Source organism: Lithobates pipiens, unplaced genomic scaffold (genome assembly GCF_037356315.1).
Source record: "Lithobates pipiens isolate NorthernLeopardFrog02 unplaced genomic scaffold, aLitPip1_a1.2 Scaffold_18, whole genome shotgun sequence".
Classification (NCBI taxonomy): domain Eukaryota; kingdom Metazoa; phylum Chordata; class Amphibia; order Anura; family Ranidae; genus Lithobates; species Lithobates pipiens.
In genome coordinates, this window is record NW_027507758.1 from 318459959 (window position 1) to 318604137 (window position 144179).

A 144179-nucleotide genomic window follows, 5' to 3' on the forward strand; every position below is an offset into this window, starting at 1 on the left:
GCCATACTTAGTTCGTCAAACTAGCCTACTCACGAGCGGATTGTCCGCTGAAACCAAAGTATGACGGACAATATTACGGAAATTCCGAAATACTTAGTCCGCCAGACTGCACGCTGAAAAAGTCCGCTGAAGCCCACACACGAGCGGACTGTCCGCTGAAATGTGTTTCGACGGACTAAGTTGGCCAGACAGTCCGCCCGTGTGTACGTGGCTTTATAGTTCATTAATGTCTCTGGCAGAGCTGTGAGTTCATTTCAAAATTTTCCAATTCTTGTGCTTATATTCAACTGACCCCAAATCCTTTCCTCGTTTTTCAAAGAATGGCGGTACCTCCAGTTCATCGTTTACCAACTGCATTTTATATAACTGAGAAATATCCTTCTTTGCGCTTCCAGTTGTACTTAGCCGCTCTAATGGCGTTAGTTCGTCCACTGTTCTTATTGGTTGAGGTAAATTCTCAACAAAATATTTCAACTGGAAGGAGCGCCATTCATTTATCACCATGTTTTGTTGTAAGCAAAGTGTTTATTTTCCCTTTTTTAATAATATCTCTTAATTATGTAGTATCTCTTTTAATCCAATTCCCCCCAATGACCCTTTTCCCAGGTGCAAAATAATCATTGTCTTTCAAAAAAATTTAAGGTGAATTAAATTTCCATTTACACTGTTTGTGAACCAGATCCCATATTTTAAGTGCATTTCGAGTCATCTCATGTGTGTTTTTCCCTAGTGCCCTATACTGTACAGGGTTCCAATGGATGTTTTTAAAACTTTTTTTTGCATTGATACATGTCCCCTGGGGCAGGACCTGGGTCCCCAAACACTTTTTATGGCAATAGCTTGCATATAAGCCTTTAAAATTAGCACTTTTGATTTTTCACATTTGTGTCCCATAGACTTTAACCACTTCAGCCCCGGACCATTTTGCTGGTCAAAGACCAGACCACTTTTTGCGATTCGGCACTGCGTCACTTTAACTGACAATTGCGCGGTCATGCGACGTGGCTCCCAAACAAAATTGGCGTCCTTTTTTTCCCACAAATAGAGCTTTCTTTTGGTGGTATTTGATCACCTCTGCGGTTTTTATTTTTTGCGCTATAAACAAAAATAGAGCGACAATTTTGAAAAAAAAACATAATTTTTTACTTTTTGTTATAATAAATATCCCCCAAAATATATAAAAAAAACATTTTTTTCCCTCAGTTTAGGCCGATACATATTCTTCTACATATTTTTGGTTAAAAAAACACAATAAGCAATTATTGATTGGTTTGCGCAAAAGTTATAGCGTTTACAAAATAGGGGATAGTTTTATGGCATTTTTATTAATATTTTTTTTTTTTACTAGTAATGGCGGCGATCAGCGATTTTTATTGTGACTGCGACATTATGGCGGACACATCAGACATTTTTGACTCATTTTGGGACCATTGTCATTTATACAGCAATCACTGCTATATAAATGCAGTGATTCCTGTGTAAATGACACTGGCAGTGAAGGGGTTAACCAGTGGGTGGCAGTGTAGGGGTTAAGTGTTCCTAGGGGTGTGTTACTAACTGTGGGGGGTTGGGCTTTCATTTAGTGAACACTGATCTCTGCTCCAATCATATGGAGCAGAGATCAGCATCACTAGTTGCTAGGCAGAATGGGGAAATGCTGTTTATAACGGCATTTCTCCATTCAGCCGCCCCGTGAGACGATTGCGGGTATGCCCGCGGCGATCGAGTTCGCTGGACCCGCGACCGGACTCACGGGGGTCCAGACCGGCCCGCGCGCACTCGAGATGGCAGGGCTGCATTAAAGATTGGAGGTATCTGTACGCCAATATGCCTGCCTGTGCCATTCTGCCGACGTACATCGGCGTACGGAACCGGTTAAGCTGTGTTTGCGTGTTCAAACAAAAACAAACTTTTTGTCTGTTCGCATGTTCTGCTGCAAACCGAACCGGGGGTGTTCATCTCATCCCTACTCTAGATGTAAAGAGTGCCCCCTTGTCCTCTGTGATGACCTTGAAGTAAATAACTCAACACCAAGTTCACTATATGGATCACTTATGTATTTTTACATGTTGATCATATCCCCCTTTAATCTCCTCTTCTCAAGATGGAATAAATTCAGTTCCTCTAATCTTTCCTCACAGCTGAGCTCCTCCATGCCTCTTATTAGTTTGGTTGCCCTTCTCTGCACTTTTTCCAGTTCCCGGATATCTTTTTTTTTTTTAGAACTGGTGCCAAAAGCTGAACTGCATATTCCAGATGAGGTCTTACTAATGATTTGTACAGGGACAAAATTATCTCTCTCTCTGGAGTCCATACCTCTCTTAATACAAGAAAGGACTTTGCTCGGTTTGCAAAGCGCAGCTTGGCATTGCATGCTATTATTGAGTTTATGATCTACCAAACCATAAGACCCTTTTCCACCATTGATTCTCCCTATTGTACTCCCCCTAGTATGTATGATGCATGCAAATTCTTAGCCCCCAAGTACATAACTTTACATTCATCAACATTAAACCTCATTTGCCACTTAGTTGCCCAATTTGACAGTGCATTGAGGTCAGCTTGTAAATTGGAGACATCCTGTAAGGAAGTTATTCCACTGCATAACTTAGTGTAATCTTCAAAGACAGAAATGGTACTTTTAATCCCAGATCCTATATCATTTAAAAAAGATATTAAAATGTAAGGGTCCCAACACTGAACCTTAGGGTACACCACTGATAACCTTAGACCATTCAGAGTAAGAGTCATTAACCACTAGTCTCTGAATTCTGTCTTTTAGCCAGTTTTCTGTCCATTTACAAATTGATCTTTCCAAGCCTGTAGACTTTACCTTACACATGAGCCATGTGTGTGGAACTGTGAGGCCGCGTACACACGGGCGGACTGTTCGCCCAACTTAGTTTGTCAAACAATCCGACAAACAGTCCGCTCAAAATTTGCATGAGCGGACTTGACCACACACGATGAACGAACAGTCCGCTGAAAGCGTGCGCGATGACGTGAACGGCACGTACGACGGGACTAGAAAAACGACGTCCTATACACTGCAATGCAACCTTCGGCGTGTAAATCCTTTCTGAGCATGCGCAGAACTTAGTTTGACGAACAAGCCTACACACGAGCGGACTGTCCGCTCAAACCAAGTTTCAGCGGACTGTCTTACGGGAATTCCGAAAAACTTTGTTCGTCAGACTGTCCGCTGAAACTGTCCGCTGAAGCCCACACACGAGCGGACTGTCCGCTGAAACACTGTTCAGCGGACAAAGTTGGGCGAACAGTCCGCCCGTGTGTACGCGGCCTGAGAAATACTTTTGCAAAATCCAAGTATACCATATCCACAGCCTCCCCTCTGTCCAAGGTTTTACTTACCTCCTCATAAAAAGCAGGGTTTGTTTGACAACTTCTGTCTTTCGTGAATCCATGCTGTCTGCTGCTTAAAATATTTTTTCCCAACAATAACTTGCCTATGTGGTCTTTTATTAACCACTTGACCACTGGGCACTTAAACCCCCTCCTAACCAGACCAATTTTCAGCTTTCGGTGCTCTCACACTTTGAATGACAATTACTCAGTCATGCAACACTGTACCCATATTACATTTTTGTCCTTTGTTTCAAATAGAAATTTATTTTGGTGGTATTTAATCACCGCCGGGTTTTTTATTTTTTGTGCTATAAATCAAAAAAGACCGGAAATTTTGTAAAAATGTTTCTGTTATAAAATTTAGCAAATTAGTAATATTTCTTCATAAATGTTGGCCACATTTTATACTGCTACATATCTTTGGTAAAAAATAATCAAAATCGGCTTAGCTCATTTCTTGAGACCCTAACAAGCCAGGACAGTACAAATACTCCCCAAATTACCCCTTTTTGGAAAGTAGACATTCAAAGGTATTTACAGTGCCTTGCGAAAGTATTCGGCCCCCTTGAACTTTTCAACCTTTTGCCACATTTCAGGCTTCAAACATAAAGATATAAAAAAAAAATTTTTTGTGAAGAATCACCAACAAGTGGGGCACAATTGTGAAGTGGAACGAAATCTATTGGATTGTTGAAACTTTTTTAACTAATAAAAAAATGAAAAGTGGGGCATGCAAAATTATTCGGCCCCCTTGCGTTAATACTTTGTAGAGCCACCTTTTGCTGTGATTACAGCTGCAAGTCGCTTGAGGTATGTCTCTATCAGTTTTGCACATCGAGACACTGAAATTCTTGCCCATTCTTCCTTGCAAAACAGCTCGAGCTCAGTGAGGTTGGATGGAGAGCGTTTGTGAACAGCAGTTTTCAGCTCTTTCCACAGATTCTCGATTGGATTCAGGTCTGGACTTTGACTTGGCCATTCTAACACCTGGATACGTTTATTTGTGAACCATTCCTTTGTATATTTTCCTGTATGTTTGGGATCATTGTCTTGTTGGAAGATAAATCTCCGTCCCAGTTTCAGGTCTTTTGCAGACTCCAACAGGTTTTCATCCAGAATGGTCCTGTATTTGGCTGCATCCACCTTCCCCTCAATTTTAACCATCTTCCCTGTCCCTGCTGAAGAAAAGCAGGCCCAAACCATGATGCTGCCACCACCATGTTTGACAGTGGGGATGGTGTGTTGAGGGTGATGAGCTGTGTTGCTTTTACGCCAAACATATCGTTTTGCATTGTGGGCAAAAAGTTCGATTTTGGTTTCATCTGACCAGAGCACCTTCTTCCACATGTTTGGTGTGTCTCCCAGGTGGCTTGTGGCAAACTTTAGACGAGACTTCTTATGGATATCTTTGAGAAATGGCTTTCTTCTTGCCACTCTTTCATAAAGGCCAGATTTGTGCAGTGTACGACTGATTGTTGTCCTATGGACAGACTCTCCCACCTCAGCTGTAGTTCTCTGCAGTTCATCCAGAATGATCATGGGCCTCTTGGCTGCATCTCTGATCAGTCTTCTCCTTGTCTGAGCTGAAAGTTTAGAGGGACGGCCAGGTCTTGGTAGATTTGCAGTGGTCTGATACTCCTTCCATTTCAAAATGTTCACTTGCACAGTGCTCCTTGGGATGTTTAAAGCTTGGGAAATCTTTTTGTATCCAAATCCGGCTTTAAACTTCTCCACAACAGTATTACGGACCTGCCTGGTGTGTTCCTTGGTCTTCATGATGCTCTCTGTGCTTTCAACAGAACCCTGAGACTATCACAGAGCAGGTGCATTTATACAGAGACTTGATTACACACAGGTGGATTCTATTTATCACCATCAGTCATTTAGAGATCCTCGCTGAACTTCTGGAGTGAGTTTGCTGCACTGAAAGTAAAGCGGCCGAATAATTTTGCACGCACCACTTTTCAGTTTTTTATTTGCTAAAAAAGTTTAAATTATCCAATAGATTTCGTTCCACTTCACAATTGTGTCCCACTTGTTGGTGATTCTTCACAAAAAATAAAAATGTATATCTTTATGTTTGAAGCCTGAAATGTGGCAAAAGGTTGAAAAGTTCAAGGGGGCCGAATACTTTCGCAAGGCACTATATGTTTTCTCAAGTGACCTATTTCAGGCACGCATAGAGCATATTTTATGCTGGTTCAGGTTCATAGATTACCTGTTCATAGTCTGGACAGGTTCCAATAACCAATTAACTGATTTTGTTGAAGCAATTAACCAAAACGATCTAAATTTACGATTTACGGTATCCTCGGATTCTCGAGAGATTCCCTTTTTGGATTTACGTATTTTTAAAAACTCGGACAGTTCCCTGGAAACAGATTTATATCGAAAATCTACAGCTGGTAACACTTTGTTACATGCGTCCAGTGCCCATCCCAAATCCCTTGTACGGAGCATCCCTTATGCACAATATTTGCGGCTTCGCCGCAACTGCACACGGAATGAGGATTTCTTTATACAGGCAGGGGCCCTTCGAGAGCGTTTACTATCTAGGGGTTGTTCTCCAACTAATTTACAAAAGGCCTTTAATCAGGCTATGGATCGAACAAGAACATCTCTTTTATACCCGGACCAAAAAAGATCTAGGGTAGAAACAACCAAAGTTATTACACAGTATTCAGCCCATCATAGTTCTTTTAGAGCTATACTTACTAAACATTGGCACTTACTCACAGAAAATCATGTGCTTACACAATACGTTAGGGAAACCCCCGAGATTGTTTTTCGTAAGGCTAGATCACTTAGAGATCAATTAACTAGTAGTCATTATCGGATTGAATCCATTCACGATCTACCCAGAGGGGTACCTTCCCCTGTGGCCAATGTTCCATGTGCCCCTGGATTTATTCCGGTACAACAGTCACTCTCCCGAATGGAGAAAACTATCTACTACAGTCTTTAGCAGATTGCGGCACTACGGGCATAGTATACCTAATGCTATGCCATTGTAGTGCCTTCTATATCGGTAAGACCATCCGTGAATTTAGGCAGAGAGTGGGAGATCACATATATTACACGACAAATGGAAAATTAACAACTATTGGCTGACATATTGGGTTACATCATCGTTTGGAATTAGGGGCAACAAAATTTTTGGCACTTGAGGTGGTTCCGGTTGATACCAGAGGAGGCAATAGAGATAAAATTTTATTACAAAAAGAAGCGTTATGGATCGAAAAATTAAATGCACTTGTGCCTCCAGGTCTCAACAAAACCAACTCTTTTAAGGCCTTCTTATAATTTTCATAGCCATTACTGGTTATTTCCAGTCACGTTTTGAATTTTCTAGTGGTTTTCTTGTGTGATTTTCCTGCGACTGGCCCGCTCAGATGCATAGCCTGATTGCCATCCCTTGCCCTGTAAACTGGATAGGACACGACTCTATGGTTCTATTAATATTAATGGCTTTTATGTAAGACAAGTATTTGTTGTATACAGATTTTGTTTATAGAAGTATCATGTGCTGCATATTTATTTATATTCTTTTGTGAAGTGATTGCATCTTCTTGCCATCCTTTTAGGTCCATCCCTTGTTTCGGCGGCTGGCCAGGAGATCCCTGGTGTGTGGGGGGACTTCTTCCCGGCGATTGGTGTGGCTTGGAGGGGGGTGCGGGCAGCAGTCCACCTGCTAGCTGGGCTGTCTGGTCGCTGTTCCTCCCTTGCGGACTGTCCGAGAGGCAATACGTCCTTTCGGCCGTCAGTGCAGGTGCGCGGATTGTACTCCGCACAGGCACCGTGGTCCCAGGATACGTCAGGGCCGATGCACGGCTTGACCGAGCGCAGCCATGTTTTTGGTGTCCGGGTCGCCAGTGCGCGTGCGCGGGATGTTCATAGCGCGCACACTGTTCAGGCCACTGACCCCACTGACATCATGTGCCGGTGACACAGCGCAGAGGTCATGATGGGGTTGAGGGGCATAAAATGGCGGTTTATCCGCCTTCCCCATATGCCGACCGGACCTGGAGGTGACACAGGGCTACTGAACCATCGGTAAGTGACGGAATCTATTGGACACTTGACCATATGATATTTATTTATTTCTAATATGTTGCTCTATTTGTATATTTTCAACAGTGGTGCCTTGTTGCTCCATCTCTCGATATAGTGGCCTGTACTAATCAATCTACCTTAACTGGCAATCGTGTCCATCTGTTACCAACCGATACCCCCTGTGTCTACCATCATTGGTTAACATATTGTTCACAAATTATCCATGTATATTCTGGGATCCATTCCCCTCCAAATACCCAAATAAACGAGTAATTATAATATTTGATTTTCTTTTTCCCTCCTTTTTTCTGGTCTCTTTGGCCCTCACCTTGGTTTCAATATGTAATAGCACCATCTTTTATACTCACTGTGTTCTTTATTGTACTTCGAATAGGACTGTTATGTCCTTGGATCTGGTGACTGGTTACACACTTCGTAGACACTGGATGACGCACCTCGCAAAGGCTTTGATTCTCACAAATAATGATGACAATGATTATCAGTAGTTTCTCATCCACTTTAGGGCTATATATGTTAATACTCACCCCCTTTTTTTATACACCTTGGGAATTGTTTTTCTTTCCTCTTTTAATTTTACATGCTCCTTTATGAGCTTTGTTTGTTCTCTCCTATTTTCTTTTCTGCCCAATGAATGGTACTTATACTTGGATCTAGGTCGGCATTTGGGGTGGATCCCCCTCCCAGTCGCCGGGTAAGACTTTTCTTCCTCCCATAGCTGGATTCGGGCTGGTGTAGGGACATGGGTGGATAGGTAAGATCACGTTCTCACTATATATATTTTAAAATTGTCTCCGTTATGAATTGGCTATATGTAGTATGATGTGATTATAATTTTTATAATTATATTAAACTAATATATTTTTAGATGTAGGTAATATCCTGAAGAAGCTGTGAAGCGAAACTAGTCGAATTACCTCACCCTTCCCTACAAATTTGTGATCTATACCCGAAGATGTAACATTTGTAACTTTAATAATCAGTTTTTATGAAAAATACCCTTCTCGTTATAATGACTTAATGATTGTATGTGCCCCGTGACAGTCCCCTTGCTCACACACCCCCCTTGGACATCTCTGATTGGAGACCAGAGACGTTGATACCATTTCTTAGTTTATTAGATTGGGATGAGGGTGCACACTACCAGTTTAAGATTGGTTTGTTTATGCATGAAGCCATTTATTATTCAGATTATTAAGAATGTAACAGGTAGAAAGAGCACATTGCTCCCACAGTCCAGGAAGGGTAAGGAGCCACACCGCAGGCAAGGGCGCTCCTTTTCCGCTCAAAAGAGGCTTTTTCGTCCGCCTGGGACTTCAGGTAAACGCTCTCAGACTGCTGAGGGACAGAAGCGTCCCTGGCCTCCCAAGCCTGCGAGCAAAAGTGCTACCGCATGAAGGTTTGCCCCCCGTCCGACACAGGGGTGGGGGGGGTTACCTTCAGGAGTTCGCAGCTTGGTGGGCCTCTCGGCTGTCTGACCAATGGGTCTGCAAACTGATTTCATCGGGCTACAAGATAGAGTTCCTCTCTTGGCCACCAAACAGATTCTTTCCCTCAAGCATATCCTCACTTCCGGCTCGCTGGGAGGCCCTGTTTGGGGCAGTAAGGTTCCTGCTCAGCTGGTGATAGTGCCTGTTCCAGAAATGGAAAGGTTTCAGGGATTTTATTCCAATCTGTTTGTAGTCCCCAAAAAGGAAGGGTAACATCCAATCCTGGACCTAAAAGCCCTCAATTGCTTTGTGAAAGTACAGAGGTTCAGAATGGAATCCGTTTGCTCCTTAGTTGCTACACTCCATCAGGGGGACTCCCTGGCATCTCTGCATATCCAGGACGCTTACTTGCACATACCCATATGCCTCAGGAATCAGAGGTTTCTGTGATTTGTGATAGGGGAAGACCAATACCAGTTTGTGGTACTCCCCTTTGGCCTGGCTTCAGCACCCCTAGTCTTTACCAAGGTATTGGCTCCAACTTTGGCATTGTTGCGACAACGTGGGATCGCAATCGTAGGTTACCTAGACAATCTCCTTCTGAGAGAAGCTTCCACCTCAGAATTAAGGCAGGATGTGGCGATGACCATGCAAACTCTACAGGAATTTGGTTGGGTGTTGAACCTCAAAAAGTCGGTACTAGTGCCGACTCAGCGCCTGGAGTACCTAGGCTTACTGCTGGACTCCGTGGAAGCAAGAGTGTTTCTCCCTTCAGACAAACTGCAGACTCTCAGAGCCACAGTGAAGCTGTTGAGGAACAGCAGGTGGTCCTTGCTGCATTTATGCATGCGAGCTCTGGGCCTCATGGTAGCCTCCTTCGAGGTGGTGCCGTACGCCCAATTTCACACCAGAGTCTTGCAGAAGGAGATATTGTCCAAATGGGACAAATCTCCATTATCCCTGGATCGGCAGAATCAGGTGAGCCAGTCAGGGACTCTTCTCTGGTGGCTGAGATCTCCGGCCCTTCGGTCCGGGAAATCGTTCCTGCCTCTTCATTGGACGGTGATCACAACGGATGACAGCCTGACCAGCTGGGGTGGAGTACTGGGAGTACAATTGACCCAAGGCCTCTGGTCAAGGGAGGAGTCCCATTTACCGATCAACATGCTCGAGCGATCAGGCTATGCCTCTCCACATGGTCGATGAGACTACGAGGGTGTCTGATCAGAATCCAGACAGACAATGCCACGGCGGTGGCACATGTCAACCATCAAGGATGAAAAAGAAGCTCGGCTGCAGCATGGGAGGTTGCCCACATCCTTAGGTGGGCAGAGAGACACTTACCAGGCCTGTCGACCATATACATCTTGGGAGTAGAAAACTGTCAAGCGGACTATTAAAGTCCCCAGATGCTGGACCCAGTAGAATGGTCACTGCATCAGGAGGTGTTCAGGCTTCTTTGCCTGCGGTGGGGCACACCAGATGTGGATCTTCTCGCCTCTCGGTGCAGACGTTAGTGTCCAGGACAAGAGATACTTGGGCAGAAGCGTCAAGCACATTAGTGGCTCAATGGGAGCAGTACAGGCTGATTTACACCTTCCCTCCGCTCAAACTGTTACATCTGCTCCACAGAGTGGAGGCCGATGGGATTCTAGTAATACTGATTGCCCCAGATTGGTCAAAGCATCCTTGGTACGCCGACCTAGTACGCCTGGTGGCAGATGCAGATGTTAAGGAATCTAATGTACATAATGATAATCAGAAAATGTCTATTTGCTTATGTGTATACATGTTCCTATGCTCCTTACTTATTATGTAGTATACAGATTGACTTCTGCGTTCGGAGTTAAGATAGCGTCTACCCCCTACATCCCCCGCGTTAGAAGAATGCATTTGAGATAAGGGAACCAGCTTCAACCCAACTTCAAGCATCAAGTTTCTCCATTTCTCTTGTATTGTAACCAATAAGATGTACCAATTAGACTGACATAGCAATGACGTATCTTTCGGTATAAAATATCAACACCGCCCACCAATAAATCAGAATTTAGAAGTAGCCGAGCTGAACGTGTCTCAGAGAGTGTTTACTTCTAACGTGCATGCACATTTATACTTTTTAATTAGAAATAGCAGCAGATAACCAAGAACTAATTTGTAGTTCTTATCCATTTCACAGAATGCGAGAAGACCTCCTATCGCCAGGTCCAATACTCCATCCTGCTTTACCATCGCTGGTTTTAACGGCATGGCTGTTGAAAGCCAGGTGCTAAGGAACTGAGGTCTGTTGGACTCAGTGATTTCCACTATGCTGAGGGCACGAAAATCTTCTTCTCCGAAGATATACCATCGTATGTGGAAGGCTTATATCTCCATGTGTGAGATGGGGTTGGGTCCACGCACCTATTCTGTGTCCAGGATCCTGCTGTTCTTACAGCGTGGAGTGGACGAGTAGTTGGCTTTGAGCACCATCAAGGGACAGATATCAGCCTTGGCTGTTTTTCTTTCCAATGACGCCTGGAGTCTCACTCATTGGTGAGCACCTTTGTGCAAGGGGTTCGGCCTGTAGTCCCTTCAGTGCGACCACCCCTACCTCCGTGGGATCTGAACCTGGTGCTATCGGTGCTTCAGAGCCATTTGAGAACATCAGGGACATTCCCTTGTTGACCCTTTCTCAGAAAGTGGTCTTTCTAGTGGCTATTACATCTGCCAGGAGGGTTTCTGAGCTGGTGGTCTTGTCTTGCAAGTCGCCCTATCTGGTTATCCACAGGGATAAGGTGGTGTTGCGCCCCCAACCTTCTTTTCTGCCGAAGGTGGTTTCACCTCCCATCTCAATGAACACATTGTGTTACCATCTGTGTCCTAAGGAGGTGGGCCTTCATTCCGTAGATGTGGTTCGGGCTCTAAGGGTATATCTGTCTGCCACAGCTCCCTTCCGGAAGTCAAATTCTCTGTTAGTTTCGGTAGCTGGTCCGAAAAAAAGGACTGGCGATCTTGTCGACCACCATTTCCAGGTGGATCATCAGACAGATCGTGGTCCTTCTGGACCTGTCTGGCTATAGTACAATTTTGGCATATTTTAGAAGTAATTAGCAACACAACGCAGATAACTATACCATCTGAACCACAATATTGGCTGTTGGATTGGTGGAGCAGTTGGCTGTGATGGTGGCAAAGAGAACCTTGGTCGGCTTCTTGCTATACTATGCCTGTAAAGCAATTATGTGCTAGAAGCAAACCTCCCCTCCTACACTGTCTTTCTGGAAGCGGTTAATCAATACTAATCTGCCTTTACCGAGCCACATATACCAACAGAGGCTGCCCCCGCAAGTTCCAAAAAATCTGGTCCTGCTGGCTGGCAGATACCTCCACTACTGCAATGGTGACTGGCTAATGCACATTGGGGGTCTAAGTCCTGACACAGTGCCTCACTTAGGGTAGCAATGACCTGGTAATTTTACTTTACTCCTTTGTATACTGTTTGAGCCTTAACATCCCTGAATAAGCCCAACCTCCCTCTATAGAGTTGTCTTCTTGTTGAGCAAGTTATTTTGGTTGTTTTCTTTACTATGGGTTCTTTAGTGGCCCTGCGTGGGCCACTACATTTTATGCATGAATGCTAAAACAAAAAAATAAAGTTTTTAACGCAAACTGTTAGACAGGATAATCTGGTTGGTTGCAAGCTCACTAGTTGAGCTGGAAATTTTCTTTGGTTTTATTTTAAATGCCTCCTCTTGCCTTTGGGGTGGTAAGCAGATTTAAATAGAACACCAGATCCATTTCTCTTTCAGGACAATAGCTATGAACGCCTCAGAAACGAGCTGCTCAAGTGTAGCAAAAAAAGACTATCTTTGTGGAAATTTGGCAGCATGAAGTGGCAGGTAGGCAGAGACTGGAATTACTGTTTGTAGACATTCTGGACCCAAGGGTCAGCAGGGGCCAACAGTCTTCTCCCACTCTGACTAGTGGTGTGGGTTTAAGAGCCAATAACTTCATTCTAGGCTTGACGGGAACTTTTCTGGGCTCAGGAGCAACAGGTTTACATTCTAGCATTCCAAAAAGGAGTACTCCCCCACCATGGCTTTTTTGATATAGGCATCCTCCTTTGAAGGGCATCCACATGAGGCACGCCTTGTATGAAAGCTTCCACTGACTAGCATTTGATCCAAATGTTCCTCATATGTAGCACAAGGAGACCAATCCTATATACCAGAGTATCTCTGTAGCCTATCCATTCTCAGAGAAGGTTCCTCCAGAGGTTACTAGGGCTTCATTAAGATGTGGCTGATTGACATCCCATCTGATAGTGTCTGTAAGGTTCCAGGGCCAAACACCATTTAGCAGAGCCAGCAGCATGACATCAATGATCTTTTTTTGCTGTGTGAAGGGGCATCATTTTGACCACTACTGTATAAAGAGGTAGACTTCCCACTGACCACCACAGTAAAGGGTATTTTTTTTTTTTCCCCCCACTAACCCGAGGAATTGGGTTTAGCAGGTGTTTCGACACTTAAAAATGATTTCAAGGGCTCATCTGAGGTGAAACATTTGATAAAAGGTTGTGCTAGCCCTCAAAACAATGCAGGGCCAGGAGCAGGAACTCCAGTTGTTGGAAGGACAGAAGGATTGGTAAAAAAAAAAAAAAAAACCATGATCTTGAATCATGACCCTGAACTAGATGGCTAGAGTCTAGCAGACTGACATTGATGCAATTACAAGTTGCACAGCGGGGAATGCAGGAGGTATACTGTATCCTTAAGCCTGGGAAAAATATCAGGAGACTGAACGTCCTCAAATGCAGTCTTCTGAAATGGACAAAGCGTCATCCTGCTCAAGGGGTGGAGAAGCAGCCAAAAGGAAAATAAGAGACTCTGGTGGAGAAAATGAGCAGGCTGACTGTTTACTCAATCTGTGATACTGTGGCAAAAAAACTCCTCCTCTTGTCAAGTAAGAGATATGGGGGCAATGCGGTCTCTGAAGAGGAAAGTGACCTAGTGTGGGGATCTCAGTCTGGGCTAGCAGAAATTCCCTTTAATGGATACAGTGCATACTTTCCTTAGCAGTTGGCTTTGCATGTGCTGGCAGAACTCCATGACCAGCTCCCTTGTGTGTCTATGATCTGCCAAAATGTGCCCCCCAATGCAGAGCAGGAAGGGGTAAACCTTCTTTGACCAGTTACTGTAAGCAGAAGGGAGCTCAAGAACACCCAAAGATCACAGTGCTGTAAAATAAATTAAGATAGGAGACTGTGAAGACAGTCAACACGTGTACAGGTGCATGCAGCGTAGGACCTGTCTGGAATAGAGGTTGTACAGCTGTCCTGAAGTGCCCAAGACTAAGCCTAGCAATCCCCAATGATGCTAAATTTAAAACTGAGAACCAAGAGGACCTGCCACCAGCTGCGGCCAAATGTGTCGTGATCAGAGCTCCAGTTTTTAACCCCTTAGGGACTGGAGTGACAGCACTCAGCATAACAGGAAAAAAGGAAATGACACTTTCAGTAATCTCCCTCCTGGTGAGCATACTCCCTAGGACAGTGATGGCAAACCTTGGCACCCCAGATGTTTTGAAACTACATTTCCCATGATGCCCATGCACTATGCAGTGTAGTTGAGCATCATGGGAAATGTAGTTCCAAAACATCTGGGGTGCCAAGGTTCGCCATCACTGCCCTAGGACTTCAAGGATAGGGTTATTACAGACAGCAGTACCATGGCCCTGGGCCTGTATAGTACTCTACAGCTAATTCATCACATTGTACTATGCCAAATTAAGCTCCCAACAGGATGGCCCCATATTTTCTTCCTTGCGGGGTCTGAGTAGTCTCCAAGGCTGGGCAAGGGAGTAACTGATCTGGAAGCTGATAAAATTGTGCTCCAATGGCTCTGCACCAGCTAGGAATCTTTACTGTGGGGGACACAAAAAATAAATCAAACAACCTTAGACTTAGTTAACAGTAAGTCTATGAGCCGTTCAACACCTTGGAGAGAGCACAGCTCGACAGCTTCACAGGAAACACTGCCACGAAATCCCCCTTTAAATCTAGCTGCTTCCACCATGCCATCAGTCGTACACACGAATTACTCCAACATGCTGGAAGATATAAGCAAAAAAAAACAGGAACACCAGCGATTATATCACTTAAAGCGGAGGTCCACCCTAAAGTGCAGCTTCCGCTCATTGGAACAGTACAGTACAGGTATCTGCACCCACTTCCGGCATAGATATCTGCAGAAGGTACACCCCTTTCCGCAGAATCTACGCCCCTTTCCAAAGGTCCCCCGCTGTCTGCTGGGAAACACACGGATCCCAGAGACAGCGGGGACCATCCTTATTGCGCATGCGCAGTAGGGATCCGGGAAATGAAGCCGCAAGGCTCCACTTCCCGATTCCCACACCCAAGATGGCGGCGGCAGCACCCGAGATATCGGCTGCGGGTGCCGACATCGCGGGCGTGCTGGGCGGGTAAGTGTCATTATTTTAAAAGTCAGCAGCTGTAGTATTTGTAGGCTTAAAAAAAAAAACGGTAGCTGCTGTCCGGAAAGGCTCATAGAAATACCGTTTCCGGTAAGTCTAAGATTTTCTTCCTTCACCTTTCGGGACCACACCTTGGAGATGATAACCGAGAACTTCAGGGTAGGACCACAGCTTGCAAGACGATCCTGCCAAAGGTCCTCCTCAGAAACCAGGGCGTCAGATTGAGGTATGCTGGATCTGGATGATGTAGATATTGACACAGATTTTCCCTGACCAGTAGATCAGCATCCTGTCAGCAGGAGCTCACAACGGAGAGAAAGCATCCAAGAGTACCTTGGGAAGATGTCTAAAGCAGGCTATCAAAGAAGCCTACCTGACATTAGGTAAAGAATCTCTGGAGGGGATAGTGCCCCACTGCACATGGGCAGTGGCAGCTTCCTGGGTAGAGGGCTGGTGCATCGCAAAAACAGATCTGTAAAGCAGCCACGGGTACAGCTTCTCTATGTTTATAAGGCATTCCAGGTTGGACGTGCTGTCGGGCTTGGACCAGTCCTTTCTCAGGAAGGTCTTACAAGCTGTGGTCCAACCCTGAAGTTCTCAGTTTTGCCAGGGTGCTATGCTGAAAGGCGAAGGGAGAAAACCTTAACCATACCAGTAATGGTATTTCTATGAGCCTTTCAGGAGAGCAGCTACTTCCTTCCCTGGTGTATTATGCGTTTTGATATATAATCGATGGTGCTATCTTTTCCTTATATCTTCCAGAATGTCAGAGGAATTCTCATGTACAACTGACGGCACGGTGGAAGCAGCTGCATTTAAAAGGGGCGTTGTCAGAGCAGTATTTCCTGTGAAGGGGTGGAGCGTGCGCTTGTTTGCTTCTCTCTAAGCAAAGAGACAATGTCTAGCTCATAGGCCTCATGCAGAATGGATGTTATAAAAACACCAGTAGAAATAGCTATAGAAAGCTGTAGAATCAGTATTTTTTTTTTTTTTTTGCAGCATTTTTCCGTTTTTTTAACAAAACTATACTCCCACAAAAGCTTATGGCTCAAAAACACTGATTAACACCAAGTAGGCAAGTTTTATCAGAGTTAGAGCAGAGCTTTTTCCAGCTGGAAAATGCCCCTGCCAAAAACTGCTGATAACAGCCTATGTGTGCATGGACACAGGATAATATATGCTGGGGAGGTTACTGGCTACAGAAAAAACTAAAAAAAATAAATAAAACACGCCCGAAGTCAAAAAACGTCCAGTGTGCATTAGGCCTTATACACACAGCAAAAAAACGGGTTGCTGGGAATGAAAGGGGGTTATACTGCGCAGCCTTTAGAGCTTTGCCAGTGTTAAAACTCATGAAGGTGGAAGCAAATGCCAAGGTTCCAGAATACAGAATCCTGCGATGTACAAGAAAGTATTCTGAATAATTAGCAACACACACAAAACGCATCAAAACATTTTATATATTTAACATTCTAATTTATGCAAACAGGTTTATAGAAAATAAATGCATTTTTCTTTACAACTTTTAAAAAGAACAAAAAAAAAAAATAAGTCATACTATTGGTATATACATACAAAAATGTTTACAGGGAACAGTAACTGCAAGTCTGTACATAGATTTACAATATAAAATGAACTCTACAATTGAAATTCACATTTATATTCAAATTGAAATGTTTTTTTACAGGATTATAAGAGGGACAGAAGTGAACAGAATTACTATACAAGGTATAAGAGTCTACCTCCTATTTCACATTGCTGCATTTTCAGAGACAATGCATTTTTTATTCCTTTTTATAACCACGTTTTAATGAGCATATAGTATATGAAACAGGACAACTGCAAATGATGCCCAACTCAATCCCTTAAATCCATAAAATGTAGTTTATGGGTTTCTGAAAGGTTAACAGGTTAATTCACACTACCTATTGAAGTAAAAGCCCTAAAAGCTGTCTTTAATGTTTGTGGAATTCTACCCAAATATTTAAGGACCCTTTTAAGATGCACACAAGAGCTGAGCTTCTCTTAAAAGTAAACTCTAGGAATTATCTGTATTGCATACTTACATTGGTCCAGCCTGGCACAATGCAAGTATGCAGATCTCATACCTGAAAGGCTGCTGGGGAAGCTGAAAAAACAAACACTGTAGTAGTCAGTGCTATTACAGTGATAACTGCAATCTTCTTGGTCCTGTTTGGGCAGTTTTCCCTCTGTTTACTTGACATCACAACCATTCAAAGAACACCTTGTATTTATTTATTTTAACCCCTGGCCGTATGCATACACAGTCTCTTGGCGGGTAGGCCTCGATTCCAAGAGGCCACATATATGTGTACCTAGAGATAAAACAGAGCTGTGCCAACACCCTGCGTGCTCCCGGTGGCTAACAGAAAGCTCCCGATCTCTACTTGTGATCAGGAGCTTTCTGATCATGCGAATGCTGTGACAGACAATCACGGCACTCACATAATCAGAAATTTCACCCCCCCTCCCAGCAGCTGAAACCCGTTAAAGGGCCAGGAGGCGCCAGCGCCAAGGGGTTAATGAATAAAAGACAGACATTCTTTGACTGGAAGAGGTGGAGATTGTAACATCACCACCCATCTTCTCAATCTTGGCCAATCCAAGTATGCAACACAAATAAATCCTGGAGTCAGTGTTAAACTGATTCATGTACATCAGCAAAAAAGCAAAATCAAAAATCCAGACAGAAGAAGCCAACGCACTTTTACCTCCTTTGCTGCTGCTGCACTTTTTCTTCAATATTCAAATAGAATCTGACATGGGAATACCCATAGGAAACACCTTAGATGGAAGCTGATATTCAATACCAACTGGGCTGCAAATTTGTTCTGCAATAGTGAAACTGAAACTACTCAGATTCAATGCCTGTAAAGTCACTTAAAACTAGTATGTAGTACACCAATCAGAAAAACTGCTATCATCTGAAGCTTCAACAAAAGATATCCTTTACATGTTTTCATTAAGGTTCATTTAAAAACTGGCAAGTTCGATCATAAATGGGGAAGAAATATGCCTACTGTTATTCCATTTATATCCTGCTACTAAATGAGCACCAACACTTTAACTGTATGCTGGTGAATGAGAAGTTCCAACAGAGAATAAGCTCTCATAAGCTGGTTACCTTCCTATTACCACAAGCAATGGGTCAATCTGGCACTTGTGAATATTTGTGTCCTGGTAGCTAAATGTTTTGGTTACTCTGCAAAATGAATGTGCTTGCCAAAAATGTCCCTGGACAGCTTTAGTGTGTGGTGTTAAAAAACAAACAAAAAAAACCCACCTGCTGCATGCTAGGTACAGTTTTAGCCAAATGCTCTTTTCACAGGAGAGAATAGTGATGCACAAAAATGTCCAGCACTAAAAATGTAATTGTACCTTATAGTGAAAAGCAGACATATCGGAACCATGAACCAACATTAGTTACGAGACTTACAAAACATTGTACTTACATATATTATCTTGCTTTGACACGTTTCTGTGAGACAGAATATTTGGAAGGCTGGGGGGGGAGCCTGTCCTAAAACAAATTGCCCTTTCATGATGGCACCTAAATGCACTTCAAGGAAAATTGTTTGCCATTTCCTGCAGATGTCAAACAATTCAACCAATGCATTTTACCTATTCCACAGTGAGATACACTTACCGAACAGCCAAGTCAAAGAGCTAAAGTATGTTGGAGAAAGGTCAGACCACTCCTCCCCCCCAACACAGATGTTTAAACTTTTGCTTTGATGCCAAAATGCACAATTTTGTATGCATTTTCAAGTCTGCCCCAGTCATTGTAAGGTAATACTCCTCGTTTTTTTTTTTATTTAAATTATATGATGCAGAGAATGACAGCAGCATACATTAAAGTGTAAGTGAAGGCTACAGATGTAGTATACTGTTAGCAAAAAAAAAAAATGTAAATACCTTATTAAAATCTGCTCTGATCACATTATGCAGAAGCCATGACATTGCTCTCCAGCTGCAATTGCCCATGTTTTCAGTGCTCCCTCCTCTCTCTTGCAGCTGCTCTATTACACAGGAGCTTCTGTATCACAGACAGAATTCAAATATGGCATGTATATAGATTTTTAACAGCACAGTTAGGAAGAATGGGAAAAGAAGTGGTTTTATGCATATTTATATGTAGCCTTTATTTCCACTTTAAACTCCTCCTGCTACACCAAATCCAAGGCAGAGTGATGCAACTAGTGTTTGTGAAGATCAGAATCCAATAAAGACTATCAAATTCGCCAAGAACGAATAGGGACATTTATTCATTCTTGGCATCCAGAACTGAATACATTTTGCTACTGCATGGCTTTGTTTGCTTACAGTAAAAGACATAGAAAGAAAAGCAGTCTTGCAGCATTTCTAGTTACAGACACTTGTGAGGTTGTTCATATGCCAGTATCTAAAAAAATCCTCAGCCATATTAGTTTGGACCTGGTTAATGGAAGAGAGTTCTGCTGCCGTTTTTTGCAGTAACAGATTTCTCATTAACAGCCTATAGATATACAATTTCTAGTCTCTGACAGCTTTGGAGACATATAGCATTCAATGTATAATTTGACATACAACTGTAATGTAGCAAATGAGTAAAACGACCCTATGGAAGTATTAATTTCCAAATTTGAATGCCATCAGGAACATTAATTGCTTATCGATACAAGATCTCCAGTGAGCCTAAACATTAACCTCTTGACGCTGGGCACACGCATATATGCAGCTGCTCAGCAGATGAGCCTCAACGCAGAGTAGCCGCATGTATGCGGCCCTGTTAAAACTTACCATGCTGAGAGCGCTTTCCCTGCATGGTAGCCAGCAGGCATCGGTAAGCTCTCGATGCATGCTTGCGATCAGGAGCTTTCTGATCATGACTGTGACAGCAAATCACAGCAGTCATGACCCAAATGCTCGTCTCCCAGCTTTTAGAACACAAGGGCTGGGAGGCGGTTGGCACAAAGGGGTTAAAACAGGATTGATGACAAATATTACAAAAATCCCCACTGAATTGCAGGAAACCCATATTATCAGGTTGCGCGGGCATTCTCCACGTCTCAGAGTCTCTGCTGTCTTCACTTCTACTTAGCCACGTAAGTGAAGCAGAGGTACTGATTGCCCCTGGTTTATCAGCTAGCCAGTCAGTGCCCCTGCCTCATGGAGAACTGCAGCACACAGGCAGTGAAGTCAGCAGCTAACAGGACCAGGACACTTTTAGAGGGTTAAAACCGCCCGCAGAGCACCGCTGCAGTGGCGCTGCCCCATTGATTTTAATGGACAGGGGCGCTTTAGGAGCGGTGTATACACCGCTCCTACATCGCTGTAAAGATGGTGCTTGCAGGACTTTTCTTACCATCCTGCAAGCGCATTGTGCCAGCGTGAAAGCACTCGGGCTGTACTTGAGATCAAGTCTCAAGTACAGCATTTTCCAAACCGAAATAACAGACCTCAACCATTACACTTTTAGTTGAAGTGGGGTGAAGGGCTGCATACACCACAAGAAACTGAGTCAAGAGCTTTGAAATGGTACAAAAGGTTTTGTATATAAATATTAACATAAAATTTGCAAAACAAGCCTAATCACAATATTTTACAGTTAGGAAATATATGACTGGTATAAACTAATAAATAAAAAACAATTGGGCAGATGGTGGAACAGGAAACAGAACCTAGATGTTTGGTCAGATTAGGACACCATACTCTTATACACCTGCTCTGCAAGTCCATAACAGCTCCTATTTTCACAGCCTAGTAGATTAGCATTTCTGCTTTAGTAGAAAAGAAACTACTAGAAAGGCTTGTGCAGGTCATCAGTCACTACAATTTCTTCCAACTGTTCAGACTGAGTAGCATGTAAAGAAACAAATGTACAGCCATACTCATGTAATATAAAAGCATGTCAGCTTATACTATTTCTGCTCTTCTTGAACAACTTCATTAACTGTCGGAATCTTTCTTCCACCTGTAATATAAAAAAAAAAAAATAATTAAAATGAGAAGTCTTGCCTGAAAGAAGAAACGCGTACACCCCAAAAGTTATACAAAATGGAAAATTCATAATACATTGCAGTAAAATGCCAAGAACGGGTTCCATACAAATATGTAGTTGTATCATGATTGATGGGTAATTCTATTTTCTATTTTTAAATGCCAGAGCTAATTTTTTTACAACTTTCATGAAATAGTTAATTGCTTTTTGATAAAATAATTTTAAATCAACAAATTTGAATACTTTTCTTGGCTGCTAAAAACCCAGTGAGGGAATTTTCCCATTTTGAAAGAACATGTAGAACTCCCCTACAAGAATATTCCCATGTACCACAATAGCTAGTGGCACAATTGCCATCTGCACTGCAGAGAGGGGAGGGCAATAAAATTAAAAAGTCAGTCTGTTCCAAAAAGAAGCACTTGAACATCAATGTTTTGAGGACATTGTAACGCATAGGGAGGTTTGTGGCAAATTTAAGGTAAATTAACCCTTTAAAAAAAAAAAAGAATCTTTTAAACATGCAATGTCATGAAAAGAAATGTCTACATATAATCAAAAAATAAAAAATAAAAATCTAAAACTGGCTATACAAAACAATCCTCTTTAAATTCATCAACAAATATGCAGTTTGAGGGCCTACCTCACTGGATTGGATAGAAAGGCCCATGCGTTGCATAGTTGTCACATTTAAAAGGAGATTGTGCCGTTTTACTAAGGTTTTAGGCCAACTATAAGCAGTTTTACTCATATCCCTTATAACGTGAGGGCAGTCAATAGGCAAATGCATGACCCATTAGCTTGAAAAACTTTTTTTCATAATTTAAACTGATGTAATCAGTACATCAATGGATCCAAGTAAATTTTTTTTATACAACATAGGAAGCAAACTATTAAAAAAAATAAAACAAAAATGCCCACACACACAGGAAACTAAGATATATGGTTGTCATCACACTTGCCTGCACAAGTCAACTATAAGCCCTGGTTCACATTGGTGCAATTTGCCATGCAATTTGACTTTAGCATGACAAGTTGCAAGACAATGAAATGGGAGGTGTAAATTGCAAAGATCTGTGGCTTTGAAATCGCACTGAAGTATTGCGACTTCAAAGCCGCAATGATGGGAAACAGGGCTAAGGGGTTGATTTAGTAAAACTGGAGAGTGCAAAATCTGGTGCAGTTCTGCATAGAAACCAAATCTGCTACCAGGTATTTCTGTCAAATCTTAAATGAACAAGCTGAAGTTAGAAGCGGATTGGCTACCATGCACAGCTGCACCAGATTTTGCACTGTCCAGTTTTAGTAAATCTCCTAAAAAAAAAAGTCATGGGCGGGTCATGTTGTTGGAATAGTCAATATGGCTACATTAAAGCACAAGATGTCTGTACGCTTTACATACCTGATGTGGATGTTTGCTCATCTTTGATGCCAAGGCAAGAAACATTTTTCTATTTGGTCCATGTTGTTGACATTCCAATAGTATTTCACGATCCTCATTTCTGGGAAAAACAGATTAACAAAATGATACAGATACACAATGTATAAACACACTTTTTGTATTTTTTTAAATGGGTCTGGTACCTAGCTCTATAAAAGAAATGTCTGTCACCATATTATAATGTAAAGCCCCTTTTAAAGCCCAAGTAAGGTTACATTTTAAATGACTAATCTGAATTGCGGGTGCAGAAAAACCAAGCAGAAATATGCAAGTGTTACTACACAAGTATTTTACAGTATCAACATAAAACCTTGAGAACCAGGCGGCAGAAAGTACCACCATTATCGCTGTGTAAGAAGCAGCCTCTTGCAGTAGTCTGACACGATTCCCACTTGAAGCACGCACAGCTAAGGCAGGCCATAAACGTAGTGAATTTCTTTCCTACAACCAAGGTGCATTTCTTTCCTGCACCTGCCACATTGTGCTCTCCCAGCGGGGATAGCTGTCCCTGCCAGGGGAAAACAGCAAGTACTGCTAGTGGCTATAACAGCCACAAGCAATAATCACATGCAAAATTCAGCAGGCTGGTTGTACCAAAGTTAATCGTTCGTTCAACTTGGGAACATTCAGCCTGCCCATACATGGCTCGAATCTCAGCTGCTTCCTGCTGAACCGGCTGAGATTCGAACAGTCTATGGCCTGCTTAAGGTTCTCCAATTACAGTGCTCTACCTGTGACTCAGCAGAGGGCATGTCAGACCACTGCAAAGAGCTGCACTTCTCTCTGCAGCCCAAGTGTATATGCTGGCACTGGAGCTCAAATAATAAAATGTATATAAAGCGCACAATTTTTAGAACTATGTTTTACTATAGCCTACATTTAGATTGATACATCCAACCTTAATTGGGCCCTCTAACTAGCACATCTGCAGAACAGCGTGTTCTGCTAAAACACAGACTTACTGGCAATACACAGTTTGTCTTTTTAAGTTGGCAGCTGTGACAAAATAATACCTGATGATCCTGCTATAAAGGTCCATGTTTCGGAACTTCCTAATTTGAGTGACGGCTTGTCACATGCATCCCTGATAGACACTACGAATAACCATGCCGATACATTCCCCAAAGTGCTAGAAAATGATATTCAGAAACCACCTTCTATATCCTAGATTTATAAAAGGACAACTAAAAATGCAATATTTACCTTGTCCACGAAACAACCACTTCTCCTTTCTTTTTGATGACATTCTTTGCAGATATCCCACCACTTGGAGAAAGTTTAAATGAAGTAAAGTTTACATTGCCTTCACTAACAGCCCTTCTGTGTTTTCTGAGCGGTTTGTCTTGATCCTCAGTTTTGCTACACCGGGAACCTTCCTTTTTATCTTTATTGTCAGAATAAAAAGAAATGTTTCGCCTCTTTGATGAAGATCCCTGGTCTGACGATTTCCGTTTCTTTTTCTTTGGATTTATGTCTACAGACTCAGCTTCAGGAATACTCCCTATAAATGTGTCTACACATGGAGTTTGACTGGTTATTATCTCTTCTGTAAAGGAAGTTTCCATCTTATCATAGTAAATCAGCTGTCCAACAGATGTCATCTCATCATCTTTTGAATTTTTTTCAGTACAAACAGTCACCAATTTCTCACGGTCTAGCTGAGAATTCTCTGTATGAAGAACATTTGTTAACTCAACTTCAGATGTGTCTGTTAAACTTTGGTTTAAGGCATCTGTTAATACAGAAATTTTGCTGTGTGCGGATTTAGGCGATGAACACGTACGTGGTTTTACATCTGCAAAGTTTTCAGATTTCTCATCAATATTTGAGAAACTTAACTCCTCAGAATATGGCACTGTGGACTCAGCAAGTAAATTGTTCTTGGCATCTGCTTTGAGTTTAGTTTCAGCAAGGATCCCTTTTTGTAAACGTTCATCAAGAATGTAACAGTGTGTACTCTTCAACTGACCTGTGGCAGCAACGTCCGATTCTACCACAGAAGAGCTGTCAGACACCGGAGAACTAGAGGATACAGCGCGCCTTATTTTAACAATGAAGTGATCGTTGGATTTCTCCATTATAACTGCTTGCATGGGTTCGCTTGGATGGCAATGAAAACCATCAGGTTCATTAGAATTTTCCATTGAACCTGTGTTTGAATTGTCTGAATCCAAAGTTAAATGTATGTCCTGTTCTGTGACATCTTCCTCATCCAGGACAGCATTTTCACTAAAATGTGCATTTATTTTAGACATTGATTCAGGTTCACAAACTGGTCTAAGAAAACTAAGATGAGAATCCGATTTCAGGGGTGAAGGAAAAGTAAGAGACACCGCAAGATCTTCCATAAGAACCGAATAAGACTTGAATCGATCCTCAGAGTTGGCTATGCTTTTGCTGGAAGAGGTACTGGTAGGTACTTCAAGCAAGCAACTTTCATCAAAAACATCTGGGGTTAGTACAGTCTCATGTCTAGGTAAAGTATTGATATGTGGAGGGGAAACTGAAGTCCAAGGAAAGGCTACCATAACTGGAGTTTTAATTTCTGTCAAAGAATTTACAGCATCGTATTTTTGACTCAAGGTGCTTTTTTTCTCTGGAGTGTCCAATATCCACATATTTTCATGCAGGGTGTTAGGCTCTAAATTGTCAGAGTCATTCAGCAAACTTTTAAAAATGTCACCCATGTGGTCATCACTTACTAAGTTAAAGGATAAACCTGCAGAGCTTTGTTGATCTATTCGACATTCATTGGATGTGTCAGGTTTGGCAGTAGAGGAAGGAGGCATTTTTGGTTTTAGGCTCATGTGGTTAGAAGCTGAAATATCATTTTTGTCATAAGTAGTAATCAATTCTTTTAAGCACTTCTTTTCCACGCCGTGGTCCTCTATAGTTTCAGGATTTGTGTTTGCAGCATCTCTTTGATACTGAAAGTCCAAACGTCTCAAACAACGTTCATTTTCCGATTTGGCCAGGGAAGCTTTAGCCTTAGAAGTCATGTTCACAGTTTGTGACTTTATTTGATCAGATTTTTTAACTTTTGTTGACAATAACGTGCTTTTATTCTCATCTTGGCCATCTTCTAATTTGGACTTGTCACAAAGCTGTACAGTCATTCCTTTAAGGGTGTCGAATAAAGAATCAAGCTGTTCTTCTACAAATTTCCATAGTCTCTTTTTCATGTCTAGGAGCTGCTGCTCAAAGATCCGATCTACAATCCCATTCTTTTTAAGCTGCTTTAGCCTGGATTCAATAAGCTTACACATTTGTTTTTGCAATTTGTCTGGTGAAGAACACAATCTAGACCAATCCAAACGGTTTGCTAGAGTGGTAAAGCATAATGATGCTGCTTCAACAAAGCGATGGAACTGGGACAGTGGGAACTGTATCTTAAATTTCATGTATTTTTTTCTTATATGCTTTCTAATTATTCTCAACATCTGTAGAACATCCTGTATATTTGATGGAGGAACAATTTGTAAGACTCCTTCAAGGCAAGAGTCAGCTCTTACATTTTTTCCTTTGTCAACTGGCAATGCAAGCAACTTTGCTTTTTTTTTATCTTTTTGTTTCTTAGTCTTTGAAGTGGGCTGTCTCAGTGGTGAAATTACTCCATTTGGTTTGATCAAAGAAGCGATCTTGCTTTCCTGACTTTCGGGACTCTTGCTCACATTTATATCTTTGATGGGCTTGGTTTGGCTTGGACTACTTTTAGACTGTGGGGATTGCTCATTATCTGGTTCATCATCACTTAAAATCTCCCCTTCCTCAACTTCATCGGAAGAAATTTCTATGGGAAAATTTTCAGAGCCTAGGTCGGTTTTGTTGACTGGTTTACAATTCTCTTTGTTCAGTTCATTTGGAGTGCTTATATTCACATCTGACGAAAGATCTAACAAAAAATAAATAAATAAGAAAAGAGAAGAAGATTTTAAGACAATTCTGCTGACGCATATATATTTTTAATTCATCAACTGTGCAATAGCACATCAACTTATTAATTTGCCTCTGTTTTAACAAACTAATTCACACTAGCAATGTAAAAAAATTAAATAAAAAAAAAAAAAAAAAAAAAAAACACATACTTGAGAGGTGATTTAACCTAGTCTCTATTGAAGGAAATTTGTTATTGAAAAAAAAAAAAACAGTTCATAACTTAAAGGGGTAGTCCACCCAAACGCTAAAGAAAGAAAAAATTGTAAAGAAGCCACTCCGGTCAGGTCTCCAGCAGCAGGAGCTCTGCAGAGGACACTCAACGGCTGTGAAATGAATGGGAAGTGACATCATCCATAGGAGTTACTATGGGACTTCCATTGTCGGCTGCCTCCTCTGCATCTGCCACCACAGCAAAGCCGCCACTGGCAGCTCAGCGTGGGACCGAACTGGCTTCAGAAAAAAGGTATGTACAGTAAAACTGGATTGAGAGGAACTTGGTTTGAGAGCGTTTTTCAAGACAAGAAATTTTTTTTTTAAATAAAAGTTTGACTTTCAAACGTGTAGCCATATGGTTACGTTTAATGAAGGTACAGCATTTAGCAACTCACATGGTTGATGACTAAAACAAATACATCTAAGTATGCAGGCATTCGTGGTAAACCTGTCCTTATAGACCATTCTCCACACCGCCATTGACGCGCCTTTGATGCTGCATTCCATGAGCGCTTCAAGCCGGGTCACAATTGCAGGTTAACAGCGGTGAGAGCCAGCAGTGCAGAGGAATCTATGAGGACAGCTTTACCCCAGATGCCTGCATACTTATATGTGCCTCTTAATTATCAACCATTTGCGTTGCTAAATGTTGCACCTTCATTAAATGTAACCATATTGCTACACTTAGAGGGCCCTCTCTTCTTTACACTCTGCAGCTCCTGCTGGATTTAGTTTCTAATCCCCTTGTGGAGGCTTCCGTTTTTGGATGGACATTTTATGGTTACACAATCCATCACATTGCTATAATATTTTTATATAGACTATAAACTCAAGGACTTCTGAATAAGTGGCTGTGGAACGAATCATCTGCATTTCCATTATTTCTTATGGGGAAATTTGCTATGATACATGAGTGCTTTGGATTACAACCATGTTTCCAGAACAAAGGCTAGGTTTCCACTATTGCGACCCCAAAGTTGCGTAATTTAGAGTGCGATTATGCGATGTCATGCGACTGGCGAGAGCCATGGGAGAACAAGTCACACCAAAGTTGGAACAAAGTAGTACAAAAACCCTTTTTGGATTCACTGAGACTTGAGTCACACCAATTAGAACAGGGACCATTGAAATACATAGATTTTAAATTGTCATGCGACTTCACGTGTCAAGTTGCACAACAACTTGCAGTAGTGGAAACAGAGCCTTACTGTATATCGAGTTCTTTACAGGGCTAGATAGGTTAGTCTTAGATGGTGGATGTCTAGATTTAGAGATTTTTAGTGTTAGGGTGGACTTACCCTTTAACAGATCTCTGCAAAAATGGCCAAATTGTGGTTAATAAGACCCTTCATAAACTGCAACTTAAAGACTCAAAGGAAGATTAAAAGACCCAGACCTGTGTCTCCAAAAAACACAAACATTCCTGCAATTTGTTGTGTATAAAAAAAATAAAAAAAAGTTAGATTGCAACAATTCAGAATCTACAGTAATAAAACCGTAAAAAAAGGAAAAAAAAATAAAAACAGCATGGCAAAATACAAAAAAGGATTAAAATGAAAAAGAAAGAATAAAAATAAAAGCAGTCCAACGCCAGAAGAAAGGAAGAGAAAAAATAAATAAATAAATAAATAAAAGGATCTAAATCTAAAAAGCATGCCCGCATGCAAACTACTACTTTTATATTAATGAAAAAGTACTACCTTTATATGAAACGCTCACTACTAAAGCCTTGGTTGTGCATTCAGTTGTAGGCAGATGCGCTAAAGGTCTGGCTGGGCTTTTTAGCGGACTGACGACTTTAGGTATACGTCTACAGAAATTTAAGTCAAGACTTATTTCATCATGTAAACACTGATCAGGATTTGAGGATTCAAATATACCTTTTGTGGACCCAGTTATTTTTGGTTTCAAGCCATTTGTCTGGTCTGCATCTTCAGATATCTGCTCCAAAATGACTCTATTATCTTGGACATTTTCAGCTGGCACAGATATGTTCGGATTTTCAGAAGGCATTTCATTACTGCTGCACTTGTCAGTTTCAATGTAAGAATCAAGCACAATAAAATCGGATTCATTTAAAATGCTTTGTGTGTCCATATCATCAGAAATGTTGGCCTCTGGTTCCATATGCAAGACCTGGGGACAATCTATATTTGATTGTGTAGCTTCTGCAAAAGCCTTATCCTTCTTAATGGCCATGGTTAATTGCACTTTGTGAAGTGCTACAGTATCTTCAACAGGCTCAGAATTATGCACCAATTTTAAATCGTCTGAAGAAGTTGGATTTTCTACAGACATTTTTGTACTAGGTTTCAAATAAATTGAGTTAGGTTCACTTAAATGTTCATGAGAATCTGTGTCATCATTACTGCCTGTGCACACTTTAGAAGATACCTCTGTATTTATAGAATTCATGTCAGTTTCCCCAGCAGACACAGAAGAGTTGGCAGATTCTTTATCCCGACTTTTTTTTTTAGCTGGAGAAAGAGTCAGATTAAGAGTCTCCATAAAGGATAACTTAAAGTCCTTTACAGAGTTATCTTCCCTCTGACAAGTTAAGCCTTTTGCAACGTTTTGGGACTTGATGTCTGCTTTACTAGGACAGTCTTTTATTTTTACTTTATTTGAAGAATGGTGACACACTTTTTCTCCTTTTCGGTGCCCTCTGTGATTTTGATCAGATATAATATTGTCTTCATTTTTAGATCTCTTCTTTTCAGTCCTATTGTCCCGTTCAGTTAAACTTTTGCTATCACATTTCTGCTTATTTTTGGATGATGGCCTAACTTCATCTTTGCTTGATTTTGAGTCTTTGCTTATATTTTTGGAATCGCTGTACTCTGAGCAGCGTTTATCCCTTCTGTTAGATTCGATAATCCCTTTGCCGACATTCTGTTCAGATGGGGAGGATTTTTGAGAGCATTCGGTTTTAAGACTTGAAGAATGGGTTCTTTTCAACCTTTGGGACTCCTCATCCTTTTCATTTGTTCTGTGTCCCACGGTTTTGTCTCGCTCATACCCCTTTGACTCCTTTTTGTGTTCAGATTTTTCTTCATCTGTTTTTAAATGCTTTTCTTTTGATTGATGTAATTCTTGGCCCCGTGTGTTTTCCTTTGAAAAGCTTGGTTTATCATGGGAGCTTGATGAGTGTTTCCTATTGTCCATTTTGTTATCAACATTAGATTTTTTAGAGTTTCTGATTTCTTGAGAGCTTTCACTTTTCCCAGCTTTTGTTGGGTGTCCATGTGACTTTTCTTTTATTTCACAAACACGAGCATCAGTTACAGTGCTGAGACTGGATCTGTGTCCTTCACTCCTTTGCCGATGATCTACATCTCTGCTCTGACTATCTGAGTCCATTTCTTTTTTACTTTTCTTATCTACCATTAACTTGTGCATTGAAGGCAGTTTTTCTGTTCCTTCATTCTCCTTGCATTGTTTTTGGTCCATTTTTGAATCAGATTCAGAATTATTTTCTACACAAGACTTGACCTGTTCAGAATTGCCTTTTGTAGAGCAATAGTTACTCATTGGGTCTTTAGAGGAAGTTCCTTGTGGTTTCACTTCTTTCCTTATGCTACTGTTCTTATTTACTGTGTCTTCAGAAAGCTCTTTGTTCTTTAATTTTGTATTAATGCTTAGTAATGGCGCTGGACCAGACTTAAAACTTCGATAGCCTCCTGGAACACACAGCCTTAATAAAAGGGAAAAAAGAAAAATAGGGATTAGCACAATAACTACTGCAACCTAACTGTTTAGACCGCCATCGCTATCAAAATGATATTCAATACATTTTTTACCTTTGAAGTTCTAATTTTCAAAACAAACAAAATACAACACATGATAAACTAGCTCTTAAAAGTTAATTTTAGGCCATAAGCGAAATCAGTTAAAGTGGTTATTAAGCCACTCTAACCTGTATACACCATCAGCACTGCCTCCTCTGTGTGCGATTTGTAAAAATATGCTGCAAAAACCTAATTTCACAGCCGAGATTGCGATCACATGACCAGCCAGCATTTGCCTTTCCTCCTCTGACAGATGCAGCACAAAGAGCCGAGATTCCCCTGCTGACGTCAGTCTGGAGGGAAGGTGAAGAGGAGAGAGTTGGCTGGTCATGTGACTGCAATCTCAGCTGTGAAATTAGGTATTTGCAGCATTTAGGTTTCTAAATCCCACAGAGGGGGACTGCAATAGAAGGCAGTGCTGATTGTGTGTACAGGTTTGTGTTATGCAAGGTGCGGGGGAGGGGCGGCGGGACACAGGAGCAGAGGAGAGCAGATAGCAGGCTGCAGATGACAGAGGCATGTAAACGGACCATGGTGTCAGGCTCAGCAGCCAGCCTCTATTTCCCAGCAGACACAAAGTGGGAAGAAGAAGTTTGTGTCACTGCAAGGTCCGGAGGAAAATTTGGTCTATACCAGAGGGAAACTAGAGCCCGACAGATCGCCACCCACACCCCGAATTCCCCATATGGATACCAATTGGAAATACGTGTGCTGTGTACCTTGTCCCATCACAGGATATCCTTGAGGATGACTATACTGCATATGGAGGTAAGAGCTCTGTGAGCATTAGGTGGCTGTATAGTAGAGCTGCACAATTAATCGTCAAGAATTGGTATCGCAATCTTCACTAAAGTGTTTCACAAATCTTTCTATGCAAAAAATTCTCTCTGTTCTTCTGAAGCAACTGCCCTCAAAAGAAAGGAAGAGAAAAACTGGGCAGTCTGTCAAGAATCAAAACATTCTTTATCAGTTTAACTTCAAGGGGTTGTAAAGGTTTGTGTTTTATTTTCTAAATAGGTTCCTTTAAGCTAGTGCATTGTTGGTTCATTTACCTTTTCCTTCGATTTCCCTTCTAAATGTTTTTTTTCTTTGTCTGAATTTCTCACTTCCTGTTTCTCCTCAGTAAACTTCACACCATCATCCGAGCGGTGTTTAGTCAGCCAGAACAGCTTACTGAGGAGGAACAGGAAGTGAGAAATTCAGACAAAGAAAAAAAACATTTAGAAAGGAAATTGAAGGAAAGGGTAAGTGAACCAACAATGCACTAGCTTAAAGGAACCTATTTAGAAAATAAACAAACCTTTACAACCCCTTTAAGTATAAACACTAACAATTTGTCAATAGAAGACTTTGCGTGTAAGTGAAAAAATTTTAACCACTTAAACACTAAACCTTTTTGACATTTGTTGGTTTCAAGTTAAATATTTTATTTTATTGTTTTGCTAGAAAATTACTTTAGAACCCCCAAACACACACACACACACATATATACACATATACATATATATATATATATATATATATATATATATATATATATATATATATATATATATATACACATATATATATATATATATATATATATATATATATATATATATATATATATATATACACACACACACACACACACACACACACACACACACATACTGTATTTTTTAACAGAATTTTATTTATTTTGTACATGACATGTCAAAACAGTTGCACTATCTCAGCAGTGATTATCATAACAGTTTACAAAGGCAAAGTAAAAAGGGCTGTTTGCCAGAAAAATCAATCATGTTAAACTAGCCATTTTCCACATTTTCCCTCTCAAGCCAGGAAGATACCCAGAAGGTAAGGTCAGTATTAGGTACACGAGACTAAAAGGTAGGACACAACCTTCCCCACCGGGCTCATGCCACACTCAGCCTCAGGCAAACGTATTGAGGCTCTCAAGCACTCCTCGCCCCTCCCACCCCCGAACCCAGATTCATCCCCCCTCCCCTCAGCTTGTCGGCTAAACAGCTGGCCTCTCCCGGGTCCAGGGTCCCCATATCTTTTCAAATTTTTTGGGACAGTTTCTCCCCAGGTATGTTAGTTTATAGAGCGCTAGGGCCGCATCAACCAGGGCCCTCCACTGGGTCACCGTCGGGGGGGGGGGGGCTGGGATCCTACCACTTAATTAAGACAGCCTTCCTCGCATAGAAGGCTGAATAAAATACAAAGTGATTTTTAGCTTGAGGTGCCTGCATCATATCCACAATACCCAGTAGAAGTGGCAGCGGATCGCAGGGGACCTCAAATTGGCCCATGGAACTGATATCCGATGCCACCTCCCTCCAGAAGGTCTGGAGAAACTCACAGGACCATACAACATGGAAGAAAGTGCCTGGAGCCGAGGCGCATTTAGGGCATATACCACTCCTATCAGGGTAAATCCTGGACAGATGATCTGGTGAGTAATAAGCTTGGTGAATAAACCTAAACTGGGTGTATCTGTCTCTAGAGGATATTATGAGGGGTTATATATACACATTTTTTAGTCGACACCCTAGAGAATAAAAAATGGTGGTTGTTGAAATATTTTATGTCACACTGTATTTGCGCAGCGGTCTTTCAAATGCAATTTTTTTTTTAATTACGGAAAAAAAAAAAACTAAGTAAAGTTAGTCTTTTTTTGTATAATGTGAAAGATTTTACGTTGCGACAATCGTGATCTTTTTATTCTAAGCAAAAAAATTGTGATACTCATTTTGGCCAGAATCATGCAGCTCTACTGTATAGTCACGAAGATTTATATTTAAGAAGCATTTGCATCTGCTTCCACCCCCTCCATACTTCAGTGCTCTAGTGAGAGCTGGAGGGGCAGAGTAGAGTCGGCGACTGACAGCACCACTCTGTGTTCAGAACAGAACCAAGAACTGAGCAATCAATGCTGTATCCAACTATACAAGTATATACATTTTTTTTCATCCACTCAAATTTCTCTTTAAAATCCAACAAGGTGGGTGACACCAGGCTGAGAGGCAAGCAGCACACATAAGCAGCTATGCCCACCCCTCCACACTAGCCTTTGTATTTTGTGAATGAGTTTACTGAATACAAAGGCTTCTGTGATGGGACATGAGGAGGGGAAGGGTGGGCATAGCAGATGCAGCGACTCTACACTTGAAGGAACGGAGACCAGAGCGTTCAGCATCAAAGGCTTCAGAAACCATATTCCTGGAGCACAATAAACCTGTCAGATGTAAATTAAAGAGAAGTTCAAGAAGTTTCAGGCACCTTGTTGGACCTAACTTATGGTATGCCTGAGGTTTTTAGAAAGTAGCTGAGTTCAGCCTTAAAATGAACCTGCGAGGCTGCTTTTATCTGCTAACCATACCGTCAGGTGAGGTGTGCAGAGGCCGCGTGCTCTGAGTCAGGAAGGACTCATGCACGGCCTGCACCCTCAAACAGAGGCATCCACCACAGTCACAGGACTTTGCCTGAGCAGGGCACCAAGTAAAACCCAAGGTGACAGTGACAACCTCAGCTGCTTGCACTGCATTCACCCCCTGCTGGTGTGCTGGCCTGACAATGTGGCATAACGGACAATTTTGGGTACAAGGGGAGCATGCGACTCATTCCCTTACTTCCCATGACAACACTGGTACTTGGCATCTGGCCACTCAGCACTGACACATCAGGGAAGAGATAAAGTTTACACAGGAGTCATCCTCACTACCACAGTGCAAAGATAGTAGAGACAGGAAGGCAAGCATATCCACCCATAGAGACTAGCATACCAGTGAACCTGTTGCTTTTCCCTTCATGGCAAAGCACAGGTTCACTTTAACCTCCCTCGCGGCATGATTAAGTCAGATTTTTGCATCTCAAAGCTGTACAATTATTTTGCATAGAAATTTGGTGTTTTAAATCGTAGGCTTGTAATTTTAGCAATAACACACTTAAATCTGTCCAAAAAACAAGACAAGAGTCTAGTAGATATCCCGGGTATGATAAAGATTGAAACACAAAATCATGAATTATAATATAATTTAAATAATTTTTAAAAAATAAATAAAACTTAAATTTCCAAGCGATTCACTATTGTTCAATTCTGCAAGTGTTCTAATTTACTAATCGCTGTTTTCTAGCTGGTCTAAAACCACTTTTGGACGTAAAAAGAGACATTTTATGGTTGCTATGGACAATCTCCAGTTTCCAGGCAGAAAGAACAGTAATATTGTGTGCACACACACACACACACACACACACCATATAAAACTGCATGCAGGGCATTGGACAAAAGGGATGTGAAATAATTTCACAGTAATCTGTAAGATTACAGTGTACTGTATATAATGATTTTTCAATTTTTTGAATTTGCTGCCAGGCTCTGCCCCTGTGCATCACTCCACTCGTAAGGAACGGAGCCTGGCACAGAGGCATCAGGTGGAAGACAGAGCCCGCAGACAGAGCGGGGTTGGGGCAGGATCCTGGTAACAAGGGAAGTATACCGCACCGGGATCCTGCAATGCAATCCCGAGTGGTGGCTCAGGATTACTGACAGGGAAGAGTGTGAACTTATCAACCCCTTTGTTGCATCTGTGTCCCAAAGACTTTGGAACCCGATTGCTGTATTGTAAGCATCTAGGTAAAGAGATCCTTCTGAGTTGAGATTAAACTGACAGGCAAGAGTGTATCTGATTTTGTTAACCACCGTTACTCTCGCGCTCTCTCTCCCTCTGTTCACTGATCACTGTATTAGTGCCACTGGTCCCCAAAAAAGCATCAGGTAGGTCTCAGATTTGTCCACCGCAATATTGTAGTCCCAAAATAAATAAAAAAAACACACAAAATCGCTGATCGCCGCCATTACTTGTAAAAAAAAAAAAAAAAAAAAAAAAAAAAGCAGCCCATAAAAATATCCCATAGTTTGTAAACACTATAACTTTTGCACAAATAAATCAATATATGCTTATTGGGAATTTTTTTTAACCAAAAATATGTAGTACATATTGATGAAGAATTTTTATTTTTTTTTTTTTTTTTTATTGGGCGTTTTATAACAAAGTAAAAAATATTGGGTTTCTAAATTGTCTGTTTTTTTTGATTGTTCAGCAATAAATTTGATTGTATGGACTTAGTGTGTGAAGATATCAGGCACTTTATTAAAAAGTGCACAGATGGGACGATATAGACGACAGAGGTAGAGACGATATAGACGACAGAGATAGAGACGACAGAGATATGCAATTAGCGGACCTCCAGCTGTTGCAGAACTACAATGTCCCATGAGACATAGCAAGACTGACAGCCACAAGCATGACACCCAGAGGCAGAGGCATGATGGGACTTGTAGTTTTGCAACAGCTGGAGGTCCGCTAATTGCAGATCCCTGCTATAGATGACAGAGATGATATAGATAGAGATGATATAGATGGCAGAGATGACAGATAGAGACTTCGGAGATAGAGACGATAGAGATAAAGATAATATATAATAGAGATAGAGATAGCGATATATCTATCTACACACACATGGAATTTGTGATGTTTTATACACTTTTATTCTTATAAGATACAAGTGAGAGAGAATGTGTGTCAGAATGGAGCCGACAGGGGGAGGAGAGAGCTGAGCAGTGAACACGTGCCAGCCCATCCTAGAAATTCTAGTCCCAGGCACACAGAGAATGCAAGAAATCATGGGAATCATAATTTACTTTCCTATTGGCTCTGTGAACTACATTCCCAGATGCCATTGCTAAAAGGAAGCAGGAAGAGAAGCTCTGCGTGCATTTTTGAAATGCCTCTAAAAATGTGTTATCCATAACACAGAGATAAGATTTTTTTTACATAAAAATGATTATGCATATTAAGACTGTAATCAGTGTTAGGCATGATTTATGAAGTAATTCGATTTTTGGTGGTGAAGGTGAACTTACGCTTTAAAGGCTTTCTGAACATTAGACAGCAAGTAATCTACAGAAGGTGTCGGGAAATGGAATACTTCTCAATTACTCACAGATAAGCAAATGGGGTGCATGAATTCTTAAACTGGGAGTTACCTGGATGAGTTCATGGCAGCTATAGTTATAAAAAAAAAAAACACACACTGAATAAAGAGCAAGTAGGGTTTGCTCCCCATTTTACCTGATGTCTACCATTGGTGACTGTCATTAAAACAATTACAATCATGAAAACGTTTTCATTTTAAAACAAACACTCTCTTTGAACTATATTGTTTGCCATCCATTGTATTTCCATCAGTTATCTGATGAAATATAAAATTTACTGTTTTTGTAGAAATAGTCAATATTGAAAAGGCATATCTTTGCAGCTAAACTTCACAAAGAAAAAAAATATATATAATAACCCTAATTCACAGAAGTATGCATAGAGATAAAAGACCACATTTACTGTTGATTAAGTCTGTTGATCTCGTCTTCTTTACGTGTGAGCTCAACTCTTGCTGTTTTTATAAGAGCAGAAATATTCTTCTTTAAACACTGGTTTTCATTTTGTAAGTTGTTGTTCTACAACAAAAATAGAACACTTTTATTCACCAAGTTTAAAAACAAAAACAATCTTAGTCGTACAATATATTTTCAAGGTTACTAGCTTGGGGGTGAAGGGACAATAAAAAAAAAAAAAAAAAAAAACAAAAAAAAAAAAAAAAACCCACAGACAGACAATCTGGGTATACACATACTGAGCTGGTTTGCAGATAGTGGCCCACTTTCAGTATGTGGGTACTGCTGTCCAACAAAAGCCAGTCTAATGGCTGACTTCTGTTGAACAGTCATGTTGAAAAACCAACAAATGGCATTGATCTGTGTATTCTAACTGGTGGAGTAAGGAGAGTCCCCACTGTCAGCTGCTTGTGTTGATGTGAGGATATGCAAGTTTTTTTTCCTTTTAACCCACTTGAATAAAGCAGAAAAAAAAAAAAAAAAACAACTATATATACCCTATTTACGCTACAAAGTGCAATACACGTCAGTGTTATTTTCTGTGGCACTTTCAATTTGCATGCTACTTTGGATCTTTTGTTCAATCAAAGCTGATAGAAAATTCCAAAATAACCATTAAAACTATCAAGCATACAACCAGCATTAAACTTTATTATTAGGATTCTACAATCTCCTAGTAAATAATGTACATATAATACTTTAATCACATCTTTGGAGGAACTTTACAAGTTGAGATCCAGTAAATAGCAGCATGCTACAAGCTCTGCCCACCTGTTTCCGACCACAAAGGTTCAAGGAGACGGCTGTATGATCGACAGTGCTGTTACTTGGAATACAAGGGAGTGGGTGTGTCAATTTATCACTCAACAACAAAAGGTGCTGAAGGTAGAATCCCTGCACACTGGAACCCAGCCGTTACATAGAGAGGTAAAGATATGGCTTCAGCCTGAAATCCTCCTGGCTATGGTCGTCTGACATGTTTCGCCCTGCCTACAGGACCCAGTCATTGAGAAGGATTAAGCTCCATAGGCGAGGCAAAATATGTCAGAGGACCATAGCCAGGAGGAGTTCAGGCTGAAGCCATATCTTTACCTCTCAATATAGCGGCTGGGTTCTGGTGTGCAGCATTTCCTTCTCTCTTGCAAATTGTTTCAGCTAGCCTGAATGAGCTTGTTTGAACATCGACACCCAATCTGTGTCTGGACTGCAGTGTGAAGTCATAGTGTTTTGAGTGGCGCTCCAAGTTTTTTTATATGGAGCAACACAGCTCACAAATGTCCTGTTTGACAGCTGGAAGTTGCAGCAGTGTCAGAACACAGCCCTGCTTTCAATTGTACACAAACAATAGTACAGGGTTTTCATAACAAATAGTAAGTTAACAAAAATCATGAAAGCCCTGTACTGACACTGTTCAGCCTTCAAACAAATACTGCATGTGTGAGCAGCACAGGAACAGTCACAATAGCAAAATTGGGGGGCCCACACCACATAGATCAACCACATCCACTGGTAAGCGAATAGAGGCTACAGTCCCTGTATCTTGGCCACGCCCCTCTGATGGAGTTTCTCCCTGACTGGGCTTTTTTTTTTGGATAGAGTGGAGAAGGATTAGAACACCCATCAGGTTTTATTGCTGCCTGTGTCCCCGTTAGGGAGATTCACCCTCTATATATTTGTCCTGTTTACTAATATTGCAAGTGAAGGTGAAAAAAATCCCAAGTTGTGTGTTGTCCCTAGAAAAGTAATAGAGGAAAAATCTTCCAATGGGGACACTAGTACTTGTGACCTGGGGGTCCTCAACAGATTCCCTCTCACTTCTTGTTTTGGTTAAGAGACCGGAAGTGAAGGTAAATCTCCCCACTGAGATAAATAGAAGAGGTCAAAAATAAACCTTACAGGGGTTATAGCCCTCCCTAACTATCAAATATAAAAAAGGCTTTGCCTATAGTTCTACTTTAATGTACACTATATAGTATTTTCCCCACAGGCTTACAAAGTAATTTTTTGGCCATCACATATTGTAACTAGTAGCAACGCATTTGGATGCATTTTAAAATTAAGTTCGTCTTCCCCCTTGCATTGAAAAAGCGTCAAGCCCACAGTTGTGTGCCATTTTAACTTGCATACACACACACACACACGCACAATTAACTATTTCAAATTTTTATGTACAATGTCTGCATTGTATAAAATTTACTCAAGGTTTTATTAACCGGTTCCCGACCGGCGCATTCTAGCAACTAGTGACACTGATCTCTGCTCCATGTGATTCGAGCAGAGATCAGTGTTCACTAAATGAAAGCCCAGCCCCCCACAGTTCGTAACACACCCCTAGGAACACTTAACCCCTACACTGCCACCCCCTTGTAAACGCTATTAACCAATCAATCGCTTATTGCGATTTTTTTTTAACCAAAAATATGTAGAAGAATACGTATCGGCCTAAACTGAGGGAAAAACATGTTTTTTGTATATATTTTTGGGGGATATTTATTATAGCAAAAAGTAAAAAATAATGAGTTTTTTTCAAAACAGTCGCTCTATTTTTGTTTATATCGCAAAAAATAAAAACCGCAGAGGTGATCAAATACCACCAAAAGAAAGCTCTATTTGTGGGAAAAAAAGGACGCGATTTTCTTTGGGAGCCACGTCGCATAACCGCGCAATTGTCAGTAAAAGCGATGCAGTGCCGAATCGCAAAAAGTGGTCTGGTCTTTGACCAGCAAAATGGTCCGGGGCTGAAGTGGTTAAAGCTGTGAATTCTTACTGGCTAGATTTTGTCACATATTCACCACTAGCACCCACGGTTTACAAAATTTTGAGAAACTTGTATTATGAATTACTGCAACATTTGCATCAGTATAGAACGCTACTTCTGTATTACTATTTGTGTGTGCGATGTAATCCTTGAAGTCACTGGTGGAGACGTGCATTAAAAAAAAAAAAAAAAAAAAAAAAAAAAACTAAACTAAAAACGAGCCTGTTTTAGTCTCAAAAAAAAAAAAAAAAAAAAAAAAAAAAAAAAAAAAAAAAAGGTACCACCACTACTTTTTAAAGGCCAGGAAATTAAGGTCTTGTATAGCTGAAAATGTGAGTAACATTCACTACACTAAAAAGGTTCTTAAAAACATACATCTTAACCAAATATACAAAAGTGATTTTTTTTTAGTGTCTTAAATTTGTACTTTACCAAACACTGCATTTCCTTCAACTTGCTCACTAGCTGTTTCATTTGTTTCTGGCACTTTTCATATTCAGTATTTAGCTAATGAAAAAACAAAAAAACAAAACAAAAAAAAATAAAATTAACACACAAACAAGTTAACAAAGAGACATTTAAATTGCAATGTACATAACTGAGCATAAAGCTACCCTTTCTTGGTCAACTTATTTGAAGTAAATGGAAAAGTTCCATTATATACCACTGCATATGTTTGAGAAGCAGTTTTTTTTAAATCTTTTAATTGATTTATATGAGGGAATGTCTAAAGCGCTATAGAATCATAATACCCAGGACCGCTAATAACATAACTTATATATAAGTTATATATATTCATATGGAGTCTACAGAGCATTGCACCCACGGTCATCAGATCATGGGTGCAATGTCAAGCTCCATGGTGGCAGACGGTATTTTTAGTTTTTTTCATTCACAGATCTCTGTGAATGAATTACATGGCTGTGTAGGGAGAAGCCGCACAGCTGCGCTGGTTTCAAAAAGTGAAGATCCCCTGCCCGCTGTCATAGAGCAGGAGGCACTGCCAGCGGATGCATAGGAGCATGTTACACCCTGAACATCGGTGTAACATACTCCTAAAGGTGAACTTCTTTAAATTAACCATACCCCTTAATACAGTCCTGTGCAGAGCATAAAGCAAAGTACTGGTAAAGCTGTATAGCAAGCACTATAAGAATCCAGCTTTTACTTTCAGGGATCTGTCTCCATGTGTCACCGTTTCCCCTAATAAAAAGTTTGCAGGTATGGAACACCTGTGAACACTCCAATCCATTACCCATAGCAGATGATTGCCAGGCTGCTCAGGCAATTGGCACAGACTTTCGACTCGTTGTAGCAGCTCTAGTTTGACGTAATCGATTACGTCAACTACGAAAATACATCGACATGCGCAAGAAGCGTTGACGCGTCACACGTTGCGAGTTGCAGGTCAATACACCCCCAACGCAGCTTTCAGCGTGGTGCTTCTCTTCCACACAAGATCACCGCTGACTGTGCCGTATCCTCCTCCAGTCCCCATCCGTCCTTCTCCACGCTGCTCCGTGTCTCCCTCTATTCTCAGTGTCCCCCTCCATGCTGCTCCGTGTGTCCCCCTCCATGCTGCTCCCCCTCCATGCTGCCGTCCCCCTCAGTATCTAAGGATGGAGAGCAAATGGACAGAGTCAGTGACCACTGACTGTCTATTCACATAACTGAAACATTCTAACCTCCTGTGATTACGATGTCTCAGTTAATGAATGAAGAGAAGCCGCTGTCTTCTTATTAGTGCAGCGGAGGCTACAGAGAAAGGGACTGGGGAATCTATGTCCCTAGTCCCTTTCCGTCTCAAATGGGAGATGTCAGGAGGTCTGTTAAGACCCCCGATATCTCACCATAGCCCCCCAACAGGGCTGATAAAAAATAAAACACCCACACTGTCCCCCCCCCCCCTTAAAAAAAAAAAGAAAGCATTGTAAAAAAATAAATTATAAACATTCATGAACAGAAAAGAAAAACAGAACATAAAAAAAAAGGTAAGATAAAAGAATATAACTACATACATACATATATGTCTGTGTGGTTATATTCTTTTTTTTTTTTATGTACTTATTTTTTGTAAAGTTATCCAAAAGATTAATTAGCTAATCAAAGAAAAGAACACTAGATTAAGTAAATATAATCGTTCTAGTCGATGACTAATCAAAAATAATAAAAAATAATTGCTAGATTAGTCGACAGACAAAATAATCGTTAGTTGCAGCTCTATTTCAAACAAATTTCATAGCAAGTTAGTTGGGTTCCAGCAGCAGTTTACAACAGCAATCAGAAGTCTGCAAGCACTGGCACAAAAACGTACAACTTTACAATTACTTTAAACTCAAACACGGTTGCTTTTATATTTACTACATACATTATTAAATGATGCTTCCTTAGCAGTTCCTTCTTCTGCAATTATTTCCTCATAGAGGTCCAAGCAGTCTCTTGAAGGACTGGTTGGCTTAGTGGTTTCATCTGCAAGAAAATTAAATAAAAAATAAAAAAAATGATAAAAGCCTTTTTAAAACATTCAAGGCATCCATAATATAACACATAGAAGGTAGTTCTGTTATTATAGAATACATGTATTATATACATAAAGCAGAACAGTTTTCTTACTGATGGTACCAGAATCCACAAAAATAAAAACAATGCAGAAGTTACGCTTGATCTCCTTTACAGTGTAACATTATAGCCTTATAGTGGCTATGTGTAAATCATCCCTGGAGGTAGTAGCTCTCCTGAATCAGGAGTAGGTCTCACATGTTTGCCTAGTATATGATATAGTATAAGGCCCAGCCTAGTATATGATGTTCCGTTAATAGATGCCAGTGCTCAGATAGAATATTGTAAAGTTGATGGTGATGGATCGAAAACTTAGTCACCAAGTAGCCACTATAAGGCCCATCCATGCCCAATGTAGGGCCCCCGTGGAACTTTTAAAATGTGGCCACTGTCCACGTTGTCTGTGGATACATGGAGGGTCAAACCTTCACCCTCCCTAATGGGGAAATTTATTTCCCCTCTTCAACATGCCAACTGTGGTACTAGAAGGGTCGTATACCCGATTGTTTTTCCTACATAGAAGGCCTTGCAGGCACAAACTATCAGGGAATTGCAACAAAGATAGGGAGATCACTTATATCACTCTACTAATGGCAAGCTCACAACAGTGGGCTGCCATATAGGGATTCACCATAGATTTCAATCTGACATTGTAAAAATTTTTGTACTTGAAGTTGTCCCAGAAGACCCAAGAGGTGGCGATTGGGATAGTGAAATCCTAGAGACACAAGTCTATATGGATTGAACGATTCAATGCACTTATACCCCTGGGCCTGAATGAGGCACATTCCTACAAACACTTTCTTTAATTCTTTATATAATTTCAATGTGCCTTCTGTAAAAAAAAAAAAAAAAAAAAAAAAAAAAAAAAAATTGCCCCCGTTTTTACTCTCCAAAATCTCCAACTTTTTTGTTCAGTCCTTTTTTGTTTTACTTTTCCCATCTTACCATCCAGCTTTTGCTTGTCTGCTTAGTATGTACCATTGACTCATAAATTGGAAATTTTGGCTCCGCTAATGTTTGCTGGTTAACATACACATATCTGTATTTTTTTTTTTTTTTAATTTTGTCTTCCAAATGATTTGTAACACTGCTAGACAAGTTGAATAGACGTTTTAGTTTGAAGAAGGTTTTTGACTCAAATTGTTATTCATTGTTTATTAATCATTTGGTTATGTTCCAGTTTAGAAGATTTAGCGATATTTAAATCGCCACTCTTTAGAATTTACCACTTGATTTTTCATTTACATGGTTATTGTACCTGCGTGTCTTTTCCCTGTTGCTAAAAGGCTTGAGGAGTTTATTCTCCCTCCGGCGGCGGTCATGCGCCTCTCCAGTACTGGGCAGACCAGCAAACCAGCCAGCCCGTCCTGTTCTTTACCCCTATGACGCTTCAGCATAATTTTTTTGAGGTGAGTGCGTGTGCGCAGTGACCGACTTGCACGTGCGCACTGTGAGAGTCGGACCCAGTGATGTGGGCGCCAAATGTGATCCGGCGCCCAATTGTACTTCCGAGTTAGGGGCATTTAAGGCAATCTCTTGATCGCCGGTGTGAGACATCAGGCAGCTGGGAATATACGCTCCCCAGTTACAGCAAGCCAAGCCTCCTATGATCTCCATATTAGCACTGAGTACGTTTCCCCCTCCCTGCTGTATTTTCTCGGTCGGCTGTGGCTTCGTTATTTCAACTGGCTTAGCACAGCATGACCCCATACCAACAGCAGGCTAAGAGACTTTTCAATAGAGGTACCTACCTCTAAGATTAAATTATCATTGTTTGCTTTATTTCTATTTTTAGATCATTGTAACACTATCCTGATTAACAGACACCATTAGACTGCATTGACGTTCATTCAGTGAGTCTGATTCTGCTGGGGCCCCCCTTGGAGTGCATATTTAATCCCAGGTGTCATTCATTCAAGGCTATTACTGGGTGGGTAATCTCTATTTCTAGGATATGCACACATTTCTTCTGGTTATGGTTCACTGTGATGTTTTGTATCAATGTTCCACCCTCCTACTTTTTGACCGGTTCACCCTTTTTCCCCACTTGCTTATTTTTTCTGTCCCCTTTCCTACCCTTCTGTCTCTCCCCCCCCCCCCCCCCCTCACTTTCTCTGCCCTTTTAATTTTGCTGTCTCATTTAATTTTCACTGTGCACTGGGGTGCACAGTGAACGAACCCACGTTAGACCAATTAAATTACAAACAATAAAATGTTTTCTAATTTCAGTCCGTCCCAATAGCCCCCCCCCCTTTTCCGCCCCCCGGGGGACTACCCTAGTACAGGGTCTCTCAATCTGTGCCGTTTATTTGCCACAAGGGCCTTAAACGGTGAGTCACGCAGACTCTAAATATATTGTGCTATTTTTTGTTTCTATTAATATTTGCTGTATCATGATGATATTGTAACTATGAGATTGTATTTTTCTATAGATTATTGGGAGAAATATCCTTAAGAAGCAGCGCAGGTCGCAAAACTTGTTGAGGGCTACGTCCATTCCCATATCATTGTGTCTACACATACCTGTGGGGGCCCTCAAATTATTGGTTAAAATCATTGTTTTACCTTGTTCAATGATTAATTGTTGCTATTAGCCACTGTATATTGTTTATCTATTTTAGTAATAAATGCAATTTTTTTTTTTATACAATCCCGTTGTATATTTGGGTACCGAAATAGTCCTTACCATCTCTGATAATCGAAGGCACTACTTAGAGTAGCCCTTGTATTATCCTCTCTCTTTTCACTATATAAATTATAGGATGATGGTACCTAACCCTATCCCTCAAATTTATCTACTGAGGCAACACTTTAATTTATTGCAAACATAAAGCTGCTACCCTGTTTCCCCTAAAATAAGACCTAGCGTGATTGTCGACGATGGCTGCAATATAAGCCCTACCCCCCAAATAAGCCCTAGTTAATGTCCTTCTATGTCTTATTTTCAGGGTAGGGCTTATTTTTGGGGAAAGAGGATGGGGTTTATTTGGGGGGTAGGGCTTATATTGCAGCCATCACCGACACTCATGCTAGGTCTTATTTTAGGGGAAACAGGGTAGTAGCTTGCCAGATCCTGGGCTTGCTGAACAGGATAACCTTGAACCTGTTTAAATGGGTCTCTCAACGATTAACCAATTACTGTCAGCGCAGGCTGAGACACTCAATCTGAAAAAAACGTTTTTTTTTCTTTTTTTTTTTAACCACTTCCCAACTGGCGCACACCGATGTACGTCGGCAGAATAACATGGGCAGGCAAATGGGCATACCTGTACGTCCCTTTAAATTTGCCGCCCTGCCGGCGGTGCGCTCGCGTGCCGGTCGGGAGCCCCGTGAGTCCGGTCGCGGGTCTCGCGGACTCGATCGCCGCAGGCACACCCGCGATCGTCTCATGGGGTGGCTGAACTAGGAGATGCCATTGTAAACGGCATCTCCCAGTTCTACCTAGCAACAAGTGACGCTGATCTCTGCTCCATGTGATTGGAGCAGAGATCAGTGTTCACAAAGAAAGCCAAGCCCCCAACAGTTAGTAACACGCCCCTACACTGCCACCCACTGGTTAACCCCTTCACTGCCATTTACACAGGAATCACTGCATTTGTATAGCAGCGATTGCTGTATAAATGACAATGGTCCCAAAAATGTGTCAAAAATGTCCGATGTGTCCGCCATAATGTCGCAGTCACAATAAAAAAAAAAAAAAAAAAAGCCATATAGCTATCTAGCCTATTTTGTAAACACTAACTTTTGCACAAACCAATCAATCGCTTATTGCGATTTTTTACCAAAAATATGTAGAATACGTATCGGCCTAAACTGAGGGAAAATTTTTTTTTTTTTTATATATATTTTTGGGGGATATTTATTATAACAAAAAGTAAAAAATAATGCGTTTTTTTTTTCAAAATTGTCGCTCTATTTTTGTTTATAGCGCAAAAAATAAAAAACCACAGGGGTGATGAAATACCACCAAAAGAAAGCTCTATTTGTGGGGGAAAAAAAAGGACGTCAATTTTGTTTGGGAGCCACGGCGCACGACCACGCAACTGTCAGTTAAAGCGACGCAGTGCCGAATCGCAAAAAGTGGTCTGGTCTCAAGCCAGCAAAATGGTCCGGGGCTGAAGTGGTTAATAGGAGTTCCAACTTTTTATCCGTTGGATCCCTAAGCATTTGAGCATTGTGTGCCAGACAAGTTAAACTCTTATTCACAGAGGATATAGCAGCATTAATTGCTGGTATACCCCAATTTTAGTGAATTTTCACCGCCATAGGATAAAGTGTGGAGGGGAAAAATAATTAAAAAAAAAAAAAAAAAGCTCATCTGGGTGATCCACTCAGATACAAAAAGCTTTTCCAGCAATGAATGGACAGGAAAGGCATGCACAGCTTGAGGAGGCTTTAGCAAACACTCAGTTAGGGGTACATAAATGTGGAGCGGACCATTCAGCAAGAAATTGCACCATAAATCTTACAGATTGTGAAAGCTGATCCCTCCCACATTTGACACCTCAGTAGAGGAGTCATCAACTTCATCACGGTAACCCCCCCTTTTTTTTTTTCAATCCTATCATGGCTGAGGAAAAAAAAAAAACCTTTTTAGTAAAATAAACAGGGACTGCAGTGTTGAAAATAGTTGCAAACATTTCATGGCCCGATTGCTCACTGACCAGCCACCCCCTCTCAGGGGAGGATGCCATTGTAGAGAGGAGTAGGCTTTCCAGAGCTGGAGGGAGACCGTTTAAGCCCTTTTTTGGGGGTGTTTCAATCCCCCTTTCTGACCTTAGCGCGATGCACAAAAGCAGAGGTACTATCAGAAAAAATAAAAAATAAATCACATCCACTGCTTGAGCAATAGTCCAGCCACTGCTGCTGCTATTAACACTCAGCCTGATGCTTTTAGTACACGTGTCAGGGAATGCCTGTCACCAACCTCTTATGTGCCCCTTTTTCTGCTATTGTGTCCCTCCGACATCTGCAGCCAGCATAAATGTAGCTTTTAAACATACTCCCATGCTGGACGTTGGAGGATGCCAACGCCGCCCCATCACATCGCAGTCCCCCCACTTTTCAAAAGATCCAACGGGATCTGCATGTGCGTGTGGTTAGGAGACCCGTAACAAGCTGCCATGCAGGGGCGGTGAAAAAAAAAAAAAAATGGAGGCATCAAACGTTTTTGGCTTCCCCCTTGCAGGAAGAGGGGGAGAGCTTTGTCCAGGTGGGGGGGGGGGGGGTGTTTTGTGGAGGAAACCCCCCCCCAATCTTACTAGAGGTCTGAGCTGCTCGCCAGAGGGAAGCCTGCTGCTTCTGTGACACAGCGTGAGGTTTCAGGAAAGCATGACAAGGTACGTGCTCCATAGGCACGCTCCTTTCTGCAAACCAGCGCCCCCTGGTGGGCAGTTGTGTGATGAGCATGGCTTGCTCTTACTCCAGCACCACCCCCCCCCCCACACACACACACACACACACCCCCCTTCCCAGTTTTACGGCTGGGGTTTGGGTTGTGGGCTTGATTGGTCACCTATTCCTTTCCCCTGCTGTGGATGGGTGCCACTTGTCAGTGCTGCAACGTTAGATAACTTGACCACGTAGCCTCCTTACAAATTTGATCTGATCTGGGGTGGCACCAGCTCTTTCTGCCCATGTAGTGGCCAGCGCTCTAGTAGAGTGTGCGCGGATTCTCGGCAGGGGAGACAAACTCATCTGGGAATAAGCTTCTGAAAATAGCAGATATTGGCCAATTAGTAATTGAGCCCTTTGATGCTAAATAAAAAGAGTCAGAAGACCTAAAAGTTCCTTGTAACTTCCAAGTAATATAATAAAATTATTCTTTCATCTAAGTTATGGAATAAATTCTTCCTTTTTTCCAGAAGGATTTGAACAAAAAGTTACCAGGATGATTATGAACTGACGCTACTATTGGAAAAAAAACAAATCTGTTTTAAGTACAATCCTGTCTGGGTAAATTAACAAAAACAGGTTCCTCGACTAATAGAGCGTGTAGTAGAGCTGCACGATTCTGGCTAAAATGAGAATCACAATTGTTTTGCTTACAAGATAGACCACGATTCTTGCGGTGCAACATCATCGTTCACATAAAAAAAAAAAAAAAAAAAAAAAAAAAAAGTGGCCTAACTTCACTGTTTCGTTTTTTATTTATTGGAGTGTATTTTTTCCCAAAAAATTGCATTTGAAAGACCACTGGGCAAATACAGTGCGACATAAAATATTGCAGCAATTGACATTTTATTCCCTTGGGTCTCTGCTAAAATATATTATATATAATGTTTGGGGGTTCCCAGTGATTTTCTAGCAAAAAAATATTGATTTTAACTTAAGAAAGAAGTGTCAGAAAAAGATTTAGACTTTAAGTGGTTAAACTTCCTGCATTTACATGTTGTTGAAAACTTGGCAGTCTGCCTGGATTTTCTTCTTTACACTCAAATGGAAATGTCTGTCTTAAGAAGGAAGTTAGTTACAATGTTTCATTTTAAAAACTTGGCAGACTGCTGGATGTTTTCTTTTGACAGCTGAGTGAGCAGATAATTCTTTCCACTTGCTATATGAAAGAATTGGCAAACGCTGCAATATAGAGGGGTTGAATCAAGATCACGATTTTTTAATGATAAATTGTGCAGCTCTAGCGTGTAGTTCACCGATTCTTCTTGCAGACATAAAATGGTATTCTTAGTTGTAGTTAAGAGTTAAATAACTTAATGAGATTGTCTAACTGTTCAAAAGGATCTTTTGTGAAGGCTTGCAAAACTGACAGGCCCCATTTAGGAAAACGTTTAGTAGGATCTGGTCTGGACCCAGTAAGTGCCTTAACCACTTTCAGACCGTACGGTTTTGCTGGCTTAAGACCAGACCACTTTTTGCGATTCGGCACTGCGTCGCTTGAACTGAGAATTGCGCGGCCGTGCGACGTGGCTCCCAAACAAAATGGATGTCCTTTTTTTCCCCACAAATAGAGATTTCTTTTGGTGGTATTTGATCACCCCTGCATTATTTTTTTGCTATAATAAATATCCCCTCCAAAAAAAAAATATGTATGTATGTACGTACACACACACTTTTTTTTGCGCAAAATTCATAGCGTTTACAAAATAGGGGATAGTTTTATGGCTTTTTATAAAAAAAAAAAATTTTTTACTAGTAATGGCGGCTTTTTATTGTGACTGCGACATTATGGCGGACATATCAGACATTTGACACATTTTTGGGACCATTGTCTTTTATACAACAATCAGTGCTATACAAATGCACGGATTCCTGTGTAAATGACACTGGCAGTGAAGGGGTTAACTGGCGTATACTAGAGGCTCTGACAATCCTTTGTTCCTTAACTGTTCCTTGAATACCAGGCGGTGAGACTTAATCTGGCTATATCCAGGTGATATACTGGGCCTTGAAGTAGTAAGTCCTATCTGAGAGGAAGCTGCCAGAATGGTTTGACTGTAATTTGTAAAATGGAGGAAAACCAGGCTCTTTCCGGCCAGAACGGATCAGAATTCTTGACACTTTTTCCTTTTGCATTTTCCTCAATACCAGTGGATTTAGCTGAAGGGGGGTGGGAGGCATAGCCATGAAAGTAGGGATGTGCCAAGGCATCTATCTCTAGTGAGCCGCTGTCTCGGTGCAGAGAAAAGAACTGAGGGTGCTGAGCATTTTATTTGGATGCAAACAAAGCCACTTGTGGACGCCCCCACATCCTTGTGATCAATGAAAATATTTCCAGATTCAAGCTCCATTCTGCTTCCTGAATTTGTAATCTGCTCAAGAAATCTGCTAATTCTTTCAGCATGCCTTTGAGATGCACTGCGGACAGGGAGTGTAAATGCTTCTCTGCCTACTCCAGGATTTCTGCTGACAGCAATACAAAAGCCTTGCTTCTTGGGGCCCCGTTTGTTCAGGTATGCCACGGTAGTGGCATTGTCTGATGGAATCTGCGCATGGAAGGTTTGGAGAGAAAGCAGCCAATGATAAACAAAGCCGTCCTAACTCCCTCCAGTTTGAGGACCTTCCTGCTCCGGAACGGGGACAAAATTTCCTGTGCTATATTTTGATCTTAGCCCCCCCCCCCCCCCCCAAAATAATGGCATCTGTTGTGACTCTGTCGGAAAAGACCATAGTAAGCCCTTTGACAAAACTGACTGACTTCTCCACCACCACAGGGTCGGGAGGAGCTTCCACCATTACTTTTGTAAATATTCATGGGACGGATGAAAGCCCAAAAGGGAGGGCCTTGAATTGTAGATGCAGAACCTCCTTCCCCATATTTATTGCCAGCCTGAGGTACTCTTGAGACAGAGACTGTAGGTCTCAGTCTCCTCAATCCAGCTCTGAAAGTTCAGTTTCTAGGTTATCAAATTGATTATGTAGAACAAAGGTTTTTTTTTGTCCAGAAGAAAAGAAAAAAAAAACAAACAGTCATGAGTGTAATAGCCAGGCTACAAACAAAGCAGGAGATATCAATCAGATTATGTCAAGGAGGATATCAAGTCCAGATAAGGGATTACCGCAAGTAATTCTTGCAGACGGAGAGGAGCAAGAGCACCACCATTACTTTTGTAAATATTCATGGGACGGATGAAAGACCAAAAAGGAGGGCCTTGAATTGTAGATGCAGAACCTCCTTCCTCATATTTATTGCCAGCCTGAGGTACTTTTGAGACAGAGACTGTAGGCACATGCAGGTACGCATTTCTTAAAATCGATTGATGCCATGAAGCATCCAGACGAAAAAATGGAGTCCATGCGGAATCTCCTGTATTGGACTGACCCGTTTAAAAGTTTTACGTTAAGAATGAGACGAAAGCTTCTCAACGGTTTCTTTAATCAGAAAAATATGGGAAAACAAACACTGATAACAATCCTCTGGAGATACCCAAATCACAACTCCCTCTTGCATCAAATCCCCTAACAGGTTCTTCATGGCTAGTCCCTTTGTTGTATCCCTTGGTAGGTTTGTCACAAATTATCTTTCTGGAGGAAGGTCCGAAAGCTCTATTTTGTATCCCTGGGCCACCATGTCTAGAATAAATGGGTTTTCTGTCATGCTTGCCAGGTAAGGAAGGAATTTCTGAAGCCTCTTCCAGTGGCAATGACGAGTCATTGAGATTTATTGGTTGGCGCACGAGGATGAAAAAGGAGTTTGAGGTTGAAAAAGCTGCTTAACAGAAGGCTTTTTCTTTACAAAATTAAAATATTTTATCCGCTGTCCAAAACTTAATCCAGATCAGGAAAAATGGGATTCCACACAAATTACTTTTAGACGCTGCATCTCCTTGCCAGGTCTTCAGTCATAGGGCTCTCTCTCCTGGCTGAATTAGTTAAGGCCACGGATCTAGCTGACATCCTTGAAAAATAATCTCCTGCTTGGGTGAATCTGCTATAAATGTGGACTTTTAACTGATTTAGCCAGAACTCCATGTTTCTAGAAACACAGGTAGTAGCCATAACCAGTTTGAGGTTGCCCATGATGAATTGCCAAGCCTTTTTAAGCTATTGAGCCACCCTTTTGTCCATGGGATCTTTTAATATTCCCACGTCTTCGAATGCCAAGTCGTCGATCTGGAAACTTGGGAAAACGCAGTCCAATTTAGGAACTTTGTTCTAAAGCGACTCTGGGTCTTCATTGAATGGGAAGCGTCTTTTAAAGCTATCTTGGGGAAAAAAGGATTTTTCTTTGGATCCGCCCATTCCTTTTTGATGGCTTCAGAGATTACCAAATGCACAGGGAAAGTGCGACTTTGTTTCACTAAGCCCTGCGTACATTCAGTCATGCAGGGATAATTATTTTCTTCACCTAAACCCAATGTTGCATAGACTGCTTTCAACAGACTGTCTACTTGTTCTAAGGACAGTTTATATCTTAAAAAGGTGCATCTTCTGCCCCTTCCTCTTCTTCCCTGGAGTGAGAGGGGGAATACTCCGCCTGGGTAGGAGGACCAACTTCAGAATCCACTGCTGGGATTAAATTGTGAGCCCTGAGAGAACCCTGAGATAGTTGGCTGACTCAGGGATGGTGTTGTAAGAGAAGAGCGAAAAGAATGGATAGTAGCATCCAGCTCTTTCTTAGCTGATGCGATTAAATCGCTGCCCGCAGAAGAAGCTTCTTCCTTAACTAAGGAGTTAATGCAAATTTGACACAGTCTTCTTCCAACCCTTTGGTAACTTGGTTTTAAATGGGGGGCATTTGCAGAAAAACGACAAAAAAAAAAAAGAACACCAGAGCATCCCAGGGAGTCAAACATGCCTCCTAACAGGCTCACAGGTAGTACAAAAGCCAACTCCTTGTGCCCAGACAGGCACCAGCCATCGGGGGGGGGGGATATGGAGAGAGAGAGGCACCACAGAATACAGGGTAGACCCCCAAACCCCCTTACTTGGGCCTTAATGGTGCCTGCGCCCATCCCACTTGCTGCTGCCAGAGTCCATCATGGTGCTGCTTGTTAGTGGCTTATAGGCACCAGGATAGCTGATCCCCTCTCCCCCTGCACAATTTCCGGGGAAAATTACACTGGGTCCGTTTCTTGTTGCCGCCCCTTGCTGGATACCCGATTTCCGGCCGGCCAAGTCTCTACTCTGCCAAAAATAAGGCGGTGGCCTGTTATGCTGACATGCTGGGGAACCCCGTGAATGGCTGCCGCTACCTAGGAGCAGCCCCAGAAACAGTCAAGCTCTCTCTGAATGGAAGAAGGAGCCCACTTATCAGTTACTCTTGGTGTGGCGTGGGAAAGGCAGACTCTCTGAAGGCAAAAAGGTATGGTGGGTAGGCAGACTGGCCTCTCAGCACAGCACCTAAGAGACGCCGACTCCCTCTAGGTGACGGAGGAAAAAAAACTGACGAGCTGTGGGGAGAAGCCTCCTTTTAAAGTTTGGCATATCCTAGTGGGTGAAACCACTCTCAGGTGCTGTCCTGAAAGACATTTAGGGAAATGCCTGCTTTTTATTGCAAAGTTTGCTAGAAAGGGTATACAGCGTGCAGAGGGTTCATCCAAAATTTCTAGCGTGAACATGTGGCTACACCACTTTAGTGCCTAGTAGCGCTCCCCCATTTTGTGTGTCTGTCCCATGTTGACATGATGTTAGCATTGCATTGGCAAATTGGCCATGAGAGGGATTATTTTGATGAAGTTGGCCAGCTTAAACATGTATTGCAATATGTGGGAACTAAAAACCCGTTTTTCATTGCAAGGCTTGTTAGAAAGGGTATATAGCAGCATGCAGAGGGTTCATACAGAATTTCTAGTGTTAAATCTTTACATTCTGTTCTTTAATTTTTCAAGAAAACAAGCATGAAAGCAAGGCATTGCTTGGCAGGTCATAACGGCATTATGCTGGAAAGAAAATCTGCTTTATTTCAAAGGATCTAGTTATTCTGCAGGGAACTACAGAAAGGCTGATTCATTCCTTGTTTGTCCAACAAAAAGTAATAAATACATTACCTGGTACAGTCACTGACATGTCCAGTCCATCATATAGGTCAACTGAACTGGCCTCACTTTTAGCAGGAGACCCTGAAAAAAAAAAAAAAAAAAAAAAAAAGAAGGAGTAATTTTATTTGCAATCCTCATACAAGGCTAAGCAAGGACAACAACCCAATCCAAAAAAGAGCTAGTACCAAAAAACAGCAAAGTATTAACCACTTCAGTACAGGGCACTTAAACACCTTCCTGCCCAGACCAATTTTGAGCGTTCAGCGATGTCGCACTTTGAATGACAATTGCGCGGTCATGCTACACTGTACCCAAATGAAATTTTTTATAATTTTTCCCCCCACAAATAGAGCTTTCTTTTGGTGGTATTTGATCACCTGTGCGGTTTTTTTTTGCTAAACAAAAAAAAAAATACTGAAAATTTTGAAAAAAAAGTTTTGTTTTTTGTTTCAGTTTCAAAACTTTGTAAATAAGTAATTTTTTTCCTTCACTGATGGGGTTACACTGATGGGCAATGATAAGGCGGCACTGATGGGCACCGATGAGGTGGCACCAATGAAGTGGCACTGATGAGGTGGCACTGATAGCTGGCACGGATTGGCATGGATAGGCGGCACAGGTGGACACTGATAGGTGGCATTGTATTATAATATACTGTACTAATGGATGCCAATCAGTGCCAAACAATAATGCATGCCAATCAGTGATGCCCATTGTGGGCACCGATTGGCATCCATTGTGGCACTGACTGGAATCCCTGGTGGTCTAGGGTGGCATACCTTGTCCTGGGCATCCCTGGTGGTCCAGTGTGGGCATCCTCGGGGGGGCTGTGCTGATAATCGATCAGCGCAGGCCCCCCTGTCAGAGGAGCAGCCGATCGGCTCTCCTCTACTCGCGTCTGACAGACGCGAGTGAGGAAAAGCCGATCACCGGCTCTTCCTATTTACACTGTGATTGGACATGGCTGATCACGTGGTAAAGAATCTCCGTCGGAGACTCTTTACCGAGATCGTAGTTGCAGGGTGTCAGACTGACACCCTGCAACAATGATCGCCGCGATGCGCGCCCCCCCGTCATATGACGTCCGATCAGGATTATGAAACCACTTTGCCACCGTCATTTTGTTATAGGGTGGGCGGCAAGTGGTTAAAACCGTTAGACCCCTTTCACACTGGAGGTGTTTTTCAGGTGCTTTAGCGCTAAAAATAGCACTAGTAAAGCAGCTGGAAAAAGCCTCATCTGCAATCCCGGTGTGAAAGCCCAAGTCCCCCGCAAGCGCCCGAAAAGCTTTGCAAAAAAAAAAAAACGCTAAATGCGGCGCTTTACTTCCGACACCCAGGCACTGGCAGTGTGAAAGGGCTCTTAGTGAAAATTCAGCTTAAAAGCCATGTTCTCCTTTAAGAAAATAAATGCATATATTTTGCAGGAAAATTGTGTATTTTTTTTCCCCACAGAAGCCTTTAAAGCATCGCACACACGATTAATGGATTGCGAGTGCAATATCAGGCTCCTGCACACTCTCCCTCCAGCTCTCTGCTCATACCCCTATAATGGCTTTCAGTTAGGTAACTGGAGGAAATATGTTGAATGAAATACGAGTGACCCGATTAGCTCACTCATGTTCCATTAATAACTACAAGTCTTTCTGCTGTGCTGTCAGATGGGACTTGTAGCGTATTCAAAGATCTCTGTGAATGAATTTAAGCAGCTGTCGCAGAGCTGTGCCGATTTTAAAAGGGAAGAAGGCTGTGGGCGCACATGGGGGGCACTTAGCAATATGTTACACCCTAAATACTCCACCTTAAGGTAAAGTTAGCCTTTGAAACTCATAATGTGAGCTACTTCTCTTACTAGAATAAAAATCCTGCTAAACTACATAGCCCATATATGAAACAAAAAACTGTTGAAGCCCCCCCATCTCCACCTACACACTCAAGCGTAAATGTACTGTATATGTGGCTATGTTATATATTGCTGTGCACTCTGGGAGAAAAACAAAATAAAAAATAAAATGCACACACTTTTAAACGAACACAATAAATTACTTGCCATCTGCAAATGCTTGAAAGATCAACATTGCAATGCATCCATGCACCATATTATAGAGCTATACAGTCTAGTTTTAATGTAACTTGCCATACAAATCTTGAAAATCCATTACATCCAGGTCACACAGGGCTTTCTTGGCTGACATCTTGCTGGTTTATGTAACCATCTGCAGGGAAATTATAGTGTAATGTTACTTAAAGGTCAAGTCCACCTTTTTAACGTAATAATAAATTCACATATTTTTGCAAGGAAAAAAAAAAAAAAAAAAAAGAAGAAGAAGGGGGGGGGGGGGCATGCATTATTATTTCTGCATAGGAGGGTGAAAGGAATTGTACCTGCGGTCAGTGCCAGGATCCTGCAGGTTCTTCCTCCAGCTCTCTATCCATACAGATGTACAGGCTTACTATTGGAGAGCTGGAGGAAGTGGTAAGGGACTACAGTTTGAGGGAGTACAGTGATCACACTTGTATAAAGGACTACAAGTCCATCTGTTGCCGTAGAAGACAAGACTTTTTAATTAATTCACAGATCGCTTTGAATGAATGGCATGGCTGTGTGGGAAGAACTTGGCTCCATGGTACACCCTAAAATATGGCTTTAAACGTGTTGTAAAAGATGGAGTCCACTTTTAAGCTATAGTTTGTCTAAGTAAATTTAACACAATAACCTGAGACCAAAGTGATATAGTGGTGTACTTAGGAGTGAAAACAGTCTGCACAGTGCTTGAATTTCACTAAATATAAAGTCCATCATAAAAGTCCCACAGAAATATTTAACCACTTGCCAACTGCCTTGACAATTGCGCAGTCATGCTACAACAAACTCATATGAATTTTTTGTAAATTTTAACACAAATTGCTAAATTTTATAACCAAAATAAAACTAACAGGTATTGTTTCTCCTTCACTGATGTGCGCTGAGGAAGCACCGATTAGCAGTACTGATGGCCACTGGTAGGTGCCACTTGCAAGCACAGCACTTGTGTCTAGTGAGTGGGACCAATGTCCCTCTTACAGAAGCCGGCAATCGGCTTTATGTTCCTTCTCCTAACGCTATCAGCATGAGGAGAAAAAAAAAATAAAAAATAAAAAAAAGCTGATTACCGGCTTTGGATTACATAATGTGATCAGCTATCATTGGTCAACAGCTGATCACGTGGTAAAGGGCTAGGATCGGCCCTTTAATCCAATCTGATCAGCCGAGTCCCAAGGACTCTTAACACGAAGCGCGCTGCCCAGACACCGCAGGGCATACGTGGATGCCCTCCCGATAATCTAAGCCCACGTGGTAGTCTTTCATCTATACCATGGGCGTGAAGTGGTTAATAAGCATGCTCTTAAATTATCCCTTTTATTAAAAAAATAATAATAATTCATTCATTTTTTCGACAGGTTTGCACGCAGAATGCATAAAAAAGGAGTGAAAACAATTTAAGTAGTAATATGCATTTCAGGCGGACTCATGCAACAGAGTACCAAATGAAAAACCGGACAATATCAAGTACAAACAATGTTATAACTTTGTACAAAAGTTCTCCAAGAGACAAAACTGCCATGTTCCCAGTGTTGAGGGCCATGCATGCGAGACCAGGTACATATTAGTGATCCGCTGAAAATTAAAGTGGCCGGAAAAAAAAAAAAAAAAAAAAAAAAAAAAAAAAAAAAAAAAGAAGAAGAAGTGCTGAAAATGCCTGCAATTTTGCCACGATTTTACAGTACGTTTTTTCATAGGTCATGTGACTCCAAATATCAACAAGGTGCATTTTTGATGCATTCTTGCTGCATTTTCAATGGGGAGGTACTTTTTTTTTTTTTTTTTTTTTAACTGCCCAAATATGTACCAAAAATTGCAGCAAGCTGGATTTCATATTCAGTTATGATGATACTCATTCATGATGATACTAAAAAGCTGAATACAATTACAGTATCTCACAAGAGAGTACACCACATTTTGTAAATATTTTATTCTATCTTTTGATGTGACAACACTGAGGAAATGGCACATTGCTACTATGTAAAGTAGCAAGTGTACAGCTTGTATAACACTGTTGTGTTGTCCCCTCAAAATAACTCAACACACAGCAATTAATATATAAACCGCTGGCAACAAGAATGAATACAACCCTGTCCAAATTGGGACAAATTTGCCATTTCCCCGCTCCAATGTCATGGGAGCAGGTGTGTTAAAATTGGCGTTAATTGCTCTCACTCCCTCATACTGGTCACTCGAAGTTCAACATGGCACCTCATGGAAAAGAACTCTGAGGATCTGAAAATAAGAATTGTTGTCCTACATAAAGATGGTCTAGGCTATAAGAAGATTGCTAAGACCTTGAAACAGAGCTACAGCACGGTGGCCAAGACCATACAGCGGTTTAACAGGGCAGGTTGCGCTCAGAACAGGCCTCGCCATGGTCGACCAAATAAGTTGAGTGTACATGCTCAGTGTCATATCCAGAGGTTGTCTTTGGGAAATAAAAATACGAGTGCTGCCAGCATTGCTGCAGAGGTTGAAGGGGTGGTGGTGGTAGTAGTGGTGGTGGTGAAGGCGGGGGGGGGGGGGCAGCCTGTCAGTGCTCAGACCATACAACCGTACACTGCATCATATTGGTCTGCATTGCCAGTCGCCGCAGAAGGAAGCCTCTTCTAAAGATGATGCACAAGAAAGCCTGCAGTTTGCTGAAGACAAGCAGACTAAGGACATGAATTACTGGAACCATATCCTGTGGTCTGATGAAACCAAGATAAACTTATTTGGTTCAGATTGTGTCAAGCATGTATAGTGGCAGCCAGGTGAAGAGTACCAAGACAAATGTGTCTTGCCTACAGTCAAGCAGGAGGACTTGGCTATGCCTACAGGCAGTCCTAGCTGGTATACAGCGTCCTCTCTGCTATAGACTTTCAGTTTAGTAACAAGCAGTGTCAGAAGTATCAAAACTCCATAGAGGGGTGGGTGCTGTGTCCGTCATTGAACGCAGAGAAATGGATTTTACGGTAAGCACACAAAATCAATTTTTCTTTCATTCATTGAGAGACAGCACTCCATATTCAGAACCACAGGGATATCCCCAAGCAGTGGCAAAAATGGCAGATGGAACATCCAAAAAAACCAAGGCTAAACACAAGAGCCAACCAGGTAACAAGAGCGCAAAAAACAAAACAAAACTGGGTGTTCAAAAACAAACAAAAATAATGCTCCCAAAAGAAGGAACAGACCCTCTAAACAGCAGCCTGCAAAACCTTGCAGCCAAAAAGTTAGCATCCGCAGATGCCAGCACATCCACTTTATAGAATATACTGAAAGTGTGCACCGACGAACAAGTGGCCAAATCTGCTCCGCTGACGCTTGATGACGAAAGGCCCAAGAAACATTAAGTGCCCGAGTAGAGTGCGCCGTTACAGGGAAAGGAGGAACCTGACCCTGGATAGAACAGGCCTGAGCCACAGTCGGCCTGATCCATCTGCAAACGGTCGCAGAAGAAGCAGACAGGTTTTTTTTCTTGGCCCGCCCATGATCAAAACAGCAAGTCTGACCTCCGAAAAGATTCCATGGCTGCCAGATACACCCAAATCGCTCAAACAACATCCAAGGCATGCAACGTAAATTCCTTAGAATGAGTGGGCCTGGGACACAGGGAAGGCAACACAATGTCTTCATTCAATGGAAGTCAGGGACCACCTTAAGTAGTAACGACGGACGTGAATGAAGAACCACCTTATGTTTGTGGACCACTAGGTGGGGGGGGGGGGGGGGGCACGACAAGATAACACTGCCAATTCCAACACCCTGCGGGCAGAGATGATGGCCACCAAAAAGCTACCGTCTGAGACAGCATAAGCAGGGGAATGTCCCGAATATTTTAAAAGGGAGACCAAGAGCATAAACTTCAAATCCCACAGCAGTAGAAGAGACCGCTCTAGCGGGGTCAGGTGTCTAACCCCTTGAATAAAAGTATGCACCAGAGAATACGTGGCTAAGGGTCACTGAAAGTAGACCACCAAGGTAGACACCTGGCCCTTGATGTTACTCAAGTCCAACTTCTGCTCAACACCTCGAAGAAGGCCAAGCTCCAAACCACCGAGACAGAACGAGGGTGAACCCCAATTGTCTCACATCATGAATGTACGCTTTCCACGTTTGATGGTAAATCTTCCTAGGAGGTAGACTTCTGAGATTTCAGCAGTGTCAGAATCCCAGATCCAGACAAACCTCTATCCTTCAGCACCTGGCTTTCAAAACCAGCGACCGAAAAGCAGGATGGAAGATTGTCCCTTGGGACAGCAGGTACTCCCAGAGAGGCAGTCTCCAAGAAATATTAGCGAACAATCGTACCAGGTCAGCGTACCAAGACCAGTGAGGCCAATCTGAGGCTACCAGAATGACAGGAATCCCTTCGGAATCGATCCTGGGCAGAAGACGCGGCAGAAACCTGAGGAGGGAAGGTGCACCAGAGCGTGGCACCGCGGGGCCAGCAGAGAGTCTGTGGTATCCGCCAGAAGATCCTGTGACCTTGCTACAAACCTTGTTACCTTTCTGTTGAGCAGAGATGCCAACAGGTCCACCTCGGGAGTGCCCCACAGCACACATCAGATGAAACATGTCCGGATGAAGAAATCACTCCCCTTGGCCCAACACCTGCCAACTGAGATAGTCTGCCTGCCAGTTTTTGAATCCTGGAATATGTATGGCGCAGAGGGCTGCAACGAAGCATTCTGCCCACCGAAAATGCCAACATATTTTTTGTTCCGCCCTGGTGATTGACATAAGCCACTGCCGTGGCATTGTCCAACTGGATCCGTACAGGAGCCCCTGAAAACAATCCATCCAGTGATCCAGGCACAGCCTGATCGCCCGAGGTTCCAACACAATGATTCGTAGTCTGGATTCCTCCAGCGTCCAACAACCCTGAGCGGAGCTCAATCCCAGGACTCCTTGCTACCTGGACAGACTAGCATCCGTCAGGACCACTGTCCAATACACAGGGAGAAAATAATTGCCCTGCTGAAGAGCCAGAGAACAAAGCCACCAGACCAGGGAACCCCTGGTGTACCCGCTCAGCCAATTCAGTTTGTCCAGAGACTTTAGACACTTGTCCCATTTCACCAGAATCTCCTTCTGTAGGAACCTCATATGGAACTGTGCAAACAGCACCGCCTTGGAGGTAGACACCATCAAGCCCAGCACCCACACTGAAGTCCAGAGGGAGGACCACCTGTTGGACAGCAAGCATGCAACTTCTAGAGTTTGTCCAGAAGAAGGAACACTCTGGCTAGAGCTCAATCCAGAGTCAGACCCAAATAAACCAATTTTCTGGATGGCATCAGAGCAGACTTCTGGTAGTTCAGAAGCCAAACGCTTTTAGGGTCTGTATAGCGATCTTTGCAGTGTCCAACATCTCCTGGAGAAGAAGAAGAACGGAAGGCGACGGCGACGACAGAAGACCGGGCCACCGCCTGTAAAAGAGCTATAAGTAGGCGCGGTGGCCCGGCAGAAGAACCGAAGAGGGGGACAAGACCCCCGAAGTCGGGAGAAGAGGCCGGCGGCGAGGAAGAAAGCCGGACTCCTCCGCTAGCAAAAGAGCTACAAGAAGATAGCGGAGGAGTCCGGCGAGAAGACCCCCAAGGCGGAAGACCCCCGGAGCTGTGCAATAAAATATTTTACCCCTGTGTTGTGTTTTTTTTTGTACTTTTATTTTACAGGTGAATGGGTAGGGTTACATTGTACCCCATACTCATTCACATAGGGTGGGGGGCCGGTATCCGGGGGCCCCCTTATTAAAGGGGGCTCCCGGATTCCGATAAGCCCCCCGCCCGCAGACCCCGACAACCAACGGCCAGGGTTGTCGGGAAGAGGCCCTTGTCCTCATCAACATGGGGACAAGGTGCTTTGGGGTGGGGGGCCGCGCGCCCCCCCCCTTCCCCAAGGCACCCCCCCATGTTGAGGGCACGCGGCCTGGCACGGCTCAGGAGGGGGGGGGGGGGGCGCACGCTCGTCCCCACCCCCTTTCCTGGCCGGCCGGGTAGCGTGCTCGGATAAGGGTCTGGTATGAATCTGGGGGGGACCCCCATGCCGTTTTTTCGGCGTAGGGAGTTCCCTTGGAATTCATACCAGACCTAAGGGCCTGGTATGCTCTCGGAGGGGGAACCCACGCCAAATTTTTTTCATAAATTTGGCGTGGAGTGCCCTCTTGAGAGCTGATAATTCTGTCAGAGTCGCCTCCGTATAAACGGAGATCCGACTTGGAGGCGACCTCCATTGAAATCAATGGGTACCGGTCGCCTACAAGTCGGATTCAAGTAGTACAGGAACCTTTTCTGAAGTCGGAGCGACTTGAGTAGTGTGCATTAAGACGGCTCTCATTCACTTACATTGCTTTTTAAATGTTGTCCAACCTGAGGCGACTAGGGGCGACCTGAAGTCGGATCGGAGTTGCCCCTGTGTGAACGGACCCAAAGGGTCTGAATACTTAGGACCATGTGATATTTCAGTTTTTCTTTTTTAATAAATCTGCAAAAACGTCAACAATTCTGTGTTTTTCTGTCAATATGGGGTGCTGTGTGTACATTAAGGAGGAAAAAAAAATGAACTTAAATGATTTTAGCAAATGGCTGCAATATAACAAAGAGTGAAAGATGTAAGGGGGTTTGAATACTTTCCATCCCCACTGTGTGTGATAGAGATTGTATATATAGAGATATATCTCTATCTCTCTTACACACACACACACACACACACACACACACACACCATAGTGTCGGGAGTAAGCATCTCTGCCTCACAGATCAGGGTATACATCATCATAATCTTAAAATACAACCATTGTATAATACATCCTGCATCATCGCTATCCTCATCCAGTCACCACTCTGCCCTGGCCTGGGCCCAGTCTGCACTCACTGAGTGGGGAGACCTCATCGAGCAGAGAAGCGCATGGAATTGACCGAGGGAAGTGTGTGCGGAGTGGAGGGGCAGCTTGCGGCTGTCAGTCAGCTTACTCAGCTAGAACTCAGAGGAGAGGGAGACTGAGGCCCACAGTGACGTTAGCTTTACCTACCGTCACCCCACCGCTCAGGCCGGCTTCCACCACGTGTCTTAGAGTCCACTCCACAGCACAGTGAGCCAGCCAATTAAACCGGAAGGGACACAAAAAAACACCACCCAGTCCCCGCCAAAAAGGAAAAAAAAAAATAAAAAAAAAAAAAAAAAGGGGAAGGAGCACAGGAGCCAAAGACAACTTCATTGTAGAGTGGGAGTGTTTGCGGGTGCATCTTTTGCACCCCTGAACAATCCCTAAACAAGGGCAAATCAGTTTCCCAGTTGCAAGCTGGGAAAGCTTCCTGTAGACTGCTGTGTCCAGTGCCTGGACACTCTTAAAGTGACCACTTTTTTTTCCCCCCCATGAAAAGCCTGGGCACCTGTGTGCGCCTTTTTGTCAGGCCGCCACTGAACACATTTAAAACTGAATGCAAGTAAATGCAGGGTGTACATTATACAATTTAAAATCATTACGTGTTTATAAGACATCTCTAAATGCAAATAAATGCATCAAATTGCATGTATGGCATATTCTGGAACAAGGGTTAAAGGACAAGTTCACCTTTTTATCAGGCACTCTGCTCCCCACCCCCCCCCCTCCCAAAAAAAAAAAAAAAAAAAAATTTTTTTTTTTACAGCTAGCAGGGGATAATAATAGTAATCTTAGGAGGCTGGTGGGGGGGGGGTGTCTGAAGAGAACTCACCCTCTTTCCCCTGCCCCTTTGGGAGACCCAGCGGTTCTTCTGGTCCTGGCCCCTATTTTTGTGGGGCTGTGGAACAGCACAAAAAAAAAAAAAAAAAAAAATCTTGATTGGTTGTTTCTTTGTAGAAGAAAACAACTTTTTCTTGTCGGCTGTCCTGTCCAAGACTGTTTTAAGGTCTGGACCAAAAAAAAAAAAATGTTGCCTGAAAAAGGTAGGCCACATAATTTTATCTTGGATGCTGTGTCACCAGTCCAAGTTTTCAGCCAGATAGCACATCTGGCTGAGTTCACCAGTGCTGATGATCTCGCCGACATCTTTACAGATTCAGCCGATGCAATTACTGCCTTCACCATAAGTGGAAAGGACTCCAGTAAATCTTTCTGTGATGTACCTGCCTCTACATAGCTCTTCAGCTTTTCTACCCAGCATTCTAGGTTCCCTGCCACTACTGTGGAAGCCATAGCAGGCTTGAGACTGGCAGATGTGGAATCCCATGCTTTTTTTCAGGAGGGAGTCCGCTCTTAGCCATCGTGTCCTTTAATACCCTCATGTCTTCGAACACTAGGTCCATGAAACGAGATACTTGGAGAATGTGGCAACTACTCAGGGTTTCTTATTCCAAATCTCTGTCTCCTTATCTTGAGGATTTTGGAAAAGAAAGGGCCTCTCTCTGGGTCCTTCCATTCTATTTTAACTGCATCCGAGAGAATTCTGTGGACTGGAAACACCCTGTGTTTAGGGTCATCTAGTCCTTGGTACATTTTCTCATGAAGTTGCATCTTTTCCACCTGGAGCTCAGGAGTCGTGTAGATTGCTCTCAAAAGATCCATCTCCTCCAGCGATAGCTTGTACCTAGATGCTCGGCTATCATCTTCCTTTTCTTCCTCCTCTGAATCCCTAAGGGAGGTAAGAGTACTTGTCCCCTAATCCCCTGAGTCAATAACCTCTGCTGTTTTAGGGTTGGATGGTGGCTGCTGGGGCTCAACCTGGCCTGCCGAGCTCTTGGCCAGTATAGATTTGTCTGAGCTCAAAGCGTTTGTAAGCTCTCGTACTGAAGAAAACAGATCCTTGTATTGTTGGGACCTTTCCTCTTCAACCAGCTCCGTAATACAGGTGCACATTGCTTTTTGCCATGAATCTCTGAGGGGATTCTTGCAAGATGGGCATTTCCTCTGAGCTGGCGGTTTTGAATGCTTGTTTTTTTGCTAACGCTTTACCCTGCAAAGAAAACAAACAAGACTCACCTAAGCACCCCTGCTTTCTCTCCTACCCTTAGTGCAAACAGACCTCCACCAGACAACGAAATTGAGCCCCGAGCAGGGCCAGCCCCAGTCAAAAGAAACCATGTCCAGGCTGCAGGGTCCAAGCTAAGTTACCGCTGACCTTGCAGCCACAGGCTCCCTGCAGGGAGGAACACACACACAATTACCCATCATAAGCCCATATGGAGAAGAATAGAAGGTACCATTGTACCCCTCTTACCTGGGCCTGAGGCACCTGCTTATGCTGTAGCTGTCGGTTTCTCGTCCATTTCAGCAGAGAGCGAAGCGCGGTACTGATAAAAAAACGGTCCTGGCGTCATTAACAAGGGCCCGGAACAATAAATACCGGTTGACAGACCCACCCCCTTAGGCTCTGCGTTCCAGGTGACTGGAACCAGTTGTTGCCCCGTCCCTACAGGAAGCCGCGTCACCGGATGGGATATAACCGCCAGCCGAGAACCGACAAGGGCGGGAAACACCGCCGACCAGCAGCAGCTTCCAGCCTGGCCACCTGGACCATTCCTGCAGACTCCGTGCACACGGATGTTGCCACCTCCTATGGACCATTGCTTCCTCTGAGCTGGAAACTCCGGAAGACCCCCCCGCCTGTATTGGTGGGGGTGCTGGGATGGTCACTGCATACCAGGCAGACAACTGCCTTAAAGTAAGCCTTCTCCCTCCACCTTGGAGAGAGGTTGTCCTGAAAGGCGATTTGAGAAAAGCTGCATAAACCCCCAGGGTGCCTTGGCACAATTTTATTCCACAACACTGATCCCTGTGCGCAAAATGTTTGGGGACCACTGCTTTAAATGATAGTGTAGCTGTATACTGCGAAATATCCAGCATTTATTCATGCTGACTTAAAAATTCCCTCAATGGTTATTTGAAAGAGGTAAACACTGTAGAAGCATGGGTTACCACCCTATGACTACAGCATCTCACAAACGTGTACTACACCCCTTACATTATACCTTTCATGTGACAACACTGAAGAAATTACACTTTGCAACAATGTAAAAGTAGTGAGCGTACAGCTTGTATAACAGTGTACATTTTCTGGGTCCAAGCGAAGTTACCTCTGACCTTGCAGTCACAGGCTCCCTGCAGGGAGGAACACACACACACAAAAATACCCAGCATAAGCCCATATGGAGAAGAATAGAAAGTACTACTGTACCCCTCTTACCTGAGCCTGACCAGTGCCTGTGACTGTAACTCACACAGGCGTTAATGTCTAAACCGCTGGCAACAAAGTGGAGTACACCCGTAAGTAAAAAATGTCCAAATTGGGCCCAAAGTGTCTATTTTGCGTGCCCACCATTTTTCAGCGCTGCCTTAACCCTTTTGGCCATTGAGTTCACAGGTTACCACTGGAGTCCTCTTCCACTCCTCCATGACGACATCACAGAGCCGGTGGATGTTAGAGACCTTGCGCTCCTCCATCTTCTGTTTGAGGATGGCCCACAGATGATCAATAGGGTTTAGGTCTGAAGACATGCTTGGCCAGTCCATCAATTTTTACCCTCAGCTTCTTTAGCAAGGCAGTGGCTGTCTTGGAGGTGTGTTTGGGGTCGTTATGTTGGAATACTGATTAAAAACTATAAAAAGGAAAACTACTCACAAACTGTGGAGATACTTGCAATATGAATATTCATCAAATAACAGCATTCAGTCTAGTGCCGACAGCACTCATGCATACCCAGACCATGACACTCCCACCACCGTGCTTGACTGTAGCCAAGTCTCACTACTTTACATTGTAGCAAAATGTAATTTCTTCAGTGTTGTCCCATGAAAAGATAGAATAAAATATTTACAAAAATGTTAGGGGTGTACTCACTTTTGTGAGATACTGTACATCTATTTTTATGCAATACCCACATTTAGTCTTTTCCTCCCACCACCCAAAAACATGTGTAGCGGATGACATATGGGATCAAATGTCACACGCATTGTAAATTTAGTTTTTGTCTCAGGACCCTACAGTACTGAGGGTTAATTGTGTAGGCAAGCCTTAACACCAGTCTGGCCAGGCCATGATTGATGTTCTGCCTGGTCATGTGAACAGTGAGGTGCACACGACAAGCTAGAACCAGGCCTGGTTGGATGTTTGGGTATGGCCCTCTCGGAGCCAATCAGCGGGAGTGCCGGGGCCCGCTGAGGAGTCTGGGAGGAGGTACTTAAGGAGGTTTGGGTCACGTGTTTGGGGTTCCGGAGTTGTTTGAGAGACCCGTGGGGTCTGTTCCGGTTCAAGGACCGGGGTAGCCCCGTGAGGGGTCCCGGTGTGTTTGACATCCTGCAGCATTCCTGTCAGTGGACCCTGATAGACCTGCCTGGTCCAAGGCGCTGTAACTGAGGGAGGATTCAAAGTGTCTGTGTGACTATGCTCTTGGCTTGGAGGGGCACTACAGCTCGTACAAGTGACCGGGGGAGGACTCTTCAGAGGAAGGCCGGCAAGTGGCATCCTGAGAAGTGCCTGGTTACCAAGTTGGGAAGGACATAAACGAGTCCACATTTTTCCTTAAAAGGAAGCGGGAAACGTTCCAGGTACAGTTGGAAAAAGGTTCCTGTTCATCTTCAGTTCACTGTTCAAGTTTTGCGTCAACGTGCTGACTGCCATGATCTCTGGCTAGAAGTCTGTTCATCCTTGAAGTACCCAGCTGCGAGTGGCTACTCTCTGACCCCTTTCACACCGCCCATAGTGTGGGCGGTAAAACGCCGCTATTTTAAGCAGCGTTTTACCACCAGATTTGCGGCGCATTTTGGCCGCTAGCGGGGCGCTTTTACCCCCCGCTAGCGGCCGAGAAAGGGTTAAAACCGCCGGCAATACACCGCAATAGCGGCGTTTTGCCAGCGGTATTACAGCACTGCCCCATTGATTTCAGTAAACACACCGCTCCTTCACCACTCCAAAGAAGCTGCTGGCAGGACATTTCCCGACGTCCTGCCAGCGCACCGCTGTAGTGTGAAAGACCTCGGGGCTTTCACTCTACAGACAATGGTGCAGCTTTTTTAGGACGGATTGTAGGCGCCATTTCTAACGCTATAGCGCCTGCAAAACGCCCTGGTGTGAAAGGGGTCTCTGGGTGGAAGTGGAGACCTTACTAAACCTGCAGTTCAAGGTAACCGAGTTCTTCACCCTTGCCCTCTGTTCCCAAAGAGACTGCGTTTTGAGAAAGTTCTACTGCAAAATAAAACCTTTTGAAAGGACTTTATCTGTGTCAGTGTACAAGTCGCTGGGTATCAACCCTGGGAACCCCTAGACTGTGAGGAGCAGGCCTGGAGAAGGTAATCGGTAAGCCCATTAAGTCAAGGCCGCCCTGCAACGGGTAAATGGCCGCTACACATGCATGTCACCAGCTGCTGGCCCCTACTTGTATTCTAGCTAGCGATGCCTTGGTTATTGTCTTCAGGTAAGTGACAGATATGACCAGCCCAAAAACAGAGTTCATTCCCATGGGCACTCAGCCCCATATAGCATGAAAAGGCATTTGTATACTTTTCTGTCCTAGCACTTAGCTGCGTACAGGTAAACCAAGTTAGTGATTACCATATAACCATGAGATGTACAGACTCCCCCGCACAGCTGAGTTTGGCATGCACCCCGATATAGAGCCTGTGCACCTATCCCTGCGTACCTGTGTGAGTGATTCTGTACTGCCAATGACTGTCCAGTTACAAACATTGCCTGCCTGTGCACAGTTCAGAAAACCCCTGTGCCAATGAACCCCAATTATGTGAAGAACACAACCCAAGGGTCAAATGTGATCTTCCTTCATAGGGGCTTTTCCATTAGATAAGCTAGCACAGGGGCGCCAAAAAAGCCCTGATCTCACCATACACACACAGGGTATTATATCCCTGTCATGCAAGCTACAACTCCAAAATGATACATTGTTGTATGAACCTGCCATCCCGGAAACAGACAACATCGTATCATAGTGGAGCACGGTGCAACCTATCCTGTCCATGTCTCCCACAGTTATGGCCTGTGTTCGCCACTCACCCGCTCTCGGGCCCCGCCAACCACCATCGGGCCCTCAACGCCCCCTTCCTCATCGACCTGTCGGTGTCTTCCGCACTCGGACACCTCGGACGGGAATCTCTTCTCGGTGACACCGATGTGCCCCCCTAAACAATCTCTAACACTGCCAACCAATCAGCGAGCACGTCCTAGCGCGCCTGTCTGCGTCACCGGAGCGCGCCTCATCCATGCACGGGCTTTGGCGGGAAGGCTTGTCTGAGGCGGAGAGGGTGTGAGGGGGATGATCCTGTGTGATAGGGAAGACACCTTCCCAGCACTATTGCTGCGAAATAGCTAAGCTTATGAAGTAAGAAGGTTCTTATTAGTATTGTAGGTTCTGGCTGAGTTTTTTTTTTTATGCCGTATATTTAAAGTAAATAAAAGTAAAACTTTTTTTAGTTGTAGAGAGAGGATTAGTACACCTATTAGGTTTGCAATTAATGTCTGTGCTCCCCACTTAGGGAGATTCCTCCTCTCTATTGGTCTTGTTTACCATTGTGAAAGTAAAAGACTACTTGCCGGTGTTCTATCAAAAAATGCCCCAGCTGGGTCAGCGCCTGCGCAGTAACAAACTTCACTCCAGCTGATATGTAAGGATGAGCTCATGCGTGTTCGCAAACCGCACGTGCAGCGCCCGCCAGGAAGTCGGCACTGCACAACACTAATGTGCATGAGGCATTATCCAACGCTAATGGGAACAAAGTTGTCAGATTGAGCCTCACTGTTGCATGATGGGTTGTGGGCGTTGCAACCCGCTCTTTACACACAGGCAAAACCCGATGTTCGATACAGCAAACCCATCCTGCAACACAGACAAAAACCTGGCCTTCAGCACACACTCACCCCGCAACAGCAAGGCACAATCTGACAAGTACAGTCTCCCTTCGCTGTTTGCATAACTTTGAATACTGCCCGTCGAATACTTTCTCCCGTCGAAAAATGGCTCAGACGATCTGCGCATGCGCTGTGTTTACGTCATGCCAGCTGATCAACATCAGCTGGAGTGATGTTTGTTACTGCGCATGCACTGACCCATCGGGAGGCATTTCTGGATAGAACATCTGTTGCCCTATAGCAGATTTACTGCTATAGGGCAGCCTTTCTGTGCAGAATCGTTTGTGTGTGTGTGTGTATATATAATTATATCTATATGCGTTAGGGCTGCAACTAACAATTATTTTCATAATCGATTAGTTGGCTGATTATTGTTTCGATTAATCGGATAATAACCTTAAAAAAAGTGTGGTGTATAATTGTAATGTAATGTAAAAGTTAATTTATTCTTATAAATCTATATGCAGTGGTAAATATAAATAATCAACTATATGATTAGGGAGAAAAATCTCTAATCCACTCTGAGAATAACAGACAGAAGAGATATACTGTATATACTATTGGAGGTTGAATCTGGTAAATATCAGACTCAGAGATCACATTTTCTATTTAGACCCCTGTCACACTGCGCATGTAGTGTGCCCTGCCCCCACGTAATTGGGCTTGCCTCCATATAAAAGTTTACTTTAAGTGTAATTGTAATGCCTTCTATTACCTCCAGTCTATCAGCCTTCACCTTCTCTGGGTTCAGATGCTGCTCTGCCCTGCACAGTCTTTAACTGCTTAAGGACCGCCTCCTGCACATATACGTCGGCAGAATGGCACGGCTGGGCCCAAGCACGTACCGGTACGTTGTTCTTTAAGTGCCTAGCTGTGAGTCGGGAGGCCCGACCCGGTCCTGAGCTCCATGACCGTGGCCGCGGGACCAGCGGACCCGATCGCCGCTGGTGTCCCGCGATTGGGTCACAGAGCTGAAGAACGAGGAGAGCTCTGTGTAAACAAACCTCTCCCCCTGCTTCCTACTGAGCCTGTCACTGATCGTCTGTTCCCTGTTATAGGGAAAGACAATCAGTGACGTCAGACGCCAAGCCACGCCCCCCTACAGTTAAAAAAAAACACTTAGCCCCTCCCTGCCCCCAGTGGTTAACTCCTTCACTGCCAGTGTCATTTACACAGGAATCAGTGCATTTAAATAGCACCGTTTGCTGTATAAATGACAATGGTCCCAAAAATGTGTAAACACTTTGGTCACAATAAAAATCGCTGATCGCCACTATTACTAGTAAAAAAAAAATATTAATAAAAATGCTATCAAACTATCCCCTATTTTATAAAAGCTATAACTTTTGTGCAAACCAATCAATAATCGCTAATTGTGATTTTTTTTTTTTTTTTTTTACAAAAAATATGTAGAAGAATGCAGGGAATAAAATCTAGTACATCCATTAGTAAAAACACCTCTAAGTACAAACAAAAACACTGGTTAGGCACACGGGTAAAGTGTTACTAAACCCAGGACCCGACATTCACTATATCTGGTCCCCCACAGTACACAGAACTTGGAAATTGAATTATTTTAGTAAATATAAACTGCAAAATACTTGTGTCTGGCCGAGTACTGGTTAAAGCTTGTAGGAGGACATTTCATTCTCATCTGATTGTCCTAAGAGGCTGGAATTTTTTTTTCTTGGATATGTTTTATAGCAGAAAGTAATATATATATATATATATATATATATATATATATATATATATATATAATTATTTTTTTTTTTTTTAAAAACCCCCATAGCACAAAATAAATAAGGAAACCACTGGTGATCAAATACCACCAAAATGAGGCTCTATTTTATTTGTCAAAAAAATGTATAAAATTCATTGGTGTACAGTGTTGTAAGACTGTGCAATTGTCAGTTGAAGTAACGCAGTGCTGTATAGCAAAAAATGGCCCATGCATGAAGGGGAGTAAATCTTTTAGAGGTCAAGCGGGTAATAAAGGAGAAGTAGAACACAAATGGCAAAAATGAACCAGGCCTTTTCTAGCACATTTTGTTTACATGTAACAATCAGTAATTTTTTGCTAGAAGATTTCTTAGAACCCCCAAACATCATATGTTTTTAAAGTAGAGGCCCTAAAGAATTAATTGTTGGGTTTTGCAATCTTTTTATGTCACATGGTATTTGCACAGCAATTTTTTTTAACACAATTTTTGGGGAAAACATACACTTTTTTTTAATTTGAATACAAAAAAAAACACAATACATAACCAATTTTTTGGGTAAAATATAAAAAATTATGTTACACCGAGCAAATAGACACCAAACATGTCACGTTTTAAAATCGAGCACGCCTGTACAACCGCAACAAACTATGTAAATGTTACTGATCACAATCAATGTGTTTAAATGCTTTTGGTTTTTGAAAATTACACCATTGGCATCTGAGTAAACCCATTTTGTTGTGCTTCACCCTTTATCACCAAGGATGAACTGTTGTCCTCAGCCCTAGCCGGGTTAGAGCACAGGATTGCTGGCATGATTGCCTCCATCCCGCAAGGTGGCAAAAATTGTGACATATCCCCTTCCCCTGAGCCTCTTAATTTGGAGAAGGAATGGGTTGAGGATGGGGAAGAGCTAAATGCCAAGGATTCTGTGGAGGGCCTGGCAGATGAGTCTGCTTCTGAGCAATCTGGGCCAGAAGATGTCCAGTTGGTGTGTGCCTCTCAGTTGCAGAGGCTTTTTATCCAGACTCTTACCGAGATGGTTCGTTCTGCCTTTAAGTTGCTTCCTGCAGAGGTTTATGAGCCCCCCCTGGTCCTCTTTAGGGTCCCTGAGGCCTCCTCAGGTTGCACAGGCTTTCTCCTTGCACCTACTGTTGGAACAGGCGGTGTATGCTGATTGAGAACATCCTGACAGGATTTTCGTTCCTTCTAAGAGGTTTTCCCCTTTTATACCCCTGCAAGATTTTCCGTTGGTTGCCGAGGTGTGTGGCTGGTATGTAGCCAGAGCGGTGCTGGATGGCTGAAGCAGCAGATGGCCACAGAAACAGCGGATGCAGAGAACACATTTGATGGAGGACAAACAACACCAGGCACTATGCAGAGCAGACGATAACTGGGTGCAGAATCAGGCAAGCCAGGTCAGCAACAGAGTATCAGACATAAGCATAAACAGAAGGCAGAGAATGGTCAGGATGACGGCAAGGTTTGACAACAGGATATCAGGCAGAAGAGAAAAACAAGCAAAGTCAATGGGCAAGCCGGGTCAGGATAATAGATAGCAAGCGCAGTCAGAGTTAGCCGGGTCAAACACGGGAATCAAGCAAGGATCACAGGAACAGGTATACAGGTAAATATGCAGGTCAGACAGCAAGGCCCTAGTGCAGCTGCTACCCTTATATTTGCCATTTGGGTGTCAATGTTAATTGCGCAAACATCTGCGTGTATGCGCACATTCAAATGCCTGTGACACGTACCTTAAGGGAGACTAAAATGACAAGGTCGGCCTCTCTTGTATCTCCAGCCCAGGTCCCACTGAGAGTGAAACAGAAGGAGCCGAGGGACAAGAGGCAGACGAGTGCCTGCATATGAAGACCCGGAAAACCTGTAGCAGGAAGTTGCAGCTGGTCGCAGGACTGTGGTGGCAGACACTCAGTAGTGCTGAGCCGAGCAGGGCACTAGAACAAGGTCACAGGGATAGCCAGGTTCGTTAACAGGAGGGCATCAGGGTGCCAGAACATCAGGCAGAGGCAAGTCAGAGGGGAAGCCAGGATCATTAACAGATGGGCAGAAGAGTACCGGAACATTAGGCAGAGACGATCAGTGGTTGGGACCCCCTTTAAGTAGGCCATCTGATGCCAATTGGCGCTAGGGGTGCGCTCCTGCGTGTGCACCCTGGGCGCCACACATAAGCACACACGGCATCTGTAGTTGTCCGTGAGCACGCGCCAGGTGATTTCTACTGGTTTCCTTACAGCCTGTGACTAACAGGAAGGGTTCTTGTGGGATTATGCCCATGCATGTGCAGTCGCCTCTGCCCTTGAACATCAGCTGTGCTATGGCCAGTACGTCCCTGACAGCCACACTGCTCCAATATCTTTAGGGTTGCAGTGGAAGACTTTCACTATTGATCTCACTTTATCAAAGATTCTTATAACATTTGCCTCCTTCTGCTGTATCATGTGGACTACAAGGTATGCACCAGACGAGACCACACACATTGGGGGTTATTTACTAAAGGAAAATCCATTTTGCACTGCAAGTGCACTTGCACGTAAAGTCCCTGTAGATCCAAGGGGGACATGCAAGGAAAAAAAACAGCATTTCAGCTTGCACATCATTGGATGATAAAATCAGCAGACGTTCGATTCATTTCAGATCTACCCCTTAGATTTAGAGTGATGCACTTTCAGTGCACTTTCAAGTGCACTTGCAGTGCAAAGTGGATTTGCTTTTCGTAAATAACCTCTATTGTCTGATCCAACATCTCATGGGATTAGTTTTACACGAGATGCAAATAAAGTGGGGAAAAAAAAATCAAAGATACACCAGTAGAACAGACAGCCCCAAGATAAATCATCTCATATCCATTTCATGATTGACTGTCATCATGTAAAAGAATAATAAAAATGGCTCACTAATCATTAATTTTGGACTCCGTCTCATAGTCACTTTCTGTCATGGGGGATTCTTCCTCACTAGAGCTGGGTGGTTCTCCTGCTGCGGTTTGTTTAAATGGCACCACTATATTATTCCTATTGTCTGTTATAACTCTAATGCCGTGTACAGACGATCAGAGTTTCTGACAGAAATTTTTGATGTGAGCTTGTTGTCGAAAAGTCCTACCATATGTATGCTCCATTTTAGAGTGATATCCATAATAATTTTTGTTGTTTTCTGTGTCAAGTTACCACAACACCATTATTATCTTGTATTTTTTAACCTCAAAGAGGTTGGTTGATGTTGGGTTTGGTTGTTCGTTTGACATTGTATTTTTGAAATGTACCTGCCTACTCACAAACAAACTGTCCTTTTTGAGTAAAACACATAGCCAAGTATTTCTTAAAACCAAAGTTAAAAATTTAATAGGAGTCATAGCAAAATAAAGATGAAGGCAACGCTGGAGAAACAGTTGGAATTGGGGAAGCCTTTGTATCCCATGGCAGACATTGATTATTTGACAGGCAAAATTGGTAGACTGAGGAGTCCATTTAATAGGGAGCACAATACGGTCCAGGACTCTGAGAGATCGAGAGCAGCACACATGACATATATGTCCTGAGAGTTTGGTCTTACAACAGCCTGCGTCTTTTGCCAAACCACACCAAACCCAGGCCATCACTCTCAAGACTTCCTTTCACGCTTCCTTCCAGGCTGTGGCTGTGTTGTTGGAGGTGTTGCTGGAGGAGGTGGAGGAGTTATGTGGTCCAACTCACAGATGTGGCTTTTATTGGTGAGTTGGCCCTTCACCCTCTTATTTAGGGCCTGAAATATTACCTCCTCACATATGAAGCGTTGGCCCTACTCCATTCATTGCATTTTACTGGCTGTCATACACGCAAAGGCCTTGTGGACTCTAGAGGTGGTTGTGAGGACCGCAGTAGCTTGCCAGATCCAAGTAGTCGCTGACTCATCCATGTTCCTCATCTTCCTGGTCCTTTCTGTTGGCAGGCGGAGGGGAGGAACCTGGGATTCGGTCAGGCTACTGGGCACGGCCACCTCCTGGCTGACACTTTCCATGGCCACCTCCTGGCTGACACTTTCCACGGCCTCCTCCTGGCTGAGACTTTCCTGTGTATGAAAATGGGACATAGTTTTAGTCTTTTGGTCATCATTCACATGCAATTTTGAGCTCATGACTGTTGCAAATTGAATGTTAACAAATAGAAAAGACTATCATTCTGACCCCAGTATTTTTCATTCCTGCCCCAATCATTTTTGGCTACTAATGTCTATTGATATGTAAACCACTTTGCTAAATCAGAAATTAGTGATCAATACTAACATCTAGTTAACATCATTCATTTTTGACAGAAAAGTATCTTCAAAAATGCTATACCTGGCTCAAGCTGGGCTCCTCCACATCTTTCTGGATGGAAGGCCGAGGTTGTACGTTGGAAGCCTCATCTGATATGGAAGGAAGGGTTGAGAGTGATGGCCTGGGTTCACTCTGGTCTGAAAAAAAAACGCAGTCTGTCATAGTACCAGAGCCTGGGGACATAAATGTCATCTGCTGCTGCTCCTGATCTCAGGGAATCCTGGAAATTTTTTTGCTCCCTATTATATGTGCTCCTCAGGCCACCAATTTTGGCCTTCAAATAGGTAATTTATGCCATGGGAATCACCGGCTTCACCAATTCCAACATTTGATCCAGCGCTGCCTTCCTTACTTTGTTGTTATAATATCAGTGTTTTACTTGCCACAGACTGGTCAGCTCTCTGTACTTATCAATAAAGTTTGGCAAGAAGTCTGTATCGGTAAATGTATCCATTTTATCTGCAAGACACAAAACAAAACAAACCCTATCAGGCTAAACTCCTAATCTTGTCCCAATATAGGCCTCAATCTATAAGCAGTATAGTCCACTAACCACTGATGCCCCAAGTTAAAATTGTACCTTTGTTTGTACGATCAGTCAAGCTACTCTGTCCTCCGCTCACAGATCATACGTACGATGCACGCGTATTATGCTTTATATACAATGTACATGCATGAAACTCCGCCACTGAAGTTCTTTCTGGTGTATTCACTGCCCCTTCTCTTTTGGCGCAGTCTGAGAGCACATGGCAGAGAGACCACAGTTGCGTGAGAATAGCAGCAACAACAGCGAAGGCCCAGAGCCAGAAATGTCCCAATCCAGGAGGAGATTTAAGGCCTCAAATATGTCCTTTGTAGAGATGGTGGACATCTTGAAGAGGGTTGACTATGGTGGGAAGTATGGACCTTACCCAAACCCAAATGTGAGAGGCCAAGATCATGACTAAAGTTGTGAGAAGTCTGCACAGAAATTTTGGGGTACGACGATCCATGGAGCAATTGAGGAAACACTGGTCAGACCTGAAATTGAGGGAGCACGATCAGTATAGAAGGATCAGGAAAGTGCTTCTAAAAAGTAAGTATTTTTTATTTGTTCCTATTATTATTATTACTTGCATGCTGCTCCATGTGCTTTTCTTTACTGTTGTACAGTTTAAAAACGGCAAGTATCAGGTTTGTGGGCACAGTAATCGTTCGTAGTAAACATTGTTCGTTCGCCCACTAATACAATGTTTTTGGCAGATGCAGGTTAACTACATTTGTTCATGCCTATTTGTATTAAAAGAAGTTTAGTACATTGTTGTCTAGATGGGTTTGTAACTAGAATGAAATGCAAACTTGATTCAGTGTAAGGAGAGGACACTCAGCAGCTGTTTAGACATCTGGATGCAGGAGCACTAGTGTAGGTTACCAGAACACCCTTTTTAGGGTGTCCCACACAGGTGCTCCAGTGGATACTAGGGGTCTCTCCATGTGAGCTTTAAGAAAGGTAAAAAATCATGTCTTCAGCTTGGAACTCGGCCAAAACAGACAATTATACGTCACTTCCAAGCAATGTTTCATATTCCTATTTCTTGCCTCAAATATCTGTGTGCTAAGCATACCTTTTTTGTATTCACATAGGGGAGAAAAGAATCAGGATACCTGAGGAAACCAGGAACCCCACACCCCCTGAAGAAGGGGAAATCCCCACATACCCTGAAGAAGATGTGGAGGGAGAGGATCATGAAGTTGGCGAAATAGTGACCACAACAGGTCAGTGTCTGAGACCACAGCTCCAGGTAATAGATGTATGCCTGCATATTTATAATACATGGTATATATATATTTTTTTTAGGTGATGTGGATGTTGTGCAAGAAGAACCTCATTTCAACAGTGCAAGTGCACAGATCCTGATCGGGGAGATAATGGTGTGCAATCGGGATTTAGAGAAGGTCAAGGAAAACATCGATTATGTACAACAAAAAATGAAGAACATCATTGATGTTTTAGGCAGAATCTAAAACACCCAACTGAACAGTTTGCTGTTGTATTTTTTATTTTTACTAAAGTTTTAAAGTAATCTGAAAGCCAAATTTTGAAGATGCACACAATGTGTTAACATATGCTATCTCCCATCACGGGATATCAATGTACGCATTTTGTGTGTGCAATCTCTTCCTCGCAACTAAAGTAGATGAGGGGAAGGGTTTGCACCCCCGAAACATGATGGGAGCTAGCACATGTTGACATTAGGCATGGGATCAGGATGGAAATCCACATTTGTACTCCCAATTTGTGTACATCTTCAAAATTTGGCTTTTACTGGGGTGACATCACCCCCATCTGATCAAGGCAAGATCAACACTACTGTCTCATATAGCCTTCACTTTATCAAAGTTTATCTTAGTAAGTTCCTGATTTGTGTATGTTATGGTTTTAAACATGCCTATTTAACCAAAAAAAGGCTATTTCTACTGTCAAACTTAAATGTTATACACCAAAGATGTTGGTTTGTTAAAAAAAAAACTTTTCTAACACACACATGTGAATGTGCACAGATCGAAATGTTTTATACTCAACAATGTGTGGCTTCTTCTTTTAATGATCAATACCAGTTTTTGGAGTAAGTTTATGTAGTTACAGTGGCAATAGGGATATTTACTAAAGGTAAATCCACTTTGCACTACAAGGGTAGTGCAAAGTGGATTTTCCTTTAGTAAATAATCCCCACAATGCTCTAAAATTTGATCCAATCAGGCCATTTTAGGGACTCAAAGCAATTAATTAATGGAGCTGAAAAGGATGATTATTTTTTATCATTAATGCATTACATACATTAACAACAAAAACAATGAGACTGATTTACGAACGGTTTGCACCATGAGTTGCGGTGCACGCCGATGCTCAACGGCCGTTTTCATATATATAAAACATTTGCTCCTGTAACACAGCGCAATTCCCCATTTACTATAATATTCTTGGCGCATGGGAGGCGGTGATCGGTGCGCCACTATAGACATGACGCATGCATTCTTCAACTCAAAATTTAAAGAAGCTGGAAGTGCCAATTATGAGGGTGATGTGAGGAAGTATGGTAATACTTGCCCAAGTAACAAATATGTCCAAAATAGAATGAGAAAGTAACTTTTTCTGAACAAGCCAGCTGAGCCTGCAAGTACACTTAGAACTGTATGATGTCAATTTATGCACTGCGCATGCGCAAGCGGCATTTGTGCATGTTCAAATGCTTTACTTCACTGCGCCGGCAAAATCTTAGTAAATGTCAAGCAACGTAAATACATTTGCATAGGTTGAATGGGTGACTTTTTTTTTTTTTTGTACGCTGGTTCACATTTATGTTTTTTTATTTTATTTATTTTTTTAACCACTTTCAGACCGGACCAATTTGCTGGTCAAAGACCAGACCACTTTTTGCGATTCGGCACTGCGTCGCTTTAACTGACAATTGCGCGGTCGTGCGACGTGGCTCCCAAACAAAATTGACGTCCTTTTTTTCCCACAAATAGAGCTTTCTTTTGGTGGTATTTGATCACCCCTGCGGTTTTTATTTTTTGCGCTATAAACAAAAATAGAGCGACAATTTTGAAAAAAACGCATTATTTTTTACTTTTTGTTATAATAAATATCCCCCAAAAATATATAAAAAAACATTTTTTTCCCTCAATTTAGGCCGATACATATTCTTCTACATATTTTTGGTAAAAAAATCGCAATAATCGATTATTGATTGGTTTGCGCAAAAGTTATAGCGTTTACAAAATAGGGATAGTTTTATAGCATTTTTATTAATAATTTTTTATTATTTTTTTTTTTACTAGTAATGGCGGCGATCTGCGATTTTTATTGTGACTGCGACATTGTCGGGGACCCATCGGACATTTTTGACACATTTTTGGGACCATTGTCATTTATACAGTAATCACTGCTATATAAATGCAGTGATTCCTGTGTAAATGACACTGGCAGTGAAAGGGTTAACCAGTGGGTGGCAGTGTAGGGGTTAAGTGTTCCTAGGGGTGTGTTACTAACTGTGGGGGGGTTGGGCTTTCATTTAGTGTACACTGATCTCTGCTCCAATCACATGGAGCAGAGATCAGCGTCACTAGTTGCTAGGCAGAATGGAAAAATGTTGTTTATACAGCATTTCCTCCATTCGGCCGCTCCGTGAGACGATCGCGGGGATGCCCGCGGCGATCGAGTCCGCGGGTCCCGCGACCAGACTCATGGGGGTCCCGACCAGCGCGGGAGCGCGCCGCCGGCGGCGCGCTCCCGATGGCAGGGCGGCATAGAATATTGGACGTACCTGTACGCCAATATGCCTGCCCGTGCCATTCTGTCGACGTACATCGTCGTGCGCTGGTCGGGAAGTGGTTAAGGATATTTGCACACAGGTCATTAGGGAGCATTAGGGATGAGCCGGTAATACACTTAAAAGTTAATTGCTAAAAACAGCATTAAGAAAAAAAACTAAATTAAGAAAAAAAATGCGTGGGGGTCCCCTCGAAATTCCATACCAGACCCCCCAGGTCTGGTATGGATTTTAAGGGGAACCTCAAGCCAAAATGTAAACGAAAATGGCGTGGGGGTCCCAATCAAAATCCATACCAGACCCTTATCCGAGCACGCAACCTGGCAGCCCGCAGGTAACGAGGGGGGACAAGAGAGCACCCCCCCTCCTGAACCGTACCAGGCCACATGCCCTCTACATTGGGAGGGTGCTTTGGGGGTAGCCCCCAAAGCACCTTGTCCCCATGTTGATGGTGACAAGGGCATTATTCCCACAACCCTTGCCCGGTGGTTGTGGGGGTCTGCTGGCAGGAGGCTTATCGGAATCTGGAAGCCCACTTTAACAAGGGGACCCCCAGATCCTGGCCGCCCCCTGTGTGAAATGGTAAGGGGGTACAAAAGTACCCATACCATTTCACAAAAAAAGAGTTAAAAATGACAAGAGACCGTTTTTGACAATTCCATTATTTAAAGTCTTCTTCTTTCCATTTTCTTCAGGTCTTCTTCCTTCCTTCATCCTTCGGTTTCTTCCTCTGCTTCTTGGGCCGCTCCGCATCAATGGGAGTCTTTCGCTGTGTGACGCTTCTCTTCTTCTGACACTGTAACGGAACCGAGCGTCAAAGGGGACGGGGTGGCCAGGTGGACCCGCCCTTGTTATATAAGAAGTGTCAGAAGAAGAGAAGCGTCACACAGTGGGAGCCTCCCATTGATGTGGAGCTCCCCAAGAATGAAGCGGGGGAAGAAGATGCCGGATGAAAACACCGGAGCAAGAAGCAGAGAATCGGAGGAAGAAGAAGATGGAGGAAGAAACCAAAGGATGAAGGAGGGAAGAAGACCCGAAGAAGATGGAAAGAAGAAGACTTTATATAAAGTAATTGTCAAAAACGGTCTCTTGCCATTTTTAAGATTTTTGACACTTTTGTACCCCCTTAACATTTCACACGGGGGGCTGGGATCTGGGGGTCCCCTTGTTAAAGGGGGCTTCCAGATTCCGATAAGCCCCCCATCTACAGACCCCCACAACCACCGGGCAAGGGTTGTAGGGATGAGGCCCTTGTCCAGATCAACATGAGGACAAGATGTTTTGGGGGGCTACCCCAAAGCACCCTCCCAATTTTGAGGGCATGTGGCCTGGTACGGTTCAGGAGGGGGGCACTCTCTCATCCCCCCTCTTTTCCTGGGGCCTGCCAGGTTGCGCGCTTGGATAAGGGTCTGGTATGGATTTTGAGGGGGACCTCCACACTATTTTTTGTTTTAATTTTGGCACGGGGTTCCACTTAACATCCATACCAGACCTGAAGGGCCTGGTATGGATTTTGAGGGGAAACCCCATGCCATTTGTTTTTATTTAAATTTTGGCGTATCCATACCAGACCTAAGGACCTGGTATGTTCTTGGAGGGGAACCCATGCCGGTTTTTTATTTAAAATTAAAGTCGCCTAGCCTGGGGGCTACTTAAAGTCATGTAGAAATCACCCCAAGTCGCGCTGTGATTCATACTCAAGTCGTGTCCAAGTTGCATCCCAAAGTTGCGCTGGAAGTCGTGTTGCCCCTGTGTGAATGGACGGCGTGCACTATTATCAATGGCATATTATTATTGCTGTTGCGCATATTAGTGCGCCGGTTCACACGCTCAATTCATGATTTATCCGGCGCACCAATTAAGGTATGAACCGGCGCACCAATTAAGGTATGAACCGGCGCAGCGCATTCATTTTTAGTAAATGACCCCCAATGTGTGTGTGTAACAGACCATCAAGATACGTTAGCTGAAGAAGAGATTGTCACTTCATGTATCAAATAAATTACGTTTGCACTATTGAAGAAAATGGCCAAAAATAAAAGGCCATTGGAGAACCTAGGAGACAGATAAGCAGTAAATCAAATGAAATAGGAGTTCAGTTTATAAAAAACAATTTTATTTAAAACATGTTTTAGACATTGTCTGGCATATCAATGGCCCCCTACCCCAAAGTACTCTACATGCTTTTGGTGAACTTTGTGGTGAACTTCGTGGTCGCTTTGGGGGGGTCAAGCCAGGACAGCCAGCTTCAAGAGCTGTCAGGGGTGTTGGATCAGGAAAGCTGGCTTCAGTCCCAACTGAGGTCACATAATTTGATGCATTTTTCCTCAAGAAATTATGTAGTATGCAGCATGCAGGAATAATATGATTTATTTTATATTCCGCCATGTTGATCGCTGTGAGAAATAGGCAGAACCGGCTGGCCATTATTCCAAAGGCATTCTCCACCACTCTTCTAGCTCTGGCCAGCCGGTAATTAAAAACCTTCTGGTCCGAGGTGAGGGTCCTCATCGGGAACAGCCACATCATATGGTCACCCAGCCCAAAAGCTTCATCCGTGATGAAGACAAACAGGACTCCTGCCACATTGTCTTCCGCTAGTTGAAGTAAATTATTTCTTCTTTTCATTCGGCGTTTCGTTTTTCCGAATGCGTAGCACCGTTTACAGGGGAAGAAACCTTTACCAGTAAAGAAAGTGAGTCCTCTATTTGGGGGGTCTGGGATGCTTTTTACAATTTTATCCCGAATGGCGAGAGGTCTTTTGTAAACAAATTTAGGGAAAACGGGGAGGATATCTTGCAGATATTTATCTGCTAACCAGTGGCGTTTGGTAATTTTTTCTATCTGCTTGTGTTGTGCATTATAATCTAGGATAATTGGTATCATATCTCGTGAGGTTTCCCGTTTTGGTTTATCTTTTATAAGATCCTTACGATCCATTTCTGCTACTTCTGCTATTTTCTTGTTTATGTATTCCTTGTCATAGCCTTTCTCTATGAATCTATGCTTCATGTTCTCAGCTTGAGTACAAAAAGACTCTTTGTGCATACAATTACGTCTATGGCGCATTAGTTGGCCTTTTGGTATGTTATATAACCAGTTTCTATGGTGTTAACCTTCTAGGGGCAGATAACTATTAGGCTGGGTTCACACTGCTGCGGGGGGGGAGATCCGGATGTGATTCGCACCGCACTGCAGTGCAAATCACATCGGATCTCTGTAGCGATGCGAGTTCAGCCATACAGATAGTATGGCTGAATTTGCATCGCTCCCGCAGCAAACTCGCACGAGACCCTTTTTTTGGTCCGCAGCAGAATCGGATTGCATGGGTGTTCACACCATGCGATCCGATTCCTGTGCGAGTGTGCAGATCGCACTGCGATATGCGGACGGATCTGGGGGTGTCATTAAGATTTCATTGACACTCCCAGCAGTCCGCATAGGGCAGTGTGAACTGCCGGCGGGAGTCATGCGATGCGGGAAAACGCCGTGGATTTGCGGCGTTCCCGCATCGCTATAGTGTGAACCTAGCCTTAAGGTCCACATTCTTAAAGTGCGTTCTGGAAGAGAGTGTTTCATTCTCTTGTAGAATCTCCAGGTCTAGAAATGTAATTTTCTTGTCACTAATTTCCCAGGACAGTGTGATGTTCCTATCATTTACATTCACTTCTTCAAGAAAGGTCAAGAGGTGTTCTTGATCTCCTTTCCACAGGATAACAATGTCATCAATATATCTTTTGTAAACATATAGATCTTCTAGAGCATTGGAAAAAACTCTGTCTCCCTCCCATTGTGCCATAAAGAGGCCTGCAAGGCTCGGAGAAAATTTTGCTCCCATGGTTACCCCCGTTTTCTGAAAATGATAATTGCGATTATACCACAAATAGCTATTTTTCAAGCAGAAGTCAAGACATTTCACAAGATATTTCCTCTGCGTGCATGGTAGGTGGGTATGTTTCCTCAATCCCCATTTTACTGCCTGATGGTGTAGTATTACCGTATATATGGGGAAGACACGTCTGCTGTGGCTAGCCACCATGGTCCATCACTTCTTGGGTTATCCTCCAATATTTGTAAAATTTGTTTTGTGTCATACAGCTAAGCTTGTGTCTTCTGGACAGCTGGTTGTAGGTAGTAGTCAATATACTTCCCCATTCCTGCTGTTAGTGAATCTATTTCATTGACTATTGGCCTTGGTGGTGGATTATTCATATTTTTATGGATCTTAGGAAGTGAATAGATAATCAGTGTCCTGCATGATTCTGGTATAAGGTATTTAGCTTCTTTCTTATTCAGAATATTTCTTTTCATTGCCCAGCAGACCTTTTTCTGACTGGCTTCTTGGATGATCTCTGCCAGTATGCGTCTAATGTGTAGTCACATTGCATACAGTTATATTCATTTACTTAGTTCTGCCATCTCCGATCTACATCTCCCTTAGGATATAATGTGGTTTTTGTTACTTCAAGAAAATGGGCATGGGTGTATCTCCATCTTCATGTGAGCTATCTAAAAATGGGCACTGGACGGATGTTTACATCAGCGTTTACTATACATACATCCAAAAAGATGGCCGCCGGTCTACTTCCGGCGACCAGAACGATTCGAAAATGGCTGCAGTTTGTCTTCCGTGACCGGAGCTCCAAGAAAATGGCTGTCGTATATACTAATTAACACACACATAAAAGGATACTTCCCAGGTCTCTAGTCATCCCCCGATGAAGTTACGTGATCATGACAAACACGCGTCGGGACTGGGACACCGGAAGTAACGTGGGCAAGCTCGCTCCTCGTTTTTACATTGCCATTTTGATTCATTTTTAATGTGAGTACCTGTCCTGTTTTTATTGCTATTGAATACGTTTATTTTAAAATACTAAAGTATTGGGCATCCCTCCTGTTCTTACTCTTTACCTATGATCCAGTGGTGAGGCTCATCTGCTCCAGACACCTCCAAGGTTTTTAAAGGGGGACCCTGACTGTAAGCAGGAAACACTTACCAGCAGAGCCGGAGATGCCACAATAGGACCTCCACCAGGGGATCTCTAACTGTTTCCAACACCAAAGGCATATATTCACATGCTTTTCCTTTACAGCAGTCAGGTAAGGGGACACCCATACACTAAACAGCACGGAGGATAAAGAAGTCACCCAGCACCAGCATTACACCGTAGAGATTTATCACCAGTTAACATATATGCTGCACTTTGATATATTTTATTCACCTATAAAAGGACTTATCATCACTATATATCACCTTGAATGTTGCTGGCATTTATTTATTATCGCTATTAACAATATTTTTTTATTTTATTTTTTTTAAGTATAACATGTTTATTAAGTTAGGCAAAAACTAGCCTTTATAACCACTTTAACTAGAGACATCAAGTTTTGGCTGGAATTTCATTTCAGTCCACTTTACCACTGCTCTTGCATATTAGACAGCTTGACCCAACTACTGGGTATCCAAAATCCAGTTAGCTTTGTGTGCACTTGTCTTAGTGGACAAATACAACAGTCTTTTAATCCTAGTTTTTATTTCTCCAAAAAAAAAAAAATTGTACAATTTTCCAATGCACAAACATTATATCTTTTGTTCAGCACAATTATTATACATATAAGATGGCTTTCACACCAAGCCGCCCATAGCGTCGGCAGTAAAATAGCGGCGTTTTACCGTCAGATTTTCAGCACATTTTGGCCGCTATCGATGCGCTTTTACCCCCGCTAGCAGCCGAGAAAGGGTTAAAACTGCTCGTAGTACGCCGCAATGGGGAGCAGTGGTGGAGGAGCGGTAAACACACCACTCCTTCACCGCTCCAAATAAGCTGCTGGCAGGACTTTTCCTGATGTCCTGCCAGTGCACTGCTCCAGTGTGAAAGCCCTCAGGCTTTCACACTGGAGACAACGGAGCAGCAGTTTAAGGGCGTATTGCAGGCGCTATTTCTAATGCTATAGCGCCTGCCAAACGCCCTCTGTGTGAAAGGGGTCTTACTCAGGTAGGTGATAGCCAGAAGTCTCTGGTCAATTATAAAGACAGTTACAATGTAGCAATACATTAGTTATTTTGGGGTATCAATATATAATTTACTATTATACGGATTTGAAGAGAAAGAGCCGTATGGTATAGGTCCAGTAGGGTGGCACGATAAAGAAGGAGATGCGCTCTGCAGCATTACACACATGTGTCAGTTGTGTTTAGCCAATGGTCCCAGACCTTGTTATATTTTGCAGAGCACCCTCTATTAATGTAGACAAATTTTTTATAGGGCAATGTGCTATTAACAGATTTCCAGTCAGATAATCTAGGGGGAACTTGAATCAACCAGAGTTTAGCAATAGTTTTCCAGTAGAAAATAGGGTCTCCTGCATAAAAGTTTTGGTGTATTTGTCAGTGTTAGCATCTGGGAAAATACCCAGTAGGCATGGTTTGGTGTTTAGGGTCACCGGAGATCCCATATTGTCATGAAGAAAATCTACCACTTGTTTCCAGAAACCCTGTATGTAGGGGCAGGACCACAGGAGGTGGTAGAATGTGCCTGTTTCTCGACTACATAACAGACATGTGGAGGGTTGTCCCTGGATGAATTTCGCTATTCTTATAGGCGTGGGGTATGCGCGGTGTAGGATGTATGTTTGGGTCAGTCTGTCAGATAGCTTGGGTGAGACAGCTTTGCATGCATCCAATGCTTCACTCCAGTCCTCGTCTTCCAGGATTCCTAGGTTTCCCTCCCATCTTGATTTTATATTGTAAGCTATTTTAGTGGATGGGGGAGTATGGAGCATATTATAGAATATTGATATTCATTTCTGGGGATCTACACTTTTGACTATGTCCATTATAGGATTACAGGTGGGTTTAGGTAATGATTCTGGAAACTGGGAGCGAATTGCATGTCGAACCTGTAGAAATCGGAAAAACATGCAATTAGAGAGTGAAAATTCTAGTTTTAGTGTATCAAATGGCTTCAATGTGCCGGTGTTCTGCCATATAGTGTCCTGCCATCATATAGTGTCCGCGCCGTACTGCGCATGCGCAGTACGGAGCAGACGAAGCTTCGGAAAATCTCCGATGCTGAACGGCGCCTGCACCGTGAGTGGAGGTGGTAGCCCCACCATCCAAGCAGACATAGGGTTGTGAATATTAGAGGGCTCGGCCTCGCTGCGCTCAGCTCTTTTATATTCCTACTCCATGTCCACTTGGATAGTGGGGATAGAACCTGGACTCACGGTGCAAGCGCCGTTCATCCTCTGCAATTTTCGGAATCTGTGTGTCATGGTTATGCAATAGTTTGTCTGCTTACCTGTTCCCATGTGTTCATCTAGAGACCAGCCGACCCTCACCTGTCTGCTTTTGTATCCATCCTCTGGCATGGCTCCACCCTAGCTCCTATCAGGGAGCTCTATATTAACCTGTGCACTGCAGGCCAGCCTTGCTGATCAACCTTTGTGTGTTAGCTTCCTGTTTCCTGCCATGTGCTCTTCTACTGTTTTCCGTTACCGACTTTGGCGTGTCTTTGACTATCCCTGTTTGCCTGTGATCCTGACCTTTTGGCGTGTCCCTGACTATTCTTGTCTGCTTGTGGCCCCGACCTTGGCTTTGTCCCTCACCATCCCTATCCTCCTGTTGCCTACTGTGGGTGTGAGCTGGGGGACCCTGGGGGTCACGACCTGGAGCCAGTTGCAGCCAAATCCATCCTCATCACTAGAGGCGCTGGTGAACACCTGCTGGCTCTTAGACTCCGCGCCCCAGGGAATCTTACGCTCTAACCCCAGTGGGATCTGTCCCCCGTCTGCAGCAGTCAGCTGTAGGGTCCACAACCTTGCGGTGCACTCCTGATCCCTACGGTGTGCATCTGTCACCTCGCCTCTAGGTGACCTGACACTGTGTTGCTGTGTACTGCTCATGCGCAGTACGCAGCGGACACTATCGGATGGAGAACCTTATATGATAAGACACCGGCAGTAAGTATGTTTGATAGGTAGAAGATTCCACTTCTGCACCATGTTTCTGAGTCTGGTATAGTCAAGAATTCCTGTAGTGTCTTATTATGCCAGGTGGGAGAATAGTCGTTATGTGCAGGAATGTCTAGTTGATGATGATGCCAGTCTCCATATCTTCCTATAGGGGCTTAATAGGGAATTGTGTTCCTCTGTTTTAGTAGTACCTTCAGCGCCCGCTGCTATAGCGCATATCAGGTAATTTGCCAATTGGGCCCAGGTGGGGCATAGCGGCAAAGTAAATCTCTTTCTGTCTGTCTTATCTATATGGAACAATTGGGATGCTAGGTAGTATGAAGCGAGGTCTGGTAGGGCTGTACCAGCCAGGTCAGTGGGGTTTTTAAGTACTCGCCATGCTAATTTATGTCTATTCTTCCCCCAGACAAAGGGTTTGAGGATTACATCCATGGTTTTGAAATATTTAAGAGTGAGATACACAGGGGTGTGCCATAAGATATATAGAATTTTAGGGAAGAGTATCATTTTAATAAGGTTGATGCGGCCCAGTACCCAGAGAGGGAGACACACCCATATTTGTGTTTTGGATTTGATCAGGGCAAACAATGATTACACGTTGAGAGAAACGTAATCAGTCGGGGACCTAGTAACGTTCACACCCAAGCATTTGATTCTGTCTACGCGCTGTAGGGGCAATCTAGTCCGGAATTCACTCTGGGGAGCAAAATCAAGTGGAAGAATTTGTGACTTCTCCCATGTAATTTTGAGCCCCGAAAATGACCCGAAGTGTTCAATATTTCGTAAGGCTTCAGCCAGAGATGGGCCTGAATCTGCTAGATATAGTAATGTGTCATCTGCATACATGCTTATTTTTTCTTCTAGATCGCCCATGCGTAGGCCTTGTATCAATGGGTTACATCTGATGGATATTGCTAGAGGTTCCGTGGCTAAGGCATACAGTAGGGGGGAGAGAGGGCAGCCCTGCTTGGTGCCTCTGGAAAGTGCAAAGGTGTCCAACTGCCACCCATTGGCCATTACCCTGGCCACTGGGGCCTGGTATAGTAAACGGATCCACCTAAGAAATTTAGGGCCGAAGCCGTATTGTGCCAGACATTTCCACAGGTAGTTCCACTCTACAGAATCAAACGCCTTAGACGTGTCAAGCGTCACCACCACCCTCTCTCCAACATTGTCATGGCGGGCTTGCATATTTATGAACAATTTTCTAAGATTAAATGTGGTGTTCCTACTAGGCATGAAGCCAGCTTGGTCTTCATGCACTAAGGTTAGGATAACCTGATTGAGGAATAGCGCCAGAATTTTGGCCAGGATTTTGATGTCCATCTGGAGCAGGGAGATAGGTCTATAGGATTCGGGGAGACCTAGATCCTTGCCTGGTTTTGGAATGAGTACTATGATTGCTTCCCTCATGGATGCTGGTAGAGTAAAAGTCTTGAATAGGTGGGTGTAAAGGGCAAGTAGATGAGGTATGAGAGTCTCACTATATTGTGAGTAGAATTCTATGGGTAGCCCATCAGACCCTGGTGACTTTATTATTATTTCAGTTACTTATATAGCGCCATCAATTTACGCAGCGCTTTACATATACATTGTACATTCACATCAATCCTGAAGTTGATATCCCCTTGATCTGGATATCTATAGGGTCCAGGTATTTGAGACCTTCAATGGCTATATCTCTCCACAGAAATGTATCAGCAGCAAGTAATCCAATTGAGGTGCCCAACCTTAGATTTTTATCACCTGGTACGCAGTGGCGGCTGTTACTCAAAATTCTTGGAGGGCACAAACAAACTGAAAAATTCAGAGATCATTCCCCCTCCTGGGGTGTAGAGTATTCACAGTTTTTGACACTGTGCAGCACTCTGGAAAAATTATCCAATCCTAGATGTCCTGGTAATGTTTCCGTTTTCAGAGAATATATCACTGACAGCAAATTTGATTTCAGAGTTTTTCTGTTCCTTTTCCTGCAATATTCATGTGGCTTCTTGGTCAGATTATTGTTTAGATTATTATTATTATTCTCTGAAAAGGGAAACATTACCAATGTGCTTCCATTTGTTCAGTGTATATTTTTATTTTTTATTATGAAACTTCTTACCTGTCCAGCGGGCTGCCAATACTGTAAGTAAGGAGGGGCTCGCCAAAGTTAACACATTTTTTATGAATTCAGCTCTCAATGAAGTGGAGAGGGTTACCTGTCCAAAACATCTCCCCCCCTTAAATTTTTGCAATGAGCCATCAGATGGTGTGAGGAATCTGATAAGTGGACCTTATACTGTTGTCTTTAAATACAAATTTCCAAAAATGTTGTACTTATGTTGGCCAAAAATGTTTGTGTCTAATCTAATTTTTTTTCTTGTTTCACGCTACAGTTTCCTTCAACGCCACAGGAATTGCAGACTGTGGCCTCCCACTTTGCCACCCGTTGGGACTTTCCCAATTGTGGAGGTGCAATTGATGGGAAACATGTCCACATAGTCCCACCCCCCAACTTGGGGTCATAATATTATAGTATAGTGATGTTGGCGGTGTTGTCATCTACTTACGAGTTCCTCTATGTGGACATGGGGAAAAATGACCGGATGTCGGATAGTGGAGTGATCACCCAGATGAAGTTCTACTGGCATCTCCAGAATGGCAGCTTGGGCTTGCCACCTCCAAAAGACAATGTGGAAGGACTCCCCTTCGTCTTCGTCGGGGATGAAGCCTTTGCGCTGTGGGACCATCTTATGCGGCCATCCCCTATGAGGACCCTCACCCCAGACCAGAGGATTTTTAATTACCGGCTGGCCAGAGCCAGAAAAGTGGTGGAGAACGCTTTCAGATTAATGGGCAGCCAGTTCTGCCTATTTTTGACACCGATCCACATGGCGGAATATAAACTGAATGATATTGTGCTTGCCTGCTGCATTCTGCACAATTTTCTAAGACAAAATTCCACAAACAATCTGGCCTCAGTTGGGCCTGAGGCCAACTTTGCAGATGCTACATCCCTGACAGCACTTGAAGCTGACCGTCCTGGCTTGCCCCCCCAAAGCGCCCGCAAGGTCAAAAGAAGATACATGGAGTACTTTGCGGGTAGGGGGGGCCATTGATATGCCAGACAATGTCTGAGACTTTTTTAAATAAATTTATATTTTAAACTGGAATAATATTTGCTTTCATTTACTGCTTGGTTTCTTTTAGCTGTCTCCTAGGTTTTTTGGGGTTTTTTTTTTTGGGGCCTTTTTCTTCAACAGTGCAAACCAAATTTCTTTGAGACATGAGGTGACAGTCTCTTCTTCAGCTAATATTATTATTATGTTGTGGGTCTGCTACACACACACACACCTTGTTTTGGTTGTTAATATATGTAATGCATTACTGACAAAAATATTCATAATTTTCAGCACCGTAACAGAAATTTGGGGAGTCATGAAAACGGCGTGATTGGGGCAAATTAAAAAGCACTGTTTGTAGTGCAAAGTGGATTTGCCTTGAGTAAATAAGCCCCATTGTCACTGAAAATGCCAACTTTACTACAAAAATTGCTTTTGAGCATTGGAAGAAGAAGCCACACATTGTTGATGATAATAAAACTTTTTAGTCAAAGCACATTTACATGTGCATTTTTTAACAAGAAGAACGTGTACATTTTTAAAGGGTTTTTCAACAAACCAACATCTTTGGTATATAACAGTATTTCTTGTAACATTAATATAACTAGCCTTTTTTGTTAAAACAGGCATGTTTCAAAGCATAACATACACAACTCAGGAACTTACAAAGTTCAACTTTGATAAAGTGAAGGCAATATCAGACATTAGAATTTCAAAACTGTTGATATTGCCTTCATCAGATGGGGTGATATCACCCCCGTAAAAGCCAAATTTTGTAGATGCACACAAATTGGGATTCAAACTGGGCATTTCCCCGTGATGGCAGATAGCACATGTTGAAACTTGTTTTTAAAAACTCAAATCAATGCTAGTTAGTTTTGTGTGTTTTTTCTCCCTAAAACATCAATGATGTTCTTAATTTTTTGTTGAACATCATTGATGTTTTTCTTTAGATTTTCTAAATCGCGATTGCACCCCATTATCTTCCTGATGAGGATCTCAGCACTTTCACTGGTGAAATGAGATTCTTCTTCCATAACATCCACATCACCTAAAGATAAACAAAAAAACACACCATGTATTATAAAAATGCAGACTTACATCCATTAGCGGAAGCTGTGGTCTCAGACAATCACCTGTTGTGGTGACAATTTCAACAACCTCTCCCTCCTCCTCTGTTTGTTGTTTTGGGATTTCCCCTTCTTTCAGGTGTGGGGTTCCTGGTGTCATCAGAAGTCCCGAGTCTTTTCTCCCCTATGAGAATTTAACCACTTCGCGCCCAGGCCAATTATGATATTTCTCTCCTACATGTAAAATTCCAAATTTTTTTGCTAGAAAATTACATAGAAACCCCAAACATTATATATGTTTTTTAGCAAAGACCCTAGAGAATACAATGGCGGTCGTTGCAACTTTTTATCTCGCACGGTATTTGCGCAGCAATTTTTCGAACACGTTTTTTTCAGAAAAAAAACAGTTTCATGCTTAAAAAAAAAAAACAGTAAAATTTTTTTGCATAATGTGAAAGAGGAGGATACGCCGAGTAAATAGATACCCAACATGTCACGCTTCAAAATTGCACGCGCTCGTGGAATGGCGCCAAACTTTGGTATTTAAAAATCCCCATAGGCGACGCTTTAATTTTTTTTACTGGTTACATGTTTTGGGTTACAGAGGAAGTCTAGAGCTAGAATTATTGCTCTCGCTCTAACGTTCGCGGCGATACCTCACATGTGTGGTTTGAACACCGTTTTCATATGTGGGCGGGACTTACCTATGCGTTTTCTGTGTACGAACTCACGGGGACAGGGGCGCTTTACATTTTTTGTTTTTATTTTTATTGTTAATTTTATTTTTATTTTTTTAGTTTGACAGTTTAAAAAAAATAAAAAATAAAAAATTGATGACTTTTATTCCTATTACAAGGAATGTAAACATCCCTTGTAATAGGAATATGGCACCATCGGACATATTTACAGTGAGATATGGGGTCAGTAAGACCCCATATCTCACCTCTAGGCTGGAAAGAATAAAATCCCCCCCAAAAAAAAAAAAAGAACTATCCTGGCTTCCTAGCCAGATCGACGCCATTAATTTGAATACAGAGGCCGGGCGTGACGTCATAACATCGCACCCAGACTCCGAACGATCATAGAGACTCCGGGGACGATCTGGTCCACCGGAAATCTCTATGGTAACTTGCGGGGGCCGGCGGATCCTGTGACCAACTCACCGATGGAAGCGGTGAGTCAGTAAAAGCATCGGAGGGCGGCGGGAGGGCGGCGTCCCCTCCCGCCGCCCGTAAGAACGATCAAGCGGCGGAACTGCCACTATGATCGTTCTTATGGTACAGGGAATTGCCGGCTGAAAACGCTGATATCTGAATGAAGTCTGTGGCCTCAGGCATCATTCAGATATAACCACCGAAAGCCCATGACGTCAATAGACGTAGTATGGGCGCCAAGTGGTTAAAAAAGGAATACTTAGCACACCAATATTTGAGGGCAGAAATAGGAATATGAAACAGTGCTTGGAAGTGTCATACAATTGTCTTTTTTTGGCAGCGTTCCAAGCTAAAAAAATTTTTTCTAAAGCTGGAATACTTACCTGTTTTATGCAAGTTTCACAGATGGAGACACCCCTATAGCATCCACTGGAGCACCTGTGTAGGACACCCTAATAAAAAGGGTGTTCTGGTGTCCCACACTAGTGCTCCTGAGTCCAGATGTGTAAACAGCTGCTGAGTGTCCTCTCTTTTACACTGAATCAAGTTTGCATTTCAATCTAGTTACAAACCCATCTAGGCAACAAACATCTTTGAATAGAAATAGGCCTGAAGAAATGTAGGTAATTGCAACTTCCCAAAACATCGTATTTTAGTGGCCGAACAAACAATGTTTCCATTTTAAACTGCACAACAGTAAAGAAAAGCACATGGAGCAGTATGCAATTAATAATAATAATATGAACACACGACAACTACTGTACCAGTTCATACATTAATTGGTGTGCGAACTGGCGCACATTGAAGTGCAAATAACGATAAGAAATACCCGCGTATGTAAACTGCAACTGTCGCTAGGGTAACTGCGGTTTTCTCATTGATAATAGCGCAAGCCCAATACAATTGGTTCATTTAATCTCATTGGATGTGTCTTGTTAGGCAGTTTTTTTATGCTAATCTCATTCCTATCACTTCTAATATATCTTTGAAATGTGATTTACCCAAATCGTTCAATACATTACAAAGAACAGAGAAGTGTTTCTATACCCAATAAATTCATATTTTCAGATCTTGATCTTTAAAGGTGACCATACACTGCAATCAGTTAGATCTTAAATAAATTAGATTTAGTGCAAGAGCCTGTTTTATTTCCTAAATTTGAATTAATTGTTCAAGTGCCTCTTTTTTTTTTTTTGCCATCTAAGTGAAACCAATAATATCCAAAGGACCCAAATCAGCTTGTCGCTCAGAATCCCTCTCATACCTTCACATAATTGTGGCAGTTTTTTTTTTCCCTTCAAATGTGTTATTTGGGTTATTTTCCACATAAAATTTCAATATGCTAACCTAACCCATCTATTCTGGTAACTTAACATTTCCCCCCCACCCCATCCCTACGTACCCTAGCACTTTGTCCCCCCCTCCACCCACCCGCCTTCGCCCCCCCCATTCCTACCCTGTAGACCACCTCTTCAGAGCTGTCGATCTACCACGTTTGTACCCGTGTGGGGTTTATAACCTTAACCCTTCTGTGATGCACCATTTCTTTTTGAATTCTTGGTAGCTCTTCCATTTCGCGATAGTATGTTTGTTGCTCCTCTATTCCAGACTGTCACTTAAACATTCCATCTTATAGGTCTCTTCTACAGCGTCGACCCAATCCCATATTAAAGGCGCCTCCATCTCCTGCCATTTTTTGGGGATTCATTTTTTCCCCGCATTTAATAAATGTGGGGTTAAGGACTCCTTATATTGTTTTACCCCGCCCAGGGAGGTCACTATGCATATATAAAAATGTGAAATAAATCCCATATCACATGTCCTTTCAACATTATTCTAAGGATTACACATTAAGTACTTTGTAATGTTATCACACTATTTCATTCCCTATGCGTCTACATGAAATCGATCTTGTGTAACATAACCTTGTAGGAGTGAATACTTCTCAGAATATTGCCATCAAGGACATTAGAGATAGTACAGCAATGTTGCATCACTATCTGTTTGTATTTCGTCCTGGATAGGAATATCCTCCCACCATTGATTATGCATATAGGCTCAGCTATCCTAGTACATAGTTCTGTGTATATGTGAGAAGTTGTCTCAGTAGGGCAATCTGAGTATTACAGCGCAAGCACTATGACAGATAACTGTACCGTCCTTTTGTCTGCTCTCCCATTTCACTCAGGTCTCATGCAGTCTCGCTGGGAATCCCGTCCAGTCTCTTCACAGCCGATGGAGGGGGAGAGCATAGGAAGAGGGGTTGGGTGACACTCTGCTCCAACTCAGTCCATTACCCGCCTGTTAGCGGCGGGGGTAACGGGGGAATACCGATCCGTGTGTCACCGTGCTATAGCAGGGGGAGCCCACGTCTGCTCTGGTCGGAGCCTCTCACCTCCCCTGGCCAAGCCACGTCCTCCATCCCCTACTCGTTCGCACGCGGCGCTAAGCGCTGGCTAGCCCCTCCCCTCAGGCGGACGCTGCGTCCTCACGTCTCACACCCGCCCATGCCCCTCGCTATTGTGTCAAGTGCCTCTTCTTATTATCTATTTTGACTAAATATCGAGTTGTACAGAGATTGGCCAATCAGATTGCATAGTGCATGACCATCTTAAGTGCCATATTTGGAATGTAGATGTGCCATTACCCACTTGTATTTTTCTAACAATATTTCTTGGGCATTATACAAGGCACATGAAAAAAAAAGCTTTTTTTCAAAACATGCTAGAGTGATCAGGAATTTTCAAACTATGGCTCTCCAGCTGTTGCAGAACTACACATTCCATGAGGCATTGCAGAGCTCTGACATTCACAGACATGACTAGGCATGATGGGAGTTGTAGTTCCTGAACAACTGGAGGGTCATAGTTTGAAGACCCCTGTGCTAGACCATTATTATGCCTCCAGAATTAGGAGTGTGGCATCTACCCAACTTCTCTCTACTAGTGGACATGAGAACCTACATCTATAGATATATCTATATATACACACACACACACACACTGAAGCAGGAAGCAATATACATTGCCCCGGAGGTGACTCTGTACACAGGAAGTAGGTGTGTGTTTGGAGGCCTAATCATTTAGACATACACATTTAACTGTTTTGCTTGCGTCTATCTAGCAAGGTTGCTTTGTAGTGTAAGCAAGGAAGCTGAGACTTCTGCAGTGTGTAAATGTGCTTTTACTATACAAAGATGCTGTACATACAAAACTATTACAATCTAATGCCGCGTACACAAGGGCGGACTGTATGGCGTACTTAGTTCGTCATACAATCCGACGGACAGTCCGTCGTACTTTCGACTGAACGGACTTGACCACACACGGATACCCAAACAGTCCGTCGAAAGCCTGCGCAATGACGTGTACAGCACGTACGACGGGACTAGAAATAGGAAGTCCAATACACAGCAAAGCACCCTTCCGCCGTGTAAATCCTTTCTGGGCATGCGCCATTCTTAGTCCGTCGAACTAGCCTACTGACGAGCGGATTGTCCGCTGAAACCAAAGTACGACGGACAGAATTTCGAAAAATCCGAAATACTTAGTACGCCAGACTGCACGCTGAAAAAGTCAGCTGAAGCCCACACACGAGCGGACTGTCCGCTGAAATGTGTTTCGACGGACTAAGTACGCCATACAGTCCGCCCGTGTGTACGCGGCATTAGGAATACAATACAAGACTGACAGATATCTATAACAAGCAAAATGCCTAGCAAATGATCAGCATATGGTCTATAACAGTACAAATACACTTAAAAGTTACTTTTGTTCTATTACTGTATGTTCGCGATCTCCATTGGCAATGATTCTTCTGGACTCCAGGCCCCTTTCTTGTATGATGAGTGGCTTCTGATCTTAAACCATTATGAATTGTGTGTTCCTAGCTTATGCCTGAATTCCCCTTTTATGTGTACAAGTTTGTTGCCAAAAGTTAATGGTTGCAAACTTGTTTCCATAACAACCGACTAACAGTCATTCTTTCAGAACTGTCAATTTGAATACAACAATGGTATCTACGTACCCATTGTATGCAACAGCATTTGAGAAAGCTACTCAAGCCAAAACCTGACATTATCTCTATGAGCAACCACTATTGTGTAATGTTATGTCTGATTAATATAAAAAATCATATTTTAACAAATGCAACACATTCCGCCCTAGGTTTTTTTTTCTTTCAGACTCCATACAGAAAATCACGTCATTACTAAGAAAACTCATTCTAAACATTTTCCTTGAATGCAACACCTCCCATTTCTGTCATTGAGAAGGTGTTTCAGTCTTTAACTAATAAGTTCATTAGAAATTCTATTCTAAAGTTCTTTAGAAACAAGTCCAGGCTTGTAATACATCAAAGGCCTTGCTCTCCACAGCTCTTGCTATCTTCCGTCATTCTGTCCATCGTGTGAACCACTTTTCTTTGGTCTTCCTATGGATCAAATCGGAGACAGCCTGTGGAGTGGAAAACAAAGGGGATTATCTGTTCCTTCTAATAATACATAAACAGTAGATCCAGGCCCTTCAGCTAAAATCTCTCCTCTAAATGGCTTCTTGCCTGGATATGTGACTACCACTTTGCCCCCTGCCTTTACCCACTTCTGACCCTCCCGAAGAACATCAATAGGGAGGACAGGAAATATACCGATATTTCCCAGAAGATCACTGCTCTTTATTTTGGAAGTTTTGATGTTATGTAGCCTCACTTTCCACTCTTGCTGAGAAGTATCCACTAACCATTCAGAGTCCCAGCCACTGTCTTGAAGCTCATCTGCCAATGCAAATATATAACTTATATAAATATTTATATTAAAATCTATATAAACTATATAAATGAATGAATGAATGAATGAAATACTTGTATAGTGCACAATGCGAACTGAATCGCCTCTAGGCGCTGTGGCGAGCTTTGATCATCTGCTAAAAGAGGAAGGTCTTGAGTTTTTTCCTAAAAGCCAGGTGATTTTCTTCCAGGCGGATGTTGATTGGTAGAGCATTCCATAGCCGAGGCCCTTGGACAGCGAATCTCTGATCCCCCTTGGATTTATACCGGGCTTTGGGCACGAGGAGGAGGTTTTTGTTGGCTGATCGAAGACTGCGGTTTGGTGTGTAATGATTTATTTTCTCCATTAGGTATTGCGGAGCTTCTCTATGCACGCATTTCTGGGTGAGGCAAAGGGTCTTGAATGTGATCCGATTTTTTACGGTTAGCCAATGTAAGCTCCTCAGCGAAGGAGAGATGGATTCCTCGGGTTTTTTTCCTGTTATCAGCCTTACCGCCGTGTTTTGGATCAGTTGTAATCGCGCAAGTTGATATTGTGGTAATCCTATGTAAAGCGAGTTTGCGTAGTCCAGTCGTGAATTAATGATTGTTCCAACTACCACTGCTTTGTCATTCTTTGGGATAAGAGGGATGAGTCTGCAAAGCATGCGTAGCAGATGGTGAGAGCCACTGACTACAGATCCTATTTGCGCATCCATTGACATTTGTGCGTCTAAAATAACCCCGAGACTCTTCGCTTTGGTCTTTGGGGAGATAGTCTGCCCAAAGACGGTTGGTGGAGACCAGGAGGTTTTGGTTGCGGGCTTATGATTTGGGTGTAAGATAAGAAGCTCTTTCCCCTACAGACATTAATCACAGGTTCCTCGAATTTTTTCAGGGGGTCTATGCTTCTCACGCTGGCTCTACTCCGACGGAGCTGTGCCATTATCTACAGCAGGTCTCCTTCCCTATGTTGTCTCAGGCAGACAGGGATATGCTGGATGGTGACATCACGTTGGAGGAGGTGCAGGCGGCGATTGGGGCTCTTCAGTCGGGTAAAACTCCGGGAATGGACGGGCTCCCCTCTGAATTTTATGTACAAAATATGGAGCTCCTTGCCCCAAAACTCACTGCCTTGTTCTTGGGCCTTGGGACGGCTGAGGCCCTCCCGGAGTCCATGGAGGAGGCGGTCATTGTTCTTATCCCTAAACCTGGTAAGGACCCGCAGGAGTGTTCCTCATACAGACCCATTTCACTATTGAACGTGGATGCCAAAATATTAGCAAAAGTTCTGGCTACTCGACTCACGTCAATCATCTCTAAGCTGATACATGCCGATCAGACTGGTTATATGCCTGGTAAAGGTACGGACATCAATATATGTCGCCTTTTTCTTAACCTGTCTACCGTGCATGATGATAGTGGCTCTCGGGTGGTGGCGTCACTTGACGCGGAAAAAGCGTTTGACTCTGTGGAGTGGGGATACCTCTGGGAAGTGCTTCGTTGTTTTGGGTTTGGCTCCGGGTTTCTGCGTTGGCTACAACTGCTCTATCGGGCACCTAGGGCCAGGGTGCGCACTAACGACAGACTTTCGGATCTGTTCTCGCTCCACAGAGGCACACGTCAGGGATGTCCCCTGTCCCCCGGGCTTTTTGCTTTGGCTATAGAGCCTCTGGCAATCCTTATTAGGCAGTCTCCGGGGGTCCGGGGGTTGGTGGTCGGTGGAGTGGAAGAAAAGATATCGCTGTATGCGGACGACGCTCTGCTATACTTGAGAGATGCGGGCCCCTCGTTAGCAGCTGCCCTGAGCATATTTGATAATTTTGGTGTCCACTATCCGTATTAACTGGGCTAAGTCCAGTCTACTTCCCTTTGATGGAGGGGATTGTCATGGATCACCCTCCGGTCCATTGGAGTGGGTATCCTCCTTTAAATATCTGGGGGTGTTGGTATCCAGAGACCCCACTCAATACTACCGACTTAATATATCCCCCCTGTTCCGTTTTGTTAAAGACCGGTTTCGATCTTGGGCTGGGTTGCCTCTAAACCTATTGGGTCGGGTAAGCATTTTTAAAATGATGGTGTTGCCCAAACTTCTTTATATGTTTAGGAACAGTCCTGTGTGGGTCCAGGCCTCCTTTTTTTGTGAATTGGATGGGTGCCTTACCTCCTTTTTGTGGAATGGCGCGTCCCCGCGCCTGGCTAGGGCCGCGCTGCGCCTTCCCACTCATTTGGGGGGGCTTGCCCTCCCGGATGTGCGGATCTATTATTGGGCAGCAATGCTAGTCACTGCGTATTGGTGGCTGGAGGGGGGCCGGTCTAATGCCGCGGTGCGTGTGGAGGCGGCATGGGTGGGCACGCGACGGGATCTTCAAGATCTGGTTTATAGAGGGGTTAGGGCTTATTCAGATCTCCCTATTCCGACGAAGGCTACGTTAAAGGCGTGGGTTGTGGCTAGGCGTCGCTTTTCGAATACCGACCGGTGGTCTCCTGCACAGCCACTTTGGGGCAACCCCGCCTTGCACCACTTTCGTACGGTTCCGGACCATCGGGTGTGGGCTAGGTACGGGATAGCGACTCTCCGGGATATTATGCCAACCGGTGTTCTATTGACGTATACGCACCTATCTGGGAAATATGATCTTCCGGGATGGATGTACTTTCGGTACATTCAATTGCGCCACGCTGCCAGGGCCCAGTTCCCGACTCCCCCCCCCGCTCCAAATGGACCCAGTGGAAGACCTATTGTCTGATAGTGACCTGAGGAAGCCCCTCTCTGCATTGTATACCACCCTACTGCCAAAAGATACTCCCAGGATGGCCCGGTTGTGGGAGGAATGGCGAAACGATATCCCGACACTTACTAGGGCAGATTGGGAAGACTGTCTAACTTATGGTCCCAGGGTAATGATAGCAGCGGGTGACAAATTGATCCAACTTAAATTTCTCCACAGAGTATATTTTACTCCAGTCAGCCATGGATTGGGCCCACCCTTGGATAGGAGATTAGCGGTGACAAGAAGCTCTGTGCACTTTCCCCTTCGCACTTATTATTCCCTCTGATGCTTCTCCTCTGTTTTCCTCTTCCTCCTCCCCCCCCCCCCCTTTTTGTGTTTTTGTTTTTTTTCCCTCTTCCTATTTCCCGTCATCCTCCCCCTTCCCCTGTCTTCTTCTGTCCCCCTCCGCCCTCTTCTCTCCCTGGTGGGCTACGGCACTGCAATGGGTATCCTCTGGTTCACACTGTTTTATTGGTCTCATGATTGATATGCTGACTTATGTACGATGCTAACGGTATACCTTGTGTATGTGGATTCTGTATTATTATGATGATGTTCAATAAAGCACTCCTGATTGTTAAAAAAAAAAAAAGATAAGAAGCTCTGTCTTTGATTCGTTCAGCTGGAGGGAGTTTGTGGTCATCCAGTCCTCTATTGATTTGAGGCAGTTTTCAAGTTGTTGTTGGTGATCTTTTTTTCCATTGATCCGGAAATAAAGTTGCGTGTCGTCAGCGTAAGAGTGGAAGCAGAGATCTGAGCATCTGATGATTTGGAGGAGTGGGCGAATGCAAATGTTGAAGAGAACGGGTGATAAAGGAGTGCCTTGAGGGACTCCGCAGGTGACTGCCCGAGTTTCGGAGAGGAATTTTCCTAGTTTCACTGTCTGTGACCGATTTCCTAGGAAGGACACGAACCATTGGAGATCTATGTCTTGGACTCCGGCTACTTCTGTGAGTCGGACGAGTAGAGTATTGTGATCTACTGTATCAAACGCTGCACTTAGGTCTAGCAGTATGAGGAGACACGACTCTCCGTCATCTGCTGCTTCGAGGGCGTCATCCCAAATCTTGAGGAGAGCTGTTTCTGTTCCATGACCCGGGCGGAAGCCTGATTGCAGCGGGTTCAGGAGTTTGTGAGTATCCAGGTGAAGTTGTAGCTGATGTACTACAGCTTTCTCCATGATCTTAGAAATGGTGTTGAGGCTTGTAATTGGCCTACGGTTGTTTGGATCCTGAGGGTCCAGGTTTGGTTTCTTGAGTAGAGGTTGATGATGCCTTGTTTGAGGATGCTGGGAACAATCCCTTCGTGGAATGATCTGTTTATGAGGTGGGTTATGGTTGGAGCCACGATGTCGGAGCATTCTTTCAGTAGTTTTGTGGGGATGATGTCAATAGGTGAGGTACTGTCACGCAGTTTATTAATGATGTTTTTTGCGGTGTCTACGGTAATTGGGGATAGTGAAAATTTCGGCGGTTGCAGTATGTTGGTGCAGACATCCTCTTTATGTATTTGCTGGCTGAGGTTGGATGTTTTCTTCTGACAAATTGTTTCCCTGATGGTTTTGACTTTATCGATGAAAAAATCCGACAGTTTGTCACAGTAATCCTGGGATTCGCTTTCTGGGGGTTCTAGGCACACCGGATTCATTGATTGATTAACCAGTTTAAACAGTTCCCGTGGTTGGTTTGCGGCCGTTGAGATTGTATATGAGAAGTGGTCCTTTTTGGCTTTGAAGATTGCTTTCCAATAATTCTCTGTGAGACCTTTGTAGTTAAAGTGGTTTTCCTCTGTGGTATTTTTTCTCCATGTTCTTTCCGCTCTTCTGCGTTCTTGCTTTAGTACGGTGAGGGAGCTATTAAACCATCCAGAGTTTTTCTTCCTGATGAGAGCCCTGCGTTTTGGTGCTACCGAGTCTGCTGATTGCAGCAATGCCCTGTTCAGGGAGTTGAGTGTTTCCTCCGAGTGGTTTAAGGTTATTGTAGTTATCTTGTTGGACAGAGTGGATTTGAAGGATTCGGAGTACAGTTTTTTAAATCGATCTGGTCCAGTGCGTTGTTGTTACAGGTTTCCGTTTTTCGTTGGTGATGTTGGTAGCTATTTTGAATTTGATGGCGATCCGTCCATGGCAGAGTTATGTTGTCGAGTATGTTGACGTCAATGTTCTGTTTGAAAATGAAGTCCAGGGTGTGTCCTGACCCATGCGTGGGAGTCTTTATCAGTTGCTGGAGACCCAGTTCTTCTAGTTGATTGATGCAGGCAGTCGCGATGGGGTCTTTAGGCTCGTTTGCCCAAAGGTTGAAATCTCAGAGTGCCAGGAAATTTTTGAATTTTAGGGTGTGCATTGCAAAGGATTCCGTGAGGGGTGAAAGAAGATTGGATTTTGGTCCCGGTGGTCTGTAGCACAGTAGAATATGAGTGGTGTCATGGGCTGTTGGTTGAAGATGTAGCGTCAGGGTTTCCATAAAAGGCACTGGGTTCTGAGATGATGGTTTAGTGAGATCCAGGTGATCTTTAAAGATCACTGCTAGGCCTCCTCCTTTTTTCCCTATCCGGTGTTCGGTTAGGATCCTGTAGTTTTCCGGCACCAATTCGGTGAGGATGGTGTTGCAGTCAGAGGTTAACCAGCTTTTGGTGATGAAGAGGCAGTCTACATTGTTCTCGATGATGAAGTCGTGTACTTCCAGTCTATGTTTGACTGCAGACCTGGCGTTAATCAAGGCGCAATCTAATTGTAGTGGTCGAGTAGATGTCTTCCTGTGGTTGGGAGCTGCTTGTCGTCTGGTTTTTAATAGTTGTTCTCTTTGAAGTATTTTTTGTATGGAAGATGGCAATGTGGTGTTGATGTTCCTTAGTCTGTGCAGAACTTCAGCTGAGTATTTGAAGTAGCACATGTTTGTGGATGCTGTTGATGGTACTATGGGCCTAAGATGATGATCCTGATCAGGGTATTGATCCTAAGGAGGGGCTAGGTATCAGACTTGCCGCCGTGCTTGAGGCTATTAGCGCGCAAGTTGATCAGGGGATGCCTATATGGATGCGGAAGGAGTTGTTGTATTCGGTTGCTGGCTGTTCTGGCTACCTTTACTTAAGGTGAAGGTCTCCGCTCAGAAAAGAAGTCTGGCTGTGATCTGGAATAGTCGTTCTAGGATAAAGTGAAAAATGGAATGGAGGCCGGAGGTAGGGGTATGCTTAACCTATGGTTGTTCCTGATTGTTCCAGAGGAAGGCGAAAAACCCCCTGACAGTAGCAGCCAAACGCACCAGTGGGGCAAAAATTCCTTCCTGATCCCCGTAGGTGGACGGACGGAGTCCCTGGAACAATCACTGGGGGGGAGGGAGGGAGTGGAGGTGCGAGCTTACCTGGCTGCAGTGGTCCCCTTTAAACACTCTGGTTCCAGTTAATCTGGCTTGTTGTCAGCCTGACGTTTCCGGAGAGCTGTCTGGTTGCCCCTTGCAGTGGGATCTTTAAAATGGAGGGGAGGATGGAGGTAGGATAGAGGTTAGAGACTCCTGTCTTAACTCCTGTTTTCAACTCCTGGTTATTAACTCTCCACTTTAGTTCAAAAAATCCACTTGTGTTCACAAAATCCACATGCAAGCCACCATCAGGGAGCAAGCTCCTGGAGGAGTTTGTATAACTACCTTTATACACCTGTGAACAATTAACCCCTCCCCTAAATTGGCAGGAAGAAAGAGGAAAAAAAAAATAACTTCAAACCTTCCTGCCAGATTCCCTCTCATTCCTAGATAGGCTTCAGATACGTCACTCTTGGTTTCTATGTCATGGGAAGCAGTAACATGGTATCTATTAAGCCCTGTTCTTTCAGGAACCTTACATAAATACTGCACTCAAGCTGTGGAATATGTGCCCCAGCCCCTACCATCCTCTCATATGGTGTGCTTTTGGCTATTGGCCTAGAATTTAACAACATGACTGCCTGTGTTAGAACCCGATTAAACCCCCTTAGTGTATGTGTGGGTGTAAGTTTGTGTACAGTGCCTTGCGAAAGTATTCGGCCCCCTTGAACTTTTCAACCTTTTGCCACATTTCAGGCTCCAAACATAAAGATATAACATTTTTATTTTTTGTGAAGAATCACCAACAAGTGGGACACAATTGTGAAGTGGAACGAAATCTATTGGATTTTTGAAACTTTTTTAACTAATAAAAAAATGAAAAGTGGGGCGTGCAAAATTATTCGGCCCCCTTGCGTTAATACTTTGTAGAGCCACCTTTTGCTGCGATTACAGCTGCAAGTCACTTGGGGTATGTCTCTATCAGTTTTGCACATCGAGAGACTGAAATTCTTGCCCATTCTTCCTTGCAAAACAGCTCAAGCTCAGTGAGGTTGGATGGAGAGCGTTTGTGAACAGCAGTTTTCAGCTCTTTCCACAGATTCTCGATTGGATTCAGGTCTGGACTTTGACTTGGCCATTCTAACACCTGGATACATTTATTTGTGAACCATTCCTTTGTAGATTTTGCTGTATATTTGGGATCATTGTCTTGTTGGAAGATAAATCTCCGTCCCAGTTTCAGGTCTTTTGCAGACTCCAACAGGTTTTCATCCAGAATGGTCCTGTATTTGGCTGCATCCATCTTCCCCTCAATTTTAACCATCTTCCCTGTCCCTGCTGAAGAAAAGCAGGCCCAAACCATGATGCTACCACCACCATGTTTGACAGTGGGGATGGTGTGTTGAGGTTGATGAGCTGTGTTTCTTTTAAGCCAAACATATAGTTTTGCATTGTGGGCAAAAAGTTAGATTTTGGTTTCATCTGACCAGTGCACCTTCTTCCACATGTTTGGTGTGTCTCCCAGGTGGCTTGTGGCAAACTTTAGACGAGACTTCTTATGGATATCTTTGAGAAATGGCTTTCTTCTTGCCACTCTTCCATAAAGGCCAGATTTGTGCAGTGTACGACTGATTGTTGTCCTATGGACAGACTCTCCCACCTTAGCTGTAGTTCTCTGCAGTTCACCCAGAGTGATCATGGGCCTCTTGGCTGCATCTCTGATCAGTCTTCTCCTTGTCTGAGCTGAAAGTTTAGAGGGACGGCCAGGTCTTGGTAGATTTGCAGTGGTCTGATACTCCTTCCATTTCAAAATGTTCGCTTGCACAGTGCTCCTTGGGATGTTTAAAGCTTGGGAAATCTTTTTGTATCCAAATCCGGCTTTAAACTTCTCCACAACAGTATTACGGACCTGCCTGGTGTGTTCCTTGGTCTTCATGATGCTCTCTGCGCTTTCAACAGAACCCTGAGACTATCACAGAGCAGGTGCAATTATACAGAGACTTGATTACACACAGGTGGATTCTATTTATCACCATCAGTCATTTAGGACAACATTGGATCATTCAGAGATCCTCGCTGAACTTCTGGAGTGAGTTTGCTGCACTGAAAGTAAAGGGGCCGAATAATTTTGCAGGCACCACTTTTCAGTTTTTTTTTTTGCTAAAAAAGTTTAAAATATCCAATAGATTTCGTTCCACTTCACAATTGTGTCCCACTTGTTGGTGATTCTTCACAAAAAATTTAAATTTTATATCTTTATGTTTGAAGCCTGAAATGTGGCAAAAGGTTGAAAAGTTCAAGGGGACCGAATATTTTCGCAAGGCACTGTATCTGGTCCTTCAATAGCCCATTGTATCTTTCAATCAAACCAGCTGCCTGTGGATGGTATGGGATGTGGCACAACCAGTACACTCCAGAATCTTTGGCCCACTGCTGTACTGCTGATCCAGTGAAGTGCGAGCCATTATCACTTTGGACTTGTTTGGGACAAACATAAGCAACAACAAGTTTCTGGAGCAGATGAAGCATTGCGGCTTGATTTGCACGTTTGCAAGGACAAACAAGCATAAGTCCTGAATAGGTGTCCACTGCAATGCAACAATATCTCAGTCCATTGTTTCCACAGGACAGGGGACTGATAAAGTAAATCTGCCAGATCTCTGCAGGCCTCTCACCCCTCTTAAAGCGGGGCTCCACTGCTTGTTTTTTTTTTGTGACATTTAAAAACAAATTTAGTGTTAACATTTGTTACTTACATGTCCCGTTTTTTGAAGTTTTCTCATTTCTTTTTGTCAAGCAAAGAACGCTTTATAAAAATGATATCGATAGTTGTCATCTTGCCTATGGGCATGAGAAGCCCACAGGCATTCTCTTCCTGTACTCTGTGATGTGCATCTCCCAGAATGCAACGCCCGTTCTATCGTAGATCTTGCGCATGCGCAGTAATGTTCTTCAGGGTTCTAAATAACGTGATAACTCGAGCCAGGCCGCCGCACAGACTCCTGGGAACAAGAAAAAAGGATCCCAGGAGACAGTGCGGCACAAAGGAAGTGTCGACCTAGCTGCAGCAGCCCGCCCATATCCTCAGCAACCCCACCCATATCCGCAATCCCCCCGAACCCGGAAATGGCCAGTAACTCAAGGATAAAAAAAGGTACATTAAACTTAAATGTCTGTATTATATATAACAGAGAAAAATAATATTAGGGAGCTATTTTTTATAAATCGGGTGGAGCTCCGCTTTAATTGACCTGGTGGAGTACTTTTGCAATGGCCATTGTCGCACTTCTCCACACACAGTACAGTTCCCTATTACAGTCTTTATAATGTCCATGGATATAGGCAATCCTCTCTGCTGTGCCCAGTCATATGTTTCTTTCTGCCCCAAATGTCCAGATTGCTTGTGGGCCCAGTTGGCCAAGTTCATCAAGACAGGATCAATTGGCACAACTGCCTTCACTTTGGCGATTTCATCTGCAACTCAATTATAGTTCTCAAAGTCTGGGACTAGGGGCACATGTGCATCAACATGCCCCACTTTTATGTTTCGGGAGTGAGCTTCCTTCCAGATGTAGACCCAGACGTCCTTGCCTCCCCATACCACCTTTCCATGAATCTTCCATTCATTGGACTTCCACATGGTCATCCAAGTTGTCAGTCCGTTAAAAACCACCCAGCTGTCAGCGTAGATAGTGACATGGGAAGAAGGATCCTCCTGAAGAGTCATCAATACAGCTTTCAACGCTGCATACTGACTGGACCCTCCAATTCCAGCCTCCTGCAGGACTGTGTCTGTACTTGGGTTGTAGGCTGCTGCTGTCCATTTACCACGCTGACTCCTTCATGTCTTCTGACAGAGACTCAAAGGGTGGAGCCTCTTGAATGGGGGATGACTGCTGCACAAGATTTTCTTCTTCTGGCCAGGTGCTGGTAAAAGTAACAAGCCCTGCCAACTGTTTTGAAATGTCTCTAACATCCCCAGCTGCAATACCCCCTCTTTCTTGAAGGTGCCACTTCCATTTCATCAGTGTCTGGTTCTGGGCTACAGCTGCCCTAGTGGTCAGTCCATTATCTCTCACCCATCCTGCTATTGGCAATGCAGTATGGATGGTGACTGTGACCTTTCCTGTAATGGACTTTACATGTTGAAGTGCTGTGTAGGCCCCAAAAACATACTTCTCTAGGGGCGTGTATCTCTTCTGTGCCCCTTTGTCAGGGCTGGCTTAGCCCTTCCTTCTCTGGGCTGGCTGCTCAGCTGTCAGCTAATTGCCAGCTCTCATCTCTCTCCACAGTTACCAGCTGTTCCTGATTATGCTCGTCTGACCTGCCTACTTAAAGCTGTCCAGCTCACTTCCTCTCTGCCTTCGCCTTGGTCACATCACAAGAAACCATCTCCTGCGGTTCTGTTTAAAGACTGGGTTGCTGACATCCCTTCTGGCTCCTTATCCTGTTTGCTGTTGCTCTACTTGGATCCCTGACTTCTGGCCTGGCTGATTACCCGATCTGGTTGTTGAACTGTGTGATTTAATTGTACTTCATTGTAAGTTGTAATTCATAGTTTCTGATACCCTGTCAGTTGTTTGGACCAAAATCCAATGGTTATTGCTCTCAGTCCTTTCTTTTCATTTAGCTGCCACAGACTCCAAGATATGGTACCATTCTGCTCCACTACATCCAGCTGAAATGTTACTCCTTGCTAGAGCTGCATGATTCTGGGAAAAATGAGAATCGCAATTCTTTTGCTTAGAATGAAGATCACGATTCTCAAAAAAACTGTTTTATTTGAAAAATTTACAATCTCTGAGAACATTAGATTATCAACAGCAAACTATCCACTCACAAATATACAATCTTCAATATATATATATATATATATATATATATATATATATATATATATATATTGTATCAATAAAGTCACAGAAGGTTCATCAGGTTCTATAAGGCTCGTTATGTCGCTCATCCATCCCTGTGATCTATGTTGTTATTCGGACCGGCCTCTCCTGATCTCTCTGCTGCGGCTACAAATTTCCTCTCGTACGCTACCACCCTAGGGAGGGCGGTCCGAATAACAACATAGATCCCGGGGATGGGTGAGCGACATAACGAGCCTTATAGACCCTGATGAACCTTCTGTGACTTTATTGATGCCTATTGAAGATTGTATATTTGTGAGTGGATAGTTTGCTGTTTTTATGTAAATAAAGCCAAATGGTTTTTATGGAATTACACTATATGTGGCCCTTTTTTTCTACATAATCACTATCTGGGAGAATTTAAGTTAGTGGAATGAAATGACTTGTGGAAGAAGGAATAATGAAAACCAATATGGATTAGCCTGATGTGCTTATGAAACACTGATTACAACAGTGTATTCTGGTAAGAATATCACCAAAAGGGGGTCTTCACTCATCACAAAACCCCTTTGAGTGGATTTCACGTGTGAAGGTGGTGTGGATAGACAGGTGGTGGTGAAGTACTTTCCAGCACAAAGGACTTATTCTGTGGCGTTTATATGAGAGATGGACTGATTCATGTGGATGCACAGATATATGGATGGATTTATTTTTGATTGATTTATTTATTGATTTATTTATTGATTCACTTTATTCATTTATTGATGGCAACGGTTATCTTATCCACCAATATTATAACTGGTCGAAATAATCGATTGATCGTAATAGCGCTGCTTGATCAATATAACATTGAACGTCTTGAGATAGTGATTATTTTGGAGGTGTGTAGAGCAGGTTACACAGAAGAGACACTGACATACTGCTCTCCTAAAAGAGCATCTGTGAAGTCTGCCAGTGAGGTGAGAGTCTTGTCCACAGCCTCCAGGATCTCTAGGTCTTGCCATGTTGGCAAGAGGTGCCTAGCCTTGCGGTCAGAAGAGAGGACATGGGTGATGGCAGCTTGCTGCTCAAGTATCCTCCTCACCATAGCCTGCCTAGATCCCCACCTTGTTGGGCACTCTGTCTTGAGCTTGTAGTCTGGTAAACAGAGTTGTTTTTGTGCCTCAGAAAGCTCCCTCTTCCTCCTCCAACTATAGCTAAAACACCCGACAAGCTTTATGCACAAACCCATAGCACGCTCAATTCATGGGTCCCTCATTTCATTCTCTATTGCGAGATGAAGCCTACGGCCAAAACACTGCAATCGTGTCCTGTGATTTATGGATATGGCCTTTACAATGTTGCTTCCGTTGTCTGTAGTGATACACACAAGATTCTTCTCCTCCAATTTCCAGTTGATGAGAGCATCCTTTAATCCCTGCGCCATAGCTTTTCCAGTGTGGTCCTCAGGAAAAACCCAGTTTGTAGGCAACGACTTGTCATCTCAAAATCATCATTAATGAAATGGATTGTTAAATTCATGTATGGTTCCATTGCTCTGCTGGACCATAAATCTGAAGTTGCTGCAAAATTAAGTACATCTCGCAATTCCGTTGCAACTCTTTAACGACATTTGACATACAGACCAGGGATTGCAACATGTGAAAAATAAGAACGAGAGGGCACTTGAAAGCGCTTATCAAGGTTTGAATGAGTTTTTTAAACCCCTCTTTTTCAACAGTAATCACAGGAGCCATGTCTTTAGCCAGGTGAAATGTGATAGCGTCTGTTATTTCTTTGCGCCTGAGAGTTTGTTGGGTACGGTGTTGCATTAAATAATTTTCCTTTAATTGACGTTTGTTTTGTATGCTTGCAGGTACTTTGTGATTATGTTTCAGGTGATTAAACAGATTGGTGGTGTTACCCTAAACATTGCTTGCAGTAGATGGTTTGCTGAGTGTCATCATCTGGTTTGAATCCAAAATAAGCCCACACTTGGGAATAAGCTCCTCTTTTTGGAACAAAAACATCTGGGTTTTTAATTTTATCAGACTCACTTACGCATTGCTCTACCTCTGAGTCTGTGCCTGCGGCAACCTCTGCACTGTCTGCAGTGTCTGCACTGGCCTCTGCCTCACTCATTTTTCTACAACCAGGTACTGCAGGCAGGCAGGCAGGCAGGCACCACCAGTGATTGTGCTGATACAGAAGACCCCATCTGGGCTAAAGAGTCATGTGTATATTCTCCAAATTGCTAAGGTGCTGCTGCAGCTCTCTCTCTTTCCATTCTATTCAACTGGGTGTGGTGTGGTGGACGGAAGCAGACAGATCTGTTGACAATGTTCTTGTTGTATGTACCTAGAGAAAACAAATTGAGCGCACACACTGTCATTTGCCTTAGTTTGAAAACACTGTCTTAAGTTGCAGCTAGCTATATGCACATGCATGCACTATTGCACTGACATTTAAAAGGCAACAAGCAGTGTTTTTTTTGTTTTTTGTTTTTTTAAGTCACACAACCTGGTGCTGTCATGGCTGGGCCCCAAACCGCTTGCAGATAACAGTCAGACAGGCTAGGCTATTAAAGAGGGGCATGTGAGGAGTGGACTTAAAATACTGGGAACAACCACTGTCCCTTAATATATTATTAATATTACCACAGTCTGAGTCAGCTAGCCTAGTAGTACCCATATTAAGAATATTACTGCAGTCAGTCACAGTGACAGTCTGAATCAGCTACCCATATTATAAATATTAGCATGGCGAGAATATCAAAATCGCGGGTCATCCAGCCTGGAGATCGCGCGCGCGGGGGGGGGGGGGGGGTGATTCGAGATTGTGATCTTATTACGATTAATCGTGCAGCTCTACTCCTTGCCTCACTGGTCCTAATCCCTGATGCTGCAAAATAGCTTCTTTAGCAGCCAGGAATGCAGTCCACTGCTCTGAACCCCATGAGAACTCAGTCTTTTTTCTTGTGACATTATATATAGGCCTCAAAATCACTCCAAGATGAGGGATGAACGATCTCCAGAACCCCACAACTCCAATGAACTTCTGTGCCTCCTCTTTAGTAGTAGGACTTTATCTTTGTCGATTGCACACCCTCTGTTCTCCATGCGATGTATCAGCAGGTGCAGTGCTTCAGTTACACCTTCATTTGTTCCAGAGATCATGATCAATGTAGTGAAACACAGCAACTTTCAAACTCAGGGTACTTAAATGTCGGGCAATCAGTCTATGAAAAATCATTGGAGAATGAACATAGTCTTCAGGGAGCACGGTGAAAGTGTACTGGTGGCCGTCCCACACCATAGCAAACTGGTCTTGACGCTCTGGGTCTATCAAAATCGAAAAGAAAGCATTAGCCAGGTCTATCACAGCATGATATTCTCCTGCGTCTTTAGCAATTTTCTCAACAATTGAGATCTTATCTCGTACAGCTGACTTCAATGGATGGGTCACTTTGTTTAGACCTCTGTAATCCATAGTCTCTCTATATGTCCCATCGGGTTTCTTTAGTGGGAACACCATAGATGAGAAAGGAGGAGAAAGCAGGTCTAAGGATCCCTACTCTCAACAGTTCTTGAATGGTCTCCCCAATTTCTTTGTGGCCTCAAGGAAGGCTGTACTGCTTGAGACAGACTAGCTTGTCTGGTGGAGGAATGTAGACATGTAGGTCCATTTCGCATGACCTCTGACCACAACCTTTAATGCCCTTACCAGATACGCTTTATCAGGATACCCGAATGTGAATGTACCTTTCAGTCTGAATTGACAGACCTTGAAGTACATCCATCCCAAGAATATTTTCGGGTAACTCTGATACCAAAACATTTGTCATAAATTCTGATCCCTTGCCAATTTCACCCGTATCCTAACTGCTGATGTAGTTTGCCCTCCCAAACCTTCTACATAAATCAATTTTCCTTTGAGATGGGAAGGATTTTCTTGCAAAAGTGTAACTTCAGCTCCGCTATCAACTAAAGCCATTACATGTGTAGATGAATATGACTTCCCCCACCATACAGTGACAGGTGCATATGGGCGTCGGTCCCCTGCTGTCACTGCCCTCACTGCTATTACAGGAGACTCATCTTCCCTTCATAAAGTATAAGGGACCTCCCAAACCCCTTTTTTGAGTCTCTCTAACTCCTGCCCAGAATAAAGGGATTTGGGTTTGGGTTCATGTCCAGTTTTGGGAATTGGTTTTGGGCTAACAGGAAGGGTCTGTTCTGTTTTCTCTAAGTCTAGGTGATGTTATCTTCACCAGGAGTAGTGTTTCTAACCATGACAGTTTTCCTTACTAAGGTTTCCACTTCTTTAGCATTACTGCAGTAGAAATGTCATCTATCTCATCTTTAGGCACTCCTTCCTTTCCTAGAACTAACTATCCTGGTTTTCTCTTCACCTCCTGTCTTCTCTACCCCATTCCATTTCTTCTCTGTTCTTTTCTGCTTGTATTCTTCCTGTCTGGCCTTGACCTTATCTACTGCCCTGATAGGTTTTGTTTTAGTCTCCTCTAACTCCCCCAACTGGCTTTTAAGGGTAGTGGCTTCAAGAATCTTTCTGTTTAATCCCAGGCCTCCCAACAAGGACAATAATGGAGCCCTGAGATTAACCACTTAAGCCCCGGACGATTTTGCAGCTAAAGGACCAAGCCCCTTTTTGCGATTCGGCACTGCGTCCTTTTTAACTGACAAATACGTGGTTGTGCGACGTCCCAAACAAAGTTGGCGTCCTTTTTTTTCCACAAATAGAGCTTTCTTTTGGTGGTATTTGATCACCTCTATGGTTTTTATTTTTTGCGCTATAAACAAAAATAGGGTGACAATTTTGAAAAAAATTCAATATTTTTTACTTTTTGCTATAATAAATATCCCCGAAAATATATAAAAAAACATTTGTTTCCTCAGTTTAAGCCGATACGTATTCTTCTACATATTTTTGGTTAAAAAAATTGCAATAAGCGTTTATTGATTGGTTTACGCAAAAGTTATAGCGTCTACAAAATAGGGGATAGTTTTATGCCACTTTTATTAATATTTTTTTTTACTAGTAATAGCGGCGACCAGCGATTTTTATTGTGACTGCGACATTATGGTGGACACGTCGGACAATTTTGACACATTTTTGGGACCATTGGCATTAATACAGCGATCAGTCCGATTAAAAATGCACTGATTACTGTAAAAATGTCACTAGCAGTGAAGGGGTTAATTTATATTAAATATTTTTTACTGTAGGGGGCATGGCTTGGCGTGTGACGTCACTGATCATCTTTCCCTATAACAGGGAACAGATGATCAGTGACAGCCTCACTAGGAAGCACGAGGAGAGGTCTGTTTACACAGACCTCTCCTCGCTCTTCAGCTCTGTAACCCTATCGTGGGACACCGGCGGCGATCGGGTCCGCGGGTCCTGCGGCCATGGTCACAGAGCTCAGGACCGGGTCGCGAGTGCCACGCTGGCGGCGCGAGCGACCCACGGCTGGGCACTTAAAGGGCAACGTACCTGTACGTGCTTGTGCCCAGCCGTGCTATTCTGCTGACGTATATCGGCATGAGTCCTGAAGCGGTTAAGTGGCGCAGACTTCATCAGCTTAGAGCTCAGAGCAGACGTAAAGGGTTCCATACCTGGATCCATCCATTCTGGAAACGTATTTAATCCGGTTATACAACCCACGTAACCTGGATATACCCTCTCCTATTGATCTCCAGGAGTAGGTATTTTCCAGGTCAGTAGGACTACCGTATACTCGGACTATTCCATCTCTCACAAGGTCTAACAGTGATTCACGCTAAACTCTGGCTTTTCACATTGCCTGACGCAATTGTGGTTCATAGGTTAACACTCCCATAGCCACTGCTTCCTTACCTGAAAAAACAACACTGTCCGCCCTTTCATCCCATAAGCCTAGAACCCAACTCAAAAGGGGCTCCCCTGACCTTTGTTTGTATTGTTTTGCCAGCTCATGGAGTTCAGTTTGTGTAAACTCCCGTACTTATTCAAATTCAACATCTCTGGGGTTGCGATAATGCACCTCCCCATCTGCCATATCCTCTCTATCATGTTGCCATTTCCTATGCTTAGTAATGAGGGGTCTGGCATACTTTTTCTTTCCCACTAGCAGATCATCATGCGAAATATCAAACTCTATCGCCTCATCCTCACTATTATTTAAGGAGAGCACATACTCACAATCCCAATTTTGGGATGTGACAATGGCACGTATCCTGGCTTTACTAACAGGTTTATGCCCCTTCCTTTTTCTTAAGGCATTAATTGATTTGGTCATGAGGGCTGCACACCGCTCTTGCAAATTATCAGCCCGACTAGCAGTTGAACGTACACACTCTGAAGCAGCCGCTAGCTGGTCTTTTCTTTTTTTTCTTTTTTTTTTTTTTATCAAAAAGGTTTTTATTGTAACATAAACAGGAAAACACATTACAATTTCTCAAATACAATCCAGCAACACTCTGTGTCCCAATTGCACAAATAAGATGCCAATCCTCATATAGGCCAATAACATATGGTTCAGGACTACAACCAGTATTTCCAGTTCTCAGGAAACTTTTAATGTAAATTCAGACTGCCATTGCCCCGGGTAACTCCTGCTTGCACCGCCACTCCCAAAGTCTACCACTGGACCCTGAGTCAACTCGCTCCCAACTCCTATATTTATTGAAACCCTAAGGACATATAGGTGGTTTAAAGCAGCAGTCTATCCATCACCAAGTCTAGAGGTGAAATACTAGGGGTATCCAGCCAGCGTGACCATAGTTTGTAACATTTTTGTGGGCGCCCCTATGTTGGTATATATATTTATCCAGCCGAAGTGTGGCTCCCATCTGCGCTAGCCACTCCTTGAGCGCTGGGGAGTCTACCGCCTTCCAGTGCCTAAGGATTAGTTTGCGGGCCTGAAACAAGGACCTAGCAATGGCCTGCCTCTGACTCTCTCCTGTGAGGATGTCATCCACAATCCCTAGTAGACAGGGCTTCGGGTCCATTGGCACCGTGACCTGAAAGGCACATTGATTGTGAATACAACCCCCATCCAGAACCTGTGTAGTTTGGGACAGTGCCATAGCAGGTGAATGAGGTCACCATGGCTTTTCACACACCGGGGACAGTTAGAGTCCCCCCTCACCCCCATTCTAAATAGCCTGACTGGTGTATAGTGGACCCTAAGGACAATGTATAGTTGGAACAAACATTGGGCTACTTTAAGCGAGCATAGCTGGGAGGCAGAACTGATCCCTCAACTCAGAAAAGGGATGTCGTTTCCCATCAGCAAAAATATGCTTCAGGAGCGTGACTCCATGTCTCCTCCACCGACCCCGTCCCCCAGTAATTGCAATTCCTCATAGTGTCCATTGGCCCATATAGGGCTGTAACTGGTAAACCCGTCCACAGACTGCAACTGCCTGAGCTTATCCCATACCTTTTGCATGAGTATGTATGTTGGGAACTTTTTAATGGATTTGGCGTACGCCAAGGCCTCCAGGCCTTCAGCTACAATCTTTGTACCTGTGGTGTGGCACATAAGGGCCCTAATGGGGTCAAATTCGGCATCCTTCCCTGTCGACTGTTGTGTGGCCAACATAGCCCGGGCAATATGCTGTAACTGTGCGGCCAGGTAATAGATCCAAGGGTTAGGGAGCGAAAGGCCTCCCCTCTCTTTGGACTTCTGTAATTGTTCAAGTTTAACCCGGGAAGGCTTGTCAAGCCATATAAAGGCCCTGAATATGGTATTAATTATGTGAAATACCTTAAGGGGGTTCACCATAGGGGTATTTTGCAGTATGTACAAAAGCTGGGGCATAAACAGCATCTTAATAAGATTGACCCGCCCCACCAGTGACATTTTAAGTCGCGATCAGATATTTGTTCTGTCTCTAGCTAGCTGGTCTTTTAATACCTTATCTTCTGCCTCTGCCTTCTCCCTTCTATGTGATTCGGTATAAATAGCATGAAGGAAATACCAGCTCACTGTGGACACTGTCCTCTTCTCTTTTTTACATAAATCCAACCTCTTAAGGCTAAAATCTACAAAATGATCTGAGACTTTATCACCCCAAGTCAGCTTCAAGGAAGAAGCATACTGCACAAATTCTTTAGCAAGAGCTCCCACTCGTTGTCTCTGGCCCAGATAGGTAAGCTGCACACTTCCTCTTGACCACCAGAACCCTCTGCAGCCTTGCTTTTCCTAAGCAGCTAACGCAGCATTTTACCTAGCACAAGTTACACAACACACTACACAAAAACAGGTCTGCTTCAATTGAATTATAGCACAGATCCCGACACCAGCCCCCAAAAGTTTTGCTTACGTCTATCTAGCAAGGTTACTTGTGGTGTAAACAAGGAAGCTGAGATTTCTGCAGTGTGTAAATGTGCTTTTACAAAGACGCTGTACATACAAAACTATTACAATCTTATGAATACAGTACAAGACTAACATATATATAACAAGCAAAATGTCTAGCAAATGAACAGCTTATGGTCTATAACAGTACAAATACACTTAAAAGTTACTTATCTTCTGTTACTGTATGTTCGTGATTAGGGATGAGCCGAACACTCCCAGGTTTGGTTCGCACCAGAACCTGCGAACGGACTGAAAGTTTGCACAAACTTTATAACCCTGTTAAAGTCTATGGGACTCGAAAGTTTGAAATCAAAAGTGCTAATTTTAAAGGCTAATATGCAAGTTATTGTCCTAAAAAGGGTTTGGGGACCCGGGTCCTGCCCCAGGGGACATGTATCAATGCAAAAAAAGTTTTAAAATTGCAGTTTTTTCGGTCCCTGCACAAAATTACATTTTTAAAGGAATAAAAGTAATTTAAAACTGCTTGCGGCTTTAATGTAATGTCTGGTCCCGGCAATATGCATAAAAATCAGTGAGACAAACGGCATGGGTACCCCCCCAGTCCATTACAAGGCCCTTTGGATCTTGTATGGATATTAAGGGGAACCCCGCACCCAAATTCATAAAAGGAAAGGTGTGGGGCCCCCAGGCCCTATATACTCTGAACAGTAGTATACAGTCGGTGCAAACAAGACAGGGACTGTCGGTTTGTTGTTAAGTAGAATCTGTTTATAATTTTGAACTGGTACATTTGTGTACCAGTGTAGCTCCAAAATTATTTTTAAGCTTTTTAGAAAACATAGGGAAGGATTATCACCCCTGTAACCCCTGTAACATTTGTTTTGCTGTCTGTGCACATCTTCAGAAGATTTCACCTCACCTTCTGTCCTAATGACTTTTTTTTTTAGAAAATTTGGGTTTTTTTGTGAAACAAGGATTGGTGATAAAGCATCAGTGGAGAGGAGACACGTTTTTCCCATATCAACCCTTACAGGAGAGAATTTCTCTTTCTAGGGGTAGATTTCATCTCACTTCCTGTTGTCTCCTTCCATTTGCAAGTAGGAGTCGTTTGTAAGGTGGATGTTTGAAAGTAGGGGCCTGCCCTATATGCTCTGCAGAAATTTGGGCCTAAGGTGTTGGTGTTGCCACAACACTGTAAGCCCTCACAGTTACTCTTGGTGGGCGCTAGAACGCCCTGCTGTGAACTATTATATCAAGAATTGTAATTACATGCCATTGTTGAACAGTGGTAGAAAAACTGGGCCTTTGGTGGTGGTGGTGCTGGTGCCACAACACTGTAAGCCCTCACAGTTACTCTTAGTGGACGTTGGAACGGGCCCTGCTGTAAAATATTATTTCAAGTATTGTAATTACATGCACCTGTTGAACAGGGGCAGAAAAATTGGGCCTTTGGTGGTGTTGCCACAACACTGTAAGCCCTCACAGTTACACTTGGTGGGCGCAGGAATGAGCCCTGCTGTGAAATATTAGATCAAGAATTGTATTTACATGTGCCTGTTTAACAGGAGCAGAAAAATTGGGCCTTAGGCACTGGCGCCACAACACTGCAAAACCTCAAAGAAACTCTAGTTGGAGTGCAGGAATGAGCCCTGCTGCAGACCGAGACAGAAGTACAATTAAATCACACTGTTTATTAAATAAAAATAAAAAGGTAAATAGAAAAAACGTAGTCAAAGCATAGCCAAAGCATAGCCAGAGTCCATTAACCAGATAGAGTAGTCACCCCAGAGTTCAATAACAAGATCGGGTAATTAGCCAGGCCAGAAGTCAGGGATCCAAGTAGAGCAACAGCAAGCAGGATAAGGAGCCAGAAGGGATGTCAGCAAGCCAGTCATTAAACAACTGCAGGAGATGGTTTCTTGTGATGTGACCAAGGCGAAGGCAGAGGTGAAGTGAGCTGGACAGATTTAAGTAGGCAGGTCAGACGAGCATGATCAGGAACAGCTGGTAACTATGGAGAGAGATGAGAGCTGGCAATTAGCCGACAGCTGAGCAGCCAGCCCAGAGAAGGAAGGGCTAAGCCAGCCCTGACAGTATTGCATCAAAAATTTAAATTACATGCCCCTGTTAAACAGGGGCTGAAAAATTGGGCCGCCCAGAACCAAAAATGTTCTTACAAGCTATCATCATGATCATTGAGGAGGAAGAGGATAGTCACTCAGCATCAGCATAGGCAGTCTTGAAGGGATCTGACATTTCAAAAAAAAATATTCGGTGACATCAGCATCAGGTGCTTGGTAGCTGGTGGTGATCCAAGGCTGATTCATTTTTATGAAGGTCAGTCGATCACCCGAGTCGGTGGACAGGCGCACCCTGTGATCGGTTAAGGAGCCTCCAGCTGCACTGAATGTGCGTTCCGAAAGAACGCTGGATGCAGGACAGGCCAGTAGCTCAATTGCATACTGTGCAAGCTCTGGCCAGTGATCCATCCTCAAGACCCAGTAACCAAGAGGATTTTCGGTGGGAAAGGTGTCCAAGTCTGATCTTGCACCTAAGTATTCCTGCACCATGTAAATCAGACACTGGTGATGGTTGCTGGAACCGATCATACCTTGGGGCTGCGGACTAAAAAATTGTCTGAATGCATCGGTCAGAAGGCCACCTTCTCCACCGCTCCTTCTGTGACTGACCGAAGCCTCAGCAACACGTTGTCCAGGACCAGGAATTTGTAACCTCCCAGTCTCTGGGAACGTGTTGCACAGACCTTTCTGCAAGGCCTCCCGAAGATGTTCCATCCTCTGCTCCCTCTGCGATGACAAGATAAGGTCCGCAACCTTACCCTTGTAACATAGATCAAGGAGGGTTGCCAGCCAGTAATGATCCCTCTCCTTGTCCGATGAATACGAGGATCCTTCCGCAGGCTTTGCAGGATCAGGGAGGCCATGCAGCAGAGGTTAGCTGAGGCATTCGGTCCGGAGTTCTCTGGGTCACTAAGGACGACATGATCTGCAGCCACCTCCTCCCAGCCACGTACAAGTCCATGGGTTTCTTGGGATTGTAAACAATCCCTTAAAGACTGCTGCTGATGCTGAGTGCTAGGCTCCACCTCCATGCTGACACAATCCTCCTCCTCCTCCTCTTCCTGCGTGATCGGCAGGCCAGCAGGAACACTGTCTGGATAAAGGGGGCCTTGAGAGGCAAGGAAGTCCTCCTCTTCCTGCCTCTGTTCTGCCTCAAGTGCCCTGTCCATTATTCCTTGCAGCGTGTGCTCCAACAGGTGGACAAGAGGGGCAGTGTCACTGATGCATGCACTGTCACTGCTCACCATCCTTGTGGCCTGGCCATCCTTGTGACAGGACAGTGCATGCATCCAGTGTCCTGGTGCCATAGTCTCACAGGTACTCATTGATGGCCCTCTGCTGTGCGTGCAGCATGGCCAACGTTGAGTTCCACCTGGTGGGCATGTCACAGATTAGGCGGTTCTTGGGCAGGTTAAATTCCTCTTGGAGGTCAGCCAGCCAAGCACTGGCATTATATGACTGGCGGAAATGCACATAGACTTTCCTGGCCTGCCTCAGGACATCCTGTAAGCCCGGGTACCTGCCCAAGAACTGCTGTACCACCAAGTTAAGGACGTGAGCCAAACAGGGCACATAGGTCAGTTGTCCCTGTCAGAGGGCAGAGAGGAGGTTGGTGCCATTGTCGCAAACCACCATTCCTGGTTTAAGCTGGTGTGGTGTCAACCACCTCTCAGCCTGCCTCTGCAGAACTGAGAACCTCTGCCCCAGTGTGGCTCCTGCCCCCCAAGCACACCAGCGCAAGCACCGCATGGCATCTTTTTGCCTGCATACTTCCGTAGCCCCTTGAACACCTACGGAGCACCGCTGGTTCCAAGGACAAAGCACAGGAAGAGGCCATGGAAGAAGAAGAGGAGGGGGTGGAGGAGAGAGGTGTGTCAGAATCACCAGTAGTAGCATTTTGGAGGCGTGGTGGCGGAACAACCTCCAACACTACTGCAAAGGCAAATCCACTTTACACTACAAGTGCACTTGGAAGTGCAGTTGCTGGAGATCCAAGGGGGACATGCAAGGAAAATAAAAAACAGCATCATTGCTTCTACACGATTGGATGATAAAATCTCTAGTACTTCCCCTCAGATTTACAGTGAGTACACTTGTATTGCAGAGTGGATTTGCCTTTAATAAACCCCAAAATACCTAATAATTTGGGGTGTACACAACAAAGTGCTAGACTGCAATTTGCCTAATGGGGACACTAGTTAGATTGACCTGTGTGTCCCCAAGGAAAGACATTGGTAGTGTTTTACCCTCACTTCCTGTTTGGCTAAGTGACAGGAAGTGAAGCCAATTTTCAAAAAAGGGACACAAAGCCCAACCTAAAAAAAGACAAGCAGGGCTTGGTTTACCTCAAATGCCCACAATTAGACTAGGATTGTCTTGAGCTAGATTTTATCTCAGTGCTCTAAATCAGTGGTTCTCAACCCTGTCCTCAAGTACCCCCAGCAGGCCATGTTCATAAAGCTTTTGAGAATTTAGTTTTTTCTTTTCAAGTAGCCAGCAAGCTCACTTACGGGTTTGCTTTGATTTATCACCCCCCCCCCCCCCCCCGTGTTAAAACTTGATTTTGTTTTTGAATTTCTCAGTTTGGCCTCACAGATGTCCATTGTGTTTAAGGGCTCCTGCATCTTGGGTGATTTTAACTTTTGGTTGGAGGATGTGATTCCCCCACCCAATCCCTTATCCAAGAACTGTTGCTTTTGGGCTATAGGCAACATGTGACAGCGGCTACCCATACTGCTGGTCATGTGTTGGACTGGCTCCTGCTCAGCGGTCAGCAACCTGTGTGTTGCCTAGGGAGGTGACCTGGTTGGACCACAGGTTTTTTTCCTTTAGTCTGGCCCTCCACATATCCCAGATCGCTCTGGCCCCAATGTTTTCTCCAGAAATCTATCAAAAGTCTGCCCAGACAGATTTGGAAACCTTGTGGCTACGGGTATCAACCAGCCAACCTTTTTCGAGTTGGGTGACCTGGTAGAGAAGTTGAGTATTTTTCAGGAGTCGGTTGAAGTGGTCCTTGATGTGTTAAACCCCCCGTAGGGTGAGATCTAATCCCCGTCCCCTGGGAAAGAGCCCGCAATGGTTTACCGAGGAGCTTAGGCTCCTCAAAAAGTGGGTTCGGTCCAGGGAGAGATGCTGGTGGAAGTTCCTTCTGGAGGCTGACAAAGAGCTGCATCTGTTGGCCCGCTACCTCTATATGAGGGCCATTGGAGAGGCTAAAAAGACCTACTTCCGGGAGCGAATTAGGAAGGCACCCAACAGCACTGCTGAATTTTTCCGGAGCTAACAGCTCTGCTCCTAAGGAGTCACAGGACTGGTGCCAGGAGCTCGCTGACTTCTTTGTCTCTAAGGTTCAGTCCAGTAGAGACAACATTTCCAGGCCAGAGACTGTGCAAGAGGACATTGGCCACAAAGAGAGGACCCCTGTATTCACTGGCTTCCAACCGGTGATGGCTGCACAGGTTGTTGAGGTAATTGCCTTGTTGAAACCATCCTCCTCTCCTTTAGATGTATGTCCTGCCGGGCTGCTTAAAAAAATCTGCTGCCCTCTTGGCCCCCCTTCATTGAGGAGAAAATTAACTACTGCTCCTTCAGGACAGGTATTGTCCCATGCGTTCTGAAGCGGGCCGTGGTCTTGGTCCTTCTGAAGAAACCGACCTTGGACCCGGACATACTGGGCAACTACAGGCCGATCTCCATCTTGCCTTCTGTAGCAAAGGTGATGGAGCGCATGGAGGTTATCCAACTACAGGCTTACCTTGAGTCTTTCCATTTTTTGGACGAATTCCAGTCCGGATTTCGTCCAGGGCACGGAACAGACACAAGCCTCATATGTGTTTATGATGATGTCCTTCACAGCTTGGACAGGGGTGACTCAGTAGTTCTGGTTCCCTTGGATCTGTCGGCCGCGTTTGATGCCATAAATCGTGGAATCCTACTGGAGCGGATGAGATCTGTTTTGGGTATGAGCGAGTAGGCTTTGGCATGGGTGGGCTCCTTTTTAGAGGGCAGAGTTCAGGGAGTCAAGACTGGCCCCTTCTATTTTAAGTATACCACCCTGGATTGCAGAGTGCCACAGGGCTCTGCCTTGTCTCCCCTGCTGTTTAATATCTATATGAGGCCCCTTGCCGACCTGGTAAAGTCCCACGCCGTCCAGTACCATGTTTACACGGACAACACCCAGGTTTATCTGAAGATTCCTAAAAACCAGACAGCTGATGCCACCCTTGCCAGTTGCTTGGAGGCCATAAATACATGGATGTCTGCCAAATTCTTGAAACTTAATGGGGGCAAAACTGGGGTGATCATCTTCAGCAATCTGGCCACCCCCCCAGATATTCCACCTTGGCCTCCCTCATTTGGTTCTGCTCCTAAGGTGGCCCCTCAGGTCCGTGATCTGGGATTCGTCCTGGATTTAGGTTTAGCTCTGGCTTCTCAGGTAAAAAATGTCGTCGGTGAATGTCACTGGCAGCTAAAACTCCTGAGGGGGCTGTTTAAATATCTGGATATCTCGGAGAGAAAAACTGTCATCTGTGCCAGGATAGGTAGCTGCCTAGACTACTGCAACTCTCTTTATCTGGGATTGCCAAAGATGCTAGTGCAGAAGCTTCAACTTGCTGCGGCTAGACTGCTCATGGATGTCCCATGGAGGGATCATATCACCCCTGTCCTCTGCGCCTTACATTGGGTACCAGTCCACTATCGCACCTTATTCAAGGTAGGATGTATTATGTTTAAGATTATTAGAGGCCTGGCCCCAAGCTATCTCTGCTCTGGTTTTCATAAACAAGCTCTTGTCAGATCACTTAGATCTACCGGCAGAGATCTCCTCTACATCTCGGTGCCCAAGAAGATCTGGCATGGTTGGATGGGCTTTCTCCCACCAGGGTGCCGTACTATGGAATAGCCTCCCTGTCAAGCTCCAGGAGGCCCCCACTATTCTGGTCTTCCGCAGGTTACTGAAGACTTGGTTTTTCACGCAGGCGTTTCCTGCGCAGTCTCTTTTTTCTACCCTTCTGCCGCTCTGTGATGCTTCTGGTCCCTGGGCCCTCAATTTCCAAGATCTTTGCTATGTATGCCGGGACTATCCGGGGTAAGACCAAGTGATGTTTGCATGTTTAACTTCATCTTGCACAGAAGATAAATTCCCAAAACATGTCCTGTCAGGGGTACTTGAGAACTGAGGCTGAGAGCCACTTCACTAAAATGGAAAACTGAATATTTACCCCACTGTAATTTTCCTTTCCTGGTTCCTTTCCATGCATATGCTACCATGAAGGCAACAGGAAAGTAGCTTTTAGACAAATCGCACCTTTTTTTGTTTTGCCATGCCAATCAGCCTAGCTAAGGTGCAGCTGGGAAATCCTTTGCAGGAAATCCTTTGCAGGAAACTTGTGCGAGAGGAGAGAGTGTAAAATGAATTACTTGGATTGAGCATGCATCTGCAAAACAAATTATTAAGAAAACACTTAAAACATAAAAAATTGCTATGAATTTTATTGGTCACCAAAACAGGACTCAGAAATAAGAAAGGAAAGTAAAAAACACATGTATGTCTTTCTCAAGGCAATAACAGCGTATCACACCGCCCTTCGCGTTTCGTGATATTTCACGTCGTCTCGGGGCACGGGTTTTTTGAGGACTATCATATACGAAGTATTTGAATATTTGTTTTTATGTGTTTTTTTTCCACAGGTTTTTTTACACTTTTTATTTTTCATAATTTCAACTCACGATTGAATATGTTTAATATAGGAGGGTATTGGAATTTGCATTTATTATAAATGTTTAATTTGATTGCACTTTGCACTTTTTTATATATAGCTTCTTGGTTGAGACTGTAGTCTCAGGGGGAAGGTGTGTGTCCATTTATTGGGCTTTCTGAGAAGAGCGCGGTTCTTTTGTTTTAATTTATTCTAATTGATTATATCTTTGGTATATAATAGAACTGCAGCACTTACATGAATTGATTTTTCTTTTAGTCTTATCATATTACTGTAGCGCGATTTTTCTTTCTTTTTACCTTCTTACTTTTGGACAATTCTTTACTGTGTGATCACGCTGTCCACATATATCACAGGCCCACTTAACCAAGCAAGCCCCAGCTTCATGTCCCTCCTTCCCACAGTTCTGGCAGTGCATCTCCACATTACATTCATCTCTAATATGGCCAAACTTATGACATCTCCTGCAGTATGTTGATTGGCTAGGATAGTAGAGAAACCCTCTATTTCCTGCTATTGAGAAATTTGCTGGTGGATGCCGCACTCCACTAATTCCTTCAGAATCCACCCTCAGTTTGACTAAAAAAACTTAAATTTGCCATTAAAGATCCTTTAGACGATTAGTCAGGCTCTCTTCACTAAAAAGCAGTATCTCTTCAAAAAGGCCACTACCAAGGCAATGTCCATGAAGGGGTTAAACAGGTGAAAAACCAATGGCATTGCCTGCATAGCATACAAGGGTTCCACTATGAAAGGCCTTATAAATTCTTGGATAGCTTTTTCCAATTCCTTACACTTCTCAATAACTCCTGTGTGAAAATTGCTATGCACAAAAGAAACATTAAAGTAGCTTGGTGCTGCATGGTCCTGGATACAATAGATGTGTCGTGGTGCCACTCCAATTGATTTCTCCAGCAAATCCTGCACAAGGAACTCCAAACTCACTTTATGCAAATGACCAGGCATAACCTAAAAACCACAAGGTGTTCTGAATCCCCCTTCGCTCCATCGAGCTCAGCAAAGAAAACTCCATCAAGCAATCTTGCCTCTTTTCAGGGCAAGGTAAAGAATGCTATCTACAAGCTTTATATAACTTAGGTTTGTGTGCTAATGAAGCAATTGAAAACACATGCACAGTCCATGAAACACGCTAAGGCTGGGTTCACACTGGTGTGACACGACACTCGTCCTACTTTGGATCCGACTTTGCCCTGCGTCTTGAAGTCAGAGACGCGCCCGACTTCAATGAACGGGGATCCGACTTGGATCCAGGCAATGTGCTTGGTATGAATCTTGAGGGGGAACTCCACAACAAATTTTAAATAAAAAACTGTCATGGGTTTCCCCTCCAAGAGCATACCAGGTCCTTCAAATACGGCGTGGGGTCCCCCCAAAATCCATATCAGACCCTTATACGAGCACGCAACCAGGCCAGTCAGTAAAGGAGGTGGGGATGAGCGAGTGCTCCCCTCCTGAACCATACCAGGCCGCATGCCCTCAACACGGGGGTGGGTGCTTTGGAGCAGGGGGGCGCCCTGCAGCCCCCCCACCCAAAAGCACCTTGTCCCTATGTTGATGAGGACAAGGGCCTCTTCCCGACAACCCTGGCTGTTGGTTGTTGGGGTCTGCAGGCGAGGGGCTTACCGGAATCCGGGAGCCCTCTTTAATAAGGGGGCCCCAGATCCCGGCCCCATACCCTATGTGAATGAGTATGGGGTACATAGTACCCCTACCCATTCACCTGGGGGAAAAAGTGTCAATAAAAAAAACTCACTAGACCAGTTTTTAACCAGTTCCCTACCGCCATATTGTAAAATGATGACGGCAGAAACCGTTCCTCCCTCCGGGTGGGCATCATATGACGTCCTCTGCTTCCCAACATTGTGGAGAGCGTGTGCGCTTGCCGCATCACTGGGGACCCGATATGCGTGGCCGGCACCCGCAATGTCCGCCAGGCACCTGCGATTTCCCGGAAACAGAGCAGGGACGTGGATCTGTGTGTGTAAACACACAGATCCACGTCTGTCAGGGGAAAGGAGAACTGATTGTATGCTCCTTGTACAGAGGAACACTGATGGGTCTCCTTCCCTCATTAGTTAGAATCACTCCCTAGGACACACACTAACCCCTTCCCTGCCAGTCACATTTATACAGTAATCGGTGCATTTTTTATAGCACTGATCGCTTTATAAATGTGAATGGTCCCAAAATAGTGTCAACAGTGTCCGATCTGTCCGCCGCAATTGCAGTCACAATAAAAATCACAGATTGCCACCATTAGTAGTAGTAGTAAAAAAAAATAAAATAATAATAAAAATTAAAAATCTATCCCCTATTTTGTAGACGCTATAACTTTTGCGCAAACCAATCAAAATACGCTTATTGTGATTTTACCAAAAATATGTAGAATACATATCGGCTTTTTTTAAAAAAAATTGGATATTTATTATAGCAAAAAGTAATAAATATTGTGTTTTTTTTTTCAAAATTGATGCTCTTTTTTTGTTAAAAGCGCAAAAAATAAAAAACGTAGAGGTGATCAAATACCACCAATAGAAAGCTCTATTTGTGGGGAAAAATTTTAATTAATTTGGGTACAATGTTGCATGACCGCGCAATTGACATTCAAAGTGTGACAGTGCTGAAAGCTAAAAATTGGCCTAGGCAGTAAGGGGGTGAAAATGCCCTGTATTTAAGTGGTTAAAGTAATTTATTAGGTAGCCCCAGGGGTCTCTTCTGAATCCTCCACTCTTTTTGGCCCCTTCTCCCACTCTCCGACTTCTTCTTCTGCTCTCCGGTGTCTTATGCCAGGCTCCTCCGCTATCTTCTGCTCTTTTGCTAGCGATGGCCCGGTCTTCTCTGTCATCTTCTTCACTCCGGTCTTCTTCCGACGTTGACACATCGCTCTCTCCTGATGTAATGCCGCGTGCACAACGACTTACATAGGCATGGGGCATGGCGAAGAGTTGAAGAAGAGGCTGGACAGAGCGGAGAAGTCGGAAGAGACCCCCCAAGTCGAAAGAGACCCATGGAGCTGCCTAATAAATTACTTTAAAAAACGGTCTAGCGTGTTTTTTTATTGACACTTTTTTCTCCAGGTGAGTAGGTAGGGGAATGATGTACCCCATACTTATTCACATAGGGCTGGGGGTGGGATCTGGGGCCACCTTTTTAAAGGGGGCTCTCGGATTCCGATAAGCCTCCTGCCCGCAGACCCCGACAACCAACGGCCAGGGTTGTTGGGAAGAGGCCCTTGTCCTCATCAACATGGGGACAAGGTGCTTTGGGGTGGGGGGCCGCAGGGTGCTCCCCTGCCCCAAAGCACCCACCCCCCATGTTGAGGGCATGCAGCCTGCTACAGTTCAGGAGGGGGGCTGATCACTCATCCCTACCGCCTTTCCTGACCGGCCGGGCTGCATGCTCGGCTAAGGGTCTGGTATGGATTTTGGGGGGACCCCCTGATTCTCACACGTCATGTGACATTAGCTCCCAATGTCGGAGCTTTTGTTGCATCAGTGTGAACCTGGCATCAATGCAAGTTCACAGAGTGTAGAGCCAGAACTTCAAAGTGAGTACACCTGTTAAGGATGTCCTTAACCACTTCAGCTCCGGACCAATAAACACCTTAAGGACCAGAGGTCTTTTTGCAATTTCGCACTGCGCTGCTTTAACTGGTAATTGCGCGGTCATGCAATATTGCATCCAAACGAAATTTGCGTCCTTTTCTTCCCACAAATAGAGCTTTCTTTTAATGGTATTTGATTGCCTCTGCGATTTTTTTTTTTTGCGATATAAATGGAAAAAGAGCGAAAATTTTGAAAAAAAAAGATATTTTCTTCTTTTTGTTATAAGAAAAATCGAATAAACTAAATTTTAGTCATACATTGAGGGCAAAATTTATTCAGCCACATGTCTTTAGTAAAAAAAAATGTAATAAGCGTATATTTTTTGGTTTGCGCAAAAGTTATAGCGTCTACAAACTAGAGTACATTTTCTGGAATTTACACAGCTTTTAATTTATGACTGCCGATCTCATTTCTTGAGGTGCTAAAATGGCAGGGCAGTACAAATCCCCCCCAAATGACCCCATTTTGGAAAGTAGACACCCCAAGGAAATTGCTGATGGGTATGTTGAGCCCATTGAATATTTATTTTTTTTGTCCTAAGGGATTGAATAATGACAAAAAAAAATAAAAAATTTTTTTTTACAAAAAGTTGTCACTAAATGATATATTGCTCACACATGCCATGGTTATATGTGGAATTGCACCCCAAAATATATTCCGCTACTTCTCCCGAGTATGGGGATACCACATGTGTGGGACTTTTTGGGAGTCTAGTCGCGCACGGCACCCCGAAAACCAATCACCACCTTCAGGATTTCTAAGGGTGCAAATTTTTGATTTAACTCCTCACTACCTATCACAGTTTCGAAGGCCATAAAATGCCAAAATAGCACAAAACCCCCCAAAATGACCCCATTTTGGAAAGTAGACACCCCAAGCTATTTACTGAGAGGCATGTTGAGTCCATGGAATATTTTATATTTTGCCACAAGTTGCGGGAATATTACAAACTTTTTTTTTTTTGCACCAAGTTGTCACTAAATGATATATTGCTCACACATGCTATGGGCATATGTGAAATGACACCCCAAAATAAATTCTGCTGCTTCTCCTGAGTACGGGGATACCACATATGTGGGACTTTTTGGGAGCCTAGCCGCGTACGGGGCCCCGAAAACCAAGCACCGCCTTCAGGCTTTCTAAGGGCGTAAATTTTTGATTTCACTTCTCACTACCTATTACAGTTTTGAAGGCCATAAAATGCCAAGATGGCACAAAACCCCCACAAATGACCCCATTTTAGAAAGTAGACACCCCAAGCTATTTGCTGAGAGGCATTTTGAGTCCATGGAATATTTTATATTTTGCCACAAGTTGCGGGAAAATTACAAACTTTAATTTTTTTTTATTTTTTTTTCACAAAGTTGTCACTAAATGATATATTGCTCACACATGCTATGGGCATATGTGAAATGACACCCCAAAATAAATTCTGCTGCTTCTCCTGAGTACGGGGATACCACATATGTGGGACTTTTTGGGAGCCTAGCCGCGTACGGGGCCCCGAAAACCAAGAACCGCCTTCAGGTTTTCTAAGGGCGTAAATATTTGACTTCAAGTGGGGTACCCCCTAAAAAAAAAAAATTAAAAGTCAGCAGCTACAAATACTGCAGCTGCTGGCTTTTAATAATCGGACACTTACCTGTCCCAGGGTCCAGCGATGTGGGGGAACGAAGCCCCCCCCCTCGCTCCCCGCTCCGCTCGCGGCGCCGTCATGCATACTGTGGGCACCCGGCTGTGGCTTCACAGCTGGGCACCCACTGCGCATGCGCGAGCGGCGCAGGGCGCCGTGATACGCCGTACAGTCACCTGGGACACATGACAGGTCCCAGGTGAATGTGCGGCGCGAGGGGAAGTGATGTCACCAGCCCGGGCAATGAAGAAGGCAGACTACGAGGGACCCCCTAGCAACCGGTATTTAGAGGTGAGTAAAATTTTTTTTTTTTGCCAATTATTTTTTTTTGATTTTTTTTACGAATTTTAAGTAGTTTTATTTTTTTGGTGGCAACACCACTTTCACTCCTCACTACCTATTACAGTTTTGAAGGCCATAAAATGCCAAGATGGCACAAAACCCCCACAAATGACCCCATTTTAGAAAGTAGACACCCCAAGCTATTTGCTGAGAGGCATGTTGAGTCCATGGAATATTTTATATTTTGCCACAAGTTGCGGGAAAATTACAAACTTTTTTTTTTTTTCACAAAGTTGTCACTAAATGGTATATTGCTCACGCATGCCATGGGCATATGTGAAATGACACCCCAAAATAAATTCTGCTGCTTCTCCTGAGTACGGGGATACCACATATGTGGGACTTTTTGGGAGCCTAGCCGCGTACGGGGCCCCGAAAACCAAGCACCGCCTTCAGGCTTTCTAAGGGCGTTACAGTTTTGAAGGCCATAAAATGCCAAGATGGAACAAACCCCCCCCAAATGACCCCATTTTGGAAAGTAGACACCCCTAAATTTAGGGGTACACTAGTGAGACTAGGTAATAAATGGCGGGTGCCCTGAAACTATAAAAAAATAACTAACCAACCAGCGTCACCTGTAACAGTTATATGGTGATCACTGGTGAAAGGGTTAACTAGGGGGCAATCAGGGGGCTTTATGCGGTAGTATATGGGGGTCCCTGGCGCTATAAAAAGCTGCGGCGAACCTAAATACCTACCTGCCTAACTAGCGTCACCTGTGACACTAATACAGCGATCAGAAAAACGATCGCTTATTAGGCTGGGTTCACACTGGAGCGATGCGGGAACGCCACGAATCCGCGGCGGGTTCCCGCATCACATGCCTCCCGGCGGCAGTTCACACTGCCCTATGCGAACTGCTGGGAGTGTCAGTGAAATGTTAATGACACCCCCAGATCAGTTTGCATATCGCAGTGCGATCTGCAAACTCGGATCGCATGGTGTGAACACCCATGCGATCCGATTCTGCTGCGGACCAAAAAAAGGGTCCCGTGCGAGTTTGCGGCGGGTGCGACATGAATTCAGCCATACTATCTGTATGGCTGAACTCAAATCGCACAGAGATCGGATGTGATTTGCACTGCAGTGCGGTGCGAATCACATCCGTTCTCATAAACCGCTGCAATGTGAACCCAGCCTTAGTGACACTGGCGACGGGGGGTGATCACGGGGTTAAACCTTTATTGGGGGGGGTTAGGGGGGTACCTTAGAACTAAAGGGGGCTAACCCTAACTGCCCTAACAGTTATTACAGTCACAAATGACACCCGCCGGGTGATCAGGGGGTTAAACCTTTATTAGGTAATAAATGGCGGGTGCCCTGAAACTATAAAAAAATAACTAACCAACCAGCGTCACCTGTAACAGTTATATGGTGATCACTGGTGAAAGGGTTAACTAGGGGGCAATCAGGGGGCTTTATGCGGTAGTATATGGGGGTCCCTGGCGCTATAAAAAGCTGTGGCGAACCTAAATACCTACCTGCCTAACTAGCGTCACCTGTGACACTAATACAGCGATCAGAAAAACGATTGCTTATTAGGCTGGGTTCACACTGGAGCGATGCGGGAACGCCACGAATCCGCGGCGGGTTCCCGCATCGCATGCCTCCCGGCGGCAGTTCACACTGCCCTATGCGAACTGCTGGGAGTGTCAGTGAAATGTTAATGACACCCCCAGATCAGTTCGCATATCGCAGTGCGATCTGCAAACTCGGATCGCATGGTGTGAACACCCATGCGATCCGATCCTGCTGCGGGCCAAAAAAAGGGTCCCGTGCGAATTTGCGGCGGGTGCGGCGGGTGCGATGCAAATTCAGCCATACTATCTGTATGGCTGAACTCGAATCGCACAGAGATCGGATGTGATTTGCACTGCAGTGCGGTGCGAATCACATTCGTTCTCATAAACCGCTGCAATGTGAACCCAGCCTTAGTGACACTGGCGACGGGGGGTGATCACGGGGTTAAACCTTTATTGGGGGGTTAGGGGGGTACATTAGAACTAAAGGGGGCTAACCCTAACTGCCCTAACAGTTATTACAGTCACAAATGACACCAATGCAAAAAAAAATGACATTGGTGTCACTGTGACTGGGGGGCAGGGGTAATTGGGGGGGTGTGAGTGTGCCTGGCATGTTCTACTGTGTAGTGTCGTGTTGGTGCAACTCACCGATCCTCTCTCCTCGGTGTCGGAACGAAAAATACCGACACGGAGGAGAGATTACATCACTTCCTCTCCTGTGTTTACATTACAGGAGAGGAAGTGATGTGACGAAGGATTTCTATTCGTCGGGAGCGATCGCGAGGGGGTGGCCATGAATGAATGGCCGCTCCCTCATCCCGGATCGCTCCCGAACGAATACCGACCGCCGCAGGCACCGGGCGGGGGCCCGATCGGGCCTCCGACCCGCGGGAAGGCAAGGACGTACATGTAAGCCCTTATGCCTGCCCGTGCCATTCTGTCGACGTACATCGTCGTGCGGCGGTCGGGAAGTGGTTAAAGAAGTTTTTTTTTCTTATTTATTTTAACTTTTGTTTTTTATTTTTACACTGCTTTAAAAAAAAAAAAAGTGCCACTTTATTCCTATTAAAAAGCATGACAGTACCTCTTACATATAAGATCTGGGGTCAAAAAGACCTCAGATCTCATATTTACACAAAAATGCAATAATAATAAAAAAATTGTCATTTAAAAAAAATAGCACTTTAAGAGCTATGGGCGAAAGTGATGTTTTGATGACGCTTCCGCCCTGCGATGTCATGGAGATGAGTAGGCCACCTCCCCTCACTCGTCTCCATGCACAGCCAGGAGAAGGACGGGATCGCCTCCACCGATGCCGACGGCTCCGGTAAGTGGCGGAGGGAACTGAAGCAAGGCGGGAAGGTAGGCCCCCTCTCCTGCCACCGATAAAAGTGATCTCACGGCGAATCTGCTGCAGAGACCACTTTTATCTTGTAGCTGACCGCCCGCTGGATATTATGACAGCTAGCTCAAATTTATTTACGTATTTCGGCATGCGTTGGTCGGCAAGTGTTTAAGCACATCATCCAGCATTCTATAAAATTACAGATGGGACAAACACCCACTGGTCCAGGGGGACAAACAAAGAGCCTAACATGGTAAAAAGTTATACAACAAATACCATTGCAGTCTATGGGAACTGACTTGTCAATTTTGCAAGTCCCCACTTGGCTGGCTTTTATTCTAGTTATTGGCCATAAAATGGGTATGGGGGCCCAGGTCTCACACTGAGGGATATATATCAATGTCACCAATTTAGGAAACCCCAAAAACGAAACAAGGAGAAGTGCCTTTAAAAATGCTAAATTGTTTAAAAGCTAGAAACTTGGGGGTGGGGGGGGGGTGCTTACTCTGCCTGTAAAGTGGTGCATCTGTAGCATGTATCCAAAATGCTGCTTCCAAATGTGCGGCCTTAGAGAAAACTTACAAATATACATTACAGCTTCAAGATTTTAACTCAAAACAAGAAATAACCTGCCCCCCAATACATAGAGGGCCATTTGGGGCAGTTAATCCTTAAAATGAGAACCCCCACATGAAAAATACCACCCCAAACGAAAAAAATATTGTGCCCCACCACACATTAACACACCCAAAGCTACACTCACAGCAAGCCAGCCCATGAAAGGGGATTGGATGCTTGGGGGCAGGAGGGGTCCAGGCACCCCAAAAGTCAACCACCTTGTTCCCATATTCAGGGAGACAAGGGCTTCTTTCACACAACCCTAGGCTGGGGTTGTGGGGGGCTGCAGACAGGAGGCTTTACGGGATGTAGAAAGCCCCTTTAAACTAGTGGGTACAAGGTGCTTTGTGGTTGTTATTGGGCTGAGCCCAACATGCCCCGAAGGCAGCCATCTATGTTGAGTGCATGTGGCCTTGTATGGTTCCGGAGGAGGTTGGGCGATCGCTCTTCTTGTCCCTTTCCTAGCTGGCCCTGTTGTATGCTCTGAAAAAGGATGTGGTTTGGATTGGTGAAGGCAGTTCACAGCCTTTTGAGAATGGAGTGGAGTGTGGAGTTCCCCTTTAAAAGCAAAATTTAGCCCATTGAAATGCAAGAGATTAGAGGAGGGAGACAAGAACATTGGAGAATGGAGTTTGGAGTTCCCCTTTAAAAGAAAAAGTTAGCCCATGAAAATCTAAGGGATTAGAGGGGGGGGGGGGGGGGGGGGACAACAGCATTGGAGAATGGAGTGTGGAGTTCCCCTTTAAAAGCAAAAGCTATCCAAGGAAATCATATGCATTAGAGGGGGAAGGTTAAATGCCCTTTTAAGAGGAGCTAGAGGAGCGAGAATATTTTTACATAATTTTAACAAGGTGCATGTCACATGTTGGCAACGTAACATGCTAACATGACCTGTGTGCAAATCTCCTTAAAAAAAATACATAACACCTGCGTAAAAAGAAAATAATAATTCAAGTTTAGAGGTGCGCCCGTTCAACCCACACAATTGCATGTACGTTGCTTAACCGGTTCCCGACCAGCGCACGCCGATGTACGTCGGCAGAATGTCACCAGCAGGCAAATGGGCGTACCTGTACGTCCCTTTAAATTTGCCGCCCTACCATCGCGAGCACGCCAGCGGTGGCGCGCTTGCGTGCTGGTCGGGACCCCCGTGAGTCCGGTCGCGGGTCCCGCTGACTCAATCGCCGCGGGCATACCCGCGATCGTCTCACAGAGCGGCTGAACGAGGAAATGCCGTTGTAAACAGCATCTCCCCGTTCTGCCTAGCAACTAGTGACGCTGATCTCTGCTCCATGTGATTGGAGCAGAGATCAGTGTTCACTAAATTAAAGCCCAGCCCCCAACAGTAAGGCTGCAATCACACCTGAGCGTAGCGTTTTCAAGCAGAAGGGCAAAAGGTCACCAATGTTAAAAGAAGAAAAAACCCCAAATCTGCTCAATTCGAGCGACAAAAAAGGGTCCGGAACTTGTTTGAGCTTCAGGCGTTCGGCTTCAGGCGACATGGAGTGGAGATGTGAACCATCTCCATTGAGAATAATAGATTTTTTCCCCTCTAGCGTTTTGTAACTTCAGGCTTCAAGCTACAAAACGCTCAGGTGTGAATGGGGTCTTAGTAACACACCCCTAGGAACACTTAACCCCTACACTGCCACCCACTGGTTAACCCCTTCACTGCCAGTGTCATTTACACAGGAATCACTGCATTTATATAGCAGTGATTGCTGTATAAATGACAATGGTCCCAAAAATGTGTCAAAAATGTCCGATGTGTCTGCCATAATGTCGCAGTCACAATAAAAATCGCTGATCGCCGCCATTACTAGTAAAAAAAAAAATTATTAAGAAAAATGCCATAAAACTATTCCCTATTTTGTAAACGCTATAACTTTTGCGCAAACCAATCAATAATCGCTTATTGCGATTTTTTTTTTACCACAAATATGTAGAAGAATACGTATCGGCCTAAACTGAGGGAAAAAAATGTTTTTTTATATATTTTTGGGGGATATTTATTATAACAAAAAGTAAAAAATAATGCGTTTTTTTTTTAATTGTCGCTCTATTTTTGTTTATAGCGCAAAAAATAAAAACCGCAGGGGTGATCAAATACCACCAAAAGAAAGCTCTATTTGTAGTAAAAAAAGGACATCAATTTTGTTTGGGAGCCACGTCGCATGACCGCGCAATTGTCAGTTAAAGCGACGCAGTGCCGAATCGCAAAAAGTGGTCTGGTCTTTGACCAGCAAAATGGTCCGGGGCTGAAGTGGTTAACATTTACTAAGATTTTGGCTGCACATGGAACAAACGCATTTACTAGCGCAAGAGTCGCTTGCGCATGCGCACTGTTTACATTTATCTCACACAGTTCTAAGCGTACTTGCAGGCACAGCATGCTTTCTCTGAAAAAGTTACTTTCTCATTATATTTTGGGCATATTTGTTCTGTGAGCAGTTGTTACTAAACTTCCTCACATCACCCCATAATATTGGCACCTCCATCTTCTGTGAATATTGAATTAAAGATGCCATGTCCATAGTGGCGCACAGATTGCATTCTCCCGTGCTCCAAGATTGCTATAGTAAACACGGGATTCACGCTCTGTTCCCGGTGCACCATCTAGTAAATATGAAAATGTGTGTTGCGCCTTGCCATGCGCCTCTACTGATGGTGCACAGCTTTCGTAAATGAGCCCCAGAGTGTTAACAGGTGATGCTTTTGACACGAACGTAAAGCCTCATGCACACTGGGCCTAAAAACGTCAAAGCAGAAAAAACTGAACGCACCTAAATAAGTTTGAGTGTTAATACATTCCAATGGCCAGAATAAATTAATATTCTGACCAATGGAATCCAATAAAACCCAAATGTGTGATACACCTAAACACACATGCAATATGCAGCTTTAAAGGGATAGTTCATCTTTACCACAAAACTGCTTATGCAGATAAGGGGCATCTGTAGGTCAAAACAAACTGTGCAGCTCTGACTAGATGAATAACTCCCTTGGTCTAGGCATAGTCCATTTACATACCTAATGAAGCCTGACTGGAATACCCACATGAAGTTACTAAGTACTCCCATGACATGGCTGAGGCCTAGTCATCACTGCTCACCTCTACCATCACAGGAGTGAGCTGTCAAATGCTAAACTCAGAGCTACTGCATCAGGGGAAAGAGTATATGAGGGGGTTTGAATTAGAGAAAGAGCTCACTCCTGTGATGGTGGGGGTGAGCAGTGATGACGAGGCCTCACTTAGCAATGTCCTGGGAGTATTCCAGTCAGGCTTCATAAGGTATATAAATGGCACACCTGCAGCAAGGGTATTATTCATTTTAAGCCAGTTTGTTTTAATCTACAATAGAAAGAGGTATTCCTGCACCAACTCAAATGGTTACAGCTAGCGTAGTGCTGCACACACTGAGGGAAATATCTGAACCCGAACAAAAATGACAAATAGAAGAGTAGTGGTGAGCAGTACATAAAAAATAGTAAAATGCTAAAAATGGTCACAATAAAATATAATATACACGGCAGGTAATGGCAATAATCAAACTGACACTGTGCAAAAATTGCCAAAACAACCCAATGTGGGCTAGTAGTGAAAAATAAGCTCAAAAAAGGTGACAGGAGACAATAATCAGTCCGTGCAACAAAGTGCTTATCTCCCAGGTAAAAAATCAAATAATAAAAGGAATATCACATCATACATTTATATAAACAAAATATAAAAGTGTCCATAAATATTCCATATTGCATATAGGCTAAAAGAATAATAAGCCCAAATTGAAAGTGCAAGACAAGTGCTGACAACTAACAGTCTTTAGTATGTGAACCAACGTGCTTATCTCCCAAGTGAACACAAATAAATAGAACAAAGGGAAAGTATCAAATCGTACACGTAGAAATGAAATAAACATTCATAAAGCAGCATAAATTGGAGTGTCCATAAATATTTCCTTTGACAAAAATATATATAGTGCAGTATATAGTGGTTCTATAGATACAGAGAATAAAGTGTTGGTGCTGGTAAACCCAATTCAGTAAAGTGCTGCTAGTTAGTGGTGGATGACCTGTGAGATCCGTCGTGCCAGTTAAATATATGGAACAGATCGTATGAAACCATTGTTAGTAGCATGCGTTCCAAACGCGGAAGGAGTGAACGTCCCTCCATATACCCAATCAATATGAGTATGACTACCATATTGTTGGTTGGATAAAAGTGTCGCTCTTATGGATCAAAAAATGTCCATAGAAGGGACAAAAACGCCATGTTTCTGGTTTGATCACATCAAACAATTTCCAAGGAAACCATCGACCTCAATTCCGGTTTACTATTGGAACTAATAGTAAATGCATAAAAAATACATGAAAAATAAAATAAAATAAAATGACAATAGATAAAAAATAAAAGTAAAATTAGAAAAAAACATAAAATAATAATAATGAAAACAATACAAATAATATATATTATAAAATGTTTACAATATTAAAATATTAAAAATTGGACAGGAAACAATTCAGATTTAGTTCAATATTCAGGCCCAGGGGGCTCATCGTTTTGAGATGATGGATTCACTGTTCTCAGTACGAGAAATGGCTCACTTCAGATTCCCACCTCAACAATGTCCCTCCACTCTGTCAATGCCACAGAAGGTAAGACCCTTCCATGAAAAAGTGGTTGGACAAACTATGGTGCTTATACCCCTTTCTGATCCTATTCACATGTTCTCTTAGTCTCACTTCCAGTGCCCTAGTGGTCCTACCCACGTACTGCAGCCCACATGGACAGGACAGAATGTAAGTGACATGGGTAGTGTCACACGTGATGAACTTGTTGATTTTAAAAGACTCACCTGTGGAACGAGCTGTCAATTTGGTGGTTTTCCTCAACCTGTGTTTAGAAGTTCTACAAATAACACATCTCCCACAGCTGAAGAAACCCACCTAATCCAAGAAAGTGCACAACTTCCTTGGAGGGTCCACATTAGGTGCCAGTTTGAGGCTTAAAGTAGGAGGTTTAGTATAAATAAACTGGGGTTTGTTAAGTAGAACCTTAGATATATCATTATCTTTAAGCAAAAGATGCCAATATTTCCGAATGATATGTTCTACTTGTCTATGTTGGCGGGTATAACCAGTCATAAAAGCAATCCCAAAATCTCTCTTATTAGCCTCTTTTGTTTTGAAAAGATCCTCTTGGTTCAAACTTCTAACTATTGATAAAGTTTTATTCGATGTACATGGGATATAGCCCTTTTCCTTGGAAATTGTTTGGTGTGATCAAACCAGAAACATAGCATTTTTGTGTCTCCTATGGATATTTTTTGATCCACAGGAGCAACACTTTTATCCAACCAACAATATGGCCGTCGTGCTCATATTGATTGGGTATATGGAAGGGTTTTCACTCCTCCGCCCTCTATTTAAGCTGGCTCAGCCTACCTGAAACTAGGTCCTTGATGATGCCCTGCGGGAGGGCGAAACGTTGATGCTGTTTCCGGGAAAACTGATGTCAGTTCCTGTCGTTTGGAACGCGCGTTTGGAACGCACGCTACTAACGATGGTTTCATATGATCTGTTCCATGCTTGATGCTTATTAAGTCCCTTTGTTTTGTAAGTACCCATCTTTTGTTCAAATAAATCGGTTTTTGATGTTACTTCACTATTAGTTCCCCCTTTCTTTACTTCTGGATACATGTCTATTTGGCTTAAACTCTTCATTGAGGAACCCTGGATCTGCTGACCTGGCTTTCCGCATACCATCATAAAGACATCTATACCAAGCCTGAATTGACCCTCCAGACTGAAAAGCTGGGGGTCATGTGGATCTGGTGAGGGGGACTCTCAAGGGGGTGTTGTGCACCTGAAGTTTTTATTCACTTTAGATTGGAGCACTTTCAATGATTTGTTCTTGGACTTTATGCTGGTTCACCTTATATATAATTTTTTTCTCACATATGTTTGTGAGCGCTGTATTTATATATTTTATGGTTTTCAAGTGATTATATATATGCTATGTATAGCAGCTGCAATTATTTTCACATTATTGATTTTGTTTTTACATTATCAGCGCAAGTTTATATTTAGTTTATATACATTTTTCAAGTTAAATATAAAGGGGACGCCAGCACTGACTGTAGGCAGGATAGATATACCAACAAGGACCTGGGCCACCACACTAGGAACGGTCACCAAGGACCCAAAAGATACATCATTTTATGCTGTTACCTTACAGCAGTAAGGTAAGGGGACGCCCATATATTTAAGTAGCACGAAGGATCGCACGGGTCATCCACCACTAGCAGCACTTTACTGAATTGGGTTTACCAGCACCAACACTTTATTCTCTGGATCTATAGAACCACTATATACTGCACTATATATATTTTTGTAGAAGGAAATTTTTATGGACACTCCAATTTATGCTGCTTTATGAATGTTTGTTTCATTTCTACGTGTACGATTTGATACTTTCCCTTTGTTCTATTTATTTGTGTTCACTTGGGAGATAAGCACGTTGGTTCACATACTAAAGACTGTTAGTTGTCAGCACTTGTCTTGCACTCTCTCAGTTTGGGCTTATTATTCTTTTCGCCTTTTACATTTTTTTTTATATACATGTATGATGTGATATTCCTTTTATTATTTTTTACCTGGGAGATAAGCACTTTGTTGCACGGACTGAAGATTGTCTATTGTCACTTTTTGTTTACCTTTTTTTTCACTACTAGCCCACATCGGGTTTTTTGGCAGTTTTTGCACAGTGTCAGTTTGATTTTTGCCATTACCTGCCTTATATATTATATTTTATTGTGACCATTTTTAGCATTTTACTATTTTTTATGTACAGCGCATCGCTACTCTTCTATTTGTTTTCATCTACAAACATCCCTATCCTACATAGGCAGGCTTTTGTAAAGGTGAACTATCCTTTTAAGCACTTTTTTCTTAACCCTTTAAAGTCCACATTTTTCAATGAGTTAGCGTGACTCAAAATGTGCTCTACCAAACGGTGGAGCAGAACATTAAAGGGTTAAAGCGGAGTTCTGCTTTAAAAAAATAAAATAAAAATTAAGTCAGCAGCTACAAATACTGCAGCTGCTTACTTTTAATAATCGGACACTTACCTGTCCAGGGATCCAGCGATGCGGGGGAACGAAGCCCTGCTTGTCTCCCCCTATTCTCTGTGGTGCCGGCATTGTAATTGCGGGCGCCTGGCTATGGCTTCACAGCCGGGCACCCACTGTGCGAGCCGCAACTGGCTGGGCAATCATCTGGGACCTGTGACATGTCCCAGATGATTGCCGACAGAGAGGGGTGATCTCCCTTCCGATGCTGCGGTGTTCCTGGAGGAAGTGGGAGCTGGGACCTATTAAAAAAAGAGGATACTGGCTCCCCACCCAAAAAAATTACATGGCAAATGTGACATGTCAGGGGGTCATCTCCCTTAAAGCAGAAGTTCAATTTTTGGGTGGAACTCCGCTTTAAAGTTGATGTATCCTCTACTTTGTGATGCTTACCTGTAGGCAAAAAGAATATCTCCTAAACCTGCCTGGTTTAGGAGATTATCGCCCTGCATGCAGCTGCTGTCAGCAGCGCATGCGCTCTGACGGTTCATGCTGGAAATTCAGAGCTCCTTGTCGGATCAGAGGACTACGTGCACATGCGTGGCAATGACATTGTCACGGCTTTGGCTACTCACAGTGCCGGTGTTCTGGCAGATAGTGTCATGCCATCATATAGTGTCCGCCCCGTACTGCAGACGAAGCTTCGGAAAATCTCCGAAGCTGAACGGCGCCTGTGCCGTGAGTGGAGATGGTAGCTCCACCATCCAAGCGGACATAGGGTTGTGAAAATTAGAGGGCCCCTCACGGGCGAGCTTCGCTCGCCACGCTTCGGGGTCGGCCTCGCTGCGCTCGGCTTTTTTATTCCTACTCTATGTCCACTTGGATGGTGGGGCTAGAACCTGGACTCACGACGCAGGCACCGTTCATCCTCGGCTATTTTTGGAATCTGTGTTGCTGTGTACTGCACATGTGCAGTACGCAGCGGACACTATCTGATGGGGGACCTTATATGATGGGACACCGGAGCTGCAAACTTGGAAGAAACACTGAGCTATCAGCTCCCTCAGCGGTGACTGGGAGGCAGTACAGGTACTGCATTCTAAGAGAAATATTTCATAATGAGCAAGGACGCCATGCATCCTAGCTTAATATGCTCTTGCCTTACAGGTTGTTTTTTTTTTTTTTTTTTTGTTGTGAGTAAGGACATACAACCACTTTAAGCTTCTTTCTTCTGACAAGATCACGGTTACTCAAAGGAGCTGAACAAACTCCATGTGTGTATGAGGCCTAAATCCTTTCTGTCTGGTTTACTGATCCAGGACAATCCTGCAGTAAGCAGTCACAATTCGTAAACTACATAAAATTAAGGTCTGTGAGTGAAAATGTTTTGAAGGCCACCACATTCGCATAAGCTGGTTTGGCAGGCAGCTATCACTTTCACAAGGCCTACGGCTCTCTCAGTACAAGAGCTCCTCTTTGTGACTGCAGACAGCAGCTGCTAATGTTTTTGGCGCCAATGAGGTTCATCAAACATAGCTGAGACGACCCGCTGACAGCTTTTGTCGCACCGGTGATGACGTGTTTTTGCTCCCGGAAGTGGTCCGTTGTGCTTTGGTCTTCCCCACGTGTGGAGAAGTGCTGGGGCTTCTAGTGCGCGCTCGCGGCCGAGTGGCGGCCTACTCTCTTAGGTCGTGTTATAGACATGGAGCACCTCCAGCTCAGCCTGTCGGGGCTAGGCATCATTGCTCAGAGGAACGGCGCAGAGCTCAGCCAGTATCTGTCCAAGCAGGTGAGAAAAAGGGACAAAGCGGGCAGCCCGGGCCGGTAGCGGCATATGTTGGAGCGATCAGCGTTAGATGATAACAATAACCTGTTGCCTGAGGAGGGCAGGGCAGTATTCTTAGTGCATTCCTCGGAGCCGATTCCCGCACTTGGGAGCTCCACGCCGTGTGCCTTACATGGTTGTGTATAGATGGGCAGCACACAAAGAACTTTTGTCTAGTTTTCCAACACTTCCCCAAATACACGTTGCATCTTTGTGTTCGTGGTATTACCAGCCTGGGCACAACGATACTGTGATTCTAGAAATATTCTATCATTTGCATACTTGGGGGCGGAAAGCTTTTCTTGGACCTTTGTTTACAAGTGAGCAGTCAGGCTGAGGACACATGTGGGGCTGATTTTCTAAACGTGGAGAGTGCAAAATCTGCTGCAGCTCTGCATAGAAACCAATCAGCTTCCACCTTTTATTTTTCTTCCTCCTTGAAGCTTAATTGAACAAGTTGAAGATTGTAGAATGAAGCTTATTGGCTACCATGCACAGCTGCACCAGATTTTTCATGTGTTCAGTGTTAGTAAATCAACCCCATGGACTTTTCTCACAGGCTATTCTTGTTGAAGCAGTTACACCCTTCTTTCTCCCCCCTTTTTTTTTTTTTTTTTTTTTAAATAAGCGATTGCTAGCTCCCTTTTTGTTTTTTGAAAGTGATCTGTTATTCAACATATAGGCAGCAAAATCAATCAAGCAATTTTTCTTAATCACTTTAATACCAGGCACCCCCCTTCCTTCTCAGGCCAGCTGTCAACGCTGACACGTTTTAAATATTTGCGTGGTCATGCTACACTGTACCCAAACAAACTTTAAATCATTTTGTTCCTGCAAATAGAGCTTTCTTTTGGTATTCATCTGTGTGTGTGGTGTGTTCTCTCGTCTTTTTTTGTTTAGAAAAAAAAAATATATATATATTTTG

The 144179-nt window shown here is 43.5% G+C and overlaps 2 protein-coding genes across 5 annotated transcripts in view; one reads left to right on the plus strand and one right to left on the minus strand.

Moving 5' to 3' along the window:
• Positions 1-19608: 19608 nt before the first annotated feature.
• CASP8AP2 (caspase 8 associated protein 2) lies at positions 19609-69151 on the minus strand. Of its 4 annotated transcripts, none has more exons than XM_077487247.1 (10): positions 68971-69151; positions 56051-56129; positions 53924-53995; positions 42286-42386; positions 40350-40424; positions 37107-37222; positions 28810-30623; positions 23984-26672; positions 22742-22841; positions 19609-21315 (listed from the first exon to the last, which is right to left on the minus strand). In XM_077487247.1, the coding sequence occupies exons 2-10, from the start codon at positions 56106-56108 to the stop codon at positions 21253-21255; spliced, it is 5088 nt and encodes a 1695-aa protein (XP_077343373.1). In that variant the 5' UTR covers positions 56109-56129; positions 68971-69151; the 3' UTR covers positions 19609-21252. The 4 variants fall into 4 exon arrangements, with proteins under 4 accessions (XP_077343373.1, XP_077343371.1, XP_077343372.1 ...); XM_077487245.1 differs by having other exon boundaries at positions 28630-30623; XM_077487246.1 differs by lacking the exon at positions 68971-69151 and adding an exon at positions 66151-66429 and having other exon boundaries at positions 28630-30623.
• Positions 69152-143011: 73860 nt separating this feature from the next.
• MDN1 (midasin AAA ATPase 1) overlaps positions 143012-144179 on the plus strand; it is a 462551-nt gene continuing 461383 nt past the window's right edge. The window contains exon 1 of the mRNA XM_077487249.1: positions 143012-143218. Within this exon, the coding sequence (XP_077343375.1) occupies positions 143132-143218 (87 nt within the window). The 5' untranslated portion in view covers positions 143012-143131. The remainder of the gene's footprint in view (positions 143219-144179) is intronic.

Coding starts and splice junctions, on each gene's coding strand:
- CASP8AP2 (XM_077487245.1), bottom strand. CDS start 56,108: ATGTCAGCCAAGAAAGCCCTGTGTGACCTGGATGTAATGGATTTTCAA. Junction 40,425..42,285: donor AGGAAGCATCATTTAATAAT/GTATGTAGTAAA, acceptor TTTTTTCATTAG/CTAAATACTGAATATGAAAA. Junction 30,624..37,106: donor ATCAACAGACTTAATCAACA/GTAAATGTGGTC, acceptor CCTTTTATTAAG/GCTGTGTGTTCCAGGAGGCT.